Source organism: Nothoprocta perdicaria, unplaced genomic scaffold (assembly GCF_003342845.1).
Source record: "Nothoprocta perdicaria isolate Ctin4 unplaced genomic scaffold, notPer1 scaffold_42, whole genome shotgun sequence".
In the NCBI taxonomy this organism is placed as follows: domain Eukaryota; kingdom Metazoa; phylum Chordata; class Aves; order Tinamiformes; family Tinamidae; genus Nothoprocta; species Nothoprocta perdicaria.
In genome coordinates, this window is record NW_020455666.1 from 496276 (window position 1) to 636906 (window position 140631).

General features: G+C 41.4%; 8 protein-coding genes across 11 annotated transcripts in view; 5 read left to right on the forward strand and 3 right to left on the reverse strand.

Moving 5' to 3' along the window:
* Positions 1–14801: 14801 nt before the first annotated feature.
* On the forward strand, positions 14802–37632 carry SFMBT1 (Scm like with four mbt domains 1). Its single transcript, XM_026046134.1, has 20 exons — positions 14802–14944; positions 16806–16900; positions 18543–18783; positions 19220–19308; positions 20139–20385; positions 22069–22166; positions 23163–23264; positions 24449–24599; positions 25935–26017; positions 27019–27145; positions 27639–27752; positions 28590–28632; positions 29778–29842; positions 32052–32191; positions 34065–34174; positions 34446–34621; positions 35366–35544; positions 35718–35963; positions 36401–36529; positions 37371–37632. Exons 1-20 carry the CDS (start codon positions 14917–14919, stop codon positions 37509–37511), a joined length of 2604 nt encoding a protein of 867 aa, XP_025901919.1. The 5' UTR covers positions 14802–14916; the 3' UTR covers positions 37512–37632.
* A 4416-nt stretch (positions 37633–42048) lies between these two features.
* LOC112953107 (store-operated calcium entry regulator STIMATE) lies at positions 42049–79238 on the forward strand. The gene is made up of 11 exons (XM_026046111.1): positions 42049–42193; positions 55717–55765; positions 57668–57763; positions 60450–60571; positions 65044–65156; positions 66111–66188; positions 67055–67204; positions 68770–68880; positions 74147–74158; positions 78057–78177; positions 78794–79238. The coding sequence occupies exons 1-11, from the start codon at positions 42049–42051 to the stop codon at positions 78898–78900; spliced, it is 1104 nt and encodes a 367-aa protein (XP_025901896.1). The 3' UTR covers positions 78901–79238.
* A 3784-nt stretch (positions 79239–83022) lies between these two features.
* ITIH4 (inter-alpha-trypsin inhibitor heavy chain family member 4) lies at positions 83023–99616 on the forward strand. The gene is made up of 23 exons (XM_026046048.1): positions 83023–83117; positions 85213–85373; positions 85613–85717; positions 86589–86751; positions 86834–86944; positions 87027–87152; positions 88762–88878; positions 89206–89374; positions 90377–90493; positions 90848–91029; positions 91403–91585; positions 92652–92791; positions 93411–93565; positions 94156–94185; positions 94507–94563; positions 94828–94860; positions 95439–95492; positions 95782–95820; positions 96221–96334; positions 96749–96923; positions 97806–97960; positions 98839–98941; positions 99292–99616. Exons 1-23 carry the CDS (start codon positions 83046–83048, stop codon positions 99371–99373), a joined length of 2643 nt encoding a protein of 880 aa, XP_025901833.1. The 5' UTR covers positions 83023–83045; the 3' UTR covers positions 99374–99616.
* Positions 99617–102017: 2401 nt separating this feature from the next.
* Positions 102018–117879, reverse strand: LOC112953032 (inter-alpha-trypsin inhibitor heavy chain H3-like). The gene is made up of 22 exons (XM_026046019.1): positions 117714–117879; positions 114836–114859; positions 114343–114509; positions 113205–113309; positions 112677–112839; positions 111899–112009; positions 111131–111256; positions 110866–110982; positions 110215–110383; positions 109505–109630; positions 109056–109237; positions 108660–108845; positions 108228–108367; positions 107664–107818; positions 107192–107197; positions 106427–106453; positions 105560–105610; positions 105065–105178; positions 104322–104526; positions 103200–103372; positions 102521–102632; positions 102018–102432 (listed from the first exon to the last, which is right to left on the reverse strand). The coding sequence occupies exons 1-22, from the start codon at positions 117801–117803 to the stop codon at positions 102303–102305; spliced, it is 2679 nt and encodes an 892-aa protein (XP_025901804.1). The 5' UTR covers positions 117804–117879; the 3' UTR covers positions 102018–102302.
* Positions 117880–119011: 1132 nt separating this feature from the next.
* NEK4 (NIMA related kinase 4) lies at positions 119012–130612 on the forward strand. 4 transcript variants are annotated; one of them, XM_026046143.1, is made up of 15 exons: positions 119012–119110; positions 119566–119832; positions 120837–121034; positions 121735–121842; positions 122401–122555; positions 122868–123009; positions 123914–124357; positions 125466–125609; positions 125855–125992; positions 126384–126450; positions 126856–126962; positions 128139–128227; positions 128486–128691; positions 129167–129300; positions 129693–130612. In XM_026046143.1, the coding sequence occupies exons 1-15, from the start codon at positions 119018–119020 to the stop codon at positions 129783–129785; spliced, it is 2385 nt and encodes a 794-aa protein (XP_025901928.1). In that variant the 5' UTR covers positions 119012–119017; the 3' UTR covers positions 129786–130612. The 4 variants fall into 4 exon arrangements, with proteins under 4 accessions (XP_025901928.1, XP_025901929.1, XP_025901930.1 ...); XM_026046144.1 differs by having other exon boundaries at positions 122868–123006; XM_026046145.1 differs by lacking the exon at positions 125466–125609.
* A 787-nt stretch (positions 130613–131399) lies between these two features.
* Positions 131400–132694, reverse strand: SPCS1 (signal peptidase complex subunit 1). Its single transcript, XM_026046147.1, has 4 exons — positions 132647–132694; positions 132331–132390; positions 131907–131993; positions 131400–131538 (listed from the first exon to the last, which is right to left on the reverse strand). Exons 1-4 carry the CDS (start codon positions 132683–132685, stop codon positions 131416–131418), a joined length of 309 nt encoding a protein of 102 aa, XP_025901932.1. The 5' UTR covers positions 132686–132694; the 3' UTR covers positions 131400–131415.
* A 613-nt stretch (positions 132695–133307) lies between these two features.
* On the forward strand, positions 133308–137984 carry GLT8D1 (glycosyltransferase 8 domain containing 1). The gene is made up of 10 exons (XM_026046095.1): positions 133308–133326; positions 133449–133512; positions 133616–133714; positions 134019–134235; positions 134500–134617; positions 135168–135252; positions 135496–135608; positions 136126–136292; positions 136438–136550; positions 137140–137984. Exons 2-10 carry the CDS (start codon positions 133497–133499, stop codon positions 137328–137330), a joined length of 1119 nt encoding a protein of 372 aa, XP_025901880.1. The 5' UTR covers positions 133308–133326; positions 133449–133496; the 3' UTR covers positions 137331–137984.
* Positions 137985–139388: 1404 nt separating this feature from the next.
* The window catches only part of GNL3 (G protein nucleolar 3), a 7050-nt gene continuing 5807 nt past the window's right edge, over positions 139389–140631 (reverse strand). Inside the window, exons 13-15 of the mRNA XM_026046112.1 lie at positions 140273–140493; positions 139860–139944; positions 139389–139762 (exon numbers count right to left, since the gene is read on the reverse strand). Coding sequence (XP_025901897.1) covers positions 139677–139762; positions 139860–139944; positions 140273–140493 — 392 coding nt within the window. The 3' untranslated portion in view covers positions 139389–139676. The remainder of the gene's footprint in view (positions 139763–139859; positions 139945–140272; positions 140494–140631) is intronic.

A 140631-nucleotide genomic window follows, 5' to 3' on the forward strand; every position in this document is an offset into this window, starting at 1 on the left:
CTGAAGGGAAGAAAGTGGTAAGTTGTGGGGACTGCTTTTGGCTTGGTTTTAGTAGTAGTTAACTTGCATCCAGGACTGCTATTCAGGAGTGTTTTGATAGGTCCCTGGCAAATGGACAAGGCTGTGAGCCAGAGGATGGATAGATCCTGGCCTTCCAGAGTCTCTTCCTTCCTCTTTCTCCCCTCTTTTCCACCTCTTGTGACTCTTCTGCTGCCAAATAAAAATGTCTGTATCAGCCTTTCTTTCCGTGGAGGCAGTGACATAGGAATATCTACCCAGGGAATAAGCATTTAAGTGCAACACTTGTAGGACCATAACATCYGTGAGACCCTTGCCCTTCTGTTTTATCTTGTGGACTGCGTTTAATGAAGAGGCATGAGAGAAAAGACAGAAAAGTGTTAGGGGGAAGATAGTAGCCTTGCTTCCTAAGAAAACTGAGAAAGCAGCAAGATAAAAACTTGAAGGAAGAAGATTTAATCGAGGTTTGTATTAGCGTAGTCTTCTGTAGGTGCCTAACAGATGCAGAGATATTCTTAAATTGTTCAAGTTGCATGAACCTTTAAAAGGTTTTTGCTGCCCCTCAAGTCACTGTGAGCAACAGCTTGTTGGCTTTCAAGGTTGTCATTTATCCTGTTGTGGCACTTAACTTACCTGCTTTACTTGCTGTTATGCTCAAGGACTCTCCTGCTCGTTTCAGAAATGGTCCCATTCCTCAAACGGATGAGTTGGGATGGAGAATAGCGGAGTCTGACATGGTCTAGAAGAGATGTAGCTGCTAAGACAGCTTGGAGATCCTCCAAACAGCGAGGGAAGATGGAAGAGGAGGTGGCTGCAGRAGCTCCTCTGCTTCTGCACTGGGTCTTGCACAGCTGGGTCACTGTTGGAGAGCAGTGTGTGCAGGAGCAGCCCCACAAGGTCTCCATGATTCACCTGAACCTTCAAAAGTGTCGGGGACCACAGCAGTTGGTACCAAGTGTGTTGGGATGATGAGCTTCGTCTTGCTGTGTGTAGAGGCTATGGCCTCTACTCCTCCCGGGGATGGACGAGCGAAAGCCCTAAGTAGCACCACCAGATTTGTCCTTATTTCCAGGTGCTGACAAAGCCAGGAAGGTCTGAAAATCTGGCATCAAGTTTCTATTTATGAACTCCTTTATACTGTGAAACCTCGTCCAGAATTAGAGGTTTTTTTGTCGGTATCTCTGTCTGTTGTCAAAGCAAGGCCTCGGTGCCTCTTGACTTTGCCCTCTAAATAAGGATGTGGCGCTGAAAAAGCAGCGGTGCTTGTAAGCAATGCCAAGAAGTGATATTGTAGCCTTGCTCAAGGAGTATTTCAGTCCAAATGACAACATCAGCACGGCAGAATTTGTAAAGAAATAACCGTGTGAGACGTGTCTAATAGGCAGGCATGTATTTTGAATGAAATCCTGGGCTGTTTTCCTGCAGCTGGGCTCACGTGTTGTCTCAGAACAGGGCTTGGTAACATGATGCACATCCTAAAAGAGGAATTACAGGAGAAAGCAATGGGTTCTTTCAGGATTAACTCACTCTGCTTGTTCTTCTTTGAAGTATTACCATGAGGGTTAAACTAATGGCCCTAACAAATAATGAAAGTGCAGGATCAGTCATAAAGTGCGATATATCTAGCACTAATTGGCTAATTGAACAGGACTAATGAACTGCTTTTATACTAAGACCCTGGGCACAGGTATATGAAAATCTCCAGTCTTTAGAGAGAAGTTTTTTCTCCTTTTTCTGCAAAACAGAATTTAATTTGAAACAGCCTATTTTAGTGCAAGWATGTCTGTAGAGGTGATTAACTGTTTGTTAAGCTTTTTGAATAGATTTTTTTTTTTCTGAGGGGAGTAAATTAACTTAATTTTGCATTGATCTTGTTCTTGTGGAAAAATCTTGCTCTTGGAGCTCACACTTTAGCAAAATTTAGTACATTTTTGCCTGCTTAATGAAAACAGAACCAGTGTATTCAGGAAAGTGGTGTGGCTAAAGGCTTACACCCAGAATTGATTGCAATAAGAAGATAGTTCTTGATAATCCTAAACTAACTGCAGGAATAGGGAGAGAATGTGTCCAAAACTTGTTTTTTATTTTTTTTCTCAAGCAGTTCAGTTTATTTAAGAAAATATTAAGAGTGTGTGGGAACTGAAGAATCAGGGAAGATTATCCCGTACTCTTCCTGTCTGATACACAAATGATTGGGAAGGATGAGGTGACAAGACTGAATCAACTTTAACTGCAGATAATATGTAACTTGGTTTACCTCTGTACATTACATATATTATTACATAGGTATTATTACATTTAACTAAAACATTGTTTTTATCTACTAGATGCTTTCAAAGTAAAAATATTTCCTAGGTAAATAAAAGGAAAATRCAGTTGTCATTTCTAGTTGGAGTCCAATATCCATCTAAATGCAACTTGACATGAATTATAACTTTTACAATTTGCTAATAGTAAGTATAGAAATTACTTTTTTTGTCTATTGAAGGTTAGAAAATGTATTTAAATATTCAGGTTGTATTTATTTCTTTTGTGTTTTTTGTTTGTTTCCAAGTAATGGTTGGTACTTGTTAGATACTATTTTTAGATTACTGTGAATTTGCAATACAGTATAGCTTAACAAGCTYTAATTTAAAACAATTTATGTACGTCAGTCCTCTCTTGTACTRTTGTACTAAATAGTGACATCAGAATAATTTTGTTGATCTGAATAATTCTTATATGCAGACCAACCTGAGTGATGCTCCCTGAATCCACAGCGTCCTGCAGCTGCGAGCGCCGCCCTTTAATCGCATGCAGTGCAGAAAGGTGCTTTGAGGTTGTGTTTCCTGGTCCTTGCAGTAGAAGTAGCAGTGAATAACCCTTCCTTCCTTCCTTTTTAATTTTTCATTCGGATTTTACCCTTTCAGTTGTATCCTGCAGTTGTGCTGCTCAACTTGTGCTGCAGTTGTGCTGGTGGTCSATGTAACACTGGGGTGGGCAGATGTTGGGGCTACTCTGTCCCCTTAAGGGTATTTCTTAGCTATTAAACTGAATTATACTTTATAAGTATAGGAATGCTACAATTCTGGCATCATCTTTGACACTTTTTTTCTGGGCATCGTCAGGTTTAGCTGTGCTTGTTGGAGGCCAGACCAGTAGGCTGTATCCGGGTACTGGTGTGCTCTGGACTTCTGGAGCACAGTGGCTGCTGCTGCCTTCCCTATTCCTTTGGAGTCTTAATGAAGCTGAAATTAATGCTGTGAGAGAACCAGTCATAACAGTTTCTAAATGGCGAGTTGCAGTAGTTAGCCTCACCTGTATGATGAGATCTAATTTATTTATTTCTTCATCTCTTACTATTCTGCCTTTAATTTCATCTTCTATTCTGTGCTTCTTTGCAAACAGCACTTTTCAGCTCCATATTGTCCTAAAACTTTGTTTTCTTGTCATTTGTGCTTTTTTGTACATCACTTCTAAAAACTTTAAATAAAAAGGCAGGACTCTACAAACTCAGTGGCCCATCCTATGTTGTAAAAAAATGGCTTTTTATTCCTGTTGTTCCTTCCTGTCTTATTAAATGGCTTTTTAAAGTATGAGACAACCTTCMAGAACATAGTCTGCAGTGATTTCCGTTTAAGGACTACAGTAGGTCTTGGAAAGCTGGAATTGTCTGTGTAGCTCCTGGGACACTCATTTTCCTTAGATTTGGGAGTTAAGGGGAGACACCCTGGTCCTTGGGTGTGTTTGGCTTCGGCTTCTTTCAGTGCCAACCTTTGGACTTTCATGGAGGCTGGAGGAAGAAGGAATTAAGATAAGAAACAAGCTAAATACTTACAGCAAGTTTAATACCGAAACTTACCATGCAGGAGGCTCTTAGAATGGCAATTGTTAGAAATTACCAAGTTTTTTATTTAAGAAACAYCTATGAAAGTTTCAATTTTGGTGGTGGAGTATGTACAGACCTGAAATGCTTCTCCCATCTGCTCCTGTTACATTCCTGTTATACTCTCTAATCCAATGTGATCATTAAACCTCTTTTCTGCCTTAATGTTTTGTTGCGTCCTTAGCAAAACTCTTTATTTCTGGCTTCAGTAAATGAAGTGTCTTGGACTGCATCTGCTCTACAGCATCTGATATTGAATCCCACCCTGTGTGATAATCTCAGCATTTAAAAGAAAGTTTTGGAAAAGAGCCAAGCAAATGTCCTTGGTGTGGAGCTAAGAGATCCCCTGAGCCTGGCGCCTTGCGGAGCTGCCTGTGCTTGACACCTCTGTCACACACTCAGGGAAAATGACTTGTCCGTTTTAGGTAGCTTAGTAAAATCCAARGGATTTCTGTCCCATGGGAATTCTGCCTGAGATGGGAAGAACACTGGGGAGAGCTGCGTGGAGCAGCCCCCAAAGGACCTTAATGCATTTTGCTGTGCGAGTTCTCCTGCAGGTCCTTTGAAAATGCAGCTCTTGGTGCTGTGTACCCCAACTTTCTGTTCATTTTGTGGCTCTTTGCTTAAACTTTGCTTAACTTTATGTATGCTTAACTGATCTGTCCCAGCTGGGGAAGAGCAGGCTTTTAATCTTGTGCACTCAGACTTTTCCACAGCCTAGCAAAGCATCTTGCAAGAWCGAAACTTTTAACACTGCAGATGCAGTGACCTCAGCGTGGGAAAGTTTGGGGGAATTTGGGGAGGGGATTTTTAAAATTTCCTAGCTCAGTTCTTCACTCAATTTACGTGCTTGCTTTGCATAGAGAGCTGACAGAACCAGAACAAATTTGTGTTGTAAATGCTAGTTCTTCCCAGAAGCGCCCCTGGCACTGGTCGTGCAGTTTCGGGTTGCAKGCTTCTCCAGCATCTAAACATCTATAGAGGGCAAATCAAAGGAGACTCGGGATTTCGTCATATTTTCCATATAATTGAGTACACTTAAATTGAAATTTCTAATTGAATTATGAAAATGGGTGAGTCCAAGCTGAAATGAAGTTTTAAAAGAACTTTTTTTTGCCTCTCGTGTTGAGRTTTGCCCAACATCAATCCATACTGGGTCCCCCTTTGCATTTACATCATGCAGCAGGGAGAGGCCTGAAAGAGCATCCAGGAAAAGGAGGTTGCAAAGGTGTGAAACTGAAAACATTGCTTTGGATTTCGGAGTACTTRTCGGCATTGAGCTTTTGATGCTCCTAGAAGCAGAGCTCCCTTTTCAGCTGCTTTCTGGCTTTGGAGCCCTTAGGCTTTGTGTTCTGCATATGAACAGAAGTGCAAAAACAAAGCTTAAACCGAGATTTCTGTGCAACTGCTTAGCGACATCACAACCCTGTGCTGTCACTATTTGGGGCCTTTAGGCCTGTTAATGTTGTAATCTGAAATCTGTATTGTTGAAAGCATTATTTATTTATTTTTAAGTTCTYTATACSTTTGAGCAAGGGAATGGGACAGAAGYGTATCTGTTAATGAGCAGCAGCAGCAAACAAGACCGTATTTTTGTGGCATTGCCTGGAGAGAGAATTTCTTGATTTAGCACACAGATAGTATAATTCCAGGTAGCAAGCAAAGAGATGGAGGGGGAAAAAAAAAAAATGATTCCCATAACAGTTTGTAAGCGCAGAGGGTGGCCGAGTCTTAGCTGCAACTGTGGAGCTTTATCCAGTTAAAATGCGTTTCAGAGGGTCAAACGGAAACGCTTCACGAGCTGCAGTGTCACTAGGGAGGCATCTGCCCTTAGGTCACAGCGCTGGGACGTCAGAGTTGGATGAAGACGCTCCGAGATCAAATAAGGGGCCTTTAGGGGTTATTTATGTTGACACTTTAGGTCCCTCAGGGTTTGTTATTCCCCTGAGGCCTGTGCTGGCTTCCTAGCACAGCGCGTGCGTGTGATTTTTCTCCAYTTTCTGGATGCAAACGCCCCATTTAAAGCCTCATCGCTCCAAACCACTTTCTGAACCAGCTGCAAGACTTAAGCACCTTCCTGCAAAGGCTCCGCTGCTGCTTTGCTGCTGGAGGTGCCTTATGTAGCCTGTCTGCAAGGCGACAAGTGGCAGTTTTTAGCATTGTAATGCACTTTATATATACCTGCCCATATGCATGCACTGTATACATGCATTTATATATGCATTTCCAGATGGCATGTGCCATCTGAACCAGATCCCTTTTAAAGCAAAGTGCGAGTCAGAGTAAGGACCTGGAAAGCACTGGGAGACCTGAAGATGCAGCAAGGAGAGGGCTGAACCCCTTGCTGTCTGCAGCCTCTTACAGATAAAGTCACCTTCCTTAAAGATAAAAAGCAATTTTACCTTTAAATGCAATTACAAAGCGAGAAGGCGGGGATGGAGTGGTGTAATTAAAACACATAATCCCCAAACCAACACCAGCAGTGCTCTGCACTGTGCTTAATGCAGGCTGCTTTCTGGGTGCAGGTGCTGCTGTTTAAGAAGATCCATTTCGTTTCCTAAGGGACTCTTTAAAAAGATGTGTCAAGGATGATGTCTGCAATGGGAAAGTCATTAACCCTGAAGAAGTTTGATCCTCTGCTGAGGAAACTGCCGTGCAGGCTTTGGATCATGAAGACTGTGAATGGTTTTTATGTATTTGGTTAAATCCTTTGGTGAGAAATCAGAGTATCAGCAGAAGAACCTAGCAGGAGGAAAGCGTAGGCTTCTAAAAATCAAATATAGATTAAACTGCCCAGGTTTTTGGTGCGCCTTTTATGACAATGCTGCATGTCAAAAATCTACCCATGGCAGTTGTGGGGTTTTGTCTCTGCCCAAGCCTTGCTTTAAGGCTGTTGAAACTTTCCAATCTATGTTGTTGTTATATAATTTCAGTGAATGCATTTCCCTTTTAGTTTTTATTTCCGCTAGTTAAGCCCTGGTTTCTGGCCAACCTGAACCCTGCAAGGGCCTTGGTCAGGAGGCTGTTGCGACTGCCTTGTGATACCCAATTTATTTCATACAGACAATTTTAAAGGCATCTTATCAGCAGTTTCTGACCTTGCCAGCTTGAGCTGTCTTCCCACCGGCAGCCTGGGGCTTCTCCACATGCAAAGATTTCTCTATCAAAACCAGTTTCCTTMCAGTTTCCACCCTTAAAACTTCACTCTACCAACCCTATTCCCACTGTGCACTGAAGTTTTGTTTGGGTGAAACAGTTTAGGGGACATGAGAGATGTGATCAGACCATGGACCAGCCCCTTATAAGAGCTTTAATGCTCAGCACATCTCCGGAGGTTTCTCTTTCTTGCAAAGGTGTCCAATTCCTCTCCAAAATTTGCACTATTTCTCTGATACCTTAAAATATCAAATCAAAAGCTGAAGGATATTTCACTGAGCAGATCAAGAGCTAGATATTTTTGAAAAAAACCTCATCTTTTAGCTTTAAAATAGTCTGAATTGCTGCAGAGAGGGTTGAGTATAAATTTGATGTGAAGACACTGGCTGTACCAGACTGGTTCTAGCATCACCTAACTCTTATTATTAGCTGATTTTTCTGCCTTTAAAAGAATGGAGGAGCTATTTCACTTTCCTAATGCAGTCCATGTATGTGGTGGGAAACTATTGGAATAACGAGGAATATTGTGTTTGGAACAGGGTACAAACCATGATCAGCAACAAAATTGTATTTTTATTTGGTAAATAAGCAGTGTAAGCACCTTCAGATATTTATGTAGCATGTGCTCCCCAACTCAACAGTTTTTGTGTCTTTTTCTGAGTGTGTTGAGGCTGTATTTTATCACAGTCTCTTTCTGAAATGGTGTTTTTTTGTGTAGTGGTGCAGTTTCCTCACAAAATACTCATTTGGGGCTGCTCAAAGCCAATATGAAATGGGATATAAATGTCTGTCTCCATRCAGGTATTTCTGGATAGTTTTTTCTGCTTTTATTCTTCAATAGTTCAAGCTTTGTAAAGCCCTTAGATCGCTTACATTTTGGAATTTGCCGAATATAATATTGCATTCCTACCATTCATCCTCTTTCGGAGCTCCTTTTCGGAGAAGAAGAAGGTGGATTGAGAAGTATTCTGGTTGTGGTAGGAACAGGGTGTTTGCCGTGTGCAAATGGGAGCAGTTTTGCCSTTTCTTCTGCTGATGAAGTTAGTTTTTGAACTCCTCTTGTCCTGTGAAATAAGAACCATCAAACAACRTTAAAACAATGTTTGCTTAAACCTCTTTATTTGAAGTAAGGCATAGAGAGCCTAGTTAAATTTGGAGTTTTTCGGCAAAGTCGCTTCTCTCKGGCATTATGCGGGTGTATGAAATTTCAGAAACACTTGAGGTGTTGAGTGCTGATATCTTCATGGMAACCCAATTTAAGATGGTTAAAACAAACTCTCATATTCTATAAGAACTGSAATTATAGGGCATTACTGAGCAGGAATAGTGATGCTGGTGTTTAATGTAATTAAACACCTTTTTCCTTTCCTTTTTCCATTCCTGCAAATATGACAAGTTGTTTAATTAATAAGTAGGGTTCTTGACTGTGTTTAAGGTTGCGCTGTGGACTGACCTGCTTAGAAAGGACTGACCTGTAACTTTAAAAAAATGGGGAAATGAAATTTTTCCTTTTCTCCTGTGATCCCAGCCAACAGGGACCAGTCTGGACCAGAAGAAACCAGTAAGTTTCTTAGATATCCTCTATTTTTCTTATTTTTCTTTTTTTCTTTATTTCTCTTGTTTTTCTTTCAGGAAGKGAATTTTATTGCAGTAACCGACACTCTAGCGATCCAAGTAGTAATTAAAGCAATGAAAACTAAACTCAGTCATTACTTAAACTCAGATCACCTTAATAGTAGSACATGCAGCTTCTTGTGACACTGAGCAGCGAAGACACTGCCCAAAGTTGGGGCCAGCACAGTAAAAAGCCCTGGAAGTGGTAATTTATTAGGAAGAACTTGCACAGTTCATCCGCAGCACCAAGCTAGGCAAGAGGTTCTGCAGAATTAAAATGCAGGTGGAGATTACGCAGATTGCCTTATTTGAATATTGAAATCTTCCAAAGCTTTCTGATGACTGCTTTATCATTGTTTTCCATATATATATGCATTGGTGCTCATTTACAGCCTTTCCCAATCAGTTAGGCAGCAAATACCATTGCTATAAATAAAGTGTCATTTGCAGGAGACAGTTTTGTAAGCTAAATGAGGAAGGAGCCTTCTCTTTGGAGAAAGGCTTGTTCCGTGAGGGTTTTCTCCTCAGGGTTAGTAAAAGGGCTGGTGGAAAGAGATGCATTTCTCCGTACATTCCTCCCTAGCACTGGCCAAAGGCTCYTCCTGTGAAATTCCAGCAGCTCCGGAGTGTGCGTTGAACCCTCCATCAGGGATATCTCCATGTCACCCAGCTGTAGTTGGGAGAGGGTACCCAGGAAACCTGCACAATGAGTTAGTTTCCAAGCAAAGATCTCRGATCTCACCACTAAGCTGGAACTGCAGAGGGTTTTTAAGCAGTTGTTAAGGATTAGGATGTGGGGTAACCTCCCCCARTACCTCTTCTGTTAAGGGACCTGTAATTATGCATTGAACGGAGTTGGATTTTGCTTCRTTTAGGATTTCTGACTTGAGGTGCGAGTATTTACTCCCTCCGCTTGCTGGCAATGCCCTTGTTGGTAGCACTCCAGCACATACGGGATAACAAGGCAGTGCCTCTTACTRTGATGAAACACAGCAAAATTAAGCTACAGAAATAAAAATATGAGGTGTAAAAAGCCCTAAGTGATGCGGAACTCCAGGAGCAGCCCTCTGCTCCTGACTCCTGAAAGCCTCTGGTCTCCTTTGGCACCAAGACCAAAAAAATCCAAGAACCAAGATCCTTCCTGCAGAAAAAGAGAGTCCCAGCTCTGTTTTCACCCCAGCCAGTGTGTTATGAGGGGTGTTTCTGGTAGAACTGTGCATTATCTTGTGCTTGCTTCTGCATGTGAGTTTATTATTATTTGTATTTTTAATTAGGCTGGTGTCTCAAGGGCTCATCCAATGGCAGCTGGTGCAGCCTTTGGTTTTGAAGCTCTTCTGAGAAATAGGTGTAATGTGTTATCTTTGAATCTCTCATGTGCTATTTCAATGACTTGACAAAGGAAGGAAGCAAGTAGGAGTATGGTTTTTATGTATTAAAAGCATTTTATACTTAGAAAATACCTTCCTTCCTTTCCATTCTCCTTTCATAGCTGCGTTGCTGGGTCCAGCAACCTCCTTTGAGTGGTTCCCATTCAGCTTCTCTGGGAAGTTATGGCTGTATTTACTACAGCTCGGTTAAGACTTCATTGATCTTTATACTTTCAGGACTGAAATCCCTTATGAGCTGAAATCCAAACAAACCTATGGCTCTGATAGCTGCRTTTTGTGAACTACTGCGATAATTTTCATATTCCAGACACTTACAGGTAATTTTCTATTGTAAGTTGTCTAATATATATAATAAATATATAATATATTTRTATAATTAAGCGTTTTTTAGATTTAAAACCATAATCTCTCACATACAGAATGGGGTGAATGTTGTATCCTTAATTTCTGCTAAGAGAGGTTAAGCTGCTCAGTTGCTGCTTCRCTTTCCACAACTTACCAATGTGGATGCCCCTCTTTGAGGACATGATTTTCCTTTTCTGAGCTCTTGTGAYATGTTCAAGGTGTCTGCTTTGCTCTGGTTGCTGCCACGGTCCTTCATGGTGACATCTCAAATCTCATCACTGGCTCAGAGCTGCCTCTTGAGCCACATTTGAGTTAGTTCTGTGTTTACATCATTTGAGTTGGTTCTGTGTTTACATCCTAAGCCAAAGAACGAGCGTGATGACARCGGACAAAAACAAAAGCTTAATTATTGCATGAGTTTAATTAAAAAGAAAAAACAATCTAAACTATGACTTTGTGGATACTTACATGACAAATGTAGTTGCTGTCTTGCTGAAGAATCAAGCCAAGCTGCTGGAAGGAACCAGGCTGCGCTGYGAGCCCTGCCTGCTGCTCCCAACCACATCTCCTTGCAGCCCCTTTTCTGTTTCCTGAGCATTTCTTCTACAACAAGGTAAACCTGATGTTCTTTAGATACAGTTTTCTGCAGCAGCTCCACTCATGCTGTTGGAACGTGGGAAAGAAAACCTGATTGCTAAAATTAAAGGCAACAGTCGTGGCCCAGAAGGCCAAACTTAGGAGCATTGGCTAGTGAGAAAGGCCCGGTGTGGTAAAGAAATGCAGCAAGTTTTAAGCATTATCTAATTCTAGCAGTCATTTCTCCTTTGTGTGTGTGTGTGTGTGTGTATAATCTTGGTGTTCAATAGCTTTTGTTTGCAGAGGCCACTCAGATAAGAGCCCTTGAGCAGATGCTCTTGGCAGGCCCAGAGATAAAGGGGGTTGCAGGAGCCTCGTGCCGTGGCTCAAGAAGAGCCTCTTTGCAAAGAAGAGGTGGTTGTGCAGAGGAAACACTGGTTTTGTCCTTGCAAGGGCAAAAAAAATGAAGTAGGCTGTAATGAGTAGAGACGTTGTAGGAAGGGATGGGAGGAGTTGGCATTTCCCAAGTTCAGGAAGTGCAGGGCTGGAAGAGGTATGAGCTTGGGTTTGCTTGGAAATGCTTTTAATGGAATGAAGACTTGGAGAACAGTTGGTGAATAGTGACTTCTGCTGTCGTTTTGGGGCAGAGAGTGACTCCCTAGGGCCTCATCTCCAGCCCCGGGAGAGGTGGGTCRCAGTGTGGGACACCTGTGCCTGGTACCAAGGAACAACCGTGTAAGGTTTGATGGCAGGAGACAGATGATGCTTGGAGGCCTGATAGAGCAGTAACTGCTGGAAGACTGGATTTGATCTTGGGGTGGTTAATGGCAGGGACGAGCTGGCTTTAACAGGAGAGAAAACCAGAACTGCTTCTTGCTAGTTGAGGGGCAGCACTTAAAATGGCTTGAAAAAATGACTTGAAAACCCTCAGTATTAATTGGAGATTGGGAAGTCTTTTGTGTTTCAATGGAGGGTCCTATATGAAGAAAACTTAATGCATGTAGAATATACATTCTGTATACACAACTGGAAATTATGAAATGGTATCCAGGCATAGCTGTTAATGACTAAACAAGAGAGAAGTAAATTACAAGCTCTTCAACTGTTTTGGCTCCTAAAAAGCTCTGAGAAACAGAAGCTCCAAAGGTGCCTTCTTTGTGCGAGTTGCTCCTGATCTCATGAAAGTAATTTAGGAGGAGTCTATATGCAGACCTAAGATAAAGTTGGTTCGCAGGCCCAATAACTTTGTGGTGGGTTCTTTTTGTGCTCTAGGATTTTATTTAAAGTAAATTCTGCCTAAATAAAAGGTTGAAAGGCCAAATATTTGTTTTGGAGGAATTGCATGGAATAAAAGGCACCATCCTAGGAGGTAAGTTGAACCCCAGGGTGGAGCTTTCATGGATGTGTTTGCCCAAGGCCTGATGTCCTCAAGTGCTTATCTGGCAGGGGAAGGGTCCCGTGTTGGGGACAGCTTGGAGCTGCTGCTCTGCTGATAAGGGCTGTGATGCCTCCTGCCCAAGGGCTGGYAAATCTTGATCAGAAACATCCCCACTCACCCTTGGATCTGTCACTCCTGTCTCCTCYGAGCAAAATGGGCAGCTGATGTAGCTTAGGGGAAGGGGTAAAAACCGGTTAAAATTGTTTTAAAAAGCTTAAAAAAGGCCGTTGAGTTGACTTGTTTGACTAGAAAGAAGACAAGAGCAGGTTGGTCCTGGCCGTGGTGCAGCAGAGCTGCAGTGCCCTGCACGGCAGCGAGGGACGTTGCCCGGGAGGTCAGTGCAGGTGTTTGACAGGGGTTTGCTGTGATGGTAGCGTTGGTCCAGATTGGGCACATGTGCTCTCTTGTGGTCCTCTCTCTGCAGAGGAGAAATCCCTCCTGTCTGGTTTGTCATATGGGTTGTAGATCTTAAATGCACCAGAGCTTTCATGATGAGCCTGTACATTAGTGGGATGTTCACTAAAAGGGTCAGTGTGTTAAAATGCATGAGGAAATACAGGAAATAAGGGCCGTTTTCCTGTTTGTAAGTGTGTCCTGAGAGGCGGCTGCTGCCTCTGTCTCATCTGGATGCAGGATCTAACACACAGTTAATGTTTCCAGAGCGGGAAGAAGGATACGTGTGTGYGCGTATGGACACAGGCATTGGGAGGGTGTTATCCTCCTCCCCATGCAGAGTGTGACTCCAGGAATAAGAATGGACCTTAACCCTTCCTCACAGCTTTGGTGACCCCCTGTTTGGGGACGGGATTGGAGGTGTCAGGCTTTGAAAACCCCTGTGGTCGCTCTCCTTGGCCAGACCTTGGCAGTACAAGTCCCACTGTAGACCCTGTCTGCTTGTGCAGTTCAGRCTCTCGCCTTTCCCGTATAAGCAGCAGCAGCATTTCAGACTTTTATGTCCTCTCCCCATGCTCTCCTGCTCCTTTATTTTAAAATATTAACCCTCAGACACCAGCTGATTCACTTTAATTCAACATCCAGCTCCTTGATTTCTTTTCATATTCAAGTAAGCCATCTGGCTTTAATGAACTCAGACTGCTTTTAATGCTGCTTCCAGTTGCTAACATCTGAATATTTCATGTGCCCGTAGATTTGAAATGCAGAAGTAAGACTGAAAGGTCCCGACCATTTCCAGATCTGCTCTGCTCCATCGGTGCTTGTATGTCCCATGGATCCAGTCTTTGGGATGCTGCTCTGGGAGTGTTGGATGTGKCTGGGGCTGTTTGTATCTGTCCTCAATTTTGTGTGTGTAAAACACGGGTGCTGCTTAGGAAATTCCAAATAACTCCTCAGACTCGGGGAGAACTTGTATCCTCAGACTTGGGGAGAACTTGTATCCACTTTGGGAGGATYTGCAACTATTTGGCATCTTTTAAATACCCTCTTCTTGTGTGTGTGTGAAAATATTTGCATGTTATTAYAAGGAGAGATGAAGTTGGCTTTACATGATCTAGCTTAGTTATAGAAGTTACACCCTAAATTGAAAATATCTTAATTGTAGTTAATTTTTGAGATACTTTACCAGGGTAAAGCTATTAAAACTTAGTGGTGCATCCCCAAATTTGCTGGTCTCTGCGTGTCACTCCGGGTTTTCCAGTGTTGTTTGGGCTTTGGCTTAGCAGAATGGCAGTCGATAGAATAGGCAGTTACCAAGAAGTACTTTGATTATGATTCAAGGCACTTTGTTGCTTGGGTCTTTGCTGTTTGTCGAGCATCCTCTGGGTTCCTAGTGACACAAATGACATAAATGTACAGTGGCTGTGACCTAAATGCAGGCACATGTAGGTCTGTCTATGAAGGAAGYCATCTGCAGAAAGGCAGGTGGCTTTAGCTCACCCCTGAGTGCCACCTGGGTGCCACTGCCACCTAGACAGGCTGGATGCCACCCAGCTGCAGCTTTTTTCTCCATTTTGGTCTTGTTTTTTTTAACAAAATGAGTGGTTTTTGCCTAGTCAACTTTCAGCTCGCCCAGCATTCAAGCACTCAATGGAGGTGCTTGTGTGTGCATGCAATAAAACTGAAACRCAAACAGCTTGGGGAGTGTTTTTTAAGATGTACATGCAAATCTCTTGTAGGCTTGTGAGAAGCAAATTGCTAAAATATTAAAACTCAGCAGCCTGAGCAGGTGTTTGCTCAGGGCACTTTCCCAGCACCAGCTTATCTGTCTTGACTTTCCACATTTCCAGCAGTCCCACCAAGAACGTGATGCTTGTTCTAAGTTACGACTCGATCACCTCCACACTTCCTCTACACTTAAAATATTAAATAGTATTACCTGATTTCTATTACTTGTAGATGATGATTTACTTAAATATTTGTTATTTACAGGTTTGTTTTCCACATCCCTTCTTGAATGTCAATAGGATCGAAGGTGGGAGACAACTCATGACCCCCAAACCTTGACGGGCTTGGACCGCGCTGCTTCTGGCTGCTTAGAATAACCCGAGGCCACTGTGGAGATGAATGGAGAACAGCAGTATGATGCAGGTAAGACCTAAAGCTTCTGCAAATACTGGCAAATACATGGCAAGATGAGACCGAGGTGACTACACATTGATACCTCGTCCGAGAGCAACGCAGCATATTTCATACTAAGATGCAGAATGGAAGAGCTAGTGTTGATGGTAACACCAGGATAAACAGTGGTAGATGGGACATAACATACCTATTTTGGGTATTTTGAATATCCTTACAGACAATTTTACCTCCAGAGTGAACATACGCTGTCCACATAAGCTTTTCAGGGCACTTCTCACTTTGATGTGAGAAGTGCTTTGCTTTGAAAGCTTTCTGGAGCAAAACTTGTGTGCTGAGGCCCCAGGGCTGTGAATCCCATCTGGTTCCTTCCTGCTCTTCTCCCGAGTTGTGCTTTGCCACTGAACTAACCTGCATATAAAACTAAATACCAATTGCATTCCCACTCCCAAATATTTCCAGCCAGCTCAAGCCTTAACAGAGAGATGGTCTTTAGCCAAGCTCTTGAAGTAGTGCTGCATTAGATGTAACAGCTACTTGATTTCTGAGATTATTCATGATTCCTAGCACATGTTTATTCCACAATTAGAAAAATCATTTGCTCCACAATTAGACAAATAATTTACTTCTCTCACTGTGAAACATTTTATAGCATTTTGGCTCGGAGCTTTATTTAATAAGCTTTTCATGTGCCATATTTGCTCAGTAAGTGCTGCACTAAATAACCTGAGATASTGTGGCAAGGCACTATGTGAGACATAAAACAGAGACTGGCTGTGTTGTATAGATGCCCAGGGCCTGGGAGCTGTACGTGKCAGTCTCCTAAAGGAAGGAAAGCACCTATAGATTCCATCTCCACATAGTAAGTGGGTGTCAGTCATAGCTACTAACCCAGTCTCATGTAGTTGTACAGCCCAGTGCAAACTGAGGTGCTCTTAAGAACAAAAGAAGTTCTGGAAGCTGCTTTAAAATGCTTTTAAAATACTCCAACTCRTTGAACCTGCAGTGCATGGAAGACAGGGAGTTATGGGATTTCCATGGAAAAAGCTCTTGGAAGGTGCTGATGAGATTTGGGTGTTTTAGAGCACCARGAAATCGGAGTCTCTCTTGCTACCACGGACGGAAACAGCTCTTCGAAGATAAAAACCTACAGGTTGCCGATGCCATAGATTAGCAGAGGGAAGAAAGGACTCGTGTGGATGCCTGTCTAGCTGGGAACTGTTTAGAAGAGCAGGACGTGAGGGCCTGGTCACAGGAGTCCCTTGGAGCAAATAAGTGGCAGCAGAAGCTCCTAATTGAGCCTTTCAGTGGGTTAAGTGACCTGTGCCTTATTTAAGGAGCTTAGCTGCCCTTTGGGTGCTTAACTGACCCARTGTTGGGGGATTGGTAGGGAGGTGGCAGAGTTGGGTGGTCCTGAGGTCCCGCAGCCAGAACTTTTTCCATGGAAAGATCATCAAAATGGTAAGATAAAATTACTTATTCTTGTTCTCTAGGTCTGTTTCTTTAGTAAACTAAAAATTATCACCGTAAAACTGATGTCACTGTGCAAGCTTGGAGTGTTCTTGAGYGCTGTGGCTGATGAAAGGCCACTGTAACTGGCTGCAATTGTTTAAAAACAGCAAAATGAAGCTGGGAGATTGGGAGAGAAGCTGCTTTAAACAGATACCRTCATATACAGTAAATACACACTGCTAAATTTGGGGAAATTCTAATTCCCAGAGCTGGAATGAAAATCAGTGATGAGCTTAACATTGAACTGGAGGCGAAGACGGACCTGCTTTACACAGAGAACCTGAGTGGCTTTTTAATTTGTTTATTCTTTTAGCCAATTTAAAGATGTTGAGACTTTTGGGCTTTTTATCTTTTCTTCYAGATGCAGGTTCTGGTGTGGAAGAAATGGAATTCAATTGGGATGAGTATCTAGAAGACACAGGAGCAACTGCAGCCCCMCATGGATCTTTTAAACATGTGAGTGAGGGAGAATATTTACTTACTGTTTTTTTTTAATCCTGAATATTTAGGGATTTTTTTTTTGAATGGAGGCGCTCAAATCTGGGAGACAAACTAGAAAGGGGGAAAGGAGAAATTTTACCTCTTCGTTGTATTATTCTCATCTTATTCTATATGTGTAACATGGTATAATCCTGTCCTCAAGTACTGGAAGTTCAGAGCTTTTGGTCTTTTCTATACCCCAGCAAATAAGCTTTGGCTTCTTCCTACTGATCTCCTCAAACCCTGAACTGACCAGTCTCTCTTTTGGTCTTTGCTGCCAGACAAGTGATTTGGAGGAGCTGGGTTTTAGAGTTAACATTGTGAGTTCTTAAATAGCAGAATTCAAATGTGTTTTGGTGTCTAGTATTGCTTTCACGGTGAGAGACATAACATTCTCCATTAACCCAGCTCCAGTCTTTGAAGGATCACAAACTTTTCCAAGACAAAAGGTAACTCTCAGAAACTGTACTAACGTAGCAAGAAAGAAGCTCAAAAGATGACGTTTAAAATGGGGCAGTTTTGGTAAAGTGCAGTAGGAGAAGACCTTGAAGAGGCTGTTGGTTCATTGGGATGGTAAGATTTTCTTTAAAATTTGGGTTTTTAGTTTCTCAAAGGGAGAGACCTATGTTTGCTTTGGTCTTTTTCTTAGTGGACAAAGGCCCTAGCAAGAACAAGCTTGCAGGGAGTGTAAAACCAATGGCAAGAGCAGCTTCGTAGCAGCAGCCAAGGGAGTTATCAGTTATATTTTGGTGGTCGTTGGGTCACATTTCCATCACTTTGAGAGGGTGCTCTTCCTGCAGCTTTTTGCCAGTACAGCTGTAGAAAGGAGATGAGATTGCCGTGACCATCAGAAATGCAATTAGTTAACAACAATAACAATCCATGCTTTTTATGGTTATTACTTGTTAGGTGCGCAGCAGTTTTGCTGGTGTGAAGTTGTCTTAGCAAGTGCCTTCCCCAGCGAGCCCGGCCCGAGCGCAGCAGTGTCACCCTGTCCCTTTTGGGTGCGTTGGATGCCCCCTTGCGGGCAAAGCCAGGGTGGCTCTCACTGAGTGTCCCTGGGGCTCTCCCTGCCAGGGCRGGACAGACACGGTGCCAGAGGTGTTGCACAGTGGCACGAGTGGATGGGCATGAAAATACGTGCCCGTGTGTTAYGTGGGAAGGGGAGCTGTCAGACCACGTGGCATTTACCCACARACTTCCTCAGTGGTTGTCAGGAAGCCAATTTTGATGTTTTCTGTAGTTTTCCCCAAATTTTTGGAAGCTGGTGCTGGCACAGGATTCACAAGCAGTGAATATTTACAGCAGCATCMCCTTAGCTGGGTCTTGCTGTTACTAGAGATTCAACGGTGCAAGGCAATCAATCTACTCACAATTTCTGCGCRCCATCAGGGTTGGAAGTGGAAGATGCATTTAGCAATTTAAGGTTAAGAAGATACTCTGAAATGAGGAGGAGATTTCATTAATGATGACTGTGTGCAATTTAATTTGTTGCCTCTCCGAGGAGGTAGGACGATGCTCTGCTTGAGGTTTTCACTGTTGGCCATGCCTCAGTTGTTCTCCATAATGTTCCACAAGGTTTCCCTGATGAAATGTGGCAATCTTTCTCTCTCTCCAGGTGGATACAAGTCTGCAGAACGGTTTTACCCCTGGTATGAAGCTAGAAGTTGCTGTCAAGTCTGACCAAAACACCTACTGGGTAGCCACCATCATCACCACGTGCGGGCAGTTGCTCCTGCTGCGCTATGACGGCTACGGGGAGGACCGCAAGGCTGACTTCTGGTGCGATATCATGACAGCTGATCTGCACCCCATCGGCTGGTGCGAGCAGAACAAGAAGATTCTCAAAGTGCCTGAAGGTAGAGGGAGTACACGCTTCCTTAATGATGCTTTTGTCCCTTGTAAGCCTGGCAAGTGACCTTCCAACTTGCTGCCATGAGCAGGCGGCAGTTTCATGATGATGAGTTGAGGTTATCTGCTGTGTTTGCCTGAAAAGCTGTGACTTAAGTTCTTCAGATTGTCCTCTCCCTGGGGAGCTGTTAGCTTAGTTTCAAAACTGCGATGACTTTCACACCAAGACATGTCGTTTCCATAATCATCATCTTCCAAATTCTACAGCTTTGTCATTTCCTTGAAAGGGCTTTTGTTTTAATTCGTTCCTTCCTTTAAGGTGTTCCTGATGGGTATATTGCAGATGCTTCTGAATTAAATAGCACACGAACATAGTAACGTCTCATTGCACAAGCAATCTTGTAACAGGCAGAAAGAATGAGTCTTTCTTTGCTTTTCCCTTAGGTATTAAGGAGAAGATACCTGACCAGGAGCAGTTCCTTCAGCAGGTGCTGAAAGGAGCATCCAGTGCTCCCGCTAACTTGCTGGAGGGGGTAGGTGTTCAAATGGGCTGCCTTGAAGTTGTAGCTTGTCTTGTCTTTGCCAATGAAGATGCTGCTGGGTACCAGCAATTGATACCAGTTCAACTTCAGAATTAGATTGCCAGTTCAACTCCCTTCATAAATTTAGATGCTATTTTGTAGTATGATGCTGAATTCAAGAAAAAAAATTATCTATTGTCTAGTGTTTCCCATTCACAATATTTAATAGTTTCATCCTGAAACACATTTGTGGCTACAGGTTTGGGCTGGCTATTAAGTCATCTTGATGGCTTTTCTAATAKACAGGTTATTGCTTCACTTGTATCCTGCATTTTTGCTAGAAGAGATCTCAGTTGGTTATCTCCTTCTCTGCATTTAATACTCAGTTACCTCATAGCAAGTCTGGTTGTAAAGTACAGAACATCTGTTTTTTGAAAACACCATTGAAATCTTCCTTGCAACTARTGTTTTCCTTATTGTATCCTTTCTGTCTCATCACCTTTACTCACTAGAGTAGTCTATTTTTAAAGCCTTTTATCCTTGTTTCCTTCAAACTCCAAATATGTAAGGGCCAATGCTTCTGAAAAAGAGGAACAGGATTTAATGTGAAACGTATGGCTGTACCTACTGGCAGTACAAAAGCTCTGCTGCAAGCAGCAGAGATCCTAAACTTYGTAAATTCTGTTGCCCTTAGTAAAAAACTTGTATTTCTTTACCCTTGTATTAATACTTCAGTTATTCGGAAAGAATTGTGTAATGGACAGGGTAGAAGTGGCAGTACAGAATGTACTTCTGTTGTATATAAAACCTTGCCTTATGTTCTTTTTCTTCTCTCTTTGTAGCTTCACAGAGGGAAAAACCCTTTGGATCTCATTGCACCCGGCTCCAGACTAGAACTGCAGAACTTCCAGGACTCCTTGGAAGCCTGGATTGTCAACGTGGTGGAAAACGTGGGCGGGAGGCTGCAGTTGCGATACGAAGGCTTGGAAGATTCTGACAAGTTTGACCAGTGGATCTTCTACTTGGACCCTTTTCTGCATCAAGTGGGCTGGGCAGCTCAACAGGGATATGCCCTGAAACCACCTTCAGGTACTGCAAAACATACATTTTTGTTGTGTGCTTATTTTCATGGGTTTGCTGTGGCTTTGGTGCTCTAAATCTGTATTGTAGATCCATACACTTGCTTGTAATCAGTGTATGATCTGATAGATACTGCACCAAAGTGAAATATAAATGACAACAACAGGAAGTGTACTGCAAGGCTGTGTTCACATATTGCTAGCTGCTTTTCCTTGTCAAAACCTTCCACCTGTTTGTGCAAAGTGGTAGCATATGCAGAGGAAAGAACTGCTTTTACACTTATTTTTCATAGGTTTGTATTACTATGGGGAGAAAATAACCTGTTGAACACYGCAGGGTGGCTAGGGGCAAAGTAAATAAGGTTTCCACATTGAAATACTGCTCAGTGGGCACTTCTCCAGGAGAGACTCAAAGTCCTCCTAAGGCTCCATCTAGAGAGGCATCACGTGCATATAAAAACATCCTTAGAAAGGACAGGTGATGATTTCCCACTGTCAGGGTGGACAGTAGCTGCTTCTGGCCATACAGTTACTGGGATGTAACTGGCAAAGTGAGATTTAAGACCAGCTTGTTGACTGTTTCTCCAGAGTGTCCGCCTCTATTGCTGTAAATCTCCCAGAGCTTTGCCCTTCCCAATAATTATTCTGGGCTCTAGGTTTTTGCATCCCTTACCTATTTTTGGGAAAGGCTAATCAAACTTATCTTATTTTTTTGTCTCCTGCCATCACAGGAGCCTCTCCTATCATCAATAACTCACAGCAATAAACTTTGGTAAAACTGGCAAACATTGACAGGAGAGTTACCCTATAAAGCCTTTCTTCAAAGGCAGATACACATCTAAGGTTCTGTCATGCTTTATGCTATTAGTTGTGGGAAATCAGGACTTTTAGAGCAGCTGTTTTTGTTGGGKTTTTTTTTGTGTTTTCCCGTTACGCTAAGGAGAAATCTGGTTCATGCAAACAAAACAAATCTGCTCGAAATCACTTGGAGTGCTGCCTTGGCCTCGTGCTTGACCAATCTCTGCTGAAATGAGAGTGGTGAATTGGCTTCTGCCTCTTCACTAGCAGAAATGAGATGGCTGGATTTCAAAGCACTATTTAAATGAATAATGCCATTTAAAAATATCAGGTCGTGTTTTTAATCTAGTTTTTTTGACTGATTTTCTTTTTATGTGTACACGAGAGGCTTTGATATCCTCACAGGCTCTGGGGAGCCTTTATACATATTACTAGTAAAGGCAGCTCTCGTTCCATCAGAGATGTGAGATGTGCAATTACTGACACTAAAAGGAAAACATAGGCAACGGGCACAAAATTGTGGGCATTTCTTTARCTTTCTGCTTGCTTAAGCCTAAGACAAACTAACACTACTTGGCTGCACGTTGTTGTTTCCTGCTAATGCCTTTTCCCATCAGTTTTCCTCGGTGTTGATGTGATATCTTCTTTCTAGAGAAAAAAATGCCTTCACCAACATACAGATCATCCAGTCTAGCTCGACTGTTGTTCCTTTTTTATGTCTAAATATGTAATAAAGCRGTAGCTTGTGAAGAAATATAGATGCACAGATTCTGAACAGATAGAAATCTGTTGTTTAAAGGAGAACATGTCAGCCTTTGGGGCTCACAGCTTTGTTTTTCTGAGAGGGAGAGAKCAGGTTACTTCATTTCCCCCTTTTCCTTGTTTTTTCCTCAAGCCATTAGGTCTTTAAAGAGTGAAGCAGATTGGCAAGAGATCCTGAAGAAGGTGAAAGAGGAAGAGGAGGAGTCATCAGTTCCTACTGATCTCTTCAAGGTAAAAACAGTGTTATRTAACTTAGTGCTACAGATAACATAATGGAAATGGTTTATTCCTAAGAAGTGGTTGAGGAAAACCCCTTTTTAAAACCATTTTTGAAAACTTTTTACATCTCTYCTTGTAGTAAAGAACTGCATGGTAAAGTTATTTAAGTTCAACAGCAAAGTCTTCTACGAGTCCAAGCAACTATGCAAGCCATTGCTATTTTTTAAAGAAAAATCCCCAGTCCTGATCCATTATAGTGGCTTCTTCAGTTGTCGACAGCTAGAGGAGTGCAGAGTCAGTGCATTCTTCCTATTTTTTCTATTTATATATATCAGAAAGTTAAATGTGCCTTAATGCATAACCTGGTATAGCAATATTTATTGTAAATGTACTTGATTAGTATGTTCTGTTATATTCTAAGTGCAAGCAAATGTTGCCTGATGAGTTTGAATTTAACTCTGTATAAATTGAAATGAAATTCCTAATGCTCAGTAGATTTTTTTCAGAGAAATGGGAATGTAAAATGGATCCCCAGTGGTCCTTAATTTGTCTTTCTCAGTTAAATTTTGGCCCACAAACAGAAGAGGAGCTGCTGTTGATCTTAAATGTAAAACCCTTTTGTGCTAGTTTTTATTTTAGGCTGCAGATGAGGACTTCTAAYGATTACAGTTCTCTTTTAGTTTAGATTATGATGAGTACTGATTTTGACAAAAACTCCTTTTAATTGACTTATTAGACCACCATTTGTTATGAAATCTTCCTTCTGGAGAACACCAGAGGAGGAAGTCTTTGAGACTTAATTTTGTAAAACTTAAAGAAAACTGTCAGCCTCAGAGGGCATAGTTGGCCTTTTATTTTCATCATAGAACCTTTACTTGTTGTCTGACATGTAGATTCCTTAGAATGACCTAATAAAGGTTAAGGTCATCCTCTATAGCTGAAGTATTAAGGTAGATGTTTTTTAATAGAGACAGGTGAGTAATATCCATATGATTCTTGGTCTTTCAGGACAAACCTGTGATTGGAGTGCATTCCTTCTCCGAAGGCATGAAGCTGGAAGCTGTGGACCCCCTGGCTCCTTTTGTCATCTCTCCTGCTACAGTTATCAGGGTACCAGGGTGTTTATTAACTTGTCTTGATAAGATTCGATTGTCCCTTCTGTTCTTAAGTGCTTAAGAGAAAATTCTCCTTGACTGATTAGCTTAAAATCTTGAAGCCGTGTTCAAATGAAAGAGCTGAACTTTAGGGGACAAGTGCCTGTAAAACAACTAGTAATGGGGGAGACATTGGGTTACAAAGGAGGGGGAAAGTTCTATTAAGCTACAGGCTAAAAGATTAAATGGCTAAAATTTATCAAAACTAGATTGTTAGAACAAAACACAATCTCATAATCTGAGTATTCATTTGAAGATGGATTTTTGTTTTTCATTTTCACTGAAGTTAATGTCATTATTAAGTATAAGCTTTGAAGTGTCTTGGCGGCCTCATTTTCAAACAAGGGCCCACACATGGATGTAGGAGTTGAAAGGAAAACTTCAAAACATGAACCGTTTTTGAGCAATTTCTACCTTCCTGTGTTAAAAAAAAAAATGGTGAAAAGTTCTAGAAGAGACCTGCTTTTATGCAGAAAACCAACTCTTGCACAACATCAAACTAGGGCATATTGTATTTTTTTTGTGTGTATTTTCCAGAAAATATTGCCTTTCCCTTTGGACAAATATTTTTTTTCAATATAATACAAAACATTTCAGTGATGTCTCTCTTTGAAATTCTARCCTACAGTTTCCTCCAATTGGATGCAAATATATTTCTACAAAAGCATAACCAGTTCCAAGTGCAGCCCAATTGTTTCCTCTTTGAGGTGTTTATTCTGCTTTTAGTCACTTCAGGAATATAGTGTTTTTSCTAGTGACTGTACCCTAATGACACAGCTAAATATTGTCAAAATAAGCCGTTGGCTTATACAGAATAAATAATAATAATGATAAACCCCCCATACTCCAGTTTGTCCATTTTTTCGCATAGTCGGTTCTTTATATTTTATTTGTGGTGAGAAGAAATTGAAAACCAGGATACCATACACCTGCTTAACTGGCGCTCTCAGCTAAGCTTGTTAATTGGGAGTTGTTTTCAGAGTTTCCTGACATGCAGTGTTTTAATGAACCCATTTTTTTGTGTTTGGTGTCACACCACTTTCAGTGTTGCTKTTTAATAAAGTTACCAAGCGGGGGAGAGGGACTAGTTCAATATCTGCTACTTTAAAGACCACCTGGTTCTCTTTTGGCTAACTACAGGTATACGATGACAAATATTTCATGATAGAAATTGATGACTTGAGACCAGAACGCACAACCAGCCAGTCTTACATTTGTCATGTCAACAGTGCTGGTATTTTCCCTGTGCAGTGGAGTCTGAAGAATGGCTTGCATCTCAGTCCCCCACTAGGTATGTTTGTGCAAGCTTCTCGTGCTCGCCAGTCCCCAGAGTACCACGTCTGGGCCACCCCTTTTGCAGGATTCCTTGCAGCAGCACAGGCAAAGACAGGAGAGATCAGGTGTAGAGAAACAGCAGCTTTGGAGCTGAAGCTTCCCGGGTGCATCCTTGGATTTGAGTAGATGACWGTGGCTGGGGATGCTCCTGAGTAAAAGCTGGAATGTTTTAATGAACGGAGGATCTCCACCAGAACCAAAGGCAATGATGATTTCAGCATTAATGGACATGGTATCAGAAGCCCATAGTCACTGCATTAGCTTTTTTGTTTTTATTTTTTTTGCTTCTAGTCACAATGGAATATTCCTACCCAGTGTCTTGTAATATATGTAGGGTGTCTTACCACTTAGGAGATAAGGAGGTATTTTTTTATAGGCAGTTAAGATAGTCACAGTTAGATTGTCATGGGAATACAGCTTGCTTAGAATACTTTCATATTTCTTTCATTTTTAAACTCTAGTCACAGGGATCCCCTGTAGGTGTAACTGCTGGGATCACTGCTTCTGTTATCCCCTACTAAGACACTGCCAGTTGCAGACTACCTTGGCAATGCACTTCTTTTCCACCCACTTCTCTTCATGTTTTGTTATCATTGAGAAATATTTCCTCCAAGTCGAATTCAATTCATTCTTCTGTTGGAGAGAGAGATGCTCTGTCTCCTGATGCCTCAGTTAAGACTTTTCCATTCAAACATGCATAGAGATTTATAGCTATAAGCAAACTAGACAAACCTCTCAGGAACCACCCCTTTCTTTAATGGCTTGGTATTTTATAGATTTAATAGGGTAAAATATCAAGCAGCTTTTGGGTGCCTTTTTTCTTTTTTTAAAAAAAAAAAGAGAAAAAAAGAAAAAAAGATCCCAAACCAAATGCAAAGTAAATGAGGATTCAGAGTTGGCACTGCAGCATTGGGGTAATTTCACAGGAATTTTGCTGGAATTTCATCTGTGCCCTGTGAAAGGATGCAAGTGTTTTGCTGCTGTTGCTGCCAGCTTGGTGTGTCAGGCACTTTAGCCAAACTTCAGGTCACACTCAGTGCAGTAGCTTCATTATTTGAGGTCACCTCAGTCCAAAAACATGAATCAAGGTGAATACAGTGAAAATGAGCTCTCTTAAAAGAGAATATCTCAAAGATGAGAACCTGTTATGGGCTGACTTGAAATAGTTGACTGAAACCACAGTCAGCTGCCCAACTTGAGCTGGATTCCAGTGATCTTCCCTGCTGTCAGCTTGATGTGGTCCTTTGTTTCCGTGCTGTTTAATTCACCCTTTTGCTTGTGTTTGGCCTAGGTTACCCCGGGCAGGACTTTGACTGGGCAGACTACCTCAAGCAGTGCGGTGCTGAGGCAGCTCCCCAGAGCTGCTTCCCATCGGTAAGGCCCTGCCACAAAAAAAAACACACTAATGTTCCTGACAATGAGGAGAATTATGCGTATGTGAAGTGGGTTTAAGCCACATTCCTGCAAGATGAGGGGACAGACCAAATGCTGCAGTTGTAATAATGTAAATGAAAAAGAAACTACTAGTTTGTGGAGGGAAGATGTGTAAGAATCCATCATAACATAACAGCAGTTCTTGGAGCTCATGTAATTGTGGGAATAGGGTCTGTCAGAGGTGTTCTCAATCTTTCCATACTTTCTCTGAGCTTGAAAGATTCCTTCTTTCTCATTAATCGACACCTAGTTGTCTTGTATTAATACCAGATAATCCTTACATTAATCAGTGCTGAGCTTTTGGGCTGCTTCTAGTACAGTGATACTGTCTTCCAGTGTAGACTACCCTGTCAAGCAGAGGAGCCTACTGTCAACACCTCTCTGCCAACTGCATTTACAATACTTGGGCCACCGTAGTGCTTAGAGAAAGAAATTAGAAGGAATAACTAGCTATTTTGAAGAGGGTGTTGCTCACTGTGAGGTCTTGATGGCCTTTTTCTGTCTCGTCAGATGGGGCATTTCAGAAYAGGCCACTGAATTTATCAGCTCTTCTGGGGAAAGAGATAATCAGCGTAGACAAGTTCTAGAAGTCTGTGTATTGATTTGGTAATTGTACTGCAGAGTGGATGTTGGAGGAAGAGTACATTGGCTGTCACTTGTCATCGTTAATCCAGGCACTTGAGATCTGCATTCTTAGCTTATAGAAGTTTTTTGATAAATGTGAGATAAATTGGGCCATGAATTAAAATTTTACTCGTCTCTTCATAGAGAGCTACTTGCTTGAAGTGTTCTATGACTGCTTGAATATCCCTCTATAGTCAAATTTCCACATGATAGTCAAATACTGAAGCTTTGGTGTGTTACTCCTATTTATGGTTTTTCATATCTTTACGTGGAAAATACCATCTGTATTTTATTGAAGTCTTCTGGCTTTTTCCTAGTTAACTTCTGACCATGGTTTTAAAGAGAATATGAAACTTGAGGCTGTGAATCCAGTTGATCCTGAGGAAGTCTGCATTGCCACGGTCACCAAGCTGAAAGGTTCCTACCTCTGGCTTCAGCTGGAAGGTAAGTCTGATGGAAGAGAAAATGTTAACACTTATATTGTACTATTGTCCAGTGCATGCATTATCCGGAACAAAGTGCTAGCTGCTAAATAGAGCCAGCAAATCATCATTTCCTGCAGTAAAAACACAGCCCATTTTGGCCAAACCTAAGAAGAGACCTTTGAGAAATGTTCTTCAGCAAAACAGGGTAGGTCTGTGCCAGGTGTTCTCTGTTATAATCCAATTTCTTTTCAATTGCAAGTGCATTAGCATTCCCTCAGCATGCACTCTGCACATCTGCTTAGCTGTGGATGGTGGATTCCCATCTTCAGCCTTTAGGAGGAAATAAATAAGGTCAGGAAGGAGTCCGGTCAGTAAAGAGCATGGGTAAACAACTGATGATGTATTTTACAGGAACCTTAAAAGCAGCTTTATATGGCAAACAGATAGCAAGCATTAACCAAATGACATCTTTGGTTGGGTTGTTTCAATTTTTGTTTCTCTTAACAAAACAGGCTCCAAAAAGCCCATCCCTGACTGCATAGTGAGCGTGGAATCCATGAATATTTTTCCAGTGGGTTGGTGTGAGACGAATGGCTATCAGCTCAGACCTCCTCGCAAAGCAATAGGTATCAGTTCTGTTCTATTTGTAATACTTGGCAGGATTGGTAAGAGATGGTGACGCCTTCAAGAGCAAAATTCAGTTCTGTCATCAATAAATTTGGCAACTTTCAACCTGTACAGGGAATTGATGCCTTGTGCAGTTGTTCCCCGGTCTGGTCCAGCTGGGAGAGATGTTGGAAAGAGGTTGAATCCATAGAAGAGCTCCAAAACAGGCAGCATTGCTGTGAGGTCCTTGCACACTGTTAGAAGTGTGGGAGAACAGTATATTAGCCACAATAAATCGGTTTGAAATTGAATAAATCATATATTGCCATGTTTATATATACATATATGCATGCACACATACGTATACTTTTAAGTGTGTGAGCTGCTCTTGCCATGTGTCTGATGGCTTGTTGATTTTATGCTCTTACAGTTTATAGAAGTAAAATTACAGAGCAACAGAACAGGGTTGGGTTTGTATACATCTTGGATTTGAAATATGGAGCAGACTTCGTAAATGGGCCAGATGGTCACGCTCCCTTTCTGAGAAAATCTTGAAAAGTAAATCCTGTCTATTTTAATTGCATTAGCAAGTAGTGAAAAATTAGTGCCTGCCTTCAGCTGGTTAGAGAGCTCTGCTTACTTAAATTTAATGGGAGGTAGAAAAACTGAAGAACTTCCTGAATGCCCATTAGGTGGGGTAAGATTGGAATAAGCTGTCATTTACTGCAAGTCAAAGCAAGAGAAACTCATCTGGGAAATGGTTGTAATGCCAAGGGCAGAGGACAAGGATTTTGTAAAGGAAATTTCACTTCCTTGCACCCTGTACTTACTAATCTGTATTTTCTTGTCCTTTTTAGTAAACAAGCAGAAAAAAATTGCAGTAGTTCAACCAGAGAAACAGTAAGTAACCAGTACTTTTTTCACTAATCAATCAATCATGCTAATTTTGTTGAAGTGTGATACAGAGGCTCGAGTGATTTCACAGTCCATTTCTTGTAACGTTTGTGGTTCCTATTGGTGTGGAGAAACACCTCCTGCACTGCTGAAATACGATGGAGTAAGCGTGAAGTTTGGATTTTTAATGTTAGTGGAGCTCAAGTGAATTATTCAATAGCTCAAGTCATTGAGGAAATGAGACTGTAGCTGTTCTTTTAAAGCAYTGTGTTATCTGTGCATGCTGTAGTGCGCTTTAAGCACTAGCCTAATCTTAAGTACGTGTTTATCAATATGTGCTTAAGCCTTTTTTGAAGGTGATAGCGATTGTGATAGGGAAAGCTGCTAGAAATTTCTTTGCCTCCCATTAGGTTATATTCCTTTTTCAAATAATACAACTCTGTGATGGAGACATGCTTAGAAATATAGCTGCCCTAATGTATAGCTRTGATTTTTACACAGTTTGATCAGAAGTTTAAGCTTTAATGAGAATACTCTCATTCATTCAAGGAACATCTAGTATCTTCTTCCAGAATTATTACAGAAACAGGCTGACCAAAAGGACAGAAGGAGGATAGAAGAAGTCTAGGAGTGTTTACAATTAACCTACAAAGTTTGTGGTGCAATTGAGAGGCTCCTCTTCATGTGAGCCTGCCCCAAAACCGCTCTGTAGACTGCCTGACAGTTGGTTTTATTGACTCTTTCAGCATTATAAATACCAGATCTATCACCAGTCCTGCCAATGTTTTCATTGCTCCTAAAATACTAAGCAGACTATTCTGCTGTGTTCTTGTAACTGAGGTTTTTATCAGAGTGCTTGAGTCATTTTGGCTGTGTTTGCTTTCAAATCCRTGTTTTGTGAGGTAAGGCTGGTGTGTTGCCTTGTGCCCTGCAGCATGAAATGAAATTGAGAGGCAAAAGGTTAAAAACTCTGCTGTTACCTTTGTGTGACTTCATTATCTGCATGGCAGCCCCTGTTACTTCAAGCAAGTTAAGATCACTGCTGGCTGGGGCAGCTCAGTAGTTCTTTGCAAACCAAAACAGATAGTCTTTGCATGAAAAAAAAAGGACCMCATCTTTTCCTTTTCCCAGCCATCTCCTTTTCATTTCAGAATTTTGTCTTCGAGGACAGTTCACGATGGACTGAAGAACCAGGAGCTCAACTCCTCTGACTCAGGTACTGGGGGTGACACCAATAAAATGCTCTAAGCGCCATTCAGCTGCTCAACAGGGCTTTTCAGGGGGAAAAGGGAGGAAAAGATTTGAGGATTTTCCTCCTTGATGATTTACCAGATGGCAAAAAACTACAAAATGAGCAAAAGAATACAGTTACCTTTGTGTGTCCAGTAGCTGAAACATGTGTTGAGTCTGGAAATGAGATTTTTATGCGAAACCTTCTCCACCTGACTAGGAGTGGGTACATGGAGCCAAATATCTGCTCTGGAGCCCAGTATCTACTGTGACCCATGCAAGGGATCTTTGTTGTCACCTGCTGTGCTTAATAAAGTTGGGAGAGACATTGTAGGCTTGTTGCCCCTCTCCTCTGAGCTGTTAGCTTGGAGACGCAGGTTAATCCGGGATTTTATAACTTTCTCATCGTGATAAGCAAAAGCAATTCAAACAGTAAACTGCTTTGTGTGCCAGATGGCAAAATCTAATAATTTTTTAAACTGTTGCAAGAAGGAATATGACAAATAAGTACATCTGCTGGAGAGGGAGCTATGCAGATCTGTCTGTTTGGCAACTAGATGCCTCTTCTGCTTTTCCTGCTCAGTGAAATGCACATCTGAGGCCGCACCAAATGTAAGCTGTATACAAATGATTAGTGCTTGCTTTGCATTTTAATTGGTTTTTAATAGAGTCATAATGTAAACATGACTTTATTTATCTGCCCATTATCGACTATGGAAATGTAGGTCTTGAAATGACAGTGATGCTCAGTCAAAGCTACAGCTCTGTTAGAGTAAAACAATTTTGGGTTTATACATAAGCAACTCACAAGACATTTTATATAGAACTTAAATTTTGAGGAGCRTCGAACCATTTAATGGATTTAATGAACTTGATGTGAACTACAAAGGTCATTTCATCAGTTGTTGCATTTTTTGTCTGCTAGTGAGGGGAAAAGACTGTAAAAATGCAAATTGTTGTGATACTGCAGTTGAGGATGAACAGTGGAGGAGAGCTCTGCCCGCTCCAGTGACAACAGACGTTTGGAGGAGATATGATTATTGACTGGAAATTCTATATGGAATTAGTGTGTAGGAAGTGCCTCGGCTACCATATAGTTGGGACTGTTGTCACCTGGCCTATTTTCCATATTATAATATCAAAAAAAAAAAAAAGAAATATGTTTCTTTCTTGATTAATGACCAACTTCCTTTTGTTTTTTTTGTTGGTGATTGAAATGTAGTCCTATCATCAGACCCCCTTGTTAATGTAGGCTTTGGAATAGGTTTACCAGTTCAATTTGTGCTGTATATTAATCCATATTAACTGATAATACCAAGTTCACCCATCTGGGACTTGTGTTTGTTGTGGAGGGCCCCTGTAGCCTGGCCAGATTTAGGTTTCTTCTCTGTCCTTCTGTCAGTGGTGCTTCTGTATCAATTCAATCAGTCTGCCTACTTACAAAATTATTTTCTTCTGGGCAATCTAATTGAATCTGTCTAAAATTATCTTCTCAAAAAGAACACAGAAATATCCTTTTGTATCATGACTGATCTGTCTAGTTCTGGGGCCTGTCTTCAATAATGGCAAGAGGAGGAGCTGTTCAGAGAAAGCTGGTCCGCTTTTGTGGTCTATTCCCTTCATATTCCCCAATTTTTCTTAATTGTTTCCACTGGGATATTGGAGGATTGTTTAGTTCCTTTACTCTTAATGTATGCACCTTATCCAGAACTGGCAGAATCTCTGGAATTCCAGCGTTGCTCTTTTTCTGCCATAGGAAAAGGTGATGTTGATGCTCACAGAAGGACCTAGGGGCACTTTTAGCCTTAGAGTTTATTTCCAAGTTGCTGAAAGATGAGGACTTTCGGGGGTGATCTCAGGACATCATCGGTCAGGGTGCAGAAGTGAGGGGCAGCCTAAAGTGCACGAGGGGCTGCCCAGTCACCAGGGGAGGTTTATTTTGCAGCTCCTGTTGTCTCTTGGAGAACGTTGTTATCCACTGGCAACGTGCAAGCATGGAAAGCATTTTTTTTATYATAACATTTAATCAGTGATGGCATCATTTCAAATACGACTGTCGAGCAGCCCAGAAATCCCACAATTGAAGTTCCTTTTCCCTTTCTTTTTGCAGCAGGCATAATGTTGAAYGTCACAAACTGCTTTTTGCCACAAAGGTTGCAGGGTGTGCTTGACATCTTTGCTTTCTCGCTTTTCAGTGGTGATTAATGGCAAATACTGCTGCCCAAAGATCTACTTCAACCACCGGTGCTTCTCAGGGCCTTACCTTAACAAGGGCAGGATTGCTGAGCTGCCCCAGTCCGTGGGGCCTGGGAACTGCGTTCTCGTCCTCAAAGAGGTAAGATCCTGATTCATGGGAGCCTGGCTATAGCAGTGGGTGATTAACCCTACCCACCTGCAGTTAGATAGGTGGCTAATTAATAAACTGAAGGGATTCGGGAGCTGATGATGACCMAAAAGGTCTGGTTTTGTTTAAAATAAAGGGCAAGTCGTGCACCGTTTGTGAATGGCTGGTAACGAAGGAAAAGTCTCCGTTTTCTCAGTCATAGTCACCCTTCAACTGCTAAACTTTAATTTTAAAATAGAGTAGCTCCAAATTACTGTGACTGAAAGAGTTAGTTTATTTTTATGGCTGTAGCGGGAGTGTAATTTTTAATTAATAGAATATGGTTTTTTTATATCTGATACTTGCTCAGTGCAGAGAACATGTTACTGTTAAATAACTGGCATTTCAGATAGATGGATTAAAACCAGACTTAAGTTTGCAACAATATGGGATGAAGGTTGTATGTTTAAGACGGATGGCATAGGATATGGAAGATGATGTGTTAGCACATGGAGTAGTGAAGAATTACCTACCGTTATCAGAAGTAGTGGCTGCTAAGATAAAATCATGATTTCATGAAACAGTGGCTTGATCTGCCATGGAGAATCTATATTCCTAGTGGAAGCTGCAGCTCCTGTAGCCAGTGCCTACCTTGAATGCAGTTTAARTGTCACTTGTTACTTCTCAAGCAACAGGTTGAAGAAATAGGGGAGAAAGGGGGGAAAAAGAGCTTCTGCAACAAGCAACAGCACCGGTCCCTATTTGTGGACTGGCTTTTGCAGTCCTGCTCGGGAGAGGCTTTTGTTTGGTCTCCTGGCACGCTCATTTGCAAATGCTCAATATCTTTCCACACAGGATTCTACGTATGCTGGTCTGGTTGTTCTGTCACAGGGCAAGAACTGAGAGAATACCCAATGTTTTTCCCTCCCCTGTCATTTCTGCAAATTTCAGGGTTCTGGTACAAGCTGGAATTGAGCTTTGCAGCACACTGAAATTCCGTGGCAGCTTCGTTTCATCTGCAAGGCTTTTCCTTCCTCACCAGCTCAGGCCTATAAAGAAGGCACAAATCCTGCTGATGTGCAGGTGCTGAGTGTTGCTTACAGTGCAGCCCCATACTCTTAGCTACATTCGTTTCAGTAATGACTCTTACACAAGTACAAATCCTAGAGTGAGTTTGATACTCCCATTATACTGAACACTCAGCACTGGAGTTGTAGYACCCGGGACTGCTCTATCAGTGGGATTGAAGCTGTGGGTCTGGTGTGTTGAGGCTGCACACAAACTGGGAATGATTCAAGATAAGCTTATATTAAAAAAAAAAAAATTATCTTTGGAATGCAAATTTTTGTCCTACGCCCACTAAATTCACAACTTTGAGTTCTTTAACTGAAGAATTCTGAGTTTAGTATGCTATAAGCATTGCTATGGCTCGTGAAAGAAAGAGCATAAGCTTCTGAAGTGTGATTTTTCTAGCAGGCAAAATGCATTTATAGACAGCAAAATCCTGCAGCAATTGCTGCATGTTAAACAGTCTCTCAGATGGTAACTCGGCTTTACGCAGAGTTACGCAAGGTTTGTAGTCCTCTGCCCAGCAGTTGAATTGAGCAGCATCTAAAACGAGGGCAGCAGCGAGGAATTGCCGGGTACCCTCCTATCTGCAGTCGAATTCAGAAGGTTTGGCAAAGGCCTGAGCGTTGCCTGCTCTCACTTCTCATTTTGGCAGTATTGGGCAGTATCTGTAATGCTGCTGTGAATGAGTGTTTTGATGCTGGCTATTTCAGATGAATAGAAGTAATTTCCTATGCCACCCTAGCGCTTTAAAAAAAGATTTATTGTGCAAATAACCTAAACRCATTTTCTGCTCTTCCCTTCTCCCACTGCCTAGGTTCTCACTCTGTTGATCAATGCAGCCTACAAACCCAGCCGGGTCCTCCGAGAGCTGCAGTTGGATGAAGAAGCTGCCTGGCACGGGCATGGAGAGACCCTAAAAGCCAAGTAAATGCTTGACCTGATTTTCACTTGGTTGAACCCAATAGTAATGTTGTGCTTTAACTTGTTACATTTTGGATAGGAGAAAAAAAAAATGCTTACAGGATATAAAAATGCTGCCAGACTGAACTTCCAAATCCTTATCAAGTCCTTTGTGAGCACCTAATGAAATAGATCTGATTTTAATACTCCTTAGTATGTCAGATATGCCCTGATACTGATATTGGTGGGGGATTGCTGGGAGATTGCTGGGTTATGACTCTGTTCCCAACGTTAGGTACAAAGGGAAGAGTTACCGCGCGACCGTGGAAGTTGTGAGGACAGCAGACCGGGTGACAGATTTCTGCAGAAAAACCTGCATCAAGCTGGAGTGTTGTCCAAACCTCTTTGGTCCGCAGATGGTGCTAGATAAGTGCTCGGAGAACTGCTCGGTGCTCACAAAGACCAAATACAGTGAGTAGAGAGCTGAGCTGGGGTTAAGAGGGGACCTGGGCATGTTTTGAGTTGGTTTTGTTTCRGCTTTGGCTCCAAAGAAGGAATCCAAAGGGTATTTCAGATCACCTTGCTCTGTTTAGACAAGGAGCAGCTCAAGTGCTACTCATGTAGGACTGCAGAATATCAATGTACTTGTATATGCGAGCGAAACATTAAATTTTCTATTAAATGCTAGAACAATTGAATAACTTGTGGTTAAAATCCCAACCTTTATCTCCTTAATACAGTTTCTGGGACAAGAACTGCATCTAATGCCATTCAGGTGACATTGTACTKGCTTTTCCCATTTTGTTACAGAATGAAATGAAGTAACTTGGCAAGGGAGGCAGTTTTGGGTTTTTTTTGTGTCTAACTTGAACCGTCTGATGTTGTGCAAGGAGACTTTGCATTGAGAGCGTGGTCAAAACTGCAAAACATCGTAAAATACAGTGTCAAATTAGGACAATCTATAGCTGATGATTTTGACATAAAGCTCTGTCTTTTGGGGCTCCTCAGAGATGGAGGCAATAAATTCCCCTTCATAGGGCAAATAAAATTGAATAGCCTGTCTTCCTTGTTAGGGCATTAAATGGAAGAGAAAAGTGCTGACATGCCCATGAAGTTTGGGCTTTCTAGTGGGAGGTTTCCTGACCCTTTAGGAACATAAAAGGTGACGTTGCAGGTGCATTTCAATGTGATGTTTCAATATTTCTCTCCTGATAGCACATTACTACGGAAAGCGGAAAAACAAGCGGATAGGCAGGCCCCCGGGTGGCCACAGCAACCTGGAAGTAGCCATGAAGAAGCCAAATAAAAGGCGGAAGAGGCGAAAACACTTTTTTGTTCATAAGAAAAAACGCTCTTCTGCTTCTGTGGATAACACTCCAGCTGGATCTCCCCAGGTATGAAGCAGTTGGCAGCTTTAGCAGATAGGGAATGTGATCTTGGACCAGCTGAAACTAAAACTATAGATTTTGTTCCTTAAAACCTCAGGTTGCAGCTGACTAATGGGAGGCAAATTGTAGCTTTTATCCTAAAGTTGCAATTTTTAAAATATTTTTTCCTATCCCTTCAGTGCAGTGGGGGAGAAGAGGAGGATGATCAGGATGAGGTAGATGAAGAATCGCTGACCGAGGACAGTACCTCGGAGCAGCAGGACGAGCTGCTCGAGGAGTCAGAAGTGTCAGAGAAGAAGTCGCTCTCGTCCTCCCCGACGCAGAGCGAACTGTCTCATTCCCTGGCTCAGGACCGAGACAAGCGGAAGAGGAAGCTCAGGACCTTTTCCTTTTCTGACGATGAAAATAAACCTCCTTCGCCAAAGGTAATTCCCAGATAAACTTGTGCCTGGCCTTGCTGAGTGTTGGGCAAACACGAGCATCTTGGGGGTGTTAACTGTAATACGTGTGTTTTTGTAACATATTCCATTAACCCATAAAGGGTGTTGTGAAGACATTACTTGAATAATTAAAAATCATGATACGGTCAAATTATGGGACTGTGGCAAGCATTTCACTAGGTTCAGCTCTACAGTGGTCTGGACCAAATCCTGGTTTTAGGTCCCTATTTTCTGGCCGTAATGATGTAGTCTCCATCCCCAGCACAAAGCTCTGTGAGTCAAGAAACTTGTATAATTTTGAGCTCTCCTTAGAGCTTTCTTTGGCAACTGAATATTTTAAGTACAGGGGAGCAGAGGGCAGCGTTAGGCTGTTGTGTATGTAATGTTTTGGGATTTCTTTCTGTCTTGGGTGACTTATCTAGGAAATAAAGATTGAAGTTGCCGAAAAGCTGCAGCTGGACAGTAACCCTCTGGAATGGAGCGTGTCTGATGTTGTACGATTCCTCAAGTCCACTGACTGTGCCCCACTGGCAAGAATTTTCCTCGACCAGGTATGATTCAGGCATCTACTAAGCTGTTCAGACTGTTTCTTTGTCACTTATCCTCTGAGTGAATCACAAGTGAAGCTAATTTTGGTTATACAATTGGGTTTTGAGAAAGCAAACACATGTACAAAAAGATGAGGGAAGGGACAGAATCTTTGAGTTTTCTTTAATCTCATGGGGAGAGGTTTTGGTGTGTGGGGAGGTATCAAAATCCCAAGACTGGATAGGGAATGTCCACAACCAGCTTGTTTGCTGGCAGGAGATAGAATTTTGCCACTTGTCCTGACTTCTGAAAATGATAAATGTTTCCTGTTCTTATTCTATCTCCCGGTGTTGTGCAGCTGCACAAGCGAACAATTTTGCATTCAAGAAAGTGTGACAAATAGAATACTGACACCAGTAGATTTTAACGTTGTACTYGTATCTTGGTTAAAATCTGCAATTAAAAACCACTGCCTAACTAGACTGTCTTGCAAAGATGGCAACGAGCGTGGTTTGTGATACATAGKGCAGATAAAGTAGTTTGCCTTATAGGACCTCTGCTCCTCTAGAAGGACAAGAAGTTAGGTAGGATGACTTTTGGTGTAAAACTTCCTTGCGTTTTATTTTTTGTTGATTAAAAGTAGCTTCTTGAGAGGTGCTGTCCATGAACTTGAGCTGAGATTTTTAGGTAAGGAGACAACATGGTCAGGAGAAGGAGAAATTTTTAAGCTACATGGACTAGCATGAAAGAAAGGGCCGAGTCTCAGGCAGTCACATATCCGAAATGATGGCAAGYCCAAACCAAGGGCACGAGAGAAATAAAGCTGCCAGTCACTGTATCTAATAACGTTTTGTCTTTTGGCAGGAAATTGATGGCCAGGCGTTGCTGCTGCTCACGTTGCCCACTGTTCAGGAGTGTATGGACTTGAAACTGGGGCCAGCTATTAAACTCTGCCATCACATCGAGCGGGTGAAGCTTGCCTTTTACCAGCAGTTTGCCAACTGAGGAGCAAGTGGCCCTTTGAAGCACAACCACAGCAACCTGCTGCTTCCTCTCTGGCAGGGMAAGGGCAAGGGAAGCTGAACTGCGGCTCTGGCAGCCTCCGAGCACCTTGGCAGCCTCAGTTTTCCACTTCGAGGAAAGGAAGGAATCATCTGGGGGAAAATGCCAATACAAACACACGGGCCGCTCTGCCAATGCGGGAACACAATAGCCTCTTGCTCTAGGGTTCCTTTTTTTTAAAATGTATTTTTTAATGATTACAGAGACGTCTCCTCTGGTGGGAAGTGACATTTCAGTAGTTCTGTTGGCACAGAACTTTAAAAAGGAGCGGCGGATCCYGTTTACATAAGCAGGCTGCCAGAAACCCCCTTGCTCCGTTCCCGATGGCCCACAGGATGCCCTCGCCCTCCCTACGGATGAGCACTGGCTTGGGAGGGTGCTCCCTGCACTTGCGTGTGTTAATGTTGAGGTTTTTTAACAAATTTGTTCATTCTTTGGACAACAGTGTGGCCACAGGGTTCTGAAGGTACAGCATAGCAAGAATGTGGTTTCTTTTAACTTGATTTTTTTAATTATATGTGTTTTTTTACTACCTCTGTAGCCTGAACAGTGGAAGTGCTGATCTAAAAAGGGAGGCAACTACTWCTTGTGGACGAAGCATAGGGAGCTGCAGAGCAGTGTCTCTCCTGGAGCCAGTATCAGCCTGTGCAGCTGCTGTTCCAAAGCGTTKGTCAAAACCTGTGTCCCCGTAGCTTGGATGCTCCCATGTTCTCCTAGGTCTGAAAACGTAATTATTTTGCACTTCTCTTACAGAGGGGCTGTAGGGAGAGAAAAAAGAAAAAAAAGGGAAGAGAAAGTGCCTCTGCATTTTCTGTRTTTTGCTGGTCAGATAAAATTTCTCTGCTTTTTTTTTTCTTATAAATGGTGTGAAGTTGTTCCCTTTTCCTCACAGCAGTTAACTGGGCTGTGTTGGTAGAGCCTGTCGGCAGCTCTTTGCTTTGCTACCTGAACACCTGGTTGGAGAACACACCAAGAAAACTGCAATCAATAGAGGACTGCTCTGCCATATTTTCATGCTGGAGACTATACTATGAGCATGATATTTTTAAGCTCTTTAGTGCAGCTGAGGATCGAAATGAAAAGTGGCTTTTTGGGGCTTGTTTTTTTGTGCCTTTCCTGGAGGAGCAGGAAGGGAAGGAAAAGGACCAGAGGAATATCTAGCTCCRTCAGCAGACCCACAGTGGTGATGAATTGCTAAGTTTAATTTTCCAGAGAACTAAAACTCAGGCAGCCACTAACTTTGGACCTGTGCTTTATACCCCTSTAAGTAACAGGATTTAGCTACTTTTCATTACAATTGTGGGAAACTTGCTGTGGGTGCTGCCAATGAAGCTGTCTGTAGTGAGCAAAGATATTTTGGGCTTCCTCATGCTGCAAGGCTCTTGGGATAACTGTCTGGTCAGGCCAGAGTGCTAACTTAAACATAAAAAAATAAAAATGCCAGGCAGACTGCTCACTAACTCAGTGTTCTTGGATGAGAGGAGGGTTAAGGAGTGTGTAAGCAGACCAATTTCCCTCCCAGGTTATAAGCAAAGTATTGAAATCAAAGTACCTCTTCCTTCTCTACCCAGCCCTCCTCCAGATAGGTACCCAATAAATGGATATTTTGACTATTTATGTTGGACATAGGTCATCTTGTACTCTCTTCTCCTAATGCCACCTGATGAGCCATTAGGCCTGAAAAACACACTGTTGTTTTGCTTGCCAGCCTTTTGTCTTGAGAAATTTGGCGAGAAGAACCTCAGAGCTGGAAGAGGATGCTTTTTGATTACTGATTTTTTTGAAGGTTTTGCAGAATTCTCTTGCATTGTAGAAGAAGCTGATTGCAAGCTGGACTGAGCTGCATGGCCCARATGGGTCATTTCCCCCTTTCCCCATGGACACGCAGATGCCTCCAAAGCAGGTGTCGGGAGAGCTGAAAGGGTGATATAGGGAACATGTTAAGATGGCACCTGGAGTTTTAAAAATAAATGCCCTATTCCTTGTAAATGAAGCAGTTGGCACTTTCAGAGGTTACTTGGGTACTTCTGGTCATCTTTGGCATGTTTTATAGGCTGGCTTTTTTCTGCCTTGTTTTGGGAGGCACTGACAGTCTGGTCCCAATGGGATCTGTTTTAGTTGAGATTTTCAAAAGGGATGTTTTCATTATTTGTGAAATGTTTTTATGCTGCACATTGATACTGTATACTCTGTTTCTTTGAAAAAAATGCACTCTTTTATTGCTGGTTTTAAAGGGGTAACTGAGGCTTTACGTTGACGGATGGTGTTTCTGTATCAAGTTCTTGGTTTGTGTGTGTGGCAGGTGACACAACTGGGCTTATATCTGTTCGTCATGACTTGAAATGGGCTCATAYGCTGCTTTGGTTGCTCTCTTTCCTCAGAACTGAATTTTGGGTAGCTTGGTGGCTGAAACTTGGCTTTAGACCGTCACTCATTCACCAGCAGGAGCTCCTGTGACTTCAACATTTAAACTGGGCTTCAGGGATTTGTGCTGTCCTCCGTAGCCACGTAAAGCAGGAGGAAGGCAGTGGTGTCTTCCAAACATTTTTGGTACCAGAAGAAGAGCTCTTCATTTGGTCTCATGTACTATTTATATGGAGGGTAGAAGGAAAAAAAATGTTTGGCTGAGGTTTGAGGATTTTTCTTGCTCATCTTACATTTATATGCACTGCTRGGTCTTGGTTTTGCACCTCACAGCTTTAGGTGTCTTCCGTGTGGCACTCATACTCTGCTAAGCTTAGATATGCTGGGCAGGAGAAAATGGCCAAGTTACTGTACTGTGCTCTGTGCATCAACCCAAGGAGTCCTTAAGAGCAGTATCAGAGCTCCAGAAATGAGATGCAAGGTTATCCTTCTTGAATTATCCCTAACACGTAAGCAGTTTGTAGTCTATTCGGTGGGTAAGAGTGAGCCTTCCAGAAAATGGAACCTGGGGAATGAAGACTAGTTTATTTCTAACAGTAAAATTTCTGAAAGATGCTCTTTAAGAAAATGAGGCAAATTCATTTATTGAATTTTATAAGACACCAGTGGCCTTTGCTGTCCCTCATGGGGCTAACAGAAACAGCACGTACAGAGAGCGACTGTTAAGATTACAGCCACTTTCAGGATGGCTGTTAAAATTCCTGTCTCTTGTCACAACTTTTAGCAGTATTTTGCTTTACACTTATTCAGGCTTGATTCCACTGATGTTTTAAAGGAAGGGGAGGGAGCAGCGAGCTGCTAGGGYCAGGGAATTGTAAATACATTTACAGCTACTTGCACTGCACTCTCTGTTGGGAGCAAAGTACAAAGATTTGGTACCATATTAGCAAAGTGAGATTTTCCTGAATGTAGTAGAAAAGGCTTCAAAAGCGGTAAGATCAAATGGTGACTGAGCCACTTAGTTTGCTGTAGACAACGTAAGCAAAGCCATTACTAAAGGAGAGGTTGCTGGATGAGGTAGCCTTCCCAGAAAGCCAAAAATACAATCCTAAAGGAAGCTGCTGCTTCCCAAACAGGCTTCCCAACATTTGTTTGCTTCCCAACCAAATGTATGAAACCTAACTAGCAAAACCAAGTAAAGGTTGTTGAGGTTTGTCCCCATAGCCATGTCCAGCTTCTTTTAGATCCCATTCTGCTTGCGTGGTGAGGGCACGAATGACCAAGGCCAGGAGAAAATTAATCCTTGGCCATTCTGAAGCTGTGGAGCTCCAGCTCCCAAGAAACCTCATAGGAAAAAAAAAATAAGGAATCTCCCCCCATCTTACTCTGCTTTCAGTTTGGTTTCTATTTAAAATAATTGTGATTTTTTTTAATATATATATATATAGACAATCAGAGGTCTTCTCGGAGAGTGCCAGCTCTCCCTGCGGGGGCCTCTCTTATGCGACTCATCGGAACTGATGCACTTTTCCTGTATTTCGCCTTTTTTTAATTAGCTGCTCATCCCTAAACAAAGATTTTAATGCCTATTGTGTTGTGTCCCTTCTGTCTGTTGCTTTATTTTATTATTTCTTTTTAAAATATATATATTATATGCGGTGAGACTGAAGTACAAAAGGGAAGAGAAACGCGCACAGGGCCCCAAGCGACCTCCCCCTGCCCCCGCCGCCATTTGCCAAGGGCCGTAACTGTTTCCCCAGAGGGGTTTTTAAAGAAAAAAAAAATGCAAAAAAAAAACTATTTTGGATGGATATTTTGCCTGTCTCGTCTGTACATAGTGTATCATAGAAGTTTGTGGCACATGACGGTTTTAAGTGGTTGTAAGAAAATTAAAAAGGGGGAAAAAAAACTCAAGTGGTGCTAGTCGTTTTTGTGAGGGGGCGTGAGGCGAGGCCACGCCCTCCTCGAGGCCCCGCCCCCAGCCGGGCAGGGGCGGGGCGCGGGGCGGCAGAGGAAGCGGCGCGGGGGGCGGGGCCTCGCGCGCGACGTCGCCGCCGCCGCCGCCATGCGCCGCTGAGGCGGCCGCCCGCCCGCCGCCCGCGCCATGGGGGCGCCCATGGGGGCTCCCAACGGCAGCCTCGGCCTCACCGGCTCGCCGCCGCGGCCCGGCGAGCGCGGCTGCGAGAACGGCGCCTTCATGGGCTCCTTCGGCATCTTCCTGCAGGGGCTCCTGGGCGTCGTGGCCTTCAGCACCCTCATGCGTGAGTGACCGTTAACCGTCCCCCGCTTCCGTTGCTCACCTCTCCCGCCGCTCCCCTCAGCACGGCCCGGCCTCCCGGACAGGCCGCAGGCCCCGGGGCGCCCCCCGCGAGGGCCGGAGGGAAAAAATACCCCCGCTTTCCCTCATGCAGAGACCCAAATCCCGCCGGTCGAACCGGTGTCACCTCGTGCCGCTTTAGCTCAGGTAAAAGTTTCCCGGCACGCTGGTTTTTGCGCGCTTCTTAGTTTCGGTTACGATTATTAATGCTCTTGTGATCGCTCTGTGCGTAGCAGTCGTCCTTGCTCTTGCGAGTGGCGATATTGTCACTACTTTAACGTTTTGTCAACCAAAGCATCCTCATAATTGGCGTTCTTAGCACTTTCCAAACCAAAACAACAAAAAAACTTCCTAAGAAGACATCGTGYTTATTTTTATACTTATTTTTATTACTGTTAAGAAGAGGTCTTGATTATTCTCGTATCCTGTGTATCAAAATGCAATGAGCTATTGATATTCTATGTCATGATAGTATCTCCCCTTAGAAACGATATTGCTCGACTCTTTTTCTGTATTTTGCAGAAATGTTGGAGTATTCTGTGAATATAGAAAAAAAAACTGTGAAAAGCGTAGGCTAGGAAAAAAAAAAAAGAAAGCCTGGATCGTTAGCTGCACTTTCTAGCTTTGCTCTAGTTAGATGTGTTGTAAACTATTAGGAGGAGACTGTCAGTGAAGTGCTTGTAATTGTGAGGCAGAAAAGSCAAAGAAACACAACCAGTCGTATTAATGGTACTGGTGAGAAAGAGACATCTCTCCAAAGGAGATTGGAGCAAAAAGTGTTGCTTAGACTTAAATAAATAAAGGACAGAACAATAGCTTTGTCACAGTGTGGGCAGCTCTGTTGTTTTTCACTTTGTTTTGGGAGTCTTCTCCAGCAGAAGGAGAAGCTGACCAGCCGAGCACAGCATGTAGGCAGATGATATTGCTGGAAAAGCTGTTGTCCCCCTCCGTTCGGTGTCGGAAAAGTTGATTCCGTTCTCATTCTGTTCGCATGCTTCTACCCCTTCTACATCATAGCCGAAAAATATCTGGCACGTTGTTCCAAAATCTTCTAAAGTTACCTCAGCAAATAGAGCAATTTTTCTGTGACCCCCATGGCAGCTGTGGTGGGGGGCAGAAGCAGGAGCTTGGGCCTCCCTTTTAAATAATGTTTATTCTCCATGTGCAGCTCTGTCATTTTCCTAATTCTCCRTAAGAAGTTAACAGGGAGCTGAAGATAACATGAGTGGCTGTTAACTTCAATTTAACTTGTAAAGAGCTAACTCACTGCATTATTTTGAAAGAGGAGCCTAGATGGGAAACTGTTTACACTTTGAGTTGCTATTAATGGTTCTGACCCCTCTGTGGGAGAAGGCTATGAAAGAGCAAGAGAGAGACACTGTAGAATTGCTCTGAATGCGCAGAGACTGTTTTCCTTTGAAAAATATTTGGTTTGACATGTAAGGAGCGAGAATTTCTGTAAATCAAAGGGTGATCAAAAGCAGCTTGCCCTTTTCTAGGCTTCCACTCAGTTGAAAAAAGAATTGTTTCTGTCTGTCATAGTAACTAAGTGTAGAAGAGGACTTTTATGCTTTATTAGCAGGTATTCATCTACAAATGACTAGAAGGATATTCTTAAAGTAAAGCTGACATGGATCTGACATTCCAGTTTACAGCCCTTTCTGTGTGTGTATTCACCTACACAATTGCTGTAAATGTGTGTTAGGAACTGAATCATCAATGGTATCAGTGAGACCTTCTCTTTGTAAGGGTGAAGATGTGTGGTCCTGTGTTGGATTTTCATTTTATGATGCGCTGTCCTGCTGACAGAGGGCTCCTGTCTCCCAGCCAAAGAAAGGTTGTTAACTTTGCCCATATTATGAGCCCATCTGATGTGTCCACCCACTATGGAAACAGTCACAGCTAAGAAAGATGTGATGAGGATACAGAATCTCTGGCTCTGAACAGGAGAAATCATTTGGAATTAGGTCTAAATCTCCTTTTATTTTTAGTTCATGCCTCCTTGTTCTATCTCACAGGATATGAAGGACAGTTTTAATTTTGCATCGCTAACTTTTTTGCAACTAGACTTTACACCTCTAGCCTTTAGATTTTGGTCTTCAGTCCAAAATCTTTTAGTCATAGCGGATAACTTAGCTAGTCAACAATTATCCTGAATTCATACGTAATATTCCCCACCCTCCTAAAGGTAGAAATTGGCATTTGTTTTTACTGAATTAAGTCCTATAAAACCAAAGGGGGGAAAAAAAAMMCAAACCCACTGCTTGCATTTCATTAAGAGCACTGTGATCTCCAGTTCTCCCTGTAAGACATTGTCCACAAATTAGAAAAAAGAAGCTGCTCGTCAGTTGTCTAGGTCATTAGAGAATATATTTAATAGTATCAGAGCYTGCCAGGATGTTGTCTTTAATCACGGTGAATTGTTCTTAACTACTCTCTGAATTAAGTTTTCAGTTATGAAACCAGAGGCTTGTTGGAACAGCTTCATCCAGACGCTCTAGATGCTCTAATGCATCAAAACTGACACGTACTGCACTGGGGTTAGACGAGTTCTGTTGCTTCTCTCCTAATCATAAGTTGTAACATGCTGCAGGAGAGAATTAATTGATTAAAAATTATCTTTTCTTGGCAAATCTAGTTGGGCTAGTAGCCTTTTGGGATTCTGCCCACCAATTTTCAAGTTTATTAACTTGTTTTTTACATTCTAAGCTTAATTTTGCTCTTGTTCCTCTTTCCTGAGTCTGCATTGTTTCATGTCTGGTTTATTTAAACTTAGCCACTTTGTCACAGGAAGTCTTAATGTGAGCGTGAGAAACCCGTGTTCACGTTTCAGTTCAGTTCACTGAAAATAGTATCTTTTCAGAGTTTGCTATTATATTGTTTTTATCTTAATTTGGGTATCGACTCTTAAAAGATGGATTTGCTTCTTAGCTTTGGGTTCTGTTTTTATTTTTTATTTTTTTAAGTTACTGATGCTACACAGACTTTTTTCTTTTTTTTCTTGTATGTGTTTTGTATAATGTACGTAAAGCACCTTCCAAACATTCTCTGGTTAAAATTTAACAGGTAATGGTAGAGACTGGTATTGACGYGATATTCCTGTAAACGTTAAGACATGGGTGTGATTCTAAATGTTTAGGTTTTATTAGTCAAAACTGCACCAAGGTGTGAGGAGGACCCAAAAAAAAAAAAAATCCCTTTATCCTGTTTATCATAAGCTATTTCCCTGTGTTGTGTTGTGAGCTAGTGGTAAATACATGTAGTTTATTTATTGTGTTTGTCAGAAGATTGGTGACTAATCGGAGCGTGCCTGGGCTCATTTCTGGATTCTTAAGAGTGGCTGAGAAATTAGCTGTGGTGGCGTTRATGAAGTATTGAAACAGAGTAGTCCCTGGGTCTTTGGCAGGTAAAAGGTTTGTGTTTCTGCCTGTGTGAAAATGTGATGTTTCCAGCACTCCAAGTCTGAAATAGCTGTGAGGACCAGTTTGAGATGAGCGTGGAAAAGAGGAAATATCTCTTTGCAGAAACATTTTGTTGCTGTTTTGGCGAAGAGGAGATGTGTACGTGGCTTACAGCTGAGAATCACACCGGTCACCTACTACTGAAAGAAATTGTTTTGATATTTTAGAAAATATGTTCCGAGGGATAAGCCAGAACAGTCTGATACATCGCTGACCTGTGTAAAAGGCAAGATTTGGCAAGGGGAAGAAAAAGAACTAATTTTCCAAAAGGAGGAATGGAAAAAGGAGCAGGGGACACCAGAAACAGAGCAGTCACTTTTTCATGTCCCAGATGAGCAGATGCCCAGTCAGTCCTCAGCTTCTGCAGATGAAGCCCCTGGCCGAGGAGGAGCGGCTGGGCCCCCGGAGCACCTTGGACAGCTCCCCCGGCGCRGCCAGGGCCTACCCGGCCGCTGAACCCTCCTCCTGCTCGGCAGAGCTGGGGAATGAAACCGGCACCGGGGCATCCACACCAGCCTCCTACTACCCGGGGGCTGCGATAAAGGCTGGGCTYGGTTTAAATACGCTCTGAGTAAATAATATTCTGACTTAACAGATGAGTCTTCCTTGCTGGCTCAAAGACTCCTTGCAGTCCCATCRCCTGGAGGAAATGGGATGGCATGACGTGGTAGAAGGAAGGGCTTTAACTTCTTACTCGTTTGCTCCCAGTGCAGTAATCAGCGGTGGTGAGCACCTCCATAGGACACGGCACAGGAGAGCTCTCCTGCTTTTGTCTGCAAGGCTCAGGAAGGCCCAGACATGGTCTCGATGGTCAAACCCAGGTAAACTGTGCCTAAAATGCCCAAGGGTTTTGTTCTCTGCCCACTGTGAGGCCTTGCTTTCCTCGATGTGGTCTGCTCTTTGCTGGTGCATTTTAAATCAAGCTTCAGTCCCCTTGGTGTCTCAGTGACATCCTTTTTCATATATGATTCCAAAATTAGGTATGTGGTGGGGAGCTGTAGCAAAAAAAAAAAAAAAAAAAATTGGAGTCGCATGGGTGAGTTGACCAAATTAGTTAAGTAAATTACATCCTTCCATGCAAATGTCCCAGCGTTCTGTAATAAATCAAATATGTTGCTCGGCTAAATGCTGTAAGTTCTCATTTTTTGTAGAAGACGACAAGTCTTTYTGACAAACTTGTTTGCTTTGTACAAAGCCAAGCAAGAATTGTGTTGTGAAAATGCTCCACTGCTCAACTGAACTTTTTTTTTTTTAAGAGAAGCAAATAACCTTGAAAGAATTAAAGGCTAACAATTTGGAAATTGTTTTTTGTTTTGGAAACAGAAGGCCAGTCTTGTTTCATAGTATGATTAGATGTGCACCCCTGCCGTTACTGTAGGGGAGACATCTTCATATCCTGTTTAAACTACATTACCTTGGTGGATTTTTTCTTTCTTAAAATTATTTGCAGAATGCCTCAATCTTTGTTAGATAAAGATTGTAAGAGCACTTTAATGATTTGCCTAATGTCCTGTTAGTGGAAGATCATGAATATTTTAGTGTCACTGAATGCATCAAGTCTTGAAATACCATGCCAGTAAAACTTGCTTTTATTTTATTTATTTATTTTTAAGGTGCATATTTTTAGGCAATAATCTGTAATCCCCAACCAAGTTGCACTTTGAATGGTTATTTGAAGCCATTGCTTTTCTTGTTAGCTCAAAATGCAGTACCTTTTCTGATCACTCAGCCAATTGCTGGATATAATCATGTTCCAGATAATGAGATTGTTCTAAGTATAATTATGCATGTCATTCACTTTATGAAAAGTTTAGGAAAAAGAGTAAGTTATGTTAGCATTTAGAAATTATTAAAATGATAAATTATCCAGAAGAGATTATTTAGCAGTGTTTAATTAGAATGAAATCGTGGACTGACTGTTAGCTAGCCTGTTGTTTAACAGTAAACTGTATAATGAGTTTTTGGTCTTGACTAATATTTTATAATTGAATTTCCAAGGAGCTGATTTGTGCAAATATACATTATGCATTTTTGGTTTCTGCAGCGATGCTAATTTCATGGTTAATGAAGTTTACAGTTTCAAACTAGTATTTAACGAGGTCTTATCTGTGTGGATTATTCTGATGAAGTGAAAAATTGGAACTGCTTTCTCATGCCCTACGATAGGAATTGCAAGACCTTTTCACATGGCGCTTTCTCACTTAAATGTTCCCTGCTCGCAGCAAAATGCATACCCTATAATAATATTTAGCATCTCAAGTTTACTGGCAGACTGAGCATAAGCTTGGAGTTTGCACACAAATGCCTTTGCAAGTGGTATAGGGCTAACAGATTTTGATGAAAAATGAATAAAATTGCTTTCCATATTGCTCAAAGTACACAGTACTGTTTTTTGTCACTAACCCTGAATTACACATTTTATAACCTCTTAATTTTTGTTTGTATTCTCACTTTGTCATATGGAATGAATGATCAGGGTGAAAATGTGCTAAAATGGATTCCCAGTGCAAGTTCCTCATAGCTCAAATTAATAGTTTTGATTCATAGTTCAAGTCCCAGGTCTACTAAACTAGAATAGGAAAGGACCTTCCTCGGGGAATGCACTGAACTTGATTCTCATGGTTATTTTTTTCCTTGAGGGGTTCCTGGCTTTGGTATTGTAATKTGAGTTAATATATTTATATTAATGTTTTGACTTCTGTCATCTTGACTTAGGGTGCAGTCTTGCCTAACTCAGATTCTTGTGCTAATTCCCTTGACAAAATGACAGGGAAAAATTACTGTATTCCTGTTCTATCTGCCTTGCAAAATATTGCTGGGATGTATTGGAGAACATGACTGTGATGCTAATGGAKATTTAAAGCTTCCATCTCAGCTCTAGTTCTAGATTCCTCTTTCTAGACTTGTAGCAGGTCTCTGGGTAAGTGTGAGGTGTTTGTTTAAACCCTAGTTGGGACTGACCTAAACTGCAGCTGAATGTGTTTGGAAAGGCTGTAAAAGATCTGAGTATTTACATTCATTGCAGTCATTGCTGTATTGTTTATAGCTTGATGGCTTGCAACAGGGAAGGAGGTTAGAGTCCAGCCCAGCTCAGAAGATGTAGTAGTGTAAGACTGCGCTTAGACTTTAAGCCTAAGATTTAAAAGCAACTGTGTTTTAAAATCAAAAAGAGGGAAAAAAAAAACCTTTTTCCATTTGAGCAAAGAGCTTGATCTTATGGTACTATTTTTTTCATGGTGGCAAGATGTTTTAATGAAACTTGCATCAACCTTAAGCAGTATAAAACATTATTATTAAGAAGAATCCACATATGCATGGAACTTCTAGAATGCTTTCATCTTCATTACAGAAGTTTAATGTCTCTTAATACCTCATTGCTAACTACATTGTATCAAAGATGTCTGTGTAATTGGCCCCTGGTGCCCCCTTATTTGATCTTATGTAAAGAAAATGCATGTAAAGGCACCCTGTTATTTTTGTTTGCCTGTTTTTAAAGGTAATTGCCTTACAGTGTTAAGTGCAAATGTTGCTTGCAGTTCRGTGCTTGCATAGGCTCAGCAGCCTGGGGAGAAAAAATAAGTGATAAGTGAAGCCCTTTGCAATTTAAATAGACTGTAAGCACACTTGTTAAGTCCACCTTGGGCCTTGATTTGATATATTTGCTGTGTTCATCGTTTTCTACAAAGCAAAACACGGTTTTCCTCTTAGGTTTATATGTGTATGAATGTCTATTTTGGATTTGCTTTCTGTTTTGAAGGTTGTTGCATCTGTTGCTGTAATTACTTGATGTTTTAGGGAAGGACATTTGAGTTTGCTACTGTGTTTTGGTAGTTTTTCAGTCCCTAAGAGCCAGTTTAAAATAACTGGCTTGAATGACCTAAAGTTCATTGATATCTGTTGTCTTACAAGTCATGTTGGGAAAGCTTCATCTATTATTGAGGAGAACTTGTGAGTGTTGGTAGTGAAAATGTTGCTACGAATGGCAAATTGTTGCTTAGCACAGATTAATGTGTATTGGTTCTATTTACATTGTACTAAATAATGCAATTTTCCCAAATAGTTCTAACTTTAAATGCCAAAAAAAAAAAAAAATCCACTTGAACTTTCAGCTCTCAAAAGGTAATATGTAGCATATATTTCTCTTCTGCCCTACCTTTTTATTTATTTTTTGTACATTTGTTTAAAAACCTTTAAGAATATAAAAGTGTTTGCAAGCGTGCCGTGTATTAAATTGTACTTCTAAAGCAAATCTTATAGGTTCTTTTCTTACTGGAGGATTAGGTTGCTCGTGTTTCAGTTATCTCCCATCTGTTGAGGAAACAGAATAGCACATCCCTTTGCATCTGTAATTTCCAAGAAATTGTAATTCATTTTGACTGTTCAAACAGAGCATGYCTTGACAGAGCAGTATTACCTTTGTTAAATAAAAAGGTAATAACATCCTGTCTGAAAGAAAAAACACTTGTTTCCAAGTTTATGAGTTTGGATAAATACTTCCTTAGCCACGTATGCTCTTTGCCTTTAAGTGTTCTGTTTGTAGCGTTGCTCTGCTGTCACAGGCCTTTTGGGACTGAATGCCACTTTGGTTATGTAGGGCCCGTGACCAGAGGTTTTGGATCTCTCAAGTGCTGTCGTGCATAGCAGATAGCAAATAGGCTGGTGAGGACTTGTGTCTGATTCTTTGCGTGCTGAGCTAGTTTAGCTATTTTAGAAAGTCAACTTCACCTTTTTAGGTGTAAAATATGTAAACATTAGGAATAAAAATCCCCCTCAAAATGCATTTTTCTGTCCCTCCTGAAGGAGCAACCATTTCTCCTCTTTTTGTTCTCTTTCCCTTCTCCTCCTCTCCATTGCCAAGTAAGATGTTCATCAGCTCACACAAAACCTTTGTAGAGCTGAACTTTGCAGGTGGGAGGATGGTTTCACTCAGGGACCTTCCAGTAAATGCACTTCTCCCGTGCTTATCAAGCATAGATGGCATTTGTTGTGTTAGCTGAAATCTGGGGTGGAYTTGTCATTTTACATGTGCTGTGTCAAGACAAACAGTGGTAGCCATGGGATGGGCTGAACGTCAGCCAAGCCCAACTCGGGTTGTTTAGTTTTGCAATAAAACGGACCGTGATGTTCTGCTGGTTCATAAGGAGTGTCAGTCACACCTTTCTAATATAAAGTCTTCACCACCTAAAAGCTGTAGCCAAAGCCCTGCTTTAACCTCTGCCTTTGCAACTAAGAGCTTGGGGTAAGTTGTGCAATTCTGCAGGCCSTACGTGGCTTTTCAGACATTGAATCATTAGTCTCATGATGTCCCTGAATAACCATCTTGGGTCATTAAACTTTATTGTGTCCATTGCTTCTGTAAAGTTTCTCCCTGAGTGTCCATGTTTAATGGGCTTTTTTATGGAAATTACTTACCTGTCTCTCTGCGGAATCCTCAAAGGGACTGGGCACGGAATCCTCAAAGGGACTGGGCACGGAATCCTCAAAGGGACTGGGCACGTGTGTGTCGCACTCCTCTCTGTTTTACAAAAAAAATTAGCAGCTTTTTTTGGAAAGCAAGTGAGTTTTTGCACTTTGTGGTATGTCGGTGTTCAGCATGGGCTAGAACAAAATTTTCCTTTGAACTGCTTATTCCATAGCTGTTTTCTTCAACATGCCAAAACTGCAGCTTCTGGTATCTTTCTCTGATAGCTTTATATTCCTGGATATATTTGGGAATCGCTTGCTGCAGTCGGCTCTTCATTCTCAGACACTTAATGTCCAGGAGTGGTGGCTAGGTAAGTTAAGCAAAAGAACAAAGGAGAATTATTGGGGTTCTGAAGCAGGGAAATAACCCATCACCTTTAAGGATGTCCTGTGGAAGGGAGAACTGCTGTGCACCAAAAATTGGGTTTCTGAGAATATTGTACATCGTCTTTTTTTTGTATGGAAGAATGAGGAATAAGACAAAAACAGTTGCTCTTTTGGTCTTTTGTGTGAACAAAGCAGTGCATTTTTAACCCCTCTTTTAAAAAATGGAGGGAGAAAATTCTTTTATTGCAAGTGTACAGCAGGTGCTGTGCTCATTTTGTGTCACATCAAGTGCATAGGAATTAGGTGATGTGTTGCTTACACATATAGGCACATACGTACATACATTTTATAAGATACTGTTTTAGCCAGTTCTCATTAGGAATGTCATTTCTTGTAAAGATAATCCAAAATGCTTTCCTTGACCTGGAGAAGGCTTTAATTTCCCTTTCCTTTTTTGCTGCTACTGACAATACAATGCAGGGATCAAATGAAACGGCAAGTGCAAGCCTCTAAAAAGATTTACTGTGGTGTGAAAAGGAGCTGAGTTCAAAGTGGCGATAAAGGTCGCTGGAAACATGAAGTTCAGCGATAGCCGCCGTTCGGTAGCGGTGTGAATCATCTCTGCAGATTTTCATGAATTATTACTGTGTGTGTACTCATTCGTAAGGCACTACTGACCCACTGTTGTKGCCAAAGGACTGATAGCAGCAGGATGGCAGCAAGCGATACAGTTTTTATGATACCTTTCAGAATTATAATTAAAAACTTGGAATCTGGATAGTTTGTTGATTTSATGAGTTTGAGTTTTTTCATATTTAGAAATTGCAGGATCAAATTTGTGAYGCTTGTGTACTCTTCGGTAACCAAGCATCCTGAAAAGAATATAGTTGTCCGAAAGCAGCGATGGGGAATTGTAAATCAAATTCTAGTTCAGATATTTATGCTCAATTCACTTGTTCAGCTCTTACTCCATATGTAGCTAGTAAAACAAAGAGGGCTGCAAAAAACTTTGCTTCTGGGTCTTGAATGTTGGCAGTATTATGGATATGTTAGTGGAGACAGGATCATGCTTCCCTTTCTTCTGGACTTTCTTCTTCTGTCTACCTGACTGAGCACCGGTTTCAGAAACGCAGAGGGAGGGCAATGAAAAGATTTTTTTTCTCCTTTCTCCTCCTTTTTTTTCTSTTTCTCTTTTTCTCCTTTTTTCACATAATTTTTCTTTGACCTKTTTCTGAAGATGTGACGAGCACTGGAGGTACAGGTGAAATACCTGCTTCTGTCATGGAAAGGTCAACGTATGGAAAAAAATGAACATGTTGAATATCCTTTAGCTTATATTCCTTTGAATTTCCAATTTGTGAGCTAGAAAAGTCATCTTATATCTTTATTTGAAATGGAAAGATTCCTCTTGCAAAGTGCCAGAATGTATCTCTGAGAAATGTAATAATATATGGTATTTTAAAATGTCAGTGATAAATATTCTTCCTGCTTACAGGATGCAAATATATTTATATATATATATATATATGCATATGGATACACGCTGATTTTTGTAGAGGAATAAAAAACTTCCAGAACATTTGAGTTGGGCCAGTTTTGTGCTGGTGCAAGAAGAATAGTCAAAAAACTTGGAGTTTTTAAACATATGTTGTAATTACTTTATGATAGCAAGGTCTTTCCTATGTGTTTTTCTTTCTAGGAGTGAAGAAGGGAGATCTTAGTTACAAGTACAGATTAAAGGATCACTTTCCATAATGGCAGTTCAGAGAGGTTTTAATCTGCTCTGTGTTSTTCATATACAACCTTTATTGCTCCCTATTTTCCCCTTTTTGGAATACTTCCTGCAAAACTTGTATCTGAAGTAACTTAGAAACCCTTTCATAGTCCCCTGCCATCAATTATTCCTAGAAATTGGGCATGAACAGATTTTAATGAACTCAAATTTTTCCTTTCCTGAGCAATTCCAGCATAGATATGCATCCCTTCTTCCCTTGCAATTCAGCATGAGATGCTGGATGCAATGAATTAATATGAAGTGCAGCAGCACGCACCGGGTTCGAGCATATGCTGGGGCATCACCTCGCCGCGCTCAGCGAGGAGCCGGCAGATTGAGCTCCGTCTGTCGGCTCCGCTGGGGCCGCGCCAGGTCTCCAATTGCCAAGGGGAATCTGCGAGGAAAATGCAGCGTGTTCAGTGCTGGGGAAGAAGCTGAACCTCTCGCTGCTCCGATGTGGGCAGGCAGCATAACCTCAATAGTGCCCCATGGTTCCCGTCTGCAACACTAGATGTACAGCGGCACGAAAGCAGCCTGAGGAAGCAGCCTTATTTCACGTGAGTCTCCACGGTAGCATCAGGCAACGTGACGAAACATTTCTGCTAGGACTGGGTTCGTATAGAAATGTGTGAGTGGTTATTTCAGCCTCTGAAATAAGGCCCAGCTTGTTCAGATGTCACAGTGCAACCTTTCAGGGAGTTCAGACATACGAGTACCTCTTTATCAGGTCACAACTTCTACAGCCTTTTGGAAAGATCGTCTCAGCAAATCTGTGTGATGAGAGGTGTGATCTTGTTATTGTTTTGATATATTGTTAAAAATGACACCAATTTCAGTAATTGATAGCATGATTAGGAAGGCCTTTTCCTAGTCAGTTAACTGGTTAACTTAGCTGAATATGCGTATTTCTAACAAAAGTCTTGTATTTAAATCATGCTTTTCACATAAAAAGAAACTAGTAGCAGATCTTGCTGTTACATCTTTGTTTTCAGAGCAAATGTGCAGCCCTTTTGCCCCATGTCATTTTTTATCTTCTAGTGGTTGTAATAGCTGTAAGTGAAACAATTGCTCTGCTGCCAGAAGAGTGAGAACACAGAAAGAAAAATGGCAAGTTGTTAGCTATGTAGTGTTTGCAAATGCTGCACATTGACCGCAGCGTCTCATTTTCTTAAGATACTAGGATAATTTTAGTAATACTTTATTGTATGAGGACTCTTAATTCTTTGAAAATTGTCTGTCTCGTGAAAAGGTTGCAACTGAGTCATAAAATCGAGATTGCTTTTAAGTGGCTTGTGAGCTAGGTGAGCGTAACATATATATAGATACATAWATATATACACCCCCACGCGTGTGGGTATGTATATCTTTATATATATAAACATATATATAAATCATCCTATCTAAGAGCCAAATTCATCTCTAATGCCCAGAGAAACAGGTTGGTAACCTGGTGTTTAGTCTAGCTATTGCTCCTGTGCTTTTTGCCTGTACACAGACTTCTGAAATTGAAGGTGTGAAAAGAAACAAGTTTTGAAATTTCTTGTTTTTCTGAGAGTTTCTAGAATAGGAGCATAAATAATTTTTTTCATGGTTTAGGTGGTTTATTTGCATTGCCAAAATCCCAGGAGGTTGGAAGACAACAGGGCAGACTTGAGGGAAGGTATATTAGTCATTACTCAGTTCTCTTTGATCGGTCTTTAGCAACCAAAGAATTAATAGCTTACCACTGTAACAGAAGATAAATTTGTATTGCAAATTGTATTAAGAGGGAAATAGCAACATGATCTATCTTTTACTGTTGTATAGTTGGCATCACTTTTAATATTTGATCTTTGGCTTGAGCTTTTTATAGACTGATAAGCATCATTTCTGTCAAGGGATTATCTGATTTAGAAAATGTGTCTTGATTTCCCTTTGGAATTCAAGTTGCAGGCAAAAAAATGAGTTTGTCATCCGTAACACATAGTACTTTGTGAGATGTTATATGTGTCCTGTTATTAATTGTTAAGATTTCTTTCTGATACTGTTGATTGCTCTTGTAGTGCAAGACTATTTYCCTATTTGAGTTTTGGTCTCAGGGAGCAAAAGAAACTGCCATTTCTAATGTTATCCTGAATGTGCCTTCCTATCTGAAATTAAATTTTCTGCATGGGCAATCCTGAACACTAAGGCCCATGCAATGGTGATCGGGTCAAGGATTATTTTTTCCTGGGAGGTATATTGCTGCTTAAACAATAGATAYGTGGGAACTTGAAGCTGACAGAAGGAAGACACTTTATCTTTCCATACCTCGCCTTAGGGGTTGATAGTGAAATGCACTTGTGAAAGATCTAATTTATATAAGAAGATAACATTTCAGCAAGATGCTTTGCTTTTGCTTTCCTGTATTTTTGTTGTTTTAAGAGTTGCTGATTTATTTTCTTTTTTTCCCCTTTTCTCTAGTAAAACGCTTCAGAGAACCAAAGCATGAAAGGCGTCCTTGGAGGATATGGTATGCTGCCATTTGTGTTATTTTGAGCTGTTAGTTCCTTGGTGTTTTAGGAATTGAAAGAAGGATCATTTGCTTATGATGGTGATACCTGAATGGAAGGGCAAAAAGTGACCAATGCAAAACGTCAATGCAAAACAGTTACCTTCCYTTCTGTTTTCCTGTCGGCTTGTTCTTACTAACCTCTTCCTGGACTTGACAGAAGTCACATTTTAAGCATGAAGCTTCAAGTTGCACTTCCTCACAAAGACACAAGATCTTACCAAGATCTTTTTTTAATGTGTTTGGCACATGCATAGAAAAATAAAAGCTCTTTCAATATTTACGAGATTCTCTTCAAAGTCTGATTAAATCTGTACCTTTCAGTGTACCAGTCTGCAGGAGTGCAAGAACCAGTAGGTCGGATTTGCTTCTCTGAGCTACTAATTCATAAGAAGCTCTCRGCAAAGCATAAGCAAAATGTATGTTCTGCAGCAGTCCTGCTAGGTACAAGATAGAGAACAGTGTGGTGCAAGAGATAAATATAAACCATAAAAATACAGGGTGTAAAAATGTGTGTGTGTGTGTATATATATATTTACTTTTTGAAAGTTGTATTGTAGTACCTATGTACCTATGAAACTCATGCTGATTATAGTGGAGACTGCTGTAAGTTTGTGCAATTACTGTTCTCTTTATTGAAGAATACACTTTTTTCACTAATTTCAATTCATCTTATACAATGTTGCTTTTCCAAACTAATTCAGACCTTTAGGTTATTGAAAAGATAAATATGAAATAAATTTTGGAAAGAAGAATACAAAATCTTTTGATTGGAACTGTTCTGCCTATGTATGTGTATATATATTACATTATGTATATATACACACATACACACACACATTTATGCAATGTAGCATTGATTAGGCAGGCACTGCCTGCCCCATCACCACTGCTTCCAATGCTATGAGATGAGTTTAAGAGGATGAAGTTTAAGATGAGATTGTCAGGGARGAGAGATGAACTGAGGTATAAAATACTGTTTTGCTTTGCTGAACTTTTTAGGAAACAACAGGCAAAGCAAACACTGATCTGTGTAAAGAGCACCCAATTGCCTACATGCTGCTTTTGACACAACTCATATGTTTAGCATATTGAATAATGTGTCTTCTAGTTCAGGTTTTGTGCAAGAAATTGTAATAAAAGAATATGATTAAGGGTCTGGATTCAATCTTGAATCTGTACCTGACTATTTAAAATAGAAATATATGTTTTTTTCTTTTCTTGTAAATATTGAAGTGTTTTCCTTCAGTTTCATTCATCTGCCTTGGAAATAGAGCCTTTGGGGGTGAAATTCTTTTGCAGTGAGATCTAAGCCGTTGTATTATAGTTGAAATTTGATGTAGTCATTTCATACTTTCAGGTGAAAAAACCATGTGTTGGCTTTTTGTAAAACACTGTGGGTTAAACAGTTATTAGCCRGCTATTATTTTGTAAAAGAGATATGTGATGTGCATTTTGTTCCTGTCTGTGCCATAAATGTGCTAAAAGCACATGAATGTAAAAGGACTGAAATATTTTAGCAAGGTTGATAAACTCGTTGTTTGCAGAAGGTTATTAAAGACTTTGCTAGGTTTAGTGAGCATTAGATAAAACTGCAAGGTTCTCACTAGACCTTAAATTACCACCAAGGTCTCAAGTCGGTGCAATTCAATTATTGTTAGCACTCGTAAAGAAAAAAAATAGCAAGGGTTTGAATTGAAACTGGAACAATGTCAAACAAGCTAAGTATTGTAACGTGTTATTCATGTGCTCTTTTTTAAGGAAAAAAATGGGATATACTTTTAGTTAAATTTAACTCTGCTGTATTCTACTATATTTTGTTCGTCTGTTTCTTAAAACCTGCTCTTTTTACTCTCTCCCTAGGTTTTTAGACACTTCCAAGCAAGCCATAGGGATGTTGTTCATCCACTTTGCAAATGTGTATCTATCAGACCTTACAGAAGAAGACCCCTGTTCACTGTGAGTGTTGAATCCAGACTTAACTGGTGTCAATGGAAGCTCTCCTGGCCAATAATACAAACAGCGTTTGCAGAGAGACAATTATCAGTGCTTCAGTCACTTTTGTAAACTTGTATTTTAAGTGTAGTTAAATCTGGATTAAAAATCTGATCTTTTAATTCATGTTTGACAGGGTCTGGGAATGCCTTAGCTGGTCTGTGTGTGGACATTTTAGACTGAGGGCAAACTCTATTGCTGCTCYCCCAGTTAATGAATAGAGACTTCAGAGGCACGTGCAATATGAGGCAATTTACTGAGGCAGGTAAGAGATACCAGGAACCAGTAAAAACAAATATCAAACTGCATGTGCTGACTTCCAAAAGTTGTTCACTGGAACCAGCCTTTCCTATGAAACCAGGTAGCTTTCAGGGATATCAAGCAAAAACTTTCCTTCTAAAAATCTACATGAGCTCCTGAAGTATTATATTCATGTAATAGCAGGAAATCTTGCTTGATACCCAGACATTTAATACAGAAATTAATTTTGCAATCTCACGCTTGGAGCAGTGTGACTAAGTAGATAAGCATTCCACTRTAGTATATTAAACCTGAAGAGTTTATGACTAAGACCCCTTCAGGCTCTTTACAGAAGCTGCTGAAGCAAAGGGTAATTGTTGGAGTTTGTTCTTGACGGGSCTCATGCTCAAAGCCTGCAAGTTGCTGGTAATAGAAGCTGTGAAATGACTCTGAAAAGCCCAGTAATTTGCCCTTTAAGACCAATGTGGGTCCTTCAGTGGCAGCTGCTTCTTGTTGTTCTTTGGTAATCAAAGTAGTTAGGTACCTCAAGGACTCTGTGTTTGTATTGCTGAGTACATCTATGTGTTCTATTTACTTTATTTCTGCCTAGTTTGCTTGGTGTTCCTGTGAGCCATAAACATAGACCGTTTTTCCTCCCACCAGAAAACATTTTATTGGAGAACGTGCATTTATTTTAATGAGCTAACTGTAAAGGTTGAGATATAATTATGAGAGTTTCAATAATACCAGGCATCAGAGTGGGATTTTTCCCTGTCTAGTGATTTAGGAATTTCCTGAGAGATTTATAAATTTGACCGGTGAAAATTAATCRCATTTTATTTTTATATATGAGCTAACCAGAACATGCCCCAAATTGTCAGTGTTTAAAGCTTAAGCTTAGTGCTATATTAAAATACTTATACTATCGCAAAGCGATTTTCTATACTGAATTTTCAAAATAACATTTGCTAAGCATCCAGAAGCAGACCTTTTGTATTAGAGTAGTTTTCGACAGGAGCAGCCTGTATGGAAGATGGAGTAAATGAACTTTCTTTGCATGATACGACTAATGCAAATACTGTTAGTTCTGGAATCTTCCTGWGTATTTTAACATGAAACATATTGATTTGACTGTAAATAATATATGAATATTGGCATGATAAGTAGCAAGTGCAGAAGATACCTTAGTATGTATTAACGGATATTAAAAGCTCAATTTGTGCATTCTRCATCTGTTTTAATATAGTTTAGGTAACTATAGTTACATTCAGATACCACCTTCCACTAAGTTTAACTGGATATGCACAAAAAGAAAGGGTGAGTGAAAGGACTGTTAACTGTGCTTTCAAGATGACACAAAAACTGCTATTATAAGCTGTGTATTTTCTCAGGTCAAAATTTGTGAATAAAATCAAGATTTTCCACARGTTTCAGTAATGGTAACCCTTTAACTCAGCTGACTGTATATTGCAAATATTTTTCTATTCTTACCTATTTTGTAGCTTATGGATTATTTTCATAATAAAAACAATAAACATGGTTTTAGGCAACATTGTAATTAAAAGCTTGGCAGGATCGGAGAAGGTAATTGCCATTTGTTGGTATAATTATTATCCTGCTAGAATTCAGGCAGGTATGTGAGAGATGAAAGCTGATTAAAATGTCCATTAAAGCACCTCAAGACAGATGGGTTGTAATTGGAAGAGTTTTAAATAGCAGAGCAAGCAGTATGTTGTACACCAGGAATTGTGTAGAGACCCGCGGCGTTTTTCTCACCGAACCCTCAGCCAAATGTGTTTGTTTGATGGACAGCAGCCTGTTCCCTTGTTTGTGCCTGTGCACAGATTGCACATGAGTAGAATTAAAACAGTGCATTACAGACTTGCTTCTATATAGTGAGCCTGATGTGTTTGGAAATAATCAGCCATGCTTTGCTGGCGCAGTAAGGTGCGATTTGATGTGGGATCCCTGCTCCTGCTGGAAGCCTYCCTGGTATTTTCCAGACATAGACTTGCAGCAGCCCCTTGTGGTCTTAAAATGACTCGTAGGTTTGTTGTTGCTGGGATTCCTCTGCCAGGCACCAAACAGCAATTTGAATGTGTGTCTAATGTGCTGTGTGTGAGTCTTGGCTGAAACGAGATATCAAATGACTCCCAAGGTTCAGCCCAAATGCTTCTCAAAGAGTTGTTTTTTCAAACATGGTTTCTGCATTTGCTTTTGACTTTGGGATATGATTTTATGCACACAGATTTGTTCTTCAGGTGCTAGAAGCCCCCAACTTTCTCCAATTTGTTATTTTTATTCCTGCAGATACGTTCCTATGGACAGGAAAGCTTATCTTAAGTATTGAGAAATATTGTTTGCTAAGAAGACTTACCCTTGGTTTCTTTTACCTGCTTTTTTGTTTCAGGTACCTTATAAACTTCTTGTTAGATGCCACGCTCGGAATGCTGTTAATCTACGCAGGGATTCGGGCAGTCAGCAGCCTTGTGGATTGGCAGCAGTGGGAGTCCCTTCGCTTTGGTGAATATGGTAAATGTTTCTTTACTTGTGCTGAGATATTTCTGAGACAGAATTTCAGAATATTTCTGTTATTGACCTATCCTAAAATCATTACGCATCTCCCAAGAGTCTTTTTAAGTTGTGTAGTGTGCCGTGCARTCTATATGCTTAATAAATATAGGTTTGCAGCTGCCGAAAAAAAGCAGTTTCAGATGTATACTCTTAGGAGTTATAACTATTATTACTGTAAATATACAAAATAACTATAGAAATAACTATGATATCATTAGTACGGTTGTAACTTCAGTTATATYTTCTCAGTTACGAAGACAAGTTATGTAGCCCTTTGGGAGCGTTTCTGTGACCATTTAAGCTACTTTGTCAGCACTGCCTGTTCATCTRCTTTATTCCCATCTGCTGCTCTCCAAATGCTTCTGCTCATTTCTTTGGGCTTGTACTCCTCTGACCCTATAGGGGATTGATTTGGAAAGCAAAGCCAATAGAAAATTTACTGTGTAGARAGTAGTAAATAGCTGGTTTTTAGATCAGTTCCCAGACTTGGGTCTCTAAAAGACTGGGGTCCTATTGGGGACACTACTAAACTACCCTTAAAGTCCCCTTTTCTGATTGTCAGTTTGGCTTGGAGTCTTTTCAGTCTGTTTGAGCACATTCCAGACCATGTAAAATTGACTCTGTGTTTAAAGCAATTTTTTTGTGCACCTGTTACATAACTGTAACTCAGAAAAAAARTTTCTTTTTCTGATGGCTTACTCTGTTTTTTTTCTATAGTGAAACCTATTTGTATTTTATTAAATAATAAGGCATCTGTGAATTAGCTAAGTTCTTAACCTCAGCAGGTGAATGTGTTGTATTCTGCAGGAGAGGCAGCATAGGATCCTCTGTTGTCATTTTGAGTTGGGAAATTGAAAATGCTTCAAACTTGTTCATCAAGTATTTCTTCTCCTTGTCCATGCATATAAATGATGCATGAAATAATATAATTTCTCTTTCCAATATCAGAACGTTTTCTTAGTGGCTCTTTCATTTTTGTGCCTTTATTTAATGTGCTGTCTCTGAACTTTATTGGAAAGTGTTGCACATCTGTGTTGGACATTTCTGTTAATTATGTGTGGAAAGCTTATCTAAAGAGAATTAGAGAATAGGTGGAAAGTGATTAGGTTGCAAAGGGGTAAATTAGACCTTATATAAGAAATAAGGAAGTGTCTATAAGTTGCATTGCAACATTCAGCACCCTCTTCTTAAATACACATTTTGTCAAGTACAGTTTGAAAAGGAAGGAGGAATACTATGTATAGGTTTAGTATTTGAAGAWAAACCTGGCTGTGTAGAGCATGTGTAGACATGTTTTAGAGAATTTGGGTGTTTTACAGGAAATAGAAAGTGGCTCCATGTGTTTTAATCTGTTGACAAGTGAGGAAAACCAAGCAAGAGCCCCCAGACAAGCCGCCTCTTTTGCCCAGGCTCTGCTCTTTGTATTGCTAGTGCCCAAATAATGATTTATCTTGGTTCTCACGGTGAGCTCATTTCCCTTCTTAGCTCTATTACTTGATCCCTGCTGATTCACTGCTTGAGAAGCCCTCACCAAAATAGCAGTGGTCCTGCTGGGTTTAAAAGGCTCTCTTTATATGGAGGGTAGTTGTTAAGTGGAAGTGCCTCAGGGAGAGAATGGGTACCAAAATACGAACATTCAGAAATAGCTGCTGCTTACAGAGCAGAGCGACCCTGCGTGCTGATTTATGGGCCAGGCAGCCTGACGCTGCCACAAGGGCTTTTTGTGGCACAGTTGCCACATTTATAAGATTTCTCATCCTCTGGTCACACTCGRCACACAAGGAGCTGGTTTTAATAGAAGCGTGGAATCGGTTGATATACTTAAGCACATAAGGAAGATAAAAACAGTTGTGATTTGTACTGAGAAGAATGTTCCCTGATACCATAAATGCAAAACATTCTCCGTCCCGTCTATATTAGATTTCTTTAGCTGTTGCAAGTAGGAAACAGATGTTTAAATCTCTCTTTGTCAAAATGACCTATATTGGCAACCAAACCCTTCTGTGCTCTCTTTGCTTGCCCTTGCTTCTCACTTAGGAAAGCTTAGAAATAGTATTTGCTCTATCTTTTTCCCCTAGCTCTTCGTGTGCTTTGCAAAATAACCTCATTGATGGATGTACAGTCTTGTAGAGTAGACACACACCGCAAAACTATTTTTTAGTTATTTTGGAGCAATTCTGTGAGCTTTTTTAAAAGAAATCCTTCTGGACATGAAAAGAAACAAGTTAGCACATAGAGGACTGGAGTGTCTTGTTCAAGAGCTGCCCAGACACTTGCAATGAGTGGCTGACTAAACTCCCCTTAGTGTATGTACTAGCTCCTTCATTGCTCAGCATTTTCACCAAATGCCACTACTTTTGTCACCTATTGATTCCTGAGGACTCAAAATTTTCCCTTTTAATATGCTTTTCTTGTTGCAACAACATTTCTGTTCATTTGCTAGTTTATTCTACACATGTAAATTCTATATGATAGATATTAAATCAAAAATCAAGATAGACTGGCCAAGAATCACTAGAAACTAAACTTTGACTTGAACATCAGATTTTGAGTTCAGTTGTGTACTGAACCTTGGAATGGRCTAGTGTCCTGGAAATTCTCAGGATAAACCTATTGGATGTGGTGATGCTTTTAGCTTCTCTTTTCTTGCGTAGTTTGTAAAATAGGAAAAAAACAGATTGGAAAGCATCTCTGGAGGTCACCTAATCTGATCTCCTCCCCAAAACAGGGTTAACTTCAAAGCTAGATCAAGTGGCTCAGGGCCTAGTCCGGTGCAATTTTGGATTTATCCACGGATGGAGATKTACCAAACCCTCTGGGCAAGCTGCTGCAGTGCTTAACCACTCTTACTGTGAATTTTTTCTCTGTGTCGAGCAGAATTTTCCTTGTGAGCGCTGCCTCTTGACTTTCACTGTGCATCTTTGGCAAGTGGGGCTCACTTTTTCTCTACAACCCCCCCCCCGCCTTTATGTAGCACAAGGCTACAGTTACATTCTCTCTTCTCCCTTAGTCCTCTTGTAACAGGGTGATTCCAGGTCCTCGGCTTCTCCTTCTTCTGTACCAGCCACAGGACTTTGTATTTGCTGCTGTTGCATTTCATGGGATTCCTGCTGGCCCATTTCTCCAACATACCCAGGATCCCCCTGAATAGCAGCACTATCATCCAGGGAGAAAACCGTTCCTGCCAATTTGATTTCTTCCCTTTCTTCTTTTAGGATGTCTTTCTTCCTGTAGTGAGGGATAATTTRCTCTTGATCCCATTATCTCCCATTACAGGGTGCAACTAATAACCAGCTACCAGTTAGTTTCCAAGGTCTTTGACCTTGACAGTCAAGTGAAGCTATTTGCCCACATTTTAAGTCTACCCATGCAGTCCCTATTTCCCCAGTCTGTCTACAAAGATACTCTGAAAGACTCTATCAAAGGGCTTGCTAAGGTCAAGGTTAACCACATCCACTGTTTTCCCTTTTCTTTCCTCTTAAAATTAGAGTCAAAAGCTAATTTTAAAAGTACAGTAGAGCACATACACACATCAGATAGAATTTAATATATGCAGCTTTTAGTTTGTCCTAAATAAATAACATTACATCCATCATGGAGAAGAGTGCTCATGGGTAACAGTGGTTACATCTGTTGGTAATAACAAATTTCACAATTTTTGGATGTGCTGCATGGCCAACCTCATGTTGCAGTTGAAAGCAGATGGGAAAAGAGCTCAGAATAAATAGCTAAGTTTTCAATAGTATATCTGTTGTTTTTTCCCRTATTCTTTTCTTAATAAAGAAAAATGGAGAATGCTGATAAACATGTGGCGTATAAAAATTCATTGTTGACATTTCATTCTCCGATATATAGTTCAGGACTGGTATCCCCCAAGGAATCACAATTGCTTCAAGTCACTGCTGATGTTTTCCTCTGAAATTTCTCCCTGTCTTTTTCTAAGCACCATAAGCCTTAAACTGCAGGAAACAATGAAAAACTTGTGGTTTTTTAACCATTTTCTATTTAATGTTTAGCTGTGATCATCACACTGTAAATTTATGTAGGAAAATTCTTTTGTTTTGGGCTCCAGTCTGATTTATCAGTTTTTCTTTGCTCTTTGTCGCCATTCAGTGGCAAGCAATAAATCTCTAGATAATTATTAAGTATTAATACTGAAAGCCTTTCAAAAACATTCCAGAAAAGGAAGCAGCCATTAGGCATTACAAATATACAAAGGCATCTGATTTTCCATTGCCCATTATTCTTCCCCGGGCTCAAAATTTTTAAGCTCTGTTTGAAGATGTGGAGCAAGAGCACTAAGGAGGCTGATGAAGATGCTTTAAAAGGATAAATCAGCTTGATCTCTTCTAATTTTCTCTAAAATATTTATTGAAGTAACATGAAATAAAATAATATGTGCATATTGAACCCTTTTTCTTTTTTTGCAGGTGACCCGCTGCAGTGCCGTGCTTGGATGGGCCAGTGTATTCTGTACATCCTGATCATGATGTTTGAGAAAACTGTCATCATTATAGTGCTTCTGATACCTCAGTGGAAAGAGGTTGGTATTTTCACAGCATTTGACAGACACATGAATTTCTGGTGGCACAAGTCACACAGCAGTACATTATTTAATGCTGTTTTTTGGCTTGGCTTATCTCCCAGTGTCACATCTTCCTATAGTTGCTGCCATTTCGCTCTCTCATAGTGGTGTGTTCTTATACCTTGATTAGGATGCAGCTAATTAGGCTGTCTGGCATCCATTGCTGGCGATATCCTATTACATTTTGGGTTGCCTATATACTGTGGTGTGTAAAATTACACTGCACCTACTTGTCTGAGCACTCTAGAAGGAACTAAATGGTTCTTCTTTCTCTTATATATTGAACTCAAAATTAAACCTTTTTTATTTTTTGGTAGTTTTGTAGTATTTTGAAGAATCATTTATATGTGACCTTATTGCTTCATCTAAACTGTACAGTTCCAGTATTTCACAATGGATTAGTGAAACCATTGCTGATGGTTAGAAACAGGTCTGTTTTGGTAGAATCGGTGCACTTCAATATTCAAAGTGATGGTGCTTGTTGCTACAGCAAATTGAAGCCCATTAGTCACTTAATGCTTATTCTAGACTTGTCTGGAAACTAGGAGTCTTCTCTTACTGTACATGTTGTGAAGCTTTAATTGAAGCTTCAAATGGAGTTTAAATTAGCTAAACATGCAACTTAGAACATGTTCCTTGGGAGCTCTGAAATATTCAAGATAATTCTTATAAAGTTCTTCAGACTTCTCTAAACAGAAATGACTTAAGGTCATAGTTGGTTTCTTGACAGCCCCACTTACTAAAGCTGCAATTTAAAAGCTGCCCTAAGTACTTTCCTTTTTTACAAAGCTRCCCCTTTTGATTCTAGATGCTGCTTCTGTAGTATTAGCTAGTGCATGAACAACTGCACTGACTAATCCAGTTGTGTGCACATGCTGCTGTGATCTGAATTTGATCCTTTTCTTTTCACAGGTAGCTTTATTGAATCCTATAGAGAATCCTCAGTTGGAGCTGGCTATCGTCATGCTGATAGTTCCCTTCTTTGTTAATGTTAGTACAACTGCATGCTTCTCTGAGATAGTTACGTGTATTTCCTTCTCCTATCTGTTACATTATTAACGTTAATCTTTAAAGTACWATGTGCCTTGGTGTTTAAGTTGCCTTAATTTTAAAAAGGGTGTTAAAAATGATAAAATGTTACAGGTATGTCGATTTGATACAGCCAAAATCCATACTGAGTGCAGTAACTGGTCTCAGGAGAAGTGCAGCAATGTCTCATAGACCTCCTTGGGCTTATGACTTCAGCAGATGGGATGCAATATTGCAATACTGTCCTAGAGATTCTAAAATTACAGTGAAATTTGCTCGAGGAAGTACTTGATCTAATAATAACTGTACAGCTATATATCCTGTGTCTCACTATAGCTAATAGTGGTTGGCATAGGAAGGAGCATACACTCATACATCCCTAAATGTTGCCTTCCAGCAATCTGGGGTTGAGGGACTAGTGCCAGAGATGCCATCTTTGCAGTTAATAACCTCTCCTGATGGTTTTGTTTTTTTCTTTCATTAATTTGTTCAAGCATGGACTTTATCCTTTGAGAAGGAAAACTTCACTGCACTAAGGTGTCTGCCTGAGACTGTTCATATTTCTGTATAAAGAGTTAATATGTCATCACTGAATAGCAGTTATTTGCTCACTTTTTCCTTTTCTACCAAGGAGTGAGTTAGCCATGTCCTAGAAAATCTGTGCAATGAATAATAACTCATGTGCCCCTGCTCTTGTACAGGATTTTGTCAGTTTGGCCAACTTGCTTTTATTGTTACATGTCCCTAATCCTGTCCAAATGTTGACCAAATGAACATACAGTAACTGGAAGAAAACTGAACTGTCCCTTCCCACTTCTCTTTACCAGGCATTAATGTTCTGGGTAGTAGATAACTTTCTTATGAAGAAAGGGAAGACAAAAGCTAAGATGGAAGAAAAGGAAGCAGGACAAGATTCAAGAAATGGAAGTAAAGTCCGATACAGAAGAGCAGCATCACATGAAGAATCAGAGTCAGAAGTACGTAGACTTAGCTACTGCAGTTAACCTATAGTCCAGTTGCTCCCTCATGCCAGCAATTTCCTTGTAATATTGTCAATTTTGTTTTAATTTTCTTTGTATCCACCTCTGACCATGGTTCCTAATGTCTGTAGTTGAATGCAGGTTAAGAAAATGGCAGAGTCTCAACGCTCACTGATAGTTATTTTCCTTCCAGACAGGTAGGAGGATGTAAGAACATATTTAAATATCACTGGTGAACTTTTACAAGTGGATTAAAACCACCAACGTAGAATACAAAATTAATCAGTCTATCTAATTAAGCTGTTGGAATGCCTTTGAAAGTGAGAGGACAAAATAACTGGCTGGATTTTTGGAGGGGTATTTGTCAGGGCTAGCGTGGTCTCAAGGATGAGGGTCCTGTAGTGACACAGTCACTGGGGACAAGTCAGAATATATGAAGAGAGCMGCTCTGCAGTCCCGTTGTTGTCCTTGGGGATTTGTGAGCTTTTGAGGCAGCAGGGCATTTGGGTAGGGATGGATTAAAGTTTCCATATAGTTAGTGTGGTAGGATGTGCACAACCAAATAACGGGGTTAGCTCAAAATGTGTTGCGTTTTATTACAGAATAAATTAACCTTTTAAGCATCTGATCATCCTGCAGATATTGCAGGATGCTAAGGGTATTGCACTGATCTTCAAATCTGCTCCACTAATTAGTTTTCAGTGTTATACAAATAAACATCAGCTTCCTTCTCTAGCATTGCACATCATCTTGTATCTGAATTTGAATGGATTTAATTAAGAGTAAGAGTAGGAGTCTTTTGGTTCATTTTCAAAATGTCACAAGCAGAACGGTGAAATCTGAGTGGCTCAGAAGTGCCTGTGTGGGGTGASTCTACTTAACTAAATATTTTCTCTACTTGTCATAAAAAAAAAAGATACAAGAGCCTCTGCTGCGTATGCAGCTAATTGCCATTCATTCAGTTCCATTTCTTTTTCCAGTGGTATACTTTCAGAGTGTTACAAAATGATTTTCTGCTGTATCCTGAAGCAAAAGATGAAAAAAAAAGGAGAAAAAAAACCCTGCTTATGTCATTGCCTTTGAGTATAAGTTTATTCTGAATTATAGTAAGTGTTTAGTTTTCARTTTGCCTGAAGGATGGACAGAATTCATGAAAATAAGTTTCTAGTCACAGCTGACTGGTGCTATTTTTCTGAATTAGAAATAGTGCTACCTATGTTTTTGCTTATAAAATAACTATTATATTGCAAATGTGGGTAGAAATGCAGTGTGGTCTCTCTCACTTGCTTTTGCCACAGACCACCTGTATCACTCTGGGGGCACAGGCATCACTTCTGTATGCTTAGAATCCATGGTTCCAGTAGAGATTAATACCTTTCATTTTCATTTGAAATTTACTTTCAGATAGTACTGACAATAAATCCAAATGAGGTTCTGTAGTCTTGGGCAGATAATAAGGTGTTTTGCCAACATAACGAAGTAAAAGGTTAAAAGTAGAATGAGGGAAGAAAGTGACTTTGCTTCGTGTTACTCAAGCTGTAATTTCTCTTTTTTTTTTTCAGATCCTCATTTCGGCAGATGATGAAATGGAGGAATCTGATGCTGAGGAAGACCTGCGCAGACTGACCAACTTAAAGCCCATCAAGAAAAAGAAGCATCGTTTTGGTCTGCCTGTATGACACATTCCCTGACCTGTGTATTTGCAGGCGTCATGGCAAAAACTTCTCAGTCAGTGGGTTTCAAGGCTGCAATTGCATCTCCCTTTTCATACAGACTGACTCCAAAACAGAGTCTGCCAACAGAATGCAAACAGTTGGAAGACTTCCAGTCCAGTTGCACTACAGACACACTGACCAATTATGCAAGAATGTCTCTTCATCATGTGTGAAAGCACAGTGTTATTGAGGACTAGTCACTAAAGGGATTTGTATCTGACATTTCAGAGAAGATCACAGAAAACAGATACAGGAATCTTTCATTTATGGTTTCTGAATGATGCAGTTTAAGATGTTCTCAAAAAAACAGGCATCAGAATCAACTAAGTTAACAGAGTATGTTTTGCTACTAAAACTGGCTTTTCAGCATAATTCCTAGAGCAGAATAGTTTATGGTTACAAGCTGTAACTTAATGTTATTTTTTTAAGTACAAAATGTTTACTTGCTACAAGGTACCTATGGAACTAATAGGTGGAACAAAGATTTTTTTTCCAGGTCTCCTCAAACCTATTTGACTATTTTATATTTAAGTTATATTTTCATACAGTTGTATTTAAAGATTCTCTTTGGTAGAGAAAACATTGCAGTTCTCTCTCTCTTTTTTTTTTTCTTTTTTTTTTTTTTTTCCTGCAGAAAGGGTCAAAAGATTTGTCATGAGAATCCTACCTGTCCTTGTCTCCTGGTTCAAGATAAAGGGTTTGCAAAGGGATAAGCTCTCTATTAGTGCTGCAGTCACCAAATATTCCTAAAAATGCGGTGAAAAAATTGAATTGCAGTGAAAAAATTATGAACACATAATTTAGAAATGCCTTTTTCCAATAGGAGGTGTTATCTGCAGATTGGACAGACATGCACTTTAGCATATAACAAAGCATCTTTTGTGGTAGGTTGCTTGTGTGTGAAAGGAATATCTAGGGATGACTTCAGTTCTTCTACTTCTTAAGAACCTGAGTGTCTCTCGTGAGTACCTCTCAAATAATCTGAGAAAGATGGAAGATTTCTTCTGCTTTTCCTTATTTAGGGGCTTCCTTGCCAGACTTTGATCTCATTGGAATAGCTGAGCTGTGATATTGCAGATAATTCTGTTCCTGCTCGTTCTTTGGTGGAACAGCAACCTTCGGTTTAATGTGCTTTCTTTTTCTCCCCTCAAAGATTGTATTTCTCATGTTTGATTTCCTAAAAATCTGCCCATACCATTAAAAAAAAAGAGAGGTATAATAGTTATTGCATCTGCTGCAGAAATCCTGCAACTCTCAGTGTCTTTCCGCTGATAATTGAAACTGAGCTGATCTTAAACTTAGCAGATGTGTTTTTGGTGGCATCCTTTTGCTTTGCATATTTTGTAAAGGGTGGTTACTCTTTCAGACGGATTTCTTTGATTACTTAAACCTTGTGTAGGATAGGGCAACATGTCAAAAGAGGTGACAACAAAAGTTAATTGCAAGTGTGTTGTAGTATCTGGACACCAGAAACGTTCCAAGCCTTAAACCAAACTGTTTCGTGCGAAAACTGCTCAGAACTTTTTAAGATTTTTTACATTTTTTATAGATTTACTAGGTCTTAATGTGCTATGTTATCCAGACCAATTAAATGGGGTTCTTGGGCCTTAGTAAGTGTTGAACTGTGCACTCCCTTTTTGCTCTTTACTTTTCCAGCATTCCTTTCCACTRTGTGGCTGTGAAGGCAACTAAAATGCGCCCTGACTTCAGGTGCCACCTCAGGGTGGCCAGCTGACAGAGAGGGACATTTTAGCAAGCCCAACATATGAGAGTTTAGTTGAGCCACTGACCTCTGTTACTGTGCACTGAATTAACTGCAATAAGCTTAAATACTAGTGTTTCTTTTAGGCTGAAACTAGATATTAATGGCAAGGGATGCTTGTCTGAGTTGCTCTGAAATGGGAGAGAAGGGGCAGGAGGATGGGGACGTGTCCCTGATCAGTGTTGCCTCAGTTTTAGGCTTTTTTTTTCCTTATTCCATTGATTATGTGACTTGCATCTTCTCTTAAGTATTTATCACGGGGCAGGCTCATATCTCCCCAAGCGCAGTGCTCCAAGGAATTCATTTTCATTAATGGAATAGTCTCATACAGCTTACTATTCCAAAGGGATTTAAGAGTCAGGACTTGTGCCTGTCACAAGCAGCAGTTGATGTTTTGTTTTATTTTACTGTTYTAGCATAGGATTTGTTCTACTTCACATAGTGGAATTAAACTGCCACGTGCTGCGWGCTTCTCTGCAGCCACTGCTGCCGTGTCCGTCACCAGAGGTGATGAGCAGCGCGCACAAATTGAACTGCACAAGCTTTCATTTTACCTTCCTTTTCCCATCTCTGGTTATTTAGATTATGAAAATGATTTCTCTTCCTAGCCTCGTGTTTAGTCTGTGAAATGTCAGTATGAAATTATGGCCTTAATCATGTGAAATGTTTGTTTTGAGCAGACCTCGAACTTCTTGACCAAGTACAAAGCAGTAGAAGGCACTGAGGAGCAGTTTCTTGGAGGTGGTTATAGCAGAGTTGTAAGAAAGCCTAATTTTTCCTGTCTGATGTGCTTAAATATCAGTTGTCTGGGGATTTTAWTATGCCTCACCAAATGGCAGTAAAAGCACTATGAACCAAAAAGAAATATTCTAACTACCACAGTAATAGCAGAGGAGCATATCTCCACAGGGGAAAAAAAACAACTCTTTTTCTTCTAGCATAAAAAGAAATATTTTCAGCTTCAACCAAATAACAAAACCTTGTGTTTTTATTCTATTCAGTTTTTGTTTTAATGTGAAAAAGACACGGAAATGTAAAAGGGGGCAGGTTGCCCCTTTGTAAGGTGGGAATTATATAAGGGCTGGATATCCGAATGCTTGCAGTAGGTGCAGGATTGTATGAATTGGTCTGAGGAGCTTGTAGGTTGGGAAGGGAAACCTCTGCCTTGTGCTTTACTGTGTCTTACTGCTCAGTATCAGCTGTTGGTAGCACAGTCTGAAATAATTCTTTTCATAAAGAGTTGACCTGATAATATTACAGGACGGTGACATTTCTGTTACCCTCACATTAGCCCTCTAAGTTACTTACTGATCAATGTACATCAGGACAACTCATTGCAAAGATGAAATTCAGACTGAGCTTAGGAAAAAAAAAAAAAAGGAAAAAGTGATTCTGTTGTTTCTTTAATGAAAATAAGCTATGGAGTGTACCCCAAAGTAAGAGAAAGGGGCTGTAACGTACCGAAGAGATGCAGAAATACTGGTGGGGATCAAGTTTAGCCTGTGCGGTCAACCTGCATGTTTTAACTGTTCTAGTATCTGGCCTGTGACACATCTGTGTAAATCTAAAAGCACTAGTGTTATCTAATACGTGGTTTTAAAATTCCAGCTTTAATATGTTCAGCTCCCCTGGTCTTTCTTTTGGTAGGTGAAACGCTGCATATTGGCGTTGCTAACTCAAACMTAGCTTTTCTTCAGGGAAAACTCAAACTGAGTTGCAGTTAGAGCAATGCGAAGTGCACGTGCCGACCTCCGGCTGGTGTCTGCACCCAGCACAACCAGTCCTCGCTGGCACCCATGCTGCTGGGAGCTGAGCGTCACGAGGGGTTTCTGCCCCCGTGCACCACTAACCTGCCTGGGCAACTTCGCTGTGCTTTTATTCCTCTTTTTTTTCCAAGGGAAAACAGGGACGAAGGTGAACAAATCCAGGCACATCAGGTCAGAGGGAGATCTGCAGCATCTGGTCAGAGGGAGATCTGCAGCATAAGCGTGTAAACTTTTTTTTTTGTTTCCATAAAGGTATTTCGAGTTTCTAGTTCAGTTACTGAAAGTGACTGCTGTGGTTTTACAACGTAAAACTGCAGTGCCTTTAAAAAAGGGACTCTTTTGTAGGTGTGTTTGTCTTGCGTGGGTATCCGTCCCCAGTTGAATGTTGGGTTTGTTTGTCAGTCAATTCCAAGTAGAGCCTGTGCGAGCGACACCGCCAGCCGTGTTCTGCTGCCCTCTGTTTGGACCATCCTGTTGAAATCAGTGGTGTTACCCTGAACTTCTGAGGGTATCTGATGTAATGACGTTGTATAATGGTTTACAATAAAGTTTGGCTTATTACGGATTCGTACACTTGTTTTTTGCCCCCTCTCTTTAAAAGTGAATGTGCCTCGGTGTTCGTCATGTGCTGCTGCATGCAGCAGGTTGTGCTACTGGAGGTCAACCTCAGAACTCAAGATTTAATTTTTTGCACTTCTAGGTGGTGTAAATTTTGCTGTATTCCTATTCCTTAACAGCAGATCTGGGTCTAGAAGAAGGCTCCCGCWACCATTGGGGAGCAGATGTTGTTTGCAACTAAAGAATCCTTCAAAGCTGCTCSCAAATTTGTCCCCATTTCCTGAGGATGCTCAGGGCATGCACGTGGAGAGTAGGTACCTGCATTTTCATACTGAAAATAAACCCTAAATGTGCAGCCGGAGAACACCTGAGGTATAACAAGAATGTCTAAATTTGCCTCCAAAACTGCAAAGTGCACTGCGGTTAGAGCCGATACGCAGCAAAGGGGTTTCCACATCTTATGTCCCGGGGGAAGGCAGSAGAGGGCTAATTGCAATAGTGTTAATAGCCACTGTGGTTGTGCTTATTCCTCAGCGTTTAGGAAAGGCAGTTTAATGAAAGGGAACAGAATTGCCTGCGCTATGGATGATGCCTTAGAGAAACTTGGAGATAAGCTGCCTGCCTCTGCGGATGCCTTGTCACCCACTCCAAATGGCATATAAGGTATGGGGATTTAACTGTATAAATTATATTGCCACGAAAGCATAAGTTTTATTATTTTTGAGATGAGGAAGGTGCAGCACCAGTGAAATGAAGGAGCTTTAAAAGCTCAAGGGAGCAAAGTAGCTCTGTTCTGAGTTCTAAGTGCTCACTTGAAACATGCAAGCTATGATCTTCCTACTGTAACAGCATCAGAAAGGTGATGCTTATGGCTATAGATAGAGAGGCATTACTTTTGCCTAGTGAAGAAAATCATTTTCCCTAAAGTTGCCTATATTTTTTGATACTGTTTTGTTAGTCTGAGGGTTTCACCAGAAACTTTTCCTCTTGTTTTCAAAGCCACAGATTTAAAATAGAAACTCAACACCAAGAGAGCTGGCTAAGTGTATAATATCCAAACTGCTCCTAAATCTTGCAAAAATACTTTTAATACTTTTAATAGTAATTGAAGGATAGGAATAGAAAAGCATGTTTTTAGGCCTGGGCAGAGGTCAGCTGGAAAGCCAAAAGGGACACTCGAGGGCCTTGGGATGGCCAACCCAAAAATCACAGTTCTTCAATCGTAGAGGTCTAATGCTACGCTACTGTGGTCATGTTTTTAGAAAGAAAAATAGTTTAACTTTGCCTCCTGTGCTTCTCTCTGTAGATGAACCAAAACACAGACAGAGCTTGAGAAAGTCCTGAGGAACATTTCTAGCYCTGCAACGGTCGATATTCCTATTAAAAGGCGTCTGGAGGCATGGCAAGTTTACCTTTCCCATATTTAAAAACAAGAAAAACTAGAACTCCCATTAGTTTGTTTTTTTAGGTGTTTCCTGTAGTCACAGAAGTTGATTTTTTTTTAAATGATGTAAAGAATTTATAAGATAGTAAAAAAAAAAAAAAAAAAAGTAATAATAAAAGGGGTGGGTGGAAAGCCCCTTTAATCTCCCTTTAATCACAATTAAAAGCCTTAGAGTTTCTTTTTCTTAATAAAGAAAATATACGGGGGAAAAACTTAAATTTTTGAGATGATTATAGTATTATAAGTGCATATATTGAGGGCACTGACTTTGAATAAGCCATTCCTGTGCCCGCATGGGTGAACTGATTAAGTTCTCTCCCACAGCTCTAAGTAGAAAGTGATTTTCTCCTACGTGTGCACAGGCTGACATCAGAGTGAACTCAGAGGCAGAACTATAAGGGTGAAATTGTGCCTTTTAGTAATGATCCAAAGCACACACAGAACTATAGCACTCAACACCCGATGCAAATGACATTAGGGAGGACGCAGTTACGCGTTTCCAGTCCATATGATGCACCTAAGGTTGACAGAACGTGGGCTTTTTTGTACAGGAAAAGAGGCACCCTGCTCTTGTCCTCCCGTCCCGAGGCGGTTTTGTGTCTGGGACAAAGCTTTGCCTTTTAGAGTTATAAATAGAGCCCCCGCGGGCACCCCGGCCGGCATCTCCGCAGCGGAGCCGCGCGGGCTCAGCTGTCTCGCCGAGCTGCAGCCACCTCCTAAATCCCGCGCACGAGTCATCCCTAAGAATAAACCTCCCGGGAACAACAGCCCGCGTCAACGGGAAGAGCCTGGGCTCTGCTTTGGGAAAGTGACCCAGCTCACGACTCCCCGCTAGGTGCTCTATATAAGCCCAGGAAAACAACAGGCGCCGAGGCCAGCGGAGCGAAGCCGGGGAACATCCCGCGGGAAGGATTCCGGGAGCGCTGCCGTTATGTCACAGGTATGGGGAACACCCYGGAGACCCGGCAAATCCCCTGCTGCTGCAGGTGGTTTGCACCAAGGGCTCGTTATTCTCATTAACTGGGGAATTCTGCTCTCAATCTAGTTGACCTGTCMTTATTTTGAAGTGCTTAAGCACTTTGTCTACAGTGTTTAACGAGTCGGTCGTGATGAGGGATTATTTGCAGAAGAAAGCAAACAGCTGCCCTCTGCATAGCTGATTAGCTTAGCCTTTAATATTCTGGCTTACCATAAATGTCATAGGAAAGGAGGAAATATTTGTATTGCCCTAGTTTATAGTATTTCTCTGTAGGAATGTTTTCTGCTTTTCCAGCACACTTTCTCTGGCCAAGATTTGAAATTCTTGAGGAATATACCCAAATTGACAGTAGCTTTGAAAGGATGTGGTATTTTGAAACACGGTATCTCTCCTTTAAAGTAAATCTTAACCTAATAATACGTAGAGAAAAAAGGGGAGTGGGTACGACTGGAAATTACAACTATTAAGATGAAATACCGAAGACTGAAATTTTGTGCTAGAAAATTATCATGTTCAATTTGTAACTAATAGTTTGGCTTTCCACGCTCTCTAATTTTCGAAGCGATCCTACAAAAACAAATCCATCTCTGTTTTTTTTGCCTTGCTCCTTGAACACAAGTTCCACCTGCCCCACACAGCCCTCTTCATGGTGCGAGTTTTGTGCAGTGGGTGAATAACAGCGTAGGGACAGCAGGGAGGAGAGGGATCCTTTGAAGCCGCTTCTGCTTCTTCTCCCCGCTCCAGATGAGAGGAGCCTGGCAAGCTCCCTCGCAGCTCCTCTAAACCACTCCTTTGCCTTGTGCCAGCAGGAGATAAAGCACAGGCGGGTCACCCTGTGTGCAGGGAAGGGCTCCCGGCAAGGCCCATTCCCAAATCCCTGGCCCTGGCAGCCGGCCTGGCCGTCACCCTCCCAAGCTCCTGACACGCTGCCCTGGGCAGTGGATTTGCTTTTTGGAACTGCATATTGGCTGGAAAATGGGCTGTAATCTAAACGGGAGAGTTTTTACCCTAAAATAGCTGGGTGCATTCACCCCTTATTCCTCGGAGCACCTGAACCGCATCTTTGGCCACCCTCCCTCCCTAAAAGCTGCTTTGTCCTGTTGGGAAAAAAGCCTGGAAGTTACAGCCTCCCATCAGAGCAAGTTAAAGGATTTAGCAGGTGCCTGGTGCCTTATTCCTGATAAGGAAACAAGTTGCTTCCCTGCTTGTGCTGGGCTGCTCCCAGGCTGTGTCGGGTTGGAGATGCGGGGAATCGGCTCCATCGCGTACCGGTTCCCCCCGGAGCCCTGCGGATGGACCTGGAGAGCAGCCACGTGGGGAAGGAGCCAAGTGACCCAAGACGGTTATGAATTCAGCAGAGTTTTGCAGCAGCCCTCTCCCCTGCAGCCCTTTCTGTGGCTCTTTGGAGGGTGTTTTTCCCTAGAGGTCTTGCGAAAGGCTTGTTTCCCACAGCACATGGAGATGGTGCTGACAGCCGTCTATTTTTGAGTGTTTTGGGGAGTTTATAGCCAGTAGGAAACGTGTGGAACCCTCCAGTGCAGCCRCCTTCCTCTGCCAGGAGCTGTGCTTGCATAAGCTCCCTTGAAGTTACAGTCAAGCCTATAGGTCTGACTCCTTGAGCCACACAGCTGTGTTTAGCTTTGCAAGTACTGGCCTAGGAATGTGTAGGTAGGATCCATCACTACCAAAATGCAAGCATGAGAAGCCCTATGTCTGTAGCACTGAACAAAGAGCTTTCTTGTCTGTGGTTCCATGCACAAATGTATGAAAATTGGAGTATTGGGTATTTAATCAAGTCTTTTGTGCGGATAGTTGGGGTCTGATGTTCAATGCCCTCTGCCCGCTCCTTTGAGGTTTGTGTGGTGGGACCTTGACACCCTGGCCTTGAAACACGAAACCAAAGAGGGGATATTAATAGTGCCAATTGCGGCTGTTTGATGTTGTGGATTTGAAACAGTGATTTARGGACAGGAGTAGCCTGAGATCTTTGCATGTTATCCTGATTTTCTGCTAGCAGGGTAAACTAAACTTTTTTTTTTTTTGAAAGTTTAATGCACCAGCTGATGGCCCATCTGTTTCGGCGTTAGACTTGGTTTCCTTCTGTAGTTCTGGTGTTAAAGGTGTGTTCAACACGTGCTGGTAAACAACCCTCTGAGTGTCCAGCTCTCTAAATTTAGAGGCTGAGATGGCAATGGTTGGTTCTCAAGTGTCTTTGGTGCTTTCTCTTGCCAGTTTTTCCTAGTTCAGGTGTGATAAATAACTGGGGGTCAACCTTATCCCAATGAGTAGAAACAAAATAATTTAATAATGAACATATAGGACTTTTCAGCTGTTTTTGATCTTCCTGAACATCAAACAGATTATTTTTTAATTAGCACTCCATTAACACCTGCGCACTGAGCATCTGTGTAGGATTTGCTTCTCCTGGTTTGCAGTTGTGCTGTTGTAGAGCTGTATAAGGGGCCAAGTGCTGCATGTGTAATCCCAAAGATTAATTAGATGGGCTAATGAATTAGCAACTCTGAGGTTTGTAGCCTTGGTCTAATGCAGCTTTATTTCCTATGTTTCTAAACATGAAATACTGACATACTGTGTGATGATACRTGTGAAATACATCTTTCTTAGCCGACCCCTGTGAAGAAGAAGCGTCCTCCAGTGAAGGAGGAAGATCTCAAAGGAGCCAGAGGAAACCTTTCCAAAAACCAGGAAATTAAATCCAAAACCTACCAAGTCATGAAGCAGTGCGGTAAGTCATTCTTCCCTACTAGAAACAATTAAGCAATCTTCCAAAGTAGATCATTAACTTAATTTCTACTTTCAGCTGAAACAACAGCCATGTTCACTTACCCTTGCCTGGCTGCGAGGGCTCTGGAACCCATGATCAGCCTGTTTTGATTCTCACCAATAGGTGCCAACAGGGCTCGGCTTTAAATGGTCTTTCTTCCTGACTCAGCTTTACAAAGCGGGAGGTTGAGCCCTGGCTTTGCCTTCTGAGCCAGAGTTCAGAGCAAGTTCTGGTTATATGGCCCATGTTGATGAGTAGTTGAAGATCTGGAGGCCTGTGGAGATCAGGCATTTCTGGCCTCTTTGGTGGATGAGTTTTACATGTCTGAGATGAAACCCCTTGGGGACAATAAAAGGCAGAAGGTGAGAGAGGACTTAAAAACTGACCATTCTCTGAAGAACCTAAACCCTTTTTCCAGCATTGCATTCTGAACATCAAACTGGTTTCCAGCTTTCTAAAACACCTGCAGGAACGACCCTGCCTTGAGGGGCCACTCAGTGGTAGTGACTGATGTTAACTGCCCTAGTTCTGTCTGCTTCAAAATTGACAACCTCTTTTTCTACTTTTCTTTTTCAAGAGCAAATGGGCTCAGTGGCACCTTCCATATTCAGCCGAGATCGGACCGGGGGTGAAACAGTCTTTGAGAAGCCTAAAGAAGAGCCGGCCAAGAGCGTCTTTGGCTGACAGCTGAGCTGCATGTGCCCCGCTTGGGTCACTGTTACAACAGTTATCTAGATTGCTTTAAACTCACTGCAGAGCTAAGTAGTTAATTTCTACTCTTAAGCCATTAAATAGGGGAAGGACTTGTGTCTAAGGGTACAACTTTTTATTTTTTATTATGTTTTCTATGTGTTGGATGGTGTTTGTTGTGATGGTTTAATGAAAAGAGATCAGGCACAGCTTGGCATGCGGTAGTGACCGATTTGAGCTTATGCTTAAGGGAATTCTGTGGACTTTTTGGCATTAAAGCTATGATCTAGTCTAACTGTCATATGCAAAGAATAAATATTYGGAAGATGTGGTTTCAAGTGTCTGTGCTATTTCTTCAAACTGCTTTTGCAAACAAGGAGACAAGAGGAGCCAGATTGTAGAGGTAACAAAAGTCTGGAGATGTTTAAAATCTCTCCTCAGCCATAGACCTCCCTGTCTAACGTGCTCTGGTTCCCTGCTCGCTGGGAAAATAGATTTCAGTTCCTTGCATGTCTGAATTGCAATRAGGTCTCTGAAACTGTAGAAGGGGGAACAGAGCACCTGAAAACACAGGAGTACCTGATCAGTTTTAGCATTACTTAAAAACTAAAATGAGAGAGACATAACTGTTTGAAAGTTTTTCAGCAAATCTTTTCCCTTCCCCTTTGCAGTGCTACCCTCTTTAAAAAAGAAAAACAAAACAAAAACCCTCTCCCATCCCCCTGAAAATATTAAAGCCCTATTTTGAAAAAACATGTCATCAGATTSCCATGGCAGCTTTGCTTCTCTGGTTTAAATTCTTTCATGGAAAATTCCAACACCCAGTGCCCTGAGGGGCTCTGCCAAGGACATGACGGAGTACTCCAGAGATTTTACATGACGGCTACTCTTCTCCACATCCATCCCAGAAAGCGCAATCCTGCAGCGTGATCCAGAAGTCCCAGTCATCCCAGGGAAGAGCTGGGGCTGCTTCAGCAAGGTCTGGGCACCATCCCACACTGTAAGTACCTGCCACGTGTCCTGTGGGGCCAGGGCTGGACCAGGGCTGCAGCAATCGCACACRGAGGGACAAAACCCAAGCCATGATCCAGTCCCGCTAGAAATAAGGTGAGACACAAACCATGTGAGGAGCAGCCCTGTCCCATTGGACTATAGAGTCTCCTTACAAAATAAAACTCCTTCAGATTGCCTTTTTTTTAATAACAATATTTCTTTACATGCGTTGATTTATTAAACATCGAACCTATTTTTCCTCTAGGTTATAAGTCAGAATTKATCCCCTGAGCTGGATCTTTTGATTAAAACGTGAATAATCCGCTGCTTTATGGACATCTACGGCAGTTCCTGGAAACTCTGAGTTCGTGGTGAAACATTTGGGAACATTAAGGTAGGTGCCACTTCTACTTAAACACCAGTTTTAGTTTTGTATAGCCCAGAGCTAGTTAAGGGGGGAGAGTTATATTAAAGTTCTCTGAGTAAGCGAGCAATGCGCAGAATTTCTTCCCTGCCTCTTGTATCCCAAACACGTAATGCCTAAAACTTGCTGCTTTCTATGGAGATTGCAGAAAGGCCTGGGGAAACAAAAGCAGACAGCACATGCTGTGTAGCTGCACATGCAATAGTCAAGTCCTTGAGCTTTAACAAGTGCTTTCCTAAAGAAAAATATCCTTAAAGATATCCCTGGTGCATTGCCATTCTTCTRAGGGCACCCGTTTGTCCATATTTATAAATATTACTGACAAAATTAGTCTAAGTGTCACTGATATATAACCTTTGCTGGCAAGAGATGCCTGAGCTGGGGTTTAGCAAAGCCTCRGCAGCTGCTCGGCAGCTTCCCAAAGCAAACACGGAGCCACTCAGGGCTCAGGAGCCAAAATCCTGATTGGGATGAAGGAAAACATCGCACTGTGTCCTCCTTTTCAGAGCTCCTCTGCCTCCTCTTCAGCTTTCTCAGGAGAAGACCCATCTCCGTGGGGCATTTCATACCCCTGCAACCCTGGAAGTCCCAACTAACAGCTTAAACTTAAACTAAAAAAAAAAGGTAAAGGATTTCACCCATTTTGCCCATTTTTGCTTCCAGGGCTATTTGTTGCAGTGAAGAATAATTTACTTCAACTATTTACTTGCACGTGCATCCCAGRCACTCTAGGGAAGCAAGAGGGGAGGTACCAGCGGTGTGGAATTTTGCTAACAGCTTTATTTAGAGGATGTCTTTAGGCTCAATTATTTATGGTGCTTTCCAGTAAGCACTAACTACCAGGAATCTTTTAAGTTCTTTTTTCTTTCTTTGTTAAAGTAGAGCTCATTTGAGAAAATGCATTGGAGCCCCATTCAGGACTGCCYTGTGCCCGGTGTTACAGGAGATGCTTCCCATTAGGAAAATGGTGAAAAAAGCTGCCTGTAAAGGACTGTTGAGAGCAGGGGGTGCAGGGGACCCCTGTTAGAGCCTGTTCCCTCCCATGGGCTGCCAGGACTGATGTGGTGATGGAGAAACCTGGGGAGCCCTGGCTTTGTGCAGCTAAAACGCCTGTTTCATACCCAACTTTTAAATATACGGATTAAAAAACAAGCACTAGATCCACTTCATTAAAACTAAAGTGTTGGTAGTTGGTTCTCTCAGGCCATAAATCTTCTCTTTTAGGGATTAAAGCCCTTCAAAAGATACGTAAATTAATTCAGTGTTTATCAATTGTCAATTTATCTCCRAAAAGATATATATTTGTATTCTCTCTCATAAATGATACATTGCTTGCAAGCAGTGCAAAGGGTTTACTTGCGAGTAGGGCAGTTTATTTAAGGAGTTACTGAGAATCAAGCAGTGCTCAACAGGGTGTTTTATAGTAAATATTCAAAGCTCTGTTGAAGTGATAATTTATCAAGTGCTGTGTTAACGTCTTCGTGGCAAATGAGAGGCCAAAGGCTCCCAGAAACCACAGAAACATCTCCAAAATATCCATGAGGCAGACAGGGATGCATGGATTTCCCTGCCGCTTCAAGCAGGCTGCTGCAGCTTCCTGAGACAGGGCAGTATTTTGGGAATAGCATTGCTAGGGCTTTGGGAAGGAAAAATGGGAAAACATCACGGTGATGGCGGCCAGCAAGGCCAGTTTTGAGCCAGCTTGGAGGAATTGTGGAAGCAGCACTTTGGAAAATGCAGGATATCAGTTAAAGTGAAGCCCAAGCAGGTGGCCAAGCTCTGAGCTACAGGCCCAGGACATGTTATTTTTCCTGTCCAGTTATTTCCATCAGAGGTGGCCCTTGGGAATACAGCAAGGATAGAGTTCCCTGAGGTTCTTGTTTCCCACTTTGTCCACAATAATGCCTAGGAAAATTATTATTTCTCCACAGTGTGAAATGAGATGGACATTGCAATATACTACCATACTCAGCTGGAGGAACATTTTTTAAGTAGTCCCACTTGCTCCTCTAGTTAGGAAAAGTCCCTAAGCACCAAAGGAGGGAGCATGTGCTTTAGGATACAGCATTAGCTGTAAATATTTCCGTATAAAAGCAGGATGTTTTAACGGAATCTCTCTTTGCAGGGCTACGAGCCGACTCTTGAGCAGCAGCAAGCTCAGGAGCACCTTTTGGTGTGCCCCTGGGGTGGAAACATTTCTGTAATGTCGATGTAAAGGTGGTGAAAGCAGCAGCCGTGCAGGTAAAAGCAGGTGCAGACACAAAAATTAATGAAATCACCAGCTCCAAAACCTCGTATGGATTTTACATGTCCTTGTCAGCTCCACATTTCTCAAGTGCTTGAGGTAAAGCCCTCATGCCCTTTCAAACTGTTGCCATTAACAGATTGGAGATTGAAGCATGCAGCAGTTCAACCTGCACACACAACTGGTCATCCTCCTGCATGTTGTTTTCACACACATTTTAGTGGAATTGAAGTTTAAACAGAAACATAAGGATTTCTTAAGCCAAGGCTTTCACCAAACATGAAAATTCTAACATTTAAGAGCAGACATCTGATGGAATAATAAACTCACCAAGGTCCAATTTGCGACTGTGTTTAACATGTCAATATTAAGTTTCTGGGTTTCCTCTCAAAGCCTGCATAACATCCCCAAGTGCAGGTTACTCATTAACTGATTAAGATAAACGACGTTTTCATTTTCAGATCAGGTCTTCCCAAAATGGAGAGAACGTTGCTCGCCTTGCTGGTCTTCTCCTCGCTTGCAGCACTCGCRGTCACCATCACCCCAAAGGTATTTGCTGTGCTTTTTGTAACACCCTTTGCTTGCTCATCTGCCTGCACCACACACACATGTGTCGATGGCAGCGGCAGAGCCGTTCTCAGCAGAGATAATTCCTGGTAATTCCTGTGGTACCCACACGGCATCGGGCGCCCGATCCGGAGGTTCAGGATTGGGGTTAGAGCAGGGGCAAACAGAGCACATAGGAAGATGCAGATTTGTCTCACCACCCTCTTTCGTAGAGGTATAAAATACCAAATTGAGAGACCCTCGAGGTCACCYCTTGAAGACTTTGGGTCTGGGCATGGCCGAATGGCATCAAGATTGAACGAGAGCCATTGAAATGCCAGGTTATTTTGGACAGGCACTGAGGGGTTTACATGGAACGTCAAGGAGAGGCAAGGCAGTGATTTGCACTGCCAGAAAGAGCAAACTGGGCATTTGGCAGCATCGCAGGATGGGACCTGGTTGGTGTTGGAGAAGCAGAGCAAGCCCCACGGTTGGAGGGTTTTATTTCCACGATGCCCATGCAGAACAGGGTGCGAGGGCACAAATGAGTCCCCACTGGTTTCCAGTAGCTGCACTCTGCTCCTTGAGGGCACCGCAGGGCCCCTTGCCCAGCAGTGCCACTGGCAGGGACCGTCCCACCATCCCGTGTTCCCGCCGCGCGTCCTGGCCGCATCTTCCAGGCGGGATTGATGCTGGCCACGCTCCTCCCCTGCCGCAGGGATGCTCCGGGCTGCCCCATTGGAGCTGCAGCCGCTGCTAGTCACTGTCCCCGGAGAGTGGGTACCAGAATCACTGTGATCCCAATCCTATTCCCCACTCTGAAATTGTTTTCCTTGACAAGTATCTTTGTCCTTTTACACCGTTTTTTTTCCRGAAATTATCCAGTGTCAGGAGCTGGACATAATCTGCCTATTTCTAATGAAAAAAGAAACAACTATTATTCCTACAGAGATGGCTCTTGTGGTGGTACCTGGCCACTGAGCTGCAGTCCCCCATGCACAGGAGGGCCCTGTTTAAGCAATTAAATTTCTGAATTTAGGTCAGTGCCTTAACTGAGAAGACACTGGATGCTCCTTAAGTTAAGGAGATAAATTACTAAAAAAAAAAAATAAAAAAAAAAAAAAACACTGGATGCTCCTTAAGTTAAGGAGATAAATTACTAAAAAAAAAAAATAAAAATAAAAATCAATCAGCCATTTGAAAGATTTGTGAGTCTGAAAAAAAAAAAACAGAAGTTGATCTGTTTTGATACTGAGCTCTTATATTTTGATTAATTATTGGACTGCTGTGAGGTTGCTGATGTCCCGACCAACCTTTTGTACCGGCTGCTTGGGGTCTGAAACGGAAATCATGAATGAGTAAGTGGGTGTGGAGAGAAGCTYGAGAAGATGCTGTGGGAAGACCATGGTTCTCCAGGGGAGTTTCTGWTGGGAGGCCTGGGGCAGGGCCCTCTCTGAGCGGTGCCAGCCCCCAAAGCACCAAACCAGCAGTGCCCCAAGTGCACAAAGGGCATCCCCTGCTTGTGCAAACACGCAGGGATGGAGGCCCGCGCAGGGTGCAGCCTGCCGAGCAGCACATGTGGCCACAAGCTGCCGAGCTGGAAAACAGGCAGCAAAGTCAATAGCTGGAAGAGCAAATAAAGGGAAGCGGCCCAGGCTGCTTTCCATGGTTGCTTAAAGAGGCATTTGATTTGGGTTTTTTTTGCAGTTTGTCTTAGGAGAGGAATTGGTGACACGGTACCTGGTTAGCAGAGTAACATGAGGAGGTTGCAGAACAAGGCTCAGCAACAGCCTGTGGGACAAGAGAATAGGTAGATTTAGCTGCTGTTTGGCTGGACAGGGATGTGGTCATTGTGCAGAAGGTACAAGTGAGAGGCCAGTCCCACCACAGGTGTCCCCMGAGCAGAGCTTCTGCCTGCTCATTGCAGAGCACACGGTCCTGAACATGGTGCCTTCCATGAATCCCTATTTAATTTAGATCCCTAAATGATTTCATTTTTGAGACCTTTCCAATAACAGCACCTCTCACCTTGGTAAGGACCACCAGGTGGTTATAGTTGGTCTTTTAGTTTTAATTTCCACGTTTTCCTTTCTTCCAGCATGGCATCGAGATCTACAGCCTCCGCGTGGACTGCAAAGTCACGTCCCGATTTGCTCACACCGTCATCACCAGCAAAATCGTCAACCGGGCAAATGAATCCAAGGAGGCGACCTTTGAAGTGGAGCTGCCCAAGACTGCCTTCATCTCCAACTTCTCCATGTAGGACAAACCCTTTTCCTATGGTGTTGGCAAGGCAGCCCTGGGGTGGAGGGATGCTCATTCCTCTTCTGAGGAGCTACACAAGAGTCTAGGCCCTCTTGGTGGTGGCATCTCCAAGYGATGGAGGACACGGAGGGATGGGGATTTTCTCTGTTTCTGCCCTGAAAGCCACAAGATACCAGGTTCCTCTTGTTTCTTCCAGATTCCCTCTAGTATTAATTCAATTTTGTGGAAAACAGGTCCATCGACGGCAAAGTGTACCCAGGGATCATAAAGGAGAAGGCATCTGCTCAGCAGCAGTACGACGCTGCAGTCTCGCAGGGGCAAAGCGCTGGCCTCGTGAAGTAAGCTGCACACTCCTAAACCTTCCCATCTGTCCGAGTCAAACCCTGAAGCCACCCTCTGTGTGGGAYCAATGGAAAAAGCAGCTTGGGCTGCAGGATCAATGGAAAAAGCACCTTGGGAGAGGTGGCAGGGCCAGGGAAGCTTGGCCGGACAAATGCCCAGTGTGGGGCCGTGGTGGGAGCTGGTTGGTGACTGAGGGACACGCAGGGACCAGGCAGGACCTTGGGTGGCCTGGGACAGCGTGTCTGAGTCTACAGCCAGGAGCATGGGGGAAATGCCTCCCTCTAGCACTAGCTTTTAGCTGAAACAGCCTGTTGAACCCTGAATAACAATAATTCGTTCCAGCCAAGTACAATTAAGAGTCAACTGGGCTTAAAAGCAATAGCAAGAGCAGTCCTTGTTCTGCCATCAGGTTGARCGCTCTGCTCTGCTCCTCCGTTAACAACTCATTTCACAGAAATCTAAATAATAGAGGCAACAACTTATTTATATCAATCTGCATCCATCCATCCATCCAACCATGTCATTTATATCTAACCCCTCAATGGGCTTTGCTGGGACTTACTGTGCTCAATTATTTAACCTGATTCCCCACTAAGGTAGATGACTTTGCCACTTGAGCATCACTYGTTAGACATGCTCAAGTAACATGTCAAATATGAGACATATTTGATATGGGACATATTGAATCCCATATGGATTTCTGCTACAAACCTCAGCTTGCACATGCAGCAGCTATGGCACACGTAGCTTTAGTTGTAACCTGCAATATCTCCTGCAACGTGAAACTGCTGCTTTGTGAGCAAGAAGRTGCTCTCCCCTTGCTTCTCCCTTGCACTGCAGGAGGTGAAACTCTGTTTTGTCTCACAGGATCACGGGGAGGAAACTGGAGCAGTTCCAGGTGTCGGTTAGCGTCGCAGCGGGCAGCAAGGTCACCTTTGAGCTGACCTACGAGGAGCTGCTGAAGCGGCAGCTGGGCAAGTACGAGCTGCTGCTCAAGGTCAGGCCCAAGCAGCTTGTTCAGCACTTCCAGGTGAGTGGTCCCTGAGGCCTGGGGCCTTGCAGCCCATCTCGGGCAGCCTCCTCCGGGCTCACGAAGGCTTCTCCTGCACCAGATCGACGTGCACATCTTYGAGCCCCAAGGCATTCGCTTCCTGGAGACCGACAGCACGTTCCTGACAAACGAGTTAACGGAGGCGCTCACGAAAGTGCAAAACGAAACCAAGGTAGAAGAGCTGCTGCTGGTTGTGCCTCGCAGTTTGGGGCACCCCTGCTTTGCTCTGAGCTGTGGGTTTTGCCTCCTTGCAGGCTCATATTCTGTTCAAGCCWACGGTAGACCAGCAAAAAAATCCTGATGTGGGTGAGACCCTCCTCGATGGTGACTTCATTGTACGGTATGACGTTGAGAGAGATGCGACTGCAGGTGATATACAGGTAAAAAAAAAAGGATTAAAAATAAACCTCTTTGACATCATGAATATGTTTTAACGTGAAGCACAGTCAGCATCACAGGTTGGGAAGACCCATGGTGAGAGAAAGAGCCATTTCCACTAATCCTACCTCGGTAGGAACTGATCATGATGTTCAGTAAAACCAACGATACACCAAAGCTGTTGCAGGAAGGGATGAGTCCTAGAAAACCAATTTTTCAAATGTTGTTTCAGTGCCAAGTCTCTCTATTTTTATTCTCCAAACTTTGGCTGTTCTAAGATGTATTGCTGCTTCTTGCAAGTGAAGCCTAGAGGAATGTGATTTATACAGCCATTAAATTCACAATTTCATTTTCTTTGGCTTTTTCCTAACCAAGACAGCTGAAAGGAGCGGGAACTTAAAAATATTTATGGTGCAATGCATATTCTAAAGAAAAAAGTGCATATGCTTTCCGTGCTGTGTCACTGAAGGAGGACACATGGATGTGCAAAAGGATGGTAGTAGCAGGCCACACATGCATATGGTATTGAGATGTATATGCATGTAATATAAAAAAGCAAACCTTAAAAAATTTAGTTAAATAGAAGTTTTGTTTTCTTTAAAGAAAATAATTCAACATTTTGATGGAAAAACAGCTCCTCTAGCCACGGTGACTTCAGTGGTCTGTATAGATCCAGAGACCCCTGATTTCCTGCCGTTCATGCTATCGGATTGTGCCACAGATTTGCACAAAAAGAGTTGTGCAGGGGCTCCATCTAGCATTTTAAACTGCTCATGCAATTCTGAAGTTAATTCAAAACGTGGGCATGTAGGACTCATAGGAAACGTCCTTCGCGTGCTCCCCCTGTAGCATCCATCACTATTGCTGAAACTGCAGTAAATCAAACACCACATCACACTTCGCCCCAGACCACATGTCACTTCCACGCATCTTCCTTTATGGAATTCCATTCCCTCAGCTCCAGGATATCTCTGCACATCTTCCTGAAGCACCAGGCTTTGAAGAAGTGGGATGAAGAAGAAGCAGGGTTAAAGTACTGATTGATACAGACCACTTACACTTTACTTGCTAATGTTAGAAAACACTTTGTCTATTAGCAAAAAATATTAACAGTAAGATATGAAATGTATTTTTATATAAGGTTTTGTTTATTTTTAGCTTGGGGTGGAAAAATGACACTAGCTTTGCTTTTGTTCCTAATCATTTTTGTTTTGATGCTCATGGATATATAAGCTCCTGCCTGCAACATATGGGAATGTAAAGCACGTATTTAAAAGTCAATCTCTTGTATTAAGTTTTGAAGGAAAGGCTGAGGCTAAAATGTATTGATTGATGAGGGACTTTGGGCTTAAAACTAGCTGCCCAGTGTCCCTTCACCAAGGGAGTGATGATCTGGCAGCCACCCCACATGGGCTGGGGAGGTGAGGACCATGTCTCCATTCTCCTGTAATTGGATTTTGAAGGGCAGTGTCACTTCCAGCTAGGTAATGTATTTTAATAGTTCTTTGACTTGGGTTTATCTAAATGACTATGGACTGCTGCTCTTGCTGTGTCAGAATATTAGGAGATTATATTTATTTATGTGCAGTGTTATGTAACTTTGTATTTCAGATCGTCAATGGGTATTTTGTGCATTATTTTGCACCCCACGAAATGCCAGTGCTTCCCAAAAACGTCGTCTTTGTGATAGATCGAAGCGGCTCTATGGCAGGCAGAAAAATCGAGCAGGTAACTTGCTTGAAGCCCTGACTTCTGCTCACACCCCTTGTGCATTTGCTCGTGGTGCTGAAGGAGCTTTGCTTTGTAACCACGTGGGGAAGTTGCTTTTGAAACACAGGCTATTCTTGTTCACAGCAGAATTTCCAGCGGTATGGAAATACATGGAAATATGAATGCACGTGTTTTAACTATTGATGATTTAAACTATGATTTAAACTATTTAAACTATTGACCAGACAATTTAAACATTGTCTCACGCGGGTGGGTAGCTTGCCTTGAGACAGAGGGCATTTCCCCACATCTTTACGCAATATTTTGCTTTCCCTTTACAAACAGACGAGGGAGGCCCTCCTGAAGATCCTGCAAGACCTGCGAGCCGAGGACCACTTCAGCTTTATCACCTTTAACAGCAAAGTCTCGGAGTGGAGGAGCTCCCTGCTGGAAGCCACGGCGGAGAACGTGGCGAGCGCGGCGGCGTTTGTGCAGACTCTCAGCGCTAGCGGAGGTACCGGGCGCTAGCTTGTGATTATGACCCTAAATACACACCCAGCAGCCTAACAAACAGTGTTTAGGAAAAAAAAAATAGATGCACTTATAGTCAGTGATCACAAAGGGGAGCGCACAATTAATTTTTGATCATTATCGGCAATGATCAAATAGAGAAGACTGGAAAAAACTTATTATGGGAATAGTGACTAGTGTCTACRTTATGATTTGCATATAAGGAGAGATGGTTACGTCCCGTCTGTGAGCTGTGTGAGCTGGAAAGTTTTATCCAAGACATTTATATCAGAAATAGTTGAATAATTTCCAAGGGACCACTTTTTTTTTCCTCTGTAACAATGGCAATTCACTCAAACTAGAAACAGTTCATGGCCACTTATTGATGACTTTATACCAGAGACCACTCGTAAATAAAACGTAAACTAAGTTATATGCCTGTGATTCTCTCCTAATGTAGTATTATAAGCTATAGCACAGAAACAAAATAGTCAAAAAAAGCATGAAGCATTTTAGCTGTTGCATTGCTCTGATTGAGTTTTATGCTTGCTTTTAAGCAGATCTGAAAGGTTATTTCTGTGTTTAACATTAAGCTGTTAATTTTCCTGTAGGTTTTCTTGTCCTGGTAGCTAGCACCAATGAAGACCACCAGTGTCTAGCTCTTTTCTTTGGCTTCTCAAATACTTAGTGCTTAAATGTTGGACTAAGAGGTGTTAGTGTGTTTGTGTAAGCATCTTCAGTGGATCTAGACAGATCGTATGAAAGGTCAGATGTTTGTGTTTGCCATCATGCAGCAGAAAGTGCTTCCCTAGCAGAACTCCACCTTTACCATTGCAATATAACCTGCCATGGTCAAGTGTGACATGCCAACCCCCTAAAAACTCACCTCTCTGAAGAATCACCCCCAGCAGCAAACTCCAAACAACCTTGCCTCTGGAAATGAAGCCAGTGATTCTTTGGGACGATTATCCTGCTTCTGGTGAGTGAAGCTGCTCCCTCCTTCCAGGCACAGACATCCAGCTGGCCCTGCTGAGAGCAGTGGACATGCTGCGTAGAGCTGAGGAGCTGCCTGAACGGAGCGTATCCATGATCATTTTGCTCACAGATGGCCAGCCCACCTCTGGTAAGTAAAACTCACCTCAGTCTTCTCCCTTCTCCTTGATTCTGCACCCTTGCAGCCCATTTTGCATCCTTAGATTCAGCCAAAAAGCTCCTTTGGCCCTTCATAATCTTTTCAACCACGTGGTACTTAGCTGTGATGATATGAGTAGAAGTAACAAGTCATGAAGGGGGAGGAGATTCCAGCAGTCAAAATACAGAGCAGCACTTTCATCTCTCCTTCAATTCAATTACCTGAACCCCTTCCTATGTATTTTAATATCTTGTTTTGAGTTATTTTAAGAGACTTTTAAGCAGCGTTTTCCTGTAAACCCTCTGCTGTTCCATGAGTATTTATTTTTTTTTTTTTCAATCACAGGTGAGACCAAGGTGGAAGTCATCCAAGAAAACATCCGGAAAGCCATCGGTGGGAACTTTGCCCTCTTCTGCCTCGGCTTTGGTTTTGATGTCAGCTATAAGTTCCTTGAGAAAATGGCCCTGAGCAACGGGGGACTCGCCCGACGTATATATGAAAATGCAGACGCAGCCCTGCAGCTCCAGGTGAGGATTAACYCTTCCTGCCTACCTCTGCTTGGGCTCATTTCAGCGAGCTGCACAGGTTGAAAAGCTTTATCTAAAACCGGTCCAAACGCAGTGAAAAAGCCCACTAGAGAAGAGGTAAGTCCCTAATTTTAACCAGATGGAAGAAAAGAACCATGAGAAGTGGTTCAGAAGAGCCACTAAACATGGGACATGCCTAAGGGGGATGCTGTGGAAGTGCTTGGATTATCCTCAGCATTTTCAGCAGTCTTATATCAATGGCCTGTCTCTGCCCTAAGAAACTTAATTCCTTTCTTTTTTTGAGGGGTTTTAGATGCTTGTGGCAATTTGCTCAATTTTGCAATTGTTTGTACTTCTCTGTGCTTCTTCTTAGGGTTTTTATCAGGAGGTGGCTACGCCAATAYTAATGCAAATTGAAATGCACTATCCAGAAAACGCCATTGAGGGGTTAACCAARAGCAATTTCAAGCTGCTTTTTGAGGGTTCTGAAATCGTGGTGTCTGGAAAAATCAGCAACGAGCTTGATCTTCTGCCAGTAGAAATTAAAGCTCAGTCAGTAAGTGTTTACCCTGCAAAATTGCGAAAGAAATGCTGTGTTTTATGGGGCAACAGGAGACTAAAACAACTTTTTCTGTTCTCTACATTTGGACRTTCAGCAGTATTTCTACTCTAGGGAAATATTTAAAAATTTGGTGAGTTTTTCTGTCTTAAATCTGCTGGARTAGAAAAAAAATTGACTATTCTCACAAATAAGCAAATATAATTTTTTATCATTTCAAACCCACGATATTTTGGTCATTTAAGCATTTTTTTAAGGAAAACTAGTTTATATTTTTAGAATAAAGCAGGAAACATGATTTTTTTTCACTTTGAGAATGTTGAAATGCAACCATGGAGCAATTTCATGCCCCCTTTTTTTCAACATTGTTTCAACTCCAGAAATGCATACCCAGAAAATCTGCATTTGATGGTTTTGTTTTGCATATTCCAGTGGGAAAACAGCTCGCCAAAAGCTTAGGCTATATTCTGGTCAAAAATAYTGCATCATGGATACTTTATAGATCACTGTGACTTCAGTCCAGCCACACAAAATAAAAATTCAAGTGATAAAACATCTGAGAAAATGACTGAATGAATCTAGCGAAGCACAGAGTGATCATTCAACGTACAGATGTGTCACCAAGTAGCTGCTGCTTTTCTTGGCTGACCTAAGAAGTCTGAACTCTAATTAAGACTGAAAATAATGGGGATTTTAATCATTATGTTCTGATGATATGTGACATAAACCCATCAATTTTTCTAAAGGGATAAATAATGAAAGATTCCTATGCTGTGAATAACAATCTTCTGCTATGTATGCTGTGGGTTGATGCATTATATGCTGATTTATTCTAAAATTTGTAAATTTAGTTGATAAAATCAAATCATATTCTTGGTGAGCACACGTTTTGAAGCACCATTCATTGTGAGTGGATGCCACAAAGGGGGTTCCTACAGGGCAGGCCAATTCTGTGGGTCAGAAGGGTGCTATGGTGCTGCAAGATGTTCTTTCAAGCCTAATAATGTGGCTATAAAAGGAGCCTATACCTATTCTTTTGATGATCAATTGTGTCCCCTTTCAGCATACGAGTGACCTGACTCTTAAAGAAGAAGCAAATGTTAAAGAGAAGGAGCAAGTATTTCAAAATCAGAGCTACATCTTTGGAAATTTCATTGAGAGACTGTGGGCTTATTTAACCATCCAGCAGCTTCTGGAAAAATCGTAAGCTAATTTCAGGTTTTGCACGATGCWTTTCTAGTTTCTGAAAGCACCCTAACCTCCTTATTCACAAATTATATGATGGGAGAATGTACAGCAACAAATAGCTTTGTCCAAAGATCTACAAATATTATCTACTGGAAGAATACAGCACTACTGTGAGATGCCTTTCAGTCTGCGAAGATTGCACCGTTAAGGAAAGAAAATAGGAAATATGTAAAATATTTTCTTCACAGCATTTCTTTGAAGCAAATGTTAATTACATTGATTGTGTTGAGCTGCTGTAAGACATCTGGCAGTATTGTCTGTAGAGRCGTGAATGGTTATAGCTAGTAAAGAAGGGCATAATAATAAGTATGTCCAGAGGGCATTTCCCAGTTCATATATCTATAACTTACATGTGTTTGCCCCGTGTATAGGCTTGGTGTTGCAAACAATTGAGCATTTCTGTGATTTCAAGCATGAGTTATCCCAGCAGAGCTACACATCCACGAGAAAAAAATCCCTGTTAAGACATAGCTAAGACATTTGGAAAAGCGACCTGTTAAGAGCTTACAGAAGCTCTTAACCTCCCACTCGCGGGCCCCACATGTCACTGCCTTGTCACTAATGTAGACTTCAGTATTTCAGCCCCGGCCGCCCAGCAGAAGGCCCTGGAGACGCGTGCCCTGGAGCTGTCCCTGCAGTACAGCTTTGTCACCCCCCTCACCTCCTTGGTGGTCACCAAACCCTCGGAGCAGCCGCAGGCAGAGCTGGCCAACAAGCCCACCGAGGCCGGTAAGCGGGACCTGGGCCACCTGCGGCTGGTGGGGACGTGCTGGGGGGAACCCAGCTGGGCCTGGAGRGTAGCGAGCAGCATCACACGCAGCCACGGAATGGCTGAGGTTGGAAGRCACCTCTGGAGATCACCAAGTCCAACCTACTTCTCCAGCAGGGACACCCAGGGCGGCATCCAGGTGGGTTTGGAGGGTCTCCAGAGAAGGAGACTCCACAGCCTCCCTGGGCAGCCTGTTTCAGGGCTCTGTCAGCCTCSTTTGGAGATGCCAGGGGCTTTTTAGAAGGTCAAGGGGGGAAATGGTCTGCTGGATACTACTGAAAATGAGAATTTGTTTAAATATCCTTTGAAAGTAATTGAACTATTGCTCCTGAGCAAAGCAGACTCTGCATCCTGCCCTGTGGCCTTAAGGCTGGGGAAATGAATGCAGGAAAGCAAAACTGTCATCTCTAGGAGTCTTCATGTGCTACATCAGCCCATCCTCCATAAAACTTCCCTCTCGTGCACCCACTTCTCCCAGTTTTCTGATCTGAGTGTAAGGTGATTAATTGTTGACTGCCTGGCACTGATTTATCCCTCTTTCCTGGATTAGATAATGAGAAGCGCAGCAGTTCCGTAGGAGGTGAGTGTTGTCTTTTACTCCAATCACACAGACCCTTAATTAGCTCCTGTTGAAAACAAACAAGAAACAAAACAAAGCAAAAATCATGGTGGTTGTCTGAGAGTGGGGAGTATCTGGGCTTTCAAAAATAGATGTTAAGTAAAATGGGAGCAATATCTAGCAAGCTCTTTGCTGAGGTTGGGTGAATAACATGGTCCACCGGTGAAAATCCCTCATTCTGAAAGTGTGAGGGGCCAAAATTGTCTTTACTCATGAGCAAAAGGACCTTTTCAAGTGGATGATCCTAACTCTGTTTTCTGCTTCTTCTTACCATGCATGAAGCACCTTTCAGAAAATTGAGCTTGAGACCTTTTGGAAAGATTTATGAAGATGACTTAGGTATTCTTTTTTCCTTTTTTTCTGGGAATAATGGGAATATTTCTGGGAATATTGTTMTGAAACTGTGAGCAGTGTTAATCTCAATCTCAGCCATGCTGATAGCCCATGGTGTAATTTACTGTGGTGCTCTGGGGTCGGTGCCACCCATTGCTGTCCCTCGTCCCCATGACCTCCCTGCTGTCAGTCCCAGGCTGGATGTCCATAGGGAGCAGGTAAATAACACAGTAAAGGATGAAATACTGATATTCTTCTCCCTTCTCCCAGATGGCTATAGAATGAGGAGTGGATCAGTTCCTGGTAAGTGCTCCCRTTCTTCTAATTCAGAAAAATCATATAACATTTACTGAGTATGTGTGTTTGAAGCAGCATTGGGGTATCAAATGTATATTCATTGTGGATGCCCACTTAGTTTRTACAGGTGAGATTTTATTATGTGTTTTTCATTCCGTAGATATTTACACTATAGTTAATTTATAGTCTTGAAAATCATCTTGATACTTTTTCAGAAATAAAACATGAAAGTCCCTTGAAAATGAGTGAGAGAGATCTGGCAAAACATACATTAATAAGCTGGGGGAAATGTGGCCAAGTAACACAGGAGTTTTCAGGGCTTTAATCATAGCAAACGGCTGTAATGAGGGTAACGAGCTGAGTGTGGCTGCACTGGGCATAGCTCTCCCATAGAGAGCTGGCAAAAGTCATGARCAAGGCTGAGAGATGCAACCAGAGTCCGTCAGCCTCTCAACCAYATCCATGCTGTGGAAAATGGAGGGGAAAAAGCTCCTTTTGGAAGGGGAGAGGGCTCATGTACGTGGCTGCAGCTTGGCCAAGCAGGCTGCCCGCAGCAGCACAACGAAGCACAACCTCCCTTGCAGGTCGCTGGCGCTCTCTGCTCCAGTCCGGCAGCAACAAGAAGCTGCACTCACCAGGTAATTCCCTATCCAGGTATTCCCTATTCCCGCCCCCGGGGGCTGCCAGGCTCCTGCTGCCTGTCACAGACACACAAACCTGGCTCTGAAGCACCGGGCACCAAGGGGAAAACGTGACCAAGTGGTGCCCCCCGGCACACAGCAGCCCCCAGCACTCTGCCCTTTGGAAAATGTTCCTTTTGGGGCTGCCTAAAAACTGTCCACTTCGGTGGCAAGCTCTGCCAAAAGGGCTAATTTGAGGGAAAACACCAGTTCTTCACTAAATTCCTATTACTTTCAAATATTTCAGCTCTCAGGGTAGCGGAACAAGGAAGATCCCAGCCACTTGGTAAGTAATATATGTATATATATATAAAAAATATATAATAGGAGGCCCATTTTAATATAATTATTAATATGGCCATAACATACAACTTTTTATTAAATCTTTTTTTTTTTTTCTGGCTATATCTATTGCTCTAATTCAAAATCACTCATTACCTCTTCTTGGAAACCTCGACTTGCTCTTTCCATGAAAGCATAAGGTACCCTCATGCCCCACGAGACAGTCTTTCCAGCTCTGGGGTATAACTAGCAACAGAAATGTAGCACATATTATAAATCTTCAGCCAAAATAGCCACAAAGTTTTAAAATCTGTTGTTTTCATTATTAACATTATTACTTTTAATTGTTCTATGAAAACTGTGACTAGTATTTTCATTTTCTTCTCATTCTTTTGCCTTTTCAGCCAGTGAGTATCCCCAGCTTCTCTTGCAGTTACCTGGACAAAATGAAATCATCTGCTTAAATACCAGTGGGCAAGCGCAGTCTCCTGTAGAGCTGCTCTCTGACCCGGTGCAAGGTGAGCAAGCCGTGTCCCTCAAGAGAGGGGAACGGGCACCAGGACCTTGATCCAGATGTCAGACACCAGAAGGAGTTAATTCCATGGCCCTTTTGCAGTGAGCAGAGAGGCTGTGATGGTCCTTTCAGTCATCATCTGCACTGATTAGGGACCGAAGAAAAACCCCAGGGAGAGGAATGAGGGGTACCCCATGCTGAGGTAGACAAGGGTGACTTTGGTGACCCTGTTGGGGGACTTGGATATATAAAGTCCCTTGGGGACTTGGAGTTGGGGACAGGAGAGGCTGCAGAGCTGCTCTGTCTCCCATACCTATATTTTAAACCCTTAGGTCCAACAACCTGAGGCAGTTTTATTAAGACTAATCCTACTTCGTAAACACGGTTGTGTGACAAACTTGTGTCAATGTCATTGAAGGAATCTCCGTGACTGGGAAGCCTGGGGACAAGACAGGCCACTTTGTGCAGCTCGAAATTACCTACGTGGATCCTGCCGTGCAAGTCCACGTCTCCACGGAGCGCGTGATCGTGCACAGGGACCAGGAGGCCGCGCGGCTGCCGTGGGCCGAGTCTGCCACCTCCGTGCTCCAGGGGTAAGCACTGCCCCTGGACCAGCTCCCTAAACTGAGACGGCAAATCTGATCGTTTTACATCCAGGCCTTTGCTTCCACACTTGCCATTTGCTTCAGGTAGGTGCTCCCAAATGTCCCTGCAAGGGAGGGACGTGCAAGGAGCATGTCCCCATCCAGCTGCCTGGTTTCCCCTTGCACAAGAGAAAGGGTAATTCACATACATATATAATTTGYCTGACTAATTCGGGTGGTATCCCTGAATTTAGGGCTTGTGCCCTTACTTCCACATGCTCTTCTGTRCACCCAAAGTAAACCTCCAGGATGACCTGCTGTTCCTGAGTCTCCTCAGAGTGTCCTCTCCTTCCTTACCTTTATAATCCACACTCATCTATGTCCGTGTGCAATTTGCCTTTCCCCAGGCAGCATTAAACCAGGATTTGGGCTCTTGCACCTGCAGCACTGCAAATTGGCAAGGGAAGAAATGGTAGTGGATATTTGTGTCAAAAATAAATGGTTGTGAATCATACAAAAGCCAAATATAAAGTGTTTCACTTGTTCTTGGAACTGATTATTTTACATAGGCTACTCTTGGTAAAATGATGGGAGAAAATATTCTCTTTTTTTCTCCATTTTTTCTTTTATCATCATGGATAAGAAGGTCATCAGCAAAAAAATTCTTCACTCATGTATTTGTATGTAGTCTGCAGGGATATAGACCTTTTCTGTGGCACCTGGAGAAAAGATGGGTACTTAAGAGTTTCCAGCTGAAAAATAACCACCAAAAGGTCACAAAAAAACCAGAAATGCAAAGAGGCAAAAGGCAAAAATTAAACTATTTAATTCATGATGTGAAATCTGTCTTGGCATTATTCTTGGAAATGAACTGTGTCACTTACTTCCTAGGCTGAGAATCGCGGTTGAAAAGGAGCGAAGTCTGACACTGTCCCTGCCTGATACCGTCACAGTGAAAGTGTCCTTCATAAAGCAGCCAGATGATTTTCTTGGGCTCTATTTCTTGGACACCAATCATTTTTCTGACAAAGTCAGTGGATTTCTTGGTATGTATCATTATGCAATTTGTGTTATTTAYGATGGAGCAAAGAAGGCCCATCTTGTAACTAAGCAGCTGGACAGAGTGTGATGGATCCAGGCTCTATTTCCATCTCTTTTTGGGGCTTTGCAGGGACTTGGCACGTGGATGAGGGCATTTTCRCCTGGCAAAGTTTTTAGGTGACAAGTCTGTCAAATAAGCTTGCAAATRAGACTAAAATAAGGATAGGTTTTGAAAACAAACGAAAAAAAAAACTTAGAAAACAGTAAAATGCCAAATCCTGTTGTACTCCCTGCTGTTTAAAGGTTAGTCCCCCATTCTCATTGATCCCCAAGGCTGAGCCTGGGCTCRTGGGGTTAGGACACCCTGTCCTGCAAGGAGAGGGAAGAACCTTCTCAGCATCTCCCAGCTGCAGCAGCCCACCTGCATACAGACGCTGAGGCTTCTCCTTCTTGCTTTACCTCGTGCTTGAAATATGTCCTTAGGCATTCAAAGTGGGGGCAAAATGACACTTTTGGATGCACAATTGCTTTTAGGGGCCTAAATATTTCACTGGTAATTTTTAATTCCATTCCTAAATGAAATAGATCCTAAATTATATTTTCTTTGAGCCAAATCGTAACTTCTGATCTGGACTTTCCACAGAAATGGCATTGAATTTATTCCTTTCCAACATCTAATGTCACCTTTTTCTGCAGAGCAGTAAATGCAGGCCAGCTTTTACTGCAGAGCAATCCAGAGCTAGGGATTCATGGGGCAGGAAACCTTTTTTGGGGCAGGGGGCAGCTTTCCTGGTGTCCGAGCTGCCTTTTGGATTAAATGAGCAACCAGCACTGACGGTTCAGGTCAAGGATGTGCAAAGCAATCGGTGTGTCTTGTGCTCAGGGCAACTGTACTCCAAGGCACAACTGGAGATGAAGCCCAGCGCAAATCAGAGAGAGGATGAAAGACTCCTGAGCGTGTCCGGATCMGAGCACAGAGTTACCAGGTAATGGATACGGGATAAGGGGCAGGGAAGCACATATGTTATGCGACTGATTCTATCAGCAGATACCAGAGATCAAAGAAATAGAGGTTATTGATAAGAATAAGAAGATAAGATGATAAGAACCTGTCCTGCATGTAAAGGACAGCAGTTTGCTGTGTTTAGAGCAAGAAAAATATTGAAATTTCCCTTGCAGCCAGCTCTAGGGGTGGGATGCACCAGCTCTGCCCATGCAGAGACCCTCAGGCTTCTGGTACCAGCTGCAAACACCGAGTGYGGGCAAGCCTGTGGAGTCCAGGCCTGTCTTTGGGGCTTTCCTCACAAATGTTGTCCACTTTTTGGTTCTGTTTCAGGCAATACAAGAAAGACTACAGGCTTGAGTCAGCCGGTGATGCCGTGTCCTGCTGGTCATTAGATTATTCACCTAGAGAATAATAATTTGGGAAGCACTGCAAACGACGCCCTGCCTAACATTTTTGGTACTCTCTCRTTGAGAAAACTGCACAGTTAGAGCCTTACTTGTTAATGCAGGAATTCCATGTATATCTTACCTCAAAATTGTTATACTTTTAAGAAGAGGATTTGCTTGCTTGTTGTTTGTAATTTTTAAAGGGGTTCTATTACTCCGCTGGGTTGTATTGTGGAAGATTCATGTAAACTAAATAAAATCAACATCATCAGCTTACAGCTTCACCTGGAGAGACAGACTCCGTTTTCTGAATAAAAATCAGTAGCTTTTTCCATCCATTCCAGCACATCCGTTATGCAAAGAGCGCTGATCTTCTAAGGTGCACACRCAGTGCATTTCCAGGTAGGAATGACAAAGTTCTTGAATTGTGTGTTCTGCAAAAGAGCAGGAAATCAAAAGCAGGATTGGTTTATTGTTTCTGTCGTTGGTTAGTTGATGAAAAACAGCCTTGGTGTATAAGGATTTTTTAGTGATAGTTTTGTAGCAATGTTCAGAGGTGCTGAGATGGGCAGCRGCACTGTGAGCCGTGTCAGGATGGCAACAAGAGCACTTTTCACAGGCACAGCCGCCAGGTTTCTGAGGGTGGCTCTGCTTTGCACATCCCTCTCGCTATTTTTCCTCCAGAAAATGGCATTTCACTCCCCAAATTTAGCAACTTTTAGGGCAAGGTTTCCTGCAATGTTCCCCAAACATTTGCCACTAATGGACAGCTCAAAGTGTGGTGCATGAAGAGTAATGATGAGTAATCATATTATTAATGCAACGTACTGAGAAAGAGGCAGCCAAGTCAGGAAGATGGAGCAAACTGTAACGGGAGGCCTGTTTTGTGCTGTGTTTATGCCAGGGCTTGAGGGAGGTGCCGCCTTGGACACACGGCTGGACGAGCTGCACGCCRGGCAGCAGAGACTGGGAACTGCCAAGGCCGGCTTGCTCCCTTTGCTGCCTCCTGAAGAGGCTTTACCAGTTTAAAAAGCAGATTATTTCTGTGCCAATTAACTCAGTGTTTGAATCGCATGCTGTTGATGCTGCCTTGTAGCAGCTGTGTGGTTTCCAGGGGAGAATTCCCTGCTCCAGGGCACCTCTATGTTCCCTTCTCCAATTCATGCCAAGGGCAAGGACAGAAAGGAGCCCTGAAATCAGGGAGCTCCCATCTGCACAGACCCTTCCCTAGAGCTGCTCTGTTCTCCTGCCTGCTAAAAACTGCAGGGCTTCTCTCCTGCAGAGACCTCCAAGGGCTAGAAAGGTAGGATTTGGGGGTTTTGTTTTTGCATTACCTGCATCCTAATTTATTATTTAGTGACTTTTTTCCTGCCCCTTGCAAGCCCTGATGGGTCTCGAACTTCCTGCATTTCTTTCCCTTCCTAACAAGCTGCTGTTGAATGGAAGCAGGCACAAAGCTGCAATGAATATTTTGCTTTCTGTATTTACTTCTGATAAGATTATGCAGTATATTAAACCATTCCTCCTCTTCCTTTCTTTGTCCCTTATTGAAGTTCTGTCCAAGCTTTTCTTTCCTGTCCCACTCCATTTCCTCTTAACTACCTTTGTATTGACAGCTGATAAAACTTTTATCCAACCAGTTTCAACAATTATTTGGTCTCCCCCCACCTCTTCCTGTTTCTCTGGCAGCCTTCCTCACATTTTTTTGTAATTTGTTACTTTTTCCTGTTCGATTTTTCCAGTTGTATTTTAGTCACCTCTATCTTTTGTTGTTTTAGAGCCAAACAGGTTGGCTCTGTTGTTTTTCCCCACTAGGCTCCTCCTTCCCCAAGTGCTCTGGGCACCAGTTTCCCACACACTGACTTTCCCTCTTTGTTTGAGAACTATTAGGTAGAATTTCTACCTAACAGAAATTAGAATTTTTACCTCATCAAATAAGACTACAATAGTCCGTTATATCTGATTTGATTAAAAATCCAAATATGTAAGAAATTACATATATGTACATATATGACATATATGACRTATATGTAATGATTGCTTTAGAAAGAGCTTGCTTTGCATACTGTCTTTCTAAAGTAATTTCTCTACTGTCTTCTAAGTCTCTTTCTCTACTGTCTTCACTTTTTGCCTTGAAGTGCATCCAGTAATTCCTTTATGGGAGTGAAGGAAGGGATTTTACTGGAAGACAGTCTTGAAGTTTGTCCCAAAACTCTCTAAAAATAAAACATACAAACAAAAGAATCAAAAACATCAAATTCTGTGATTCTATGAAGAGAAAAACTACTGTTACCCACTATCTAAAACTAACTGCTCTTTGGTTGGAGATATTTCAATAATTTTTAAAGATAACGGGTCATTCAGAAGTTATTAATTAAAATGCTAAGATAGAAAAGTTCTGGGTTTCAACCAGCTGCTACCAGCCGTCTCAGGGGCTTTACCAGCACTGAGCAAAGTGCAGCCAGTTCCTCACGTGGTCTTAAGTCCTGCAGATTGATGGATTATCCTGCTATATATTGTGGTCTGTGAGTGCTGCTGCTGTGCTGAATTTCAAAAAGCATCTGGCAGCCTGGGCTTTGTGAAACTGCCATTAAAACACGGAGAGCCACTGGAATAAGAGACAAGGCGTTCACTTTTGATGCTTTTATTTAAAACTTCCATGATATTCAATTACAAAATGAACAGAATGTTCCTATTGGATTTTAAAGCGCAGAATTATATATCAGAACTTTAAAACTAGGGAATTTATTTAGTAAAACAGGGATATTTGAGGGGATGATACAGCTGTTTAGCACTCCAGCTCTCATAACACAGTATGACTGTCTTGAGAATATGTTGGCATTGCCAAACAGGGCAAGCTTATGTATTTTAATACTCCTTAAGCATTGAAAAGTAGTAKTATTTCAGACAAAAAATACTTTGTACGCCCATTATATAGGAGGAACCTGTAGTTATTTAAAATAGGCTGGAAACAATATAGTCTGTGTGAACACCATCTATGAGCCCAGCCCCGTTGTTATGAACAAACCAGCAGGGAACATCGATGCCATTCTTGGGATCTTTTCTGTAATCCTTCTGCCATCCCCTAAAATGGGAAACAATGTAAGTTTTGAAGCAGAAATTACAAGGCAACCTCTGCCTAATCTGTGCTAAAACCAGGTTTAATTTGTTACCTCGTTACTGTCAGCTCGTTGTTTTTAACAATCATCGTGGCGTCTGGTTTCTTGGGATCGGACCCAGGATGAATTTCAAGGATGGTGAAGTCAATGGGCTGGAAAAACTGGCCTAGGAATAAAAGGAAATATTCCCATTTGAGGATGTTGTGCAAAACCCAAATGAGACAAKCTGCAGAGCTCTCACGTAGAGCTTTATGTGATTGCAGAATGAATGACAGAGCCAAATCCAATGAGGAATGAGGACTCCTCCAATGAGGAAAACAGGGAGGAGAGATGGAAGGTTTTGCAGTTGCAACRTGATGTAACCACATGTCACGTGGGCTTTTTCTGACCGGTTATTCTACCCTGAAATGCATTCCAGGCTTGAGAAGAGGAACTTCCCAGCAGTTCCTTATTTTCCACAGTGAGTGAACTTACCCAGTGTGAAGGTTTGCTGCCTCTCTCGGATGCTGCYAGAGCAAATTGGAAGGCAAGAAAAAATGGCTGCTATTTTTGAAAGCTCCAGCAAAGAATACAGACCCTCAAACCCAGTCATTGGCAAAAAAGATACAATTAACTGGGTTAAAATTTTCATCCCTCAATTACTAGCCTTTCCTTCTATTAGAATAAGCAACAGGTCAGCTAACGTGTGGAAAATCCTAGAGGTTACAAAGCAAAATGCTACCTGAAGTCTTACCTAATAATCCATGGGTCTGTTTCGATAGTTTACCGCTGTCCAAAGTATARAGTCCTAAGAAATCCTGGTGGAGAGGATGTTTCTTCCACACTTGGTGCAAAACGATGACAAAGGAGGCCCCGCCGCCCATTGASAGCACCAGATTTTTTTTCCTGTTAATTATCAAATTTAAACTGAGGGGAAAAAAGAAAAAGTGGATTTAGGACCGTTTGTTTTATCGAGTTACCAGCGATGAAAGAACCTGAGAAAAGAAATGAATCCCCCCCMAAAAAAGCAAGCATGGCTTTATAAACGGCTCAAAGCCTTTCAAAATAAAGGTTGCACTGTAATTCAAACTCATTAATAAAAGTGGCGTTGATAAAGCCCACTCTTCTTTCCACGATTACTGCCTGACACCTTTTTCGTTTGTTTTTCAGACAAGAGGACGCCTGAACCCCCTAACTCAGCTCTTAAGGGCTCTAGAGTAGTGCTAGGACAAAGGCAACTGGCCTCTGGCTATGTGAGTGATATCACCAACAAGGCTGACATCGTTAAAAAATATATATAGGAAGTATCCTGTGTGAATGACCATTTTGCTGTTTTGCCCTTTCTGTTGCAGTTTCATGCTCAGACAAGATGGTTGTGTTCCAAGTACACCTCAAAAATGAGGAGGAGGAGGAGGAACCATCATTCCTTTTTTAAACCTTGCTTTGCACAGGTATAAGTGATTCCACAATAGGTAAGTCTTACAAAAAGATATACCTGCTGACATGACAAACTGCTCCAATAATACCGTGATTTCCATTTATTAGAATGGAGATTGGTTGCAACACATCGTTTTATCTTTGTCTGAAAAAATGCATTAGTGCATCTAAATTTATTCCTTAAGAGTTTGCTAGTCACTTGTTGCATTAAGTGTGAGACCAAATCTAGCTTTACCTGAGCTTTCCTAACAGGAAATCAGGGCGACTTTTGGTGTTACTTATTTCAAGGATATGAATTTATGAATTATCATTCATAAATGRATGGATCCAGCAAGAATCAGTTTCTTGTCTATATTCAGACAAYGTGTCTTTATTATTGATGAATGACCAAAAGAAAAGTCATAGTAGAGGAAGCTGATATTCCTTCTGTGAGCCTTACCCTTCTTGCTGCAGGGTGACTGAGTCGAGCCAGGTGAAACCTGTCTTTTCAGCACCGTTCTGAACCGTGATTTTCTCAGGAGTTACCATCACTCTTAAATTCAGATGCTTATTTGTAATGCCAAGTCTTCCAAAATAAGTATTCTGGATCTTAGAGTCATTGTTTGCTTTCTTATCACCGATAAGCTCTCCGTTGACTGTGATACCTAATGGAGAAAGGAAATGTAAAATACTGCTTTATGGATAGGACCTCATCAGCTGGTGGCAATTTAACAACAGTTCCAGGAAACAAAAATCTATTTTGCTTGTGCCAAAGTAAAGGATTAAAGCAATGGGGAATGCTCCTGTAGATCTGCACCAAGAAGGCAAGCACCTTATTCATAAATAACTTAGAAATAACTTATAAATAACTGATTATTTCCTAGAGTGCAAAGAGCCTTTGTGCCGTGACTCTCTCTTGCCTGGTGCTCCATGAAATGGCAGTGTAGGGATTATTTTATTCTGCTTCGGATCACTGGAACAAGTTTCAGCTCTCTCAGTGGTTTTCAAAGAAGGTTAAAAAGATAATTTTCCTTCAGGGAGTGAAAACAGTCGTGCTAATGGAACCCAACACAGTTGTAGTAACTCCTAATAAGTCTGCTAGAAAAAAAGTTTACAGAGTATAAAAAGAGAGAAAGTACCTTTAAATGTGGGATATTTAGTTGCAAGTATCCTAACGTTMTATCTTAAAAGCAAAAATCTCACCTGTAACTGGATCCTTTATTAAATTTAACACAGCCCCCGGGTTTTCATTGATATTGAAACAAATGGCATCTTCCTTTTGCGGCACGGATATAATGAAGTGGGGGTCTCCATCGACTGTAAATGCAAAGCACAAGTATTGGCAGTGGGCTCAGGATGGGGARCTTGATTTTAAAGAACAGGTACCTCTTTTTGTTAATATTATTCTCTTTGAGGGCAGTGGAAGTTAAAGGGAGGGCAGGGAATCTATCTGGACAGTGACCAGGCAGCTGCTATTACAAAGCCTAGCAAAGGGATGGAGGACTAAGGAAAGGATTGTAAATAATCTCAGTGTTCTCAGTGATGCTTAAGCTAAAATACCAGCCCACTGTGAGCAAAAATGACTGCTTTTGYAGAARSGAGTTTCTAAAAGACTGATCRTAATCAGGTTAGTCTTAAATGCCCTTGTTGTTCTTCCTTCTAAGCAGAAGCAACTCAAACTGTTGAAAAGCAACTCACCACTTGTAAACCAGGTAGGGTTTAAGGCAGATACGTAAGATGGTGCCAGAGCTGTGGGGAAGTGAAGAACAAAAATMGTCAGAAAAACTAACATCAAAATGGAATATTTACACACTATCTACACCTATGTGTTAAGATATTGACAAGTTCATATGATGTCTAAATTGCTAATTTCAAGTATAGTCCGTGGAATGGTGGTTTGGGCTCTTTTTAAATCAAGGGAGATTTTCTGGATAGATACAGATGGCTTTTATAGACTGGACTGCTTTGAGGGGTTCCACAAAGCCCCAAAAGAGTGTCTGTAGCAATGCAAATGTCCCAAAAATGTCCAAATGCCTGGTCAGAAACGTACCACCATCCAATGAAACCTTCTCGCGTTTGGGTGTTTCTTTTTGTCAGAGTGAACCTGAGACTTTTTAATTGATCTCCAGGAAAAAAGCCTTGGCTCTCCCATCTCCAGGAAAGGCCCAAGCAGCCACCTGAAGAATCAGCTTCTGTCACACTCTCTTCTTTTTACATATAGCTGAAGTTTTAGCATGTAGCTGAAAACATTAACTAAACCAGAGATGCTGCTATCATAGTCCTGCACAGTGAGTAATTCCCAGGAAGACTCAAATTCAAGTCCACGCCCTGTATCTGGGAAACAGGTTTCAGGAAAGATGTCAGCTTGTCATTTATTTATTAAAGGCTATTTTAGCTAAAACTTCTTCCAGTTTGGTGCAGCTCAATCTTTAAGGATGTTTTTAGCATTTAGAACAATCCGGCATCATTTGTTAAATGAAGTTGTAAAGCCAGAGGAAGCAGCTTTTCTCTCTCCAGTCATTTCAGTTGGTTTCCTTCATTCAGGCATTCAAACATACGACTTACCGTGGTGAACCGGYGGGGCAGATTTTGCTGTAAGTAAAGCAGTACATTATTTTAGAGGCCAGAAAGAGTAAATAACACTCTCTCCCACTTACTCTTTCTTTCTTCCAACCCAAACCCTCCTTGACCCTAAAACAATCTCCAAATTTTCTGAGTATGTATAAACATAATTTTATTTTAAAACTTCAAACTTGTCAAGACCTTTTATTTATTTTTTGCCTTTTTACTGCAGCAAAGAAAACTGTGAATGAAGTCAACACTGCATCAAGAGGCAAAATGCAGACCCCTGCGTTTCAGCACTTTATCCCCAGCCATCTCTAAGGGGGCAGACTCCCCTCTTGCTGCTCTCGCTSTCTCATGTCATTCTATCCTGTACTGCACTGCACTCCTGGAAAGTGAGTAAGATCCATCCATCTATTCCTACAGTTTTCAGCTCTCTTCACATTGGGAGAGCAAAGACCTCTCTGGATGGACAATCTCCTACAGGGAGGTACCTGGGAATCCTGCAAAATAACCTGGTTTTATCAGGCCTGATTGTTGCCATGTCAGGGCACTGCAACTAATACAGGTAGGAAGAGACTTTTAGCGTTGAAAATGTTGTTTACAAAATTATCTAAGTGAAAAGGTTTTAATGTGAACACAACATAGTCTTGATTTATTCACCCAGATTATTATGAAACTAATATGTCATAGATCAAATRAATGATGTACAAAACCTACCTCCAACAGGTAAAAATACGAGGTCAGTTTAATAAGGAACATACATACCTTCAGCTATTACSATGGAGGGATAAGAAAGAAAAAGAAAAAAAAAGTTTCAGTCATACAGCATGGACTGTAACAGTCTTAGTTGGTATTCTAGAAATATAGATATAGTTTGATGTTTTAGCTCTATCTCTTTAGTATTTTACAGTTTCATATTTTTCTACTGATAAAACTGGATATATAGGACCAAAGATAAACACTGATTTACCAAGCCTGAAGTTAATAATTAAACAGAGCACTAAACGAAATGRGAACAAATTGTGCAGTTTCAGCAGAATTACTCTCCTTTCTGCAATATATATAAATACTGTGTTTATGCAAGTAATCTTGCATAAACAATGTATGTTCAAGGTTTAGAAAGTAGATTTGTTAGATGCCTGCTCAAAACTGTGCCCCAAGTAATAGCCTTGATATAAGGGAACACCCCAGAACACCTGGCTTCTCTCCTGGAGTAAAACTGTGAAAATGCTTCTACCTTCAGTGGGTTTATCAGCAATCCCAGCCTGATTTTCCAGGTCTTCTGGCTTTGTCACCACCATGGATGTCAGTGGTGTTACAAAGTTGTATTTTAGTGAGAGCTCCAGGGCTTCAGCTGTAAGATTCTCCTTTTCTTCTCCTGTAGCTGCAATGCTGAATGTAGGGAGAGGCTGTTAGGATCAGTGATTGCTAAATTGCTCACTGAGCTCTGGATTCAGTATCTTTTTGAAGCTGAAGTCACTTCTCTGCAGCTGATTTAYCAAGAGGGAATATTAGTTGCGTTCTAAGATCAGTTCTGATTCCAATGGATACCTGGGAGCTGGCAAAACGGTGCTCTTTATCTGCAACATTTTAAAATTGTTTGGTTTGCAATTTGGAAGGGGATTATGGAGGAAAAGGGGTCAGGAGAGTTTTCTTACCCTTCTTTTTAATTTTCTATTTACACTTCAGCCCAAAGATGGGCAAAAATGGGGAAGCAGTTCTGAATTGCATATTCACATCTTAGTAGTTGCAACAGACAACCTAAGCCTCTCATGGAAGCTGTTATCCTAGATATAATTACCGTTTTTCCAGTAGTTGCTCAATGGTGAGATAAGCCCACAGCCTTTCAATGTATTCCCCAAATATGTATTGTTGTTCTTCCAAAGCTTTGGCTGTTTGCTCCGCGTCTTGGTGCGTGGTAAAGGAGAGGGCATCATCAGGCTGTCAGAAATAAGGCAACTTGTGTGCATCACAAATATTCAAGAACTGGCAGAATCCTCCAGCCTAGAACTTCACATCTGAAAATCTTTCTAAATTGAGGAATATTCTGCTACCACTTAGTTGCAAGCATTTGCCCAAGAAACTTTCAATTTGGTATCAGTTTTCTATGGGGCATTTTGATTCCTTATAATTTGGCTAGGTAGWTTTTCAGGTRCTTTTATTATAATGTCTATTTTCARCCATTTTGTATAGCAAGCAAATATCTTAATCAGCTAAAGAAATCCATACTTACACCTTCACCTTTAACATCTACAGTCAAGCTGTTCTGGTTCTGGTCTGTGAAGCGCCCAGCCACCACAATCTCAGACCCATCGTAGAAATGTTTAAAATTGTTTTTAGTTAGGTCAGTTATTTCATTTTCTGGGTAGTTTAACTCCACGTCTGTAAGCATTGGTCTGGACACCTCATCATAAAAACCCTACAGGATTTAAAAAAAAAAAAAAAATATTTTAATAATGTTTGTTTCTTTAATTCATAGTGAGATCTACACTGGGAATATCTCGCTGTCTTAACAACCCAAACTGGAAGTGTATTGTAAAATACATTTTGAAAACAGTTGAAAATAAAAACGTCTCCATAGTTATCTGAATTAATCTCCCTGTTCTAGTTTCAAGGGTGATTATGGTACCTGAAGTTGTAAAGCTGAGTCAGAGTCAGGATAAATCCGGCGGGCCAGTCCTTTATTCTCCAGTGCCATCTTCTCCAAGAAGTTATAGTCAACCCCGTAGCCAAAACCAAGGTTGTATAAAGGATATTTTCCTTCAATGGCTTTTTTCACAAGTGTTTGAATTTCCTGGGTGTTTGATACTCCTGCATTAAACAAGAAATAAAAGGACTTTACACCTGCTTTCCCTGTTGCTTTTGTAGATAGGTAAACATACCATAAGACAGTGATATTTAGATTTTTTTTCTTAAGAGGCAACATCAGAGACTTGTTTTATTGATGTAGTGGCAACTAAATCATGAAAAAAATCAGGCCCGTGCCCCGACAAGTCACAGATGGTGACCAGTTTTAAATGAACACTTGTCCTTAGATTGAATTCATTTGTTTTATTATTTTGTCGAATAGGAACTTACCTACATTTGGTTGCCCATCTGTTAGCATGATAATTATAGAAGCGCTTCTCTTGGGCACAAGATTTTCTTCGTGAGCAGCATTCAGCATTTCAATTCCCCTCATTAAGCCACCATGTAGGTTTGTCACTGTGAGGGAAACACAGAAATTTGCTTTCAACACAGATGGCCAAATTTAGGACCGCTTTACACTGGAAACTCGTGAGGGGATGCGTGGAGGAACAGACATGGAATGAATGACTATCCTCAGTGCAGGCAAATGTACCTTGGAGTGTGCTCTAAAGCTGTGTGTGCTGTAAATTCTCCTCAATCCTTTCCTCCGTGGCACAAACTGCTGCGGGTGGCCTCAGGGTCACTCTCRTTAAACTGTGTCAATGATCAGAAAATTTGGCCTCGCTCATAAAAAAAAATACAGTGCAAAATTGCCTGGTGTTTTAGAATGTGAGTGGGARGAGTCCCAGTGATGGATCCCTCAATTTTTAATGCCTTTTAACAGGTATCCCTCTGGTAAATTCATGTGAACTACTTAGGTTTTGTGGCTTCTCCTCAAAACTTGTCTGCTATTCAGTTCTTTTTCTGAAGGAGAGAACATCAAGACACTAAGTGCTTAGCACTTAATCCTTGGATGAAACCTGTAGCAGTGTGTTCAAAGACTGAACTCATAAATGAACTTAGCAACCCGATCTAGTTTGCAAGTCCAGTGAAGTACTTACTGCCATCAGCAATAATGCCCCGAACAAAATTTCTTGCTTCATCCAAATTCTCAGGAGTGGCCTTGATTAAAGTTTCTTTCCAGGTGTGTACTTCACTTCCAAACAGTATGAAATTGAAGTAGTCCTCGTGTTTAATATCATCTAAGATTTTCAGAAGTGCTTCTCTTGTCTATAAAGCAAAGAGATTTAAATTGATTTAATCAGTAGAAATTCAGTTGGTACAAATGGACTTGTACGTGATTAATCCTTCAAGGTTTTGTTTTGCTTTGCCTACGCAGTAGGCAAAATTCTGAGCTTGATTCTGCCCTTTCTGGTTCTTGGGTCAACTTCAGAGTAGTGAAATCAGCAACTTGCAATTACATCTGGTAAATCTGTGTCGCTGAGAGGAAAATCAGGTCTTAAATCACAGATCATTGCTTACACTGATATAAGTATTTTGAAATAATAAAATATACAAATAAGTAAAATATAAGCTAAATGTATCTAATTTTGTTCTACGTTAACACTTCAAACTAYTGCTTTTGGTAATGAGYATGAGCAAGATCACAGCATCTGCTRTAGCTTCAGCAAACTCTTCTGTTGAGGCTTCCATTCCCCTCCACATCACTAGCAGCCATTCAACTGGGATTTTATACTAATGTAGAAACTTACCTGTTGTATTTCTCTTCCAGACATTGAGCCACTAGTATCTATTACAAAGATGACATTCTTGGACAAGTTTGGAAGATTTGTTGGGGCAAAGAAGTGCACAAAGTAGCCATTGACAATCTGAAAAATAAAGTCCAGAAGATATTTTACTTGGGACCTGCCTCATCACTCGAGACTTGCTTGGAGATCACTGGACTGTGTCTGACCATGGTTACAGTTGATGCTTGTGCTAAACTATCTAACAGTTCAAAAATGTGAGCTAATTTACCTGCAAATTATCCGGAGTGGTTCTCTTCACATCGTATTTTACAATAAGATCTCCATCCAAGACAGACTGGGAGCAACTTGCACAGGTTCGCTGCTGATCAAGGGTTGGTTTGAAAGAGACAGACCCCTGGGGGGGAAAAAAAAATAGATGTGAGTATTAATAGCTGAAAGAACGCAAACAAGCTTACATTTATGTATAAAGTCCAGTATATTTATATTGAAAGATGTGAGAATAATCTGTTTTGTCAGGTCAGGCATTAGTTTACATACTAATATATACTTATATACTTATACTTAATGAGATGTGAAGTATAAAAGGCTGCTACACAGAGCTCCCTTCATATCTTTGTCTTTCCACTCACCCCCAGTTCAGCCCTCCAGCATCAACAGTCTCCTACCTTTGACAGGGCCACTAGGCAGCCTATGCCTTAGGACTTCTCTTACCACCTCTACACTTGATAAAACTGGTACCAACTAAGTTCTTCTGCAAGAATATTCCAGTTGGTACCTAGGCTTGCAGCTGCTACTGAGAGAGAAAGACTATTAACTTGGGTAATGCTAATACAACAGAACAGAGATGGCCTTAAGCTCACTGCCTTAGAATGCAGAGATCATTGGTATAGACAAAGTTATACTGCACTTTCTAAGTGTTGTTTTTGKTTTTTTCCCCCCTCACCTCTATTATTAGCCAAATCAGTACTCCTGCATCGACATTATGTCAGTATTGTAACTGTAGTAAGTAAATTATGACTGCTGCTACTTTTCATACCTTTTTTCCTGAAGAAGTTTTTCTAAGGATGTCTTGTAGGTCATTGGTGATGAATGTCCCTTCTGCTTCCAGATCACTGATACCTTGGGGCTCAAAGATATCTACTTCAATCTGAAATATTCATTGAAAATTCATTGTTATTGATTAGTGTCAAGACAGCCATTTACAGGAGGATCATCAGGTAACTGTTGCTGTGAAATAGAGATTTTTGACCTATACTTTGGCATGTATTTTGTCACGTGTTCTAAATAATTCTTTAAAAACTCTTATGCGGGATGTGTTTTGCAATGTTTCTACCATTCTTGCAGTGAGTCTAGTGTTTTCTGAACATGCACAGGAGAAATACTTTGCCCTGCAGATGGGTTGTACCTAGGCAGATAAGAGCACTCAAAGACGAGCTTTGGGCCACAGAAACCACTGGATTCTACATGTGGTGCATGTATTCCTGTAATTGCACTCCATGTAGTTGCATGGTGGGGTGAAAAAGGTGGACTTTGTGCTAGGAAGGCCCCAAGGCATCTTAATGGCTTTTTCAGGTTTCAATCTGTGGTTTCTTTAGAAGTGGTAGGAGCTAACCAGCCCCTCAAGCTTGTAAATATAAACCTGCAATGAAGCAAAATGATGGAGCCCCCACACAGTTCATTAAAAACATTATTATGAGTTTTACGCTCATCTGGGAGCTAGTGGGAAGGACTGTGATATTCTGCTTTCAAGAGACATCCAGAATCTTGTCATCTGCTAAGCTGACGCTCTAGATTAGATGCAATTAGCCATTTACCTCAAAATTTCTGACAAGCTGCTTTGGTTTGACTTTTATGAACATCTCGTATTTTCCGAAATGGCGCTTCAGCAGTTCCTCATATGTGAGTTCAAAAATAACTTTGCTGGCTGCTGCAATGTTCACTGAGACGCTGAATCTCTCTGTCTTTCTTCCTGAAGCCCTATATTAGTTAAGTAGATATGAAAAACAAAACAAAACAGTATCTTTACTCTCTTTTATGATACCTACTGCTTGGGGAGCTCGGTGTGGTGCAACTTTCACAGAGGCGTGTAACAAAGATGAGATTTTTTTTTTATCTATTGCTAAACCTATGCTCAAACAGCACAGAATTCAAGTTGCCCAGTGCTTAATCACAGGAGCAGGTTGTACACAATCAGTAATATTTGCAGAAAAGATCTTTGCAAAACTGCAGATACAACCCAAGTCATCAGAAGTTTTATCTCCTATTTTTTTTTATATAATTTCTCCTATAATACCTAACAGTTGGTCTTGTGCTCTGTAAAACATGGACTTCAGGCCTCTTACTTGACAAGCCCGGCGGTCTGGCCCTGCGAAACAGCCTTCTCATACTGCTTTTTTGCAACTTCTTTTTCCTTTATATTTCCAGGGTAAGTGACACCATCAATTGTCCTAGAGGCAGAATAAATAGTTTAGTTGAATTGCTTGCGTGGAGACATTGAAAATTATAACAGGCAATTTTCTTTTTTTAATTGTTTTGCTAAAAATGAACTTTCAGGAACCTGATATTGCCAGGATTTAACCATTCTCTACCAAGCAGGAAACCAGCCTTCTCTATGACTTCAGCTGAAATGACGAGTGGCCAGTACTTCAGAGAACCTAAAATAATTCTTACCCTGAAAATGAATTAGTCCAAAACTGGTCTGTGACAGTACCTAAACCTGCCAAATTCCTACATTTTAGCAGCTTGGTCACCTTGTTTCATGTAACAGCAAGATGACTCTCTAGATGAGATTCATCAGTCCAAAGGTAGCTGTCTGCATTGGAATATTTCCTTCTTAAACTTGGTGCTATTAAACAAACATTTCTTATCTGAGATTGAACTCATCCTAAGATAGAAGTTCTAGCCTAAACTAGATTAATCATGTCCTAAAAATGGCTGTTTCTCTCCACTGAAAATAAAACAGGCATAGTGTGACCAGCTGGGACAGAGATATCTAAGCTAAATAAGCCCTAAAATTGTGTGAAAACTGCATATTATTCCAACTAAAATTACAAGTGTAATACCCTCTATTTCCTGACTTTTTTTTTTCCAGATTTTTGACTATTATAGTCAAATACAATTCTAAAATGAAGAGATAAATCAAGCTATAATGCCATCAGCAACATTAGGTAATGGAACATTTCAAGTTTGATAACACTAGAGCAAAATAAATGATATTTATGAACATGTGAATGGATCCCCAGAGCAGATTCCCCATTCCCTTAGGGGCATGATGATGATGTGTATTGGTCATCTTTTCTATAGAWGGACCAGTGTTTGAATATCCCCAAATTTCTTGCACATTTGGTTAATAATACTGAAAAATTGCCCAGGAGACATTTAGAAATCTATCGATAGCAAAGGAAAAAATTAACATTCTAGTACAGCACAGTTATATTCAGATTTTGAGTGTATTCTGGAAGTGTTTTAGCTAATACATACATGCTGAAGTTGGTAATGAAGGCCGTCTTAGGGAGCTCAACATCGAAGAAGACTTCTTTGTGCACGTTTCCACGATTGATAGCTTCACTAGTGATGACATTGCGGGCAAATCGGGAAGTTATTTTACTATCAATTTTCATGCTATAGATTTCTATATCATTGACAACCTGTGGATTGAAAACACAACAAAAGAACTGTTACACTCATGTCTTTCACTCAGACATAATGACTTTTTGGAAAAGAAATCACCGTAGGGCATTCTATCATTCCAATGCATAAAGGAACTATGTTCCAAAGGAACGGAGCACAGCAATGTTTCCTTCCACGATTATGCTATTCCATGAATCGTAACTAGAGCTTATTTAACAAAATGTTACCAACCAGGAGAGACACATTCATGCTGTAAACACAGTAAGTATCTTCTCACTGTTATCTGAATCCTTCACAGGAGCCTGAGCAAAACCAAGCTTTCATTACAAGGGACACTACTCACCAAGTCATTATCAGCATTTCGCTTCTGCAAGAGAAAAAATAGAGAGTTTAAAAAGAAAAAAAAGCTAATGACTAAGGCATTTTGTTACATTTAAAAATAAATTACTAAGCAGCTATTGGGTTGTTTTCTGCTTCCAAGTCAAAAGAAATTTTCCAAGAGGGAGTAGACTTCAGAAAGGTCATTATTAATACACTGAACCCCGATTCACTCTTTTGTCCCTGCAATAAATCACATGTAATTTTGAAGGTGTAAAAATTGCGTCTGGTTGCAGATGTAGATCTAGCAGAAATCTGAGGGAAGAGCAAGTGAAGTGTTCAGAGCAGGTGAAATTATTTTGCTTCTAGCATCCCCAGTCCGAGTGAATCTTTTGGTTGTGATTTGATATTAGTTCACCTTAAATACTTGCTTGAAAGCAAAGCTACATTGTGAACACAGTGATTTTTTTTTTTTTCATTTTGCTTAAATGACACTTCAGAAGATTTCTCCTTTCAGATGAAAAATAATTATGGACAGCCTGAGAAATCAGGTGGGAAAGGTTTGAATGTACAGGGTCATTTATATTTAAATGTTACTGAGACTGCAGAACACACTGAAATCTGCTTAATATGTTGTTTCCTTGAAGCCTCTATGGAAGACTGCATTTAAAAAAAGGGGAAAAAAAGCTCTTTTTTTTTTTTTTTTTTTATATTAATTCCCAGAACAGGTGCAAAATGACAGCTCTGCAAAAATAAGATGTATAGTCTTGTGTTAAAATAGTGGTTTAATAGTGGTTTACGTAAGTCAGGAAGACTGTTGTTTCCAAGTGAATTCCTGTAAGTTCAACGGCAAAGTTTTATCTCTTTTGGCTCTAAGAACCTCACGGTTTGCATTTTGTGCAACGTTGGCTTTTCATGTTTACCTAGCCCACCAGGGGGGCAAATACACAGAGATACCCAATCGGACATACATCTCGGGCACCTTTTAATACTGCAGTAACCTTTTTGCAGCTAAAAGGTTTACAGGTGGGAAACAGGCAAAGAGGGTTTTGTTTTCCTCAAGATATATATAAAAATCCATAGCAATGTAAGAATTTATATTATATTTATAAGGTTTTGTGTTGTTCTGGCCAAAAAAACCTGTGTGCTTGTACATTTATATTTCTAACTTATCTCCACACTAGTGATTTATATCTGTACCTATCTCTCATTTCTTTCCTTTCCTGCTTTTTTCATTATTTTTTCAAAGTCTCTGTACAGTTATCTACTGTTCAAATCCTTCCTTTCCAAAACTGAAATAATCTTCCCTACTGACCCCATTTCTCCTTTCTCTATGGTCCTAGCCTTTTCATTTCTCCTTTCTGCAGTTCTAGAACAAACTGAGATTTTCAAACTGAGATTTTAATGTATTATGATTTGTGTAATTACAATTATCGGGTAAAAATATATTATAGTATTCCACATACTTACAAGTATATYTGCTATTAGAATGCTTTATTTTCAGTTCAGCAACAATGGCAAATTCTGCTTTTGATAAACATTGTCTTGTTAACAGCAACAGTGACAATTATGAGTGCAAGCAATATGTAAAAATTTGAGAGAAAACTAGAGAAAAAAAAAGAGATTTGCTCTTAAGAAAACAGAGAAGGGAAAAAGGAATCTGAAGAAAGAGGAAATCTGCTGAAAGCAGTCCTGATTTTACAGTTCAGGAAGCAAACTACTATATAACCAAAAGATTCGGCAGAAACTACACAGTTTTAAGTCACAGTGACTTCYAGGAATGCCTAATAGTGAAGGAGGTACTTGTGTATGTCCCTGTGTATGCAGGAAAAGTAGAGCCTGAAAATGAGTGCCAAATTGACAGCAACATCCCAAGGAATGCTAATTAGAAATGGAAATCCTAGAGACGGGACCACAATGCAATTAAATTGGGAAAACTAAACTTTCCTGTGGGACCTATGTAGGATTCTTCACATAGAGTGAGGGTCATTTAAGAGAGGCTCTATCATTGCTACCCATGCTTTGAATAAACAATCCTAGTGGTAGTTTTTAATGCAGAAAACAAAAATACAGSAGCTTTTTGCATTTTGATTTGGATTTTTCAAGTTTCAGCAGACTTAGAGCTGCCAGCTGTACCTATCTGACTATAATTTTTAAAGTAGCATTGACAGCGTTGAGATGAGCAGCCACGTACCAGACCCTGCCACATTTCATCACTATTACCCACTCAGGGGAACTAAAACAGGGATTAGGACTGAGGGTGACTTCATGATTTCAACAAAATTATATTTGCATAAAACACGTGTGACGTACATGGGAGAAAATTCCATCTTTCCCGTTGTGTTTTTAGCAAATACTGATGGACTATAATACAGAACTTTTTCTGTTTTCCATTTAGAAATACATAGACCAAAAGATAGTATGTTAAGCAGGAGSAGACAGCTACCACATTATATCTAAGCTGCACAAGGGTTAAACCATATAAATCCATGGCATTCCTAATTTGCAGCTTGATCAGGATCAGCTTGAAATCAAGCTGATTTCAAACCAGTTGTTATCCTGATTTTCAAGGAATTTTCAGCTCAWTAGCAGCACTCGCTGTTTTAGATGACTAAATAAAAGACCACTAGAGCATCTGTCTCTACATTTAGGTGATGATGATGATGATGGGAAAGGAAATGGAGGTAAGTGAGCCCAGAGGTAATGATCTTCATCAAAGCTGATTCAAAACTGAAGCTGGTTTTAAGTAAAGTGCCTGAAACATCAAGTCCTGGGTCTGATTTTGTGTCTGCCGATCCCAGCAAGCAAGAAGGTCCTCTCAATGTCATCATATGAGCTCCCCAATAGCTGATACCTCACAGGAACACCAAGAACGGGAGCCCCATGTAGAGCTGGTCACTTACCTTGACGTTTCTGAAACGTGCGCTCAAAAAGTCTGGTGATCCAAAGGCAGGAATCAATAATAACAGACAAAGCAATAGATGCTTTTCCATTTTGGAAAAGAAATAAACTATTCTAATCCGAGGGATACAGGCAAATAAATAACACTTTGTTTACAGAGTGTTAATAAATAACCAAGCCTGAGGAGCGGGGTTAAAAAAAATCAAATAGTGAATTTTGGATGTGTAACATCTGTGGTGTGCAGGAGGGTAAACTTGCTCAATATATGGGCATGTCTCTGCTGCAGAGTCTCATTCCCAAATGCAAGAGCCATTTCTGTGGTGACTGACACTGACCTTGCTTCTCCAGGAACAACACCTCTTTCCAGGCTAAAACTCTTGTCTTTCTGGTACCTTCTTCAAGGCTGCCCAGGCCTGGGCTCAAGTTTATTGCAGCTGTAATAGTGGGTTTAATATCTACAACCCATTTACTTTCCTTTGTGCTACCTGTCACGAGCAGCCCCTAGTTCTGCTCTTAATATTTGACACCTGTCCTGGCTCATAACTATCTGGCCTGGGGATACAGTGCTCGTTTTCTCTTTTTTATTACATTTATAGCCTTATTCCCTCTGTCTTCTAACTGCTTTCATCTGCTCTACTGCAGGAGACACAAACTTTGAGGGCATGGTGGTAAATTCTCAGTGATAGCAGAGTATTCAGGTAAGATATAGGGTAAGAGAATGCTGCCATATTCAGATATAACGTAATTTGATGTACAAATAAACCAGAAACTGAAGTTTTGAGTAGTGACCACCTGCAGTTGAGCCCATCTGGCTACGGCTGAACACACTAAATGGGAAATGTGTTTCCTTCCTTTGTTTCTTGCTTMTATCTCCTTACTTTGGGGCATTCCCATTTTTCCTCCCAGCGTTGCCTTTTCCAGGTGCACAGCCATGAGAAGAACATGCAATGGGAGGCCAAACTGCTCGTTTCAAACCAGCCTGCAGCTCCTTGACCCTGTTCCCTCTCACATCCACAGGTCTATAGGACACAGGGCGSATTTGAGGTGACACTGCTGGTTTTTGCGGCCGCGACAAGAAGCGGGATYCAAACGCCACTCTCCTCACGCGTCCCTCAGCCCGCTCCTAACATGGCCGCCTCGCCCGCTTCCAAAATGGCCGCGCCGGCACCACCGAGGAGAAGGGCGGTCCGCGCTTCCCGCCGCGGCGCCCGTGTGGTAAAAGCGCCCGGGCGGCATCTCTATGGCAGCGGCGGCGGGCGGGCGGGCTCCGCTKGCGGTCGCCGCCGGGCGCTGAGCGGCGGGGAAGATGCCCCTGGCCGCCTACTGCCTCCTGCGCGCCGTGGGCAAGGGCAGCTACGGGGAGGTGAGCCTGGCGCGGCACCGGMACGACGGCAAGCAGGTAGCCACGGCGGTACCGCCCTCTGCCGGGCTCGGGCGGACCGAGACCGGGACCGGGACCGGGGAGGCCGCGGCCGGGCCGGGGGAGGCGGCAGGGTCCGGCGAGCGCGGCCCGCGGGGGAGGSAGGCAGCGCTGTGGCCACGGGCCTGCCAGGCCTGGCTTTGCTTAAGAAAATGCTGCTTCTAACGGTTTAAAATGGAAAGAAAAGGGGTGTTTTCCACATAGTTTCTGTCAAATATGTCAGCAAAGCACGGGGATGGGCACTGTGGGAATGTTGTCGGCATAACACGCTAGCTTGTTGCTGCAGGCGCTGAAACTGAATAAGAAACCTGAATAAGAAACTATATATATAATATGATATATAAAARTATACTGTATATATACATGTTATTTCCTGGGGTTTCTGCGTGCTAACTTGGATTTTTCCTGATATRTTAATGTTATTTCTTTTACAGTACGTCATCAAAAAGTTAAACCTCAAAAATGCCTCCAGCCGAGAGAGGAAAGCAGCAGAGCAAGAGGCACAGTTGCTGTCCCAGTTGAAACATCCAAACATAGTCACCTATAGAGAGTCCTGGCAGGGAGAAGACGGCCTCTTATATATTGTTATGGGCTTCTGTGAAGGAGGAGATCTGTATCATAAACTTAAAGAGCAGAAGGGCAAACTTCTGCCCGAGAACCAGGTGGTGGAATGGTTTGTTCAGATCGCCATGGCCTTGCAGGTAAAATAAAAATACAGCTTACTTTAAGGTTGTAAAGGTCTTTTTTTTTTTGTATAAAAATGCTACAGTTAGTCTATAGATTTAAATTCCAGTCGACTGGGTTATTATAGAATAACAACATTTGTTAATGCATTAAAAATGTTCACTGGTCATTACCATCATACTAGCTTTCTTTTCTAGGTAAAGAACAGGCTTTCCAACTCAAGTCTGAACTGCATTTCCTATTTGAAATTTAAGGTTACATTTACAAAATGCTTTAAAAAGCCACAACATCTTTCAGAAACAATCTGTAATTTTGTTGGTGTTTTTCAGTGATGAATTTAGGTGGCTAAATTGTCTTTTCTATTAAGTTTTATCTAAATTTGTTGGAATCTAATAATTTGGAGCCTATCAAAATTTAAAAACCATTATTATATTCAAAAAGATTGGCTGTAAATATTATCATTAGACGTAAGGCAGTTGGACAGAAAATACTATCTTGATTATGACTACTGTGGTCAAATACACAGAAGTATCTGATAAGATACAGTGATATCTTATTTTTGTTTATTTTAAGCCTAATATTCTACCCCATATATAGATATTTAGACTAAACCAACATTTTGTTTTCCACCAAAATTTTATGCTAAAAACTGTGAAATGAATGGCAGGAAATGGAAGCCAACAGAGTAGGTTGAAGGCAGAGAGCCTTCACTTTACATTGCTACTTTATGTTTCTATTTTCTCCTATTTTCTTGGAAATCAAGATCTCACACGGGTAAATTTCACTCAACAACACAGAGTCTGTTGAGTGAAACAACAACACACAGTCTACCTGTGTCTGTATTAGTCATTCTGGCATTAATTCCCTAACTCTTCACCAGTGATGTGTCATTCCTGTCTTCCGTAGTGGTATACATGGCTTTATTGTGTTTTATTTTCCCTCTTTGACTTGTGTTTACTTTTCAGTGGAGAAGAACCAATCAGGTGTTGCTTAACCCTATTTATGCACTTTTTTTTTTTAGTATTTACATGAAAAACACATTCTGCACAGAGATCTTAAAACTCAAAATGTTTTTCTGACGCGAACTAACATCATCAAGGTGGGTGACCTTGGAATAGCCAGGGTGTTGGAAAACCAGTATGACATGGCGAGCACTCTCATCGGCACTCCATACTACATGAGCCCTGAACTCTTTTCCAACAAACCCTACAACTACAAGGTAGAGTGTGTTGAAGCAAATATTCTGCTTTGTTAGGCAACTGGAGTATTATGTTTGTGGAAGAGCGTTACCACCTTGTGTATTTTTTTAAAGTTGTTATTGCTTCCAAAACTGTTTGATGTCCGCCGAGTCCGAGCAAACAGGGATTTGGGAGAAACTGAATTCGTGGAACTGAGTTTGGGTGAGAATTAGGAGCATGTGCTAAGTTATCGCAGCCAAAGTGCTCAGCAGGCTGCCTGTGCTTACCAGGACATGCCAACATAAACCAAAATAACAGTTTGTGCTTGTTTATTATGCAACAGACAAGAAGCTTTGTGTTCAAAAGTAATGCACAACAGCAACGTTAAAAAAATAATCTTTCAGAAGAGAAGTGTCACTGTGAATTTAAAATGACCTTGATTTTGTATACTTGGCTCAGCTCTTGCTGCAGGCCACGTGCACCCTAAACTTGGCATCTGCAGGAGCATGAGCTAATGAAAAAAAGAAAGATTTTATTTAAACTATTGTCTTCCGAATATCRCTGTTGATACAGATCAAAGCCAGACATTTACAATGGAATTTGGTCTTAGCTTACTATCATTAATGGCCTGTYCAAAAGCAGGTGACTGCTTGGAGGTAGAATTTGTGCAATTAATAGAAAGCTCATAAGACTATTTTTCTTTTTTTTTTCTTTTTTCTTTCTTTCTTCCTGTTTTCCCAGTCTGATGTGTGGGCACTGGGCTGCTGTGTKTACGAAATGGCTACGTTGAAACATGCCTTTAATGCTAAAGAYATGAACTCTTTGGTTTATCGAATTATTGAAGGAAAGGTAAAAACTTACCTAAAATATATAATTTTTTAATCTGGTTATGATGACTTTTMGAAGATCTTGAATGTGTCTTATTTTGTTGGTGATGTTTTGCATGTTGATGTGCATCATCGTACATGTGTTAAGATTGGTATTTCAGGGTATTACACGATGTAATATTACACCCAGGAAGTTATTCCTTGTTAAATACTGCTTGAACTTCTAGTTATCCCAATGTGTAGTTCACAGTAGTGAATTTCCAACTTTCTCCATCTACTTCTGGTTCAAATGTTGTGCAGAGAATTATGTCACTATTTGTATGTACATCATTTTCCTTTTAGGTAAGACTAGYCTATTGAAGTGCAAAGTTAATATGAATTTAGGCATGAAAGACCTAAAACATTTGTGTATATACACAAATATGTACCTGGTATAATACAGTTGTTATTACAGTTGTTTACAGTATATTTTTACAGTATATGTTCACAGTATATGTTTACAGTTTGCAGTATATTACAGTTGTTACAGAAATATTGATAAATAAATTGAACAGTCTCACTCTTCCCTTTCATTTTACAGCTGCCCCCCATGCCAAAGGATTACAGCCCGCAGTTGGTAGAGATAATACGAACTATGCTCAGTAAAAAACCTGAGGAGAGACCCAGTGTGAAAAGCATCCTAAGACAGCCATATATCAAACAGCAAATCTCGTTGTTTCTGGAAGCCACCAAGGCGTAAGATATTTTTATTTCAATGATCCTGTGCAAAATATTTGTCTGCTTTTAGATAACACTGATGTTGCTGCTGTGCAGAACACGTGTGTGTTGCTGCTCAGGTCTGAATAGAGCTTGTAAGGTTCTTTTACAGCATTAAAGGTGAATATGTTGCATACAGGCTGTTGGGAAAGCCCAGTGTCTTATAAGCATTATGTAAACTGCTTAGTGAAGTGGTTTTTAGTTTTGTTTTTTTCTTCAATTGATGAAAGAAACATCTTGAGGTCTTGTTGTTGGAGACTGAGTGGCCAACTTTTATTATATCCTTTACAGGAAAACAGYCAAAAGTCATAAGAAAACACTGGATTCTAAACTTAAAGATCCTTGTTCTGCAGTCTCAGTTAAGAATGAATCTCATAACAGGAATGCTGCACACCAAAATCATTCATTTGAGCACGCTAGGAAAAATAAGGTGGTAAGATATTCATACATACTTACATATATGTATGTAATAAAAATGTGTGTGTGTATGTCTATATATACAYATCTCTCTTTTTTCCCCCCCAAAAAAGTGCATCTGCTGCTTTTCCTAAAAAGCTACTCAATTTTATATAAAATGCCTTGAGCTTTTGTCAAAACACAGATCTGATTCTTAGAAACCTGTAAAATGCCTTTTAATAGAAGATGTATGTTTATGTAGAGATGCAAGCAAATAAACAGCTGTGGTTCAGTAAAACTCTTGGCAGCTTTTTTACCAAAATGTGTTAACACACTTCTTTTATTTTCTCTATTCGCAGACCACGATGTAAATTGTTTTATGTACCTTTGTGGTTGAATTAGCACACAGAGCTTTGTTGTACACCATGGTTATAACAAATATTTGCACACTTCCCATGGAATATGAATTTTTCTTTGTTACTGTTTGATGGCAGGAAGTAATTATTTTTTAAAAAAAATGCAAACAGTCTTTTTTTTTGACTGGAAAACAAATTATGGTTGCAAGTGAAAAAACATTTATTGCTGAGGTTCTCTCCTGTGGTTAAAACAAATTTTTTATAAGCAGATCTTTTACCATCTTATGCATTCTCTGTAGTTTCTGTAGTATGAGTCCTCTATTGTGAGTTTAAGCTTTTCTTGTTGAAATGCTGAATGTATGTAGTCCTGGGTAAAAGTGGATGTACTACATATATAAAACCCATACTAGAATATGTCATCTGCAGACACAATCTGCAACTCTAAAAATATGAGTTGCAATATTTCAGAAGAACCTAAGCTGTAAGTGATCATAATTTCCCTAGTCTATGTACTCTGGTACATTAATGATCTTCCTTATGTGCTTAGAATATTCTTTTATATTCTTATTCTTTTTTTATTCCTAGAATGAAAATGAATGTATCATCAAGGATAAAGCCACCAAATTTTGCCCCTCGGAGAAACCAGCTGTTGAGTTGGGAAGAAAACCAAGCAGTAATGATTTGAACAGCCTGGGAGACTCCTTGGCTACAATTAGCAAAGTGGATATTGATATCTTGCCATCTGAAAAGAGGACATATGGAAGCGAGAAGTGTGGCAGTGAGCATATTCCAGAGGATAATAAAGCAAAGTATTTAAATGATCCAGGGAATTCTAAACCAACATATAGCAGATCATTAAGTAAAGAAGATGGACTACAGCAAAAAACAAAGCAGGCTTTTAAAGCTGAAAACGTTGAGTCTAAGCAGTCTGCTGTTGATGCTACAGACCATGTTGATGCTGCTACAGATAGTGATGATACTTTGAAACTCCTGCAGCCCATATCAAAAACCCCAAAGCAAAATGACCTGGTAATGCTTATGTCTACTTTAAAATAGACTTAGCTAATGGCCAGCTCTTAAAATATGCAGGGCTGATGCATTTAATGGTTATCTATCGAAGTCAGATACTGTTGATGTAATTATTGAGATATTTAAGTAATTATGAAGCTGAGTTTCAAATTTGCAGAGCTAATGGACTGTGGATTTTAGGGATAGTGAGAATGCTGTTCTTACAGAAAACAATAACAAAAATCTTTCATGTCTGAGAGGAGAGAGGGCAAGAATGGTTTGGGGGCAGGGAAAGGGGAGGAGTGGAAGAGATTGAAGGCAGACAGATGATGGGGAGAGGGATATAAAAAAAAAAAAAGAGGAGAAGAGTAATATGGAAATGTGTTACTTTCTCCTTTGCTTTCCCRTATCTCAAAGGTAGTTTTCTTCCTGTTGTTCTTTTAGTTTCCAGTTATTCTTTCACTGTTTGTGTTGGAAACTTGAGAAAACAGTATTTCTAAAGAAATACTGCTTTCTGCCTAGATAGCTGTAGTGCTTATTCTCCTTTTGATAGTTGTTGGCTCAGAAACACTGGCTTTTTTCCCTTGTGCCCTTGTCCTCAAGTGTTACAAGGGTCTACTAAGAAAACAAGGAATATATTGTATTATTTTCTCCTGTTACGTATCCCAAAAATGTCAGTTGTACATTTGACCCTTCTGCTCACATCTTGTGCTTTGGATTTAAAGGTCTTGTATCTGTTCTGTGTCACTTCTGCAGTCACATTTATGAAGCCAGTTTGCTTTAGATGATGATTCTCTTTTCATTTTTCTGATCTGCAATGAGATTTTCTGCAATGAGCATTTGGTTGTTTTCTGATGAGTAATCATTATCCATTGCAGAATKTGGATTCTGCTGAAAAGCTGCTAGAACCATTTGTTCCCGTTGTAATTCAAGTAAATATTTAAAGATTTGGTAGTTTAAAAGGGCTATCAGAGTAAGAGTTTATTGTTTATTATTCAGGCTACATTTACCTTAATATAATCACCATTACAACCAAAATAAAGTGGCCTGTGTTGATAATGTAAAAAGCATATATGTTTAAATCTAGAAATGGCATGCCTACATTTTGAAAAATAATTTTCCTTGTTAGGATGACGTCTGTCATGGAACTCCAGGAGACTTGAGGGAAAAAAATGCCTCTCCCTTACAGCCTCATAGCTCTGTCCACGAACCCTCGCTCTCACGGCAGCGAYGGCAGAAGAAAAGGGAGTTGGCTGAAGTTTGTCCAGAAAAGGTGCAAATAAAATAAGAATTTGGCTGTGCGAGTCCTTAAGCCATATATAAAACATGTATACATATATATTTTATATACTGTTCTCATTTCGTGTGCATGAAACGAGAGGAGGGTTGAAATGGAGAGAGGTAACAATAGGAGCCCGCAACACTCCATCTAGTTTTGCTGTGCAAGAATGTGACTTGTAAATTGTGCAAATTCTTTTACTGCAAGAGGATATAAATTCTGCTCACTTGTCTTTCAAGTTCAGAGCTGGTGCTCCCCGGCCTTTACCTTTTCCATCCGATGGGAATGCAAAGACAACACAGAGCTGTGCAGAGCATCATGGTGAAATCTCTGGATCTGTGAATAGCACCAAGAACAGTCAAGTCGCCATTGCAAAGGTTAGTGCTGAATGCTCTGTAAGCATGTTTTTGTCTCTTGTTGTTTCTGAACACTTTGCTCCCTAAAAATACGCACAGCAAGTGAAAAGATGTAGAACATGTTTCCATCTAATGGAAGTCATGTCCCGTATCCGATTAGTGCGGGATAGGAGGCTTCCTTGCTGAAACAGGCAGCTCAGAAGTGCCTGTTCTGCAGTGTTTATTGTTTGTGTTATTGTCCAGGAACATTTTTTTTCAGTAAATCATGCAGCATTTGTTAGCTGGGTGGAASATCTACCCTAGTAGCTTTTTCTTGCATGTTCACCTTAAGAAATTTTTTGTTTCATAGGCAATAGGTAGCAAAAGTGATGGTGACAATTGCTAATTAACATCAAATTAACTTATTTTTAAGGAGCGGCCCTTGTCAGCAAGAGAGCGTAGGAGGCTAAAACAGTCTCAGGAAGAGATGTTTCCTGCTGGTAATTTTTATGTTTACATGTTAATATTCTATATATGGAGACTAGTAGCTTCTCTGGGAAGAAAGGCTAACTCCCTCTTTATTCTTTTTTCTTCACTAACTTCCTCAAAAAGTTGCACTAAGGGCCTTGTTCTGGTCTTAAATAAAATTTTCTGTTAACGTGTTCGTGTTTTTCTACTTCTTATTCAGTTGTATTCGGTTGTGGTTAGTGGTGACAACTTCTATTTGAAATGTACGTGAAGCGCAGGATTTGCACCTTTCAGATAGAAGCGTCAGTGTTTTCTGTTAGCAGAATTCCTACCGCCTGCCTTCTGCCAGGTGATAGACCTTTTCTTGCATGAACACGAAACTAATTCAAGATACATGCAGCTAAATTATAAATATTGTAAAAATGTCATCCTTTCAGTGGCTCCAGCAAGACGAGCATCAAATAGTGCAGTAGTCGAAGCAAAATCACATGTGGAAAATCATATAAAAGTTGCTCAGGCCTCATCAGATCCCAGTATTTCTCAGGTAAACTGGGGTCATCTGTTTTTGAAATATTTAAATGCAGACACATTTGGAGAAGAAAACTGTATTAAAAAATCTGTATGTGTAAGAACTTCTCAGTCAGAAATAATGTACAGTTCTTGACAGATATTACTTTAGAAAACCTGGGTTAGACTGTGGGATTCACCTAGATCAGTTTAAAATTCAGGACTTGCTGCCCATTTTCACTCCAGTTGTCAGAGATGAAGGCTCATATGGATGTCTCGTAGGGAGCTGGTTGTTTCAGTCTCTCTGAATTGAAGGGATTATTTGTTTGGGTGTGGGGGAAAACACAGTTCTGTTGCCCTGAACTGCATTTTGGTTAAAAGTGAATAGTCTGTTTTAAGTTACGCACTACCTTTAGCTTTGTACATCTAATTTTGCTTTGGTAGTGGTGTATTAAAATATATTTCAAACTGCAGTCCTGTTAAGTGCATACGTTTATGTGCTGCCATTAAGGAATAGATGCTAGGCGAAAAATGAATAGTTTCTGTTAGTATTATCTTCCTTGCCTAGTTTTAAAGATTTAGATCTTTTTGAAGATCACAAACATCAGGGTGAGATCTTCTGCAGCATCAGGAAACATTACTAATAAACAATAGACGCAAAGAAGTAATAGTGAAAGAATTTTCAAAGTATAAGCTGCCTTGTCCTCAGCTCAGCACTTGCGTGGAAAGAGTTTTGCGTGTTTTACCTACATGTATATGCTTATAACTGGTAAAAGCTAAATGCAGAAACCTCATCTGCACTCATAAGCTGAAGTCACATCGGTTTAGTACGTACTAGTGTGTATAAAGACTGATAGATGGGCTAAGGATAGTGGCTCTATCATATTATTAGGTAAGAATTGATAAATACAACCAATTTAATTGTTTTTCATAGAGACATTTGGTAAAGCATTTTTTGTGTGTGTATGTGGTCAAAACTGCACGATTGAGAAGCAATACTAGCTAAACAAGCAGGTCGTAAAAGTATGTTCATGTTGTGATGTRTATTAGCTTGTATTTAAAACCAAGTTGTACCTTTAAAACATTATYAAGTCTATCAAGTAAAGTATACTTGATGAAAAGTATTTTTCCATGTAAGAGAAGTAATTTATGGTATACAGGTAACAGACAAAAATCCTAGCTCCCAGAAGTAATTTATTCCCTCTTTGCTTAGAAAAAAAGAGGAACCCATTCCCTGTCTGATGATGAGTTAAGCTCCTCCACAAGCTCCACGGATAAATCTGATGGCGATTCCAAGGAGAAGTAAGGATTTTGTTTAATACAGTGCAAGAATTTTTCTCTGCTGTATGGGGCAGCAGATAAGAGTTGGGAGTTGTTGCTAGATGCTTAGACACTGAACCTTTATCAGAGGAAATACTCCTGATATTGATGAGACTGAACAGCAAAGGTAGTTTACTGTGAAATATTTAGCAGGAGCTCCCCATATTTATTGAAAAGCCTTTGAGTGAGAGATTGCAATTGCATTGTGTCACTGAATTGCTTCTGGYTCTCCTCTACCAGGAAAAGCAGCGTGAATGAAATGAATGATTTGGTGCAGCTAATGACGTGGACGCTGAAAATGGACTCTAAGGAGAATTCCGAGTGCTGTGTAACCTCACCTTCCGCCTCCGAGTTTAAACTTCACAGAAAATACAGAGACACTTTGATTTTGCATGGAAAATCACCTGATGAATCAGAGGAATTCAGATTTGAAGAGTTTCCCTCAGGTTTGTTGCTCTGATCCCTCTTTTAAATGAGTCRTGGCCAGGTGCTGCTCACCAAAGAAAACCTGCTAGTGGACAACAGAAGGCAGTCAACTGCAAAATGAAAGGCAAAAGCTTCAAAATGAACAGTTTGAGAATTATTTTAAAGGAAGATTTTTAAGGCATCCAATTGATTTGATAACCATGGAGCTTTGTGATGGTTAAAGCTGAAATTGAACTTGAGGCACAAGCCAGTATTTAAACACACTGGAAGTTTAGAGGGTTGTAGAAGTCCATCTTCCTGCAGATCTTACGTTAGCTAATTTAGCCCACACCAASAATCAAATCTGTTTGCAAAACCAGGTAGATTTGTTGATCCATATAAACCATCTCCAAGGAGGTTTTAGTGATATCTAAAATGCTGGCCCATATTTTTCAGGCATGGGCTGTGAAAGGGGATTATCCTGCATGTAACTATTAATGGCTCTTGATTTAACAGGTCTGCTGTCAGGTCCTGAAAAGATTAGGAGAGTGGTTGAAATCCTAAGATCTGATGTGGTGCACGGACTGGGAGTGAAACTTCTCGAGCAAGTTTACAGCATCCTGGAGGAAGATGATGAAGGGAAGAGAGAGGTGAATGTCTTACATGTTAAAATTGTTTAATTTCTTATAAACTCAAATAAATGAGCAGTCTTTGCTTTTTTTTTTTTCCTCCGTTCTAGATATTGATACAATAGTGCAAGCCTCGACCTCTAAAAAGTGTGTATATATATTAGTACATATATTATATACACCATAACCAGTAAAGATTTGACTTGCATTTACAATGGTCAGGTGGGATTCAGAGCATCTCTTGCCACGAGACGACAGTGACCTTTTCCATTTATCTCCCCTCACATCTGTGTGATCAAACTTCACATGATGCTTCCAGCTGAGTGCTTAGCTGCTCTCCTGTTAATATTTTGGTAACTCATGCTAGTTTTTATTATTTTAATGTAATTTTTTTTCTTTTGTATTCTAAATAGCTGCAGTTGCGGGAACATATGGGAGAGAAGTACACAAGCTACAGCGTGAAGGCGCGTCACTTGAAATTCCTCGAGGAAAATGTGAAGTTCTGAGCAGGTTAACACTTTTCCCTTAGAGGGAAGAACACAGTTTTATAGCTTGTTTAAAAGACTGGACCAGCATACGAAGCACGTCTGTTCATTGACCTCCTTTCTTGGAGTAAAGGGAGCAAGCTTGGAAAAAATGTTACAGATTTAGTTGAAATAAGATTTTCCATGTTAAAATGTGAACCTGGCTATCATTTCCTCAGAAGAGGAACTGTATGTTTAGTTATTATTCTCTTAATGAAACTTTAGAAAAGCTTATTTTATAGACATGAGGATGAATGGACAAAGTTTCGCATAGAAAGCAGTGTCAAAAAATGATGTTTTGGTTTCAATTAGTCATAGCTAAAACATTTTGGTAAGGTGATATCCTAAATACAGCAACAGAAACGTATACCAAGGTTCTAGCATGCTAAGGTATAAGCTACTGCATCARCTGTCTGTGACCAGGAAAGAATTGCAGGTTTTTGCACACCAAAAGTCCCTRCATTGAAAACACTAAAGGAGGTTGCTAAAAAACACTGTGAAAACACTCCAGGACAGTGACTTTGGCTGTAACTGTTGTGCTTTACTGCTGAGACCCTTGCAAAGAGGGGGARAAGCACTTAGAAAGAAGCCTCAATGGGGTTGAAATGAATGTAGCCCTGGTTTCCTACATCCTGGCTGGATCACACCCCTTCCCCTTCCAACTACTGATGCCTTTTAGGGATGAAAGTGGCCCTGAGCAGGACTAGTCGGTCAGCTAAGTTTGTCTTAGCTTTTCCCTGGCCCTGCACTTTTATTAGGTGTGGGTAGTAACCCCATCTAGGTTTTGACATGTAACATCTATAGTGAGAAGGAAGAAGGGCTCTTCTGAAAGCATAATTAAGTCATGAAGGGAAACGAATTTGTAAAATAAATTTTTAAAACCACACCCTGTCTCTTTCTTTTTATTACTTCCAGCCCCCATGTGAGCAGCCTAAAGCCTAAACTGACAGGCAGGGTCAAAAGGTGCAAACATTGCTGCCTCTGAGAGCTGAATGCTCAATTTCAACAGCTTCAGGAGCTGCAGCTCCTGTAATATGCAGCAATATATGTAATAATATAGCTACTCTATTATGCAAAGTTAGGAAGTTATTTTCTCTGCACACACGAGTTGATTTTTAGCCATCTCCTAGGACAGTTCCCAGTTCTTAACATTTTTCAAACCTGGGATTTGGGGCAAAGGGTGGAAATGGGGGAGTTATGTGCTATTTTACAAGACTTGTGACACCCTGTCACTCCTGATACTTCAGACAAGTTATTTTAATACAAGTTTAACTGTCTATAATAATGTTTTAGGCTATGGCAACAGATTAATTACATTTGATTTAATGCTTTCTAGGCCAGTGGTCCTTTTTCAATAAGAGTGGAGTGACATAACGACCTCACATAGCTTTTTATCACCCCCCTCCTTTCCCTGTGACTTCATGGAAACACCAACCAAATTTACAGAGCCTTTTTGCTCTGGTCTTGGCCTCTTCATAAATCAACAAGGCAAAAAACAAACAAAAAAACCACATTATACCAGAAAGTATGTCCCAGCTGAAAGGTAATAAAAATTTAATAAAGCCAAATGCTACACTGTAACATCATGGAAAAAAAAAAAAAAAAAAAATTTTTAGCTTTTGGTGTGCCTTTTTGGCTTTCTGTCACCTGGCTTCTTATCTTCTGTTCCCAAATCCTGGACGGGCAGCCACTTGAGAGGGTTGCGGCGGTACATGGGCCACGGCGGGAGCGTCAGCTGGGAGAAAGGACGAGGTTGAAGCAGTTGGTCAGGACTCCGGGTAAGTGTTTTGTGCAGTCACTACTGCACAGAAAGCACCCCTGTCAACGCTCCCAGTCTGGCTTCCGTGAACATTCAGCCGCAGGAACAACTCAGTGTTTGGTAGCAGTATTAAACTGCAGTATTGTCCGAAATGTGACTAGTGGCTGACAAGAGGTAAGCAGGCATTTGTAAAGAATACACCAGGCGGGCGCAGGAGCACCATGTTCTGCAGGTCACAACCACAGCTCTATTAATGATCTGAATGATGTGCAGGCAGTTGCCTGGGCTGGTAGCCCCTTAACTGCACTAGCATTTCAGGTTAAATTGAATAAAAACAACCTTACCAGACACGATAAAGCAAAACCGGCCATGACGATATAGACCGTCCATCCAAACTGCTCGGTGATGTAGCCGTAGATGAAACCAATGACCTTAAAAAGACAAAATGAAKAATTAGACATACTATCAAACAAGCTCTATGTGATGGTGCGCTGTGATTAAGCTAGTTGGGCTGGGAGAGGGCAAAGAATTGAGAAGATCTGGGGTTTTTAAACACCAGATTTCCAGGTCGTCTTAATGTTTTCAGCACTGGGAGTCAATAACGAAATGAAAACACAGAAAGAGGCAGATCCTTATTCCCTTGCAGCCCCCCTGATTTTGTCTAGAGCTTTAACTGACCCAGGTAAGCCAGATTACCCCAAAAAATATCCCAGGAMCACAACCAGCTTATTTTTTTTTGATTATTCCCCACAATTTTAGCATACTTACTGCAGAGACCAGAATGATTCCTTGGAAAATCTGCTCTGCCAGCTTCTGGCCCTTGTAGTCCTGTGGAAAGAGAGGCGTGGGGTCAAAAAGGACCCTTTTATCCCCTTTTTCAATACTCAGAATATAACAGTTTTATCGCAACCCATTGCGTGGATTCCGCTCCCGTTAAGGGATGCGGGGGGGGGGGGGGTCCCCGTTCCTCGGAGGGGCCGCGGGCAGGCCGGGCCCCGCGGGCGGGCGAACGGTAAACCAATAAGGAATAAATCAATAAGTGAACAAGCGGATAAATCGATGAAGGGGGCGAGGGCGGCGCTACCATCTGCGTGGGGATGGAGCGCAGCGCGTCCAGCATCATGGCGGCGGCCCCGCTGCGGCGAGCGCGGAGCTGCCCGAGCGGCCCCGCCCCGCCCGCCGCAGGCCCCCGCGAGGCGCCCGCGCTGCTGCCTGTCCCGCTGCGGGGGGGCCTCGCTGGCCGAGCCCAAGCCCGCGGTGTCCCCCGGGCCTCAGGCAGCGCGGCGGGCGCCCCGCGGCGCGGGGGCCGTTGGCGGCCGCCGAGGTGGCGGTTGGCGGCGGTTGGATAACGGGTGGGTTTGAACGGGTGAGTAACGAACGTGGCAGCGGGGGTATCCCCTCGCGGGGACGGTTATTTCCCCCTCTCTAACACGGTGGCGGCTCCGTCCTTCGCCCCGCCGTGAGCCGTTAGGCCGTGCCGCCTCCGCCCGCCCCGCCGGGGGTTCCGTGGGACGGAGCCGCGCGGGGGAGACCCCAATAATCCCTTCCCTAAAGTCCTCCGTGGGTTGCGAGCTGCCGAAACCCCCGGCAGGGAAGCACGGGACGAAGCGTCCCTCTTGGCCGGGACGTGTCCAGCGCAATCCATGCCCTGGACCAAGGAGCCCACCCATAACTCCCCATAGTCGTTTCCCATCCCTTGCAACCAAAGGGATTTGCGTTTTTCCCATGTAAATGAAGGGACTGAGAAGAGCGGCAGGTCTCCAGGTAGCCACGGGTTATTGAGGCTCGTTGTGCAGTTTCCATCTCYGCTGAGGAGAAGGCTCCGCGCTCTCCATGGGCTCCAACAGCCCTGACCGCAGGTGACTGRCCTCTGTTTTCTGTTCCAGATCCACAGAAAAGCTTCCTTTACTAAAGAATAAAACCCCAAGGAGAAAATGACCTTGAGGAAAGGTATGTGTGTGTGATTTGTTTCTACCCCTTTTGTAATTTTCGGCGTTCCCCAGCTTTTCTGCTTATTTTAATAGACTTTTTCCCCCCCTTTTTCCATTTCCAGTGAATATTTCCATCCTCATAGTGGTGCTCGTTATATTTCTGTTAGTTCTTCATCACAACCTCCTAGGCCTCAGCGACTTCTTGAAACGGGAATTGTCAGGTATGCTGAGCTTTCATTTTATTCTTTAGTTTGTTTTTAAGACCAAAGGGAAAAGATTTGMTCTAGTGAGGCACAAACCACTGTGCTACAGAAGCGGCATGTGTGATAACGATGGATCCTCTGCTTCACAGGATACCTTTCTTTATTCTAGTAACTAGACCTATTRAGTAGAATATTTGTGGAATATAGAATAGCATATGAAAATATTTGGGGACRTGGTGAATTTTAACATAGTAATCACTACTGTATTCTATTTTGCATGAATATGAATGCACCAATATATGATGCCAATCCTATTCTGCAGATTCGAGCCCACTAGGACTCCAGCCTATAGATTTCATCCCAGCGATTCCCCAGAGGCTGGCAGATGGGAGGAATGGTAAGGAGATTTCCGTGGTCATCGCAGCGTCGGATGAGAGGCTCGGCGGTGCAATTGCAGCCATGAACAGTATCTACCAGAACACCAGATCCAACGTGGTTTTCTATATTGTTACTCTCAATGATACCGTGGATCACTTGAGGTAATGATTTTTTCATTAGACTCCCATGATACTGTTAAACTTGAGCATAAAGATGCTTTGCCCAGAATTTGTCACGTGTGCTCATGTGTCACCRCACTCAGCAAGTCCCCACATTCATAAGGGACACCACTGAAATGAAGACTTAGACTCCAGGGAATCCATATATTTGTTAGGGAAACGATTGCCCAGATCAAGGGTTGCATCACWGGCTTCTCTTTGGCTTTGTTTCATTCAACAGAATCTTTGCCTTTCTGCTGTTGACAGGCTGTGGCTGAGTAACACTGCTCTGAAGAATTTGAAATACCAAATTTTGCATTTTGACCCACGTGTCTTGGAAGGGAAAGTGCAAGTGGACTCTGGAAAGGCAGACACCTTGAAACCGGTGAGGCTCTGAGCTCCTTTTGGCAAATAGTAGTTAGTAACAACAAATGTTGATGACTGCCTCCAATATCTTGGAGATCTCTAAGATCTCCAAACATCTTAAGCATGTTTGGCTTTTGAATTCGACAGGAATTGAAGGAATCTTCAGATATCTGCAGAAGAAATCTTGTATTTTCAAATTCCTACAACTACACTAGAAGTAAACTTTCAGATAGTGAGAGATGAATTTTGAGCATCTACAGATACAACTCTTAGTAATATTTTTTGCCAATTTCTACAGTGAGACATAGCAGCTTGCTTGCCAAACATGCCAGAAATACGCAGACGTAGAAAATCACAACGTAGATGAGAGTTAAAAGTCAATTTATCAACRCACAAGTTCTTAGGAAACTGGGCTTGATTAACTTGATGGAACGTATTTGTTTTAAACAACCCCTAGGATACTGCTGCCTATTTTACTTCTTGAACATTAGTACCATAGGTAAGTGTCAAGAGTATCAGTCAGCTTCACATTTATATGAACAATTCCTTAATTTTTCCTGCTTTCACAGTTAACATTTGCAAGATTCTACTTGCCCAGTCTGGTGCCTCATGCAGAGAAGGCCATCTACGTGGACGACGATATCATAGTGCAAGGTATGGGGACCTTCCTTACTTTGTCAGTCTTATTCCTGTCTATGCTGGGGTCAGGACGCTGCCTCAGACAGCAAACAAACATCTCGGCTTCAAAGAAAGGTGTAAAAACTCTGTAAATATGAATAAACTGGATTAAACCAACTGCTTTTATCATCTATAGGAATGGACTGAGCAGAAAGCCCCCTCAACTCCATGCAGGAGGATGGCTTATAATTTTTCTGTGCTTATTTCATTTTTTTTCAGACGATATTCTTGAACTTTACAACACCCCACTGAAACCTGGACATGCAGCTGCATTTTCAGATGATTGTGACTCGACCACTAATAAATTTGCTGTTCACGGAGCTGGGAATCAGGTTGGATTCATTCAGATTCAGTAGTAACAAAAGTGTGGATTCCTGCCTTTTGGAAATGGGTGCTTGGTTGTTTGCAGGTTGTCTTCCAAATGCAGCGAACATAGAGGTCTGACTGTACCTACTCCATTCAGTTGGTATTTGTGTTACAAATTACACCTGCAGTCTCTAGTGAGGCACACAAAAAGTGTTTTCAATTATTCTGCGCTTTATGCTAGTAATGCTGCTGGTCTTGAACAATGGAGAGGTAATTTTTTAATCTGTGAGTGTATAAAGGAGTTTTTTCAGGGAGTGGTATTGATTGTCTCAGACTGTAGACRTTAAGAACAGGCAGTGTTCCTTAATTGCATTGTTTCTATAATCATGTTTGGCATCTAAGCACTTTCTGATGCATTAAAGGAAGAGATAGTTGCTTTAACAGTTTTAGGGCTGGGCTGTCAGGAGTTGTAAAACTAAAATTCTTTAAATGATAATTTAGTGATATTTAAAATTAATCTCTACTTTTTTTTTTTTTTTTCAGTATAATTACATTGGATTTCTAGATTACAAGAAAGAAACCATCCGAAAGCTTGCCATGAAAGCCAGCACCTGCTCTTTCAACCCAGGAGTTTTTGTTGCCAACTTGACCGAATGGAAATTACAGAACATCACCAAGCAGCTGGAGAAGTGGATGACACTAAACGTAGCGTAAGTGCTCCCAAAGTGGGGCAGCCTGGGCCGAGGAGATGGTGTTTAACTGTTGATGAAAGGCTGTGTAGGTGTTTGCAGCTACACGTGTGGTGCTGCTTTAGGGTTGTACCCTTAGCCAGTGTCTCTGTCTCTTCCCTTCAAGAGAGGAGCTGTACAGTCGGACTCTGGCAGGCAGCATCACGACCCCCCCGCTGCTCATCGTGTTTTACAAGCAACATTCCAGCATTGATCCCATGTGGAACGTCCGGCATCTTGGTAAGTGTGAAACATTTGGGATCCTTCCTTTGCTCTCCCCTAATGTGTTTTCCAGATTTGTACCCGGGCTTTTGGTTGAGCATGTGGCCAGGGGATCTTTGTTCTTTATATTCYGTGCTTTAAGACACAATCTGCTTTGCAGTATCACCTTGGAGCTAGTGCAGCCGATCCTCTGGTTGCTTTCTTAACTGCTCRCCCTTGAATGGACTTACTCCCAAGTTGCCCTTTTTTTCCCCACATATATATTGTATCCGGAGTGTTCCTAGATATTTCTTCCTAGCTTGTTCAGAGGAGAGACATTGTATCTGTTTTGCTGCTGGTAAAACTCAAGATGCTGGAAAGCGACTTCCTTGGTTTTGAATAGAGCCACCCTGGGAGTGTTTTAAGAGAGCTTGGAAGGTGCAGCAGTACAGTAAGAGATTAGTTCTGAGAGCCATYACAGCAGCAGCTAATTGCACCCCAGCATGTCTTCCAGTTTGCCCCACAGACCAAATCCTTGCTCCATAAATGACAGGAAATTCTTTTTTTTTTTTTTTTAAAAATCCAAGTTCAAATATAGCACATTGGTCTTCCTGCTACCTTTTCCCAGGGTCTAGTGCTGGAAAAAGATACTCCCCTCAGTTTGTGAAGGCTGCCAAGCTGCTCCACTGGAACGGCCACTTCAAACCGTGGGGAAGGACGGCTTCGTACGCCGAGGTCTGGGAGAGGTGGTACATCCCTGACCCCACGGGCAAGTTCAACCTGCTTCGCAGGCACTCCAAAGCCTATGAAGCCAAGTAGAAGCAATTGTAGTAACTGGTGGCAGTTCTCAGGAAACCTTTGGACTCGAGCAGGTATTATTTTTTTTTGGCCAACTTGTATTCTGAAGCTTGCCTTCTCGAGCACACAGAGATGCGCTTAGGCAGCTGTAGTGCTCGTGATCCAAAATACGTGGTTCCAAAGAAGCCTCATTTTGCCTGTGTGACTGAAAATGTTTCTCCAGCAGCACTTTGGAAAGCAAAGGAACATCTCCAGAACTTAGCACTTTTGTTAGTTTATGTGTTCGTTCATTTGTTCATTGTATGTTCTTCTGTTCCAGTCCCAATCTTTTACAACCTCTAGGATTTTTCTTGTCACCTCCCGAAACAAACAGTTCCTAAGAACAGGTTGCTTGCACCATGCAAGTCTTGCACAGTAAGGTACTGTAATTCAGAGCTGCTGTTTTTTGGTTGTTATTATTGTTATTGATGTTTCTTGCTTTCTTTTCCTGTGAAACAGTTTACTCAGCAGTACTACCTTGTGTGAGGATTCCTCTCATATATTTCTGTTTAAGTCTTTCTGAAAAAAATGAGTCGGCTTTTGGTTAGTTTTCAAGTATGATTTCAGTATGGAGTGGTTTTAATTGCCAGCRAATGCTAAAACACTTTGTGTAAAGCTGTGGAGAGAACTTTTTTTTTTTTTTTTCCAAAAATAAAAGCTAATTTTAACATCTGGACTCCAATCTCAGCTAAATGGCAGTCTCTTTATGAATTTGGTGTGATAGTGGAAGCCTGTTTCCATTGCACTTAGGGTACAAGGAGATTGAAGCTGAAGTCAGTTGTTCTCAGCTTTGAGAGGCAGTCTCATTCCAAGTCTGTTTACTTTTGGCTCAGGTGAAATGACTTACAGATTAATGTTGCTGTTTACTCTTAATTGACACTCAGGTGAGCACAGTTCTGCTRAATAAATTTGCCCCAAAATGCTTCACTCTGCCCTTTATTCCTCAAGCCGGAGGGCAGTGCCCTGTTGCAGCCTGCTGCCCAGCACCCTTTTTTCTATAGGTAAGTAATTGTTAAAGAGTTATAGTCTTATTGTTAATTAGCTGATATATCCTAGTAGCTGTTGTGCCAGCTATTCCATCTAATAGAGAGTTGAACTCAGGTTGGGATCTTATTCACTCTATTACTGCTTGTGAACGCTGTCCTCAAAAAAAGCATAAGATGTTTAAAAAAAAAAAGCTCTAATTAATAATGATGAGGAATAGAGACTGGCTGAGATACAGGGCAACCAAGAGCTAAAGGGCATATTTGTGTCTATATGTGCTTTTAGTACTGATCTATAATTTAAAAGGATTTTCTAGTTAAAAAATTCCTGACATTTTATAATTCTTGGTTATAGTTCTGTTTTTTTCAGAGATTCTGGTGCYGTGTTCAGTTTCTTGTCTATCTCTTCTCTTTTTGGCTCTTGATGCCTAAGAGCACTTATTAACCTCGAATGGGTTAGTAGTAATGAAATAAATTAAGTTACTATCATGCAAGGCTACTTCTCTGTCAGCTGATACTAACTGGACTACCTAAACAGCAGAGTTCTTAGTAAATATTTTCAAGTGCATGCTAGGGCTGTGCCTTCAAATACAGCTTACTAGAGGTGAAGTGCTAAACCACCCCTTCCTTCCTGTGAAGAAGGGGCTTTGGTTTAACCTTGCCACTTGTTAGCATTTAAAATTGGTGTCATCAGTACACACCGCTTCAGTTCAAAATTACCAGAACAACGACACAGATTGCTACTTCTATAATCCTCATTACCTTTTCCAGTGAAGCTATAATCTCTGTAAGTACTAAGTGAATACCTTCAAATACCTTCTGCTACACTGAAGGTGTATTTTTTAGCTGACCTTCATGTAGGAAAGTTCTAGTTTCATAAACTAAGCTAAAGCTAAGGGATGTCAAAGTCTAGTGTGGCGCAAAAGGTGTAAGCCTTTAAAAATAATTACATTTGATGGAGGGAGGATGAAGGGAGAATTCAGACATGATTGGAACTATGCATTTATCACAGTTTGTCACAGAAGTAGACAAAGGGATTAGCCTTTTGGAAATGAGCACAGAACACCAACTAATTCAGTTTATTATTAGGATTTTTCTTCTTTTACAGGAATTAAAGTATAAGACTTAAAGCTGCATAAGGGCTCAGTTCCCAGAAAYATATAAAATCTGAAGGTATCACAGGAGACAGACTATTAAATACAGTATTTCACACAGTATCAATGTTGAGTTTTTGCAGTAATACTGGTATCCAGCCTTCATCCAACTTCTGCTAAGATACCAGGCATCCTTATTACTGCTTTGAACACCAGGAAGAGGCTCAAGCCACATCTTGGTCCATTCTTCCTTAAACATAGTCAGTATTAAAGTCATAGGCATCATCATCTGCTGCCTTATCCATGATGAAGGGTAGTGCATTGGAATGGCTGTCAGCTGGGGGGGGGAAAGAAAATTAATCTATTAATGAAACCAAGGCAAGTGCTAAGAACCCTAGAGGTTATTTTCCAAGGCCCAGGTTTTTAATACAGACCTGCTGCTGTCTGTGTTTCTGGAGTTGTGGCACTTGGCTGTTGTGTTTCAAGCTTTGCCTTCCTGATCACATGAGTGTTGTCCTCCTATGACAAGGAGAACAAGGCAGAGTTCAACAGTGCAAGTATCCTTGCACAAAAACAAACAGTGATGTCCAAATGAAAGAGGTACTGATGGTGCACATCTCCAYTGACATAGCTGAGGAACACCTTGTGTTTTATTTGGTAGCACTGACCAGAACCAAGTTATGGTTTTCCTTAATTAAGCAAAGAAATCCCAACTCGTTTATTTGGGAGAAGAACTGGGCACTTTCTTGCAGTGGCTCCAGTGTTTACATGGTCTTAGTTTACAGCTGGATGCCGATAGGAGACTTGGTCTCGGGGTAGATGGAGGCTTCATGAAACCCTGACTTACCTCTTCAATGCTCTCTTCTTCCTCCATGTTGTGTTGATCATCATCGCTTTCAGTGAAATTCTCTTCCTCATCTTCCTCCTCCTCATCATCATCTTCCCCATCTCCTTCCAAATTCATGCGCTCTGATGCTTTCTCTACCACCTGACTTTCCTTTATTGTCCCATTTGTCATTTCTGCTGACTGAAAAATGATGCTGCTTGCCAGATTGGGATACTTCAGAGCTAGGAAAAGGATGGGAGGTGTCTGTTGAAGTCACTGGAGGAGACAGCACGTGATGCAGTGTCTGTCCCTTAGACCATTTTAGCTCAGGGCTAGGGAGGCAGCCCTGTCCTGTCCCCTCTTTTACCTTGGGCTACATC

What these genes read in the sequence shown, in the direction of transcription:
- GLT8D1 (XM_026046095.1), top strand. An exon ending in CGACGATATCATAGTGCAAG is followed by an intron (nt 135,253 to 135,495) that starts GTATGGGGACCT and finishes ATTTTTTTTCAG; the next exon opens with ACGATATTCTTGAACTTTAC. An exon ending in TGGATGACACTAAACGTAGC is followed by an intron (nt 136,293 to 136,437) that starts GTAAGTGCTCCC and finishes CTTCCCTTCAAG; the next exon opens with AGAGGAGCTGTACAGTCGGA.
- SPCS1 (XM_026046147.1), bottom strand. Translation starts at nt 132,685, where the DNA reads ATGATGCTGGACGCGCTGCGCTCCATCCCCACGCAGATG. An exon ending in GCTCCATCCCCACGCAGATG is followed by an intron (nt 132,391 to 132,646) that starts GTAGCGCCGCCC and finishes CTCTTTCCACAG; the next exon opens with GACTACAAGGGCCAGAAGCT. An exon ending in GTTTTGCTTTATCGTGTCTG is followed by an intron (nt 131,539 to 131,906) that starts GTAAGGTTGTTT and finishes CCTTTCTCCCAG; the next exon opens with CTGACGCTCCCGCCGTGGCC.
- LOC112953107 (XM_026046111.1), top strand. Translation starts at nt 42,049, where the DNA reads ATGGGGGCTCCCAACGGCAGCCTCGGCCTCACCGGCTCGCCGCCGCGG. An exon ending in ATGAAGAATCAGAGTCAGAA is followed by an intron (nt 67,205 to 68,769) that starts GTACGTAGACTT and finishes TTTTTTTTTCAG; the next exon opens with ATCCTCATTTCGGCAGATGA. An exon ending in CCAAGTCATGAAGCAGTGCG is followed by an intron (nt 78,178 to 78,793) that starts GTAAGTCATTCT and finishes TTCTTTTTCAAG; the next exon opens with AGCAAATGGGCTCAGTGGCA.